At 34.8% G+C, this 144,179-nt stretch overlaps 7 protein-coding genes, 1 long non-coding RNA gene and 2 other non-coding genes across 14 annotated transcripts; 5 read left to right on the forward strand and 5 right to left on the reverse strand.

Annotated features, from left to right (window-relative positions):
* The first annotated feature begins 5,828 nt into the window (after positions 1-5,828).
* ACP1 (acyl carrier protein 1) lies at positions 5,829-11,653 on the forward strand. The gene is made up of 4 exons (XM_039033254.2): positions 5,829-6,070; positions 6,775-6,876; positions 6,962-7,084; positions 11,305-11,653. Exons 1-4 carry the CDS (start codon positions 6,005-6,007, stop codon positions 11,431-11,433), a joined length of 420 nt encoding a protein of 139 aa, XP_038889182.1. The 5' UTR covers positions 5,829-6,004; the 3' UTR covers positions 11,434-11,653.
* A 7,367-nt stretch (positions 11,654-19,020) lies between these two features.
* Positions 19,021-19,698, forward strand: LOC120080315 (uncharacterized). Its single transcript, XR_005482468.2, has 3 exons — positions 19,021-19,145; positions 19,312-19,368; positions 19,522-19,698. It is a non-coding gene; the product is annotated as an uncharacterized LOC120080315 (long non-coding RNA).
* A 6,679-nt stretch (positions 19,699-26,377) lies between these two features.
* LOC120080539 (coiled-coil domain-containing protein SCD2-like) lies at positions 26,378-44,315 on the forward strand. 2 transcript variants are annotated; one of them, XM_039035232.2, is made up of 19 exons: positions 26,378-26,614; positions 26,831-27,135; positions 27,800-28,335; positions 29,110-29,185; positions 29,641-29,682; positions 30,186-30,248; positions 30,909-30,958; positions 31,048-31,075; positions 32,571-32,648; positions 32,738-32,848; positions 32,931-32,991; positions 36,535-36,642; positions 36,820-36,938; positions 38,374-38,434; positions 38,841-38,882; positions 41,351-41,391; positions 42,429-42,552; positions 43,291-43,471; positions 44,086-44,315. In XM_039035232.2, exons 2-18 carry the CDS (start codon positions 26,836-26,838, stop codon positions 43,404-43,406), a joined length of 1,956 nt encoding a protein of 651 aa, XP_038891160.1. In that variant the 5' UTR covers positions 26,378-26,614; positions 26,831-26,835; the 3' UTR covers positions 43,407-43,471; positions 44,086-44,315. The 2 variants fall into 2 exon arrangements, with proteins under 2 accessions (XP_038891160.1, XP_038891161.1); XM_039035233.2 differs by having other exon boundaries at positions 38,378-38,434.
* A 6,509-nt stretch (positions 44,316-50,824) lies between these two features.
* On the reverse strand, positions 50,825-50,931 carry LOC120080670 (small nucleolar RNA R71). Its single transcript, XR_005482620.1, has one exon. It is a non-coding gene; the product is annotated as a small nucleolar RNA R71 (small nucleolar RNA).
* Positions 50,932-61,254: 10,323 nt separating this feature from the next.
* LOC120080005 (superoxide dismutase [Cu-Zn] 1-like) lies at positions 61,255-65,774 on the forward strand. 2 transcript variants are annotated; one of them, XM_039034517.2, is made up of 8 exons: positions 61,255-61,590; positions 62,560-62,648; positions 62,741-62,842; positions 62,950-63,102; positions 63,801-63,832; positions 63,923-63,998; positions 64,453-64,506; positions 65,437-65,774. In XM_039034517.2, exons 2-8 carry the CDS (start codon positions 62,573-62,575, stop codon positions 65,457-65,459), a joined length of 516 nt encoding a protein of 171 aa, XP_038890445.1. In that variant the 5' UTR covers positions 61,255-61,590; positions 62,560-62,572; the 3' UTR covers positions 65,460-65,774. The 2 variants fall into 2 exon arrangements, with proteins under 2 accessions (XP_038890445.1, XP_038890446.1); XM_039034518.2 differs by having other exon boundaries at positions 61,333-61,590; positions 62,950-63,045.
* A 393-nt stretch (positions 65,775-66,167) lies between these two features.
* Positions 66,168-71,391, reverse strand: LOC120080003 (ATP-dependent RNA helicase). Of its 2 annotated transcripts, XM_039034516.2 has the most exons (3): positions 71,184-71,391; positions 67,812-71,098; positions 66,168-66,761 (listed from the first exon to the last, which is right to left on the reverse strand). In XM_039034516.2, exons 2-3 carry the CDS (start codon positions 71,090-71,092, stop codon positions 66,368-66,370), a joined length of 3,675 nt encoding a protein of 1,224 aa, XP_038890444.1. In that variant the 5' UTR covers positions 71,093-71,098; positions 71,184-71,391; the 3' UTR covers positions 66,168-66,367. The 2 variants fall into 2 exon arrangements, with proteins under 2 accessions (XP_038890444.1, XP_038890443.1); XM_039034515.2 differs by having other exon boundaries at positions 67,812-71,329.
* A 1,967-nt stretch (positions 71,392-73,358) lies between these two features.
* Positions 73,359-92,664, reverse strand: HST (ARM repeat superfamily protein). The gene is made up of 22 exons (XM_039033518.2): positions 92,256-92,664; positions 90,910-91,011; positions 90,268-90,411; positions 87,523-87,603; positions 87,316-87,385; positions 87,050-87,120; positions 86,814-86,977; positions 86,662-86,733; positions 86,343-86,580; positions 86,062-86,124; positions 85,669-85,959; positions 83,908-84,021; positions 83,703-83,820; positions 83,448-83,617; positions 83,271-83,372; positions 82,805-82,908; positions 82,170-82,455; positions 81,571-81,818; positions 74,644-75,147; positions 74,230-74,524; positions 73,956-74,139; positions 73,359-73,875 (listed from the first exon to the last, which is right to left on the reverse strand). Exons 1-22 carry the CDS (start codon positions 92,358-92,360, stop codon positions 73,796-73,798), a joined length of 3,606 nt encoding a protein of 1,201 aa, XP_038889446.1. The 5' UTR covers positions 92,361-92,664; the 3' UTR covers positions 73,359-73,795.
* A 4,280-nt stretch (positions 92,665-96,944) lies between these two features.
* On the reverse strand, positions 96,945-102,986 carry LOC120079980 (Protein kinase superfamily protein). 2 transcript variants are annotated; one of them, XM_039034486.2, is made up of 8 exons: positions 102,606-102,967; positions 102,091-102,501; positions 101,358-101,642; positions 100,958-101,275; positions 99,453-99,680; positions 99,177-99,277; positions 98,607-98,727; positions 96,945-97,857 (listed from the first exon to the last, which is right to left on the reverse strand). In XM_039034486.2, the coding sequence occupies exons 2-8, from the start codon at positions 102,433-102,435 to the stop codon at positions 97,564-97,566; spliced, it is 1,692 nt and encodes a 563-aa protein (XP_038890414.1). In that variant the 5' UTR covers positions 102,436-102,501; positions 102,606-102,967; the 3' UTR covers positions 96,945-97,563. The 2 variants fall into 2 exon arrangements, with proteins under 2 accessions (XP_038890414.1, XP_038890415.1); XM_039034487.2 differs by having other exon boundaries at positions 102,091-102,986.
* A 3,127-nt stretch (positions 102,987-106,113) lies between these two features.
* LOC120080477 (NOP56-like pre RNA processing ribonucleoprotein) lies at positions 106,114-110,455 on the reverse strand. The gene is made up of 9 exons (XM_039035138.2): positions 109,373-110,455; positions 108,897-108,996; positions 108,606-108,647; positions 108,281-108,460; positions 108,018-108,182; positions 107,699-107,899; positions 107,025-107,522; positions 106,810-106,944; positions 106,114-106,730 (listed from the first exon to the last, which is right to left on the reverse strand). Exons 2-9 carry the CDS (start codon positions 108,972-108,974, stop codon positions 106,362-106,364), a joined length of 1,668 nt encoding a protein of 555 aa, XP_038891066.1. The 5' UTR covers positions 108,975-108,996; positions 109,373-110,455; the 3' UTR covers positions 106,114-106,361.
* Positions 110,456-111,610: 1,155 nt separating this feature from the next.
* Positions 111,611-111,684, forward strand: TRNAI-UAU (transfer RNA isoleucine (anticodon UAU)). Its single transcript has one exon. It is a non-coding gene; the product is annotated as a tRNA-Ile (tRNA).
* The last annotated feature ends 32,495 nt before the right edge of the window (positions 111,685-144,179 follow it).

Raw genomic sequence — 144,179 nt, forward strand, 5'->3', positions numbered from 1 at the left:
GAACCATAAATCAATTAGGGTTTCATGAAGCATGGATTTCACAATTACCGAAATTAATTAGGGTTTCATGGAGTTGTTCTTTGACCTTGATATCTAATATCTCTTCAAACACGAAAGTTCTTCTAGAGAGATGACTTCTTTATATTAACCTTACCTGTGAGAACGTGTTATAGAATGAGATTCACCTTGAGAAGGATTGAATCCATCTTAGAAGGGGCTGAATATTGAATAATGAAGAATAAAGTGCTCTATTGGTGAAAAGTTTCCTAATATTAAGCCCAATTATAAAATTAATAAAGGTTTTTTTGGTGAGAACCAAGGTCGAACACAGGGACTTTGTATTGGATAATTGTTAAATTTAATAAGATGGACGCATATACAAGTTTATGAAATTAGTGCGTTGATGTATGTGTTTATACAGCTAGAATACTAAATTAATTACAAGCTTTACGTGGAATGGAGGAAAGTGAATGTGAAGAGATATTATGGAGGTGTGATGCGTTGAATTGATAATGATGGTGATGTGTGGAAAGTATGAATAGTGAAGATGTTGTGTGGAATGAAGTGTTTACAATACAAATGAACGCAACTTGCAGTGAAGAATGTAGGAATTCAGTTGATGAAATAGGGTTGAGAAGGTTGACTAATAACCACATAAGTAGGGTTGAGAAGGTTCACTAATAACCACATAAGTTGTACAATCCAAATTTTCAGAAAAAATTTATTTAATTTTCTTAAATTATATTGTAAAGTTAAGACAAAATTGAGTTAGTGTGTTTAAATAATTCAATTTCTATTAGTGCGATAAGGAATTAGGGATTTGTTTGAAATTAATTAAAGGATTTGGAAAGATTCGGTTTTATTTGAATTAAATTTTATTGTTGAATTTATATTTGGAATTGAATAAGGTTTGTTTTTAAATATAGAAAAATAAACTAAAATATTTACAAAATATGGCAAAATTTTAGAACTATCAATGATAGACACTAATAGACTTCTATTTGTGTCTATTGATGTTGATAATTGTAACATCCACGATCTGCAATTCACAATAACATCTACATGTCTATCAATGCCTATCATTGATAATTCTAAAATTTTGTATTTTTTCAAATAGTTTTACCATTTGAAATAATTTTCTATTGAATAATTGGATTAAAATAACTTTTTTTAGTTGAAATAGATGGTTGAGATTTGATTTTTTTGGAATTTAAATCTAAGTTGGGATTTAAGAAGGAAAAAGGAATATGTATATATATTTAATTAAAATCCAATTAGGATTTGGATTTAGGGGTTTTACTTATATATATTTACATATTAGGTTTTAAAATTTGATATTAAGAGAAGAAAAAGGAAAAAAAGGGTAAATTGAAAAGGTGTTCTCTCTCGCTCTCTCCTTATGTTTCGCAGATGTTGAAGTCGTCGCGCGTCTTCATTCCTTCCGTTAGAGGTGTGTGTCGTCCAGCCTTAGTAGCCACCGCTTCTCAGTTCTCTTCTAGACGCCGCCACCAACACCAGCCAGCACATCACACTGGTGCCAATGATCGCCCTGCACGCCAGTCTGCGGTCATCCCGCTGTTTTGCTCATGCGCCAGCCATTTCCGATCAGGAAGCCACCGCTTCTGTACCTTGTCAACGTTGTAGCATGCTGGTCTCCATGCATCGCTCTTAGCCGCCACCGGTCGCAGTCTTGACCTGTTCCACCAATTAATGTATCTGTTCTACCAAAATGTTTGATCGTTTAGATGAAATATACGATGTAGTAAAAGGTCAGTGATCGTCTATACGACCATTTAGTAAAAACTTGACGCTAAGCTTTAGGAAAAGGTAGGTAATCCTTTAGAAAGAAGCGCATGCATGTAAACAATCGTCTAGTAAACTCGAGCAATCATATAGTCTCTGATTTTACTAAGCGATGGGCAGCAAAACACACGTGAGCAATTAACCATGTTCTTTGCAAAATGAAAACAATTTTCATTTTATTCTTCAGTTACAAAAAACCGAATGAAACTTTCCACTAACGCATAGTTACAGAGAAAACGGCGGCCAATTATCCCATAATTACCAAAATAAAAAATAAAAAATATAATCATATTATATTCATTAACCTATAATTTAATATCATATATCTACCATAGTGTTTTCTCCTCCACTAGATATAAATCATATTTATATCCAATTTCCTCCCATTAATGTATCTTATACATAAAGTCAATCATATCATATATAATTAACAAGTTCAATCATATTATATACAATCGAACTTTCTCTTGCCAATTTGAATATTTCAAATTGACCAAAAAACTAATTCTCAACTTGAATCTATTGAGCTACCAATGGGATTTTATAAACCTATGACTCGAAACTCCAATACATGAATAGCTGACTAAACTCTTTAGCCACGAAATCCACCATCCGTTAATTGGCAAGCATTCCACTAAAGACCGACAACTGAACTCTTCTTACCACAGATATATTTCTGTGTCAGTTGGATATCACCAATCAATAGTACGATAACCCTTCATAGATGCTCATAAGTACAGCTGAGCCAATTTACTGTTTTGCCCCTGTAGTTACATCAACTCCTTAAATACCGCTGATTCCTCTAATGAACAATACAACATAGTCCTACTATGTGTGGACACCTCTCGATCCATGAGAAGATGTGTGTCGCCACATCGTTCAAGCTCCAAGATCAGCCCTTAAGGGCAAATAAGTGAATTCCATCTTGTGTAGTAGAGTTCCTAGCTCTCAAATCAGACGAATCCCCAAAGTGGTAGGTTTGAGTCAGTAATCTAGCCACTTACACCCATACAAATCAAATGACCGCCCTCAAAGGCAAAAGTTCCCAACTCACTTAGGATTGAGGTCATGTTACCTATGGTCATCCTAGTGAAGTGAAGTCTTTGTCATGAACGGTGTTATATAACAAGCCGTTAACACTTCGTGGTCAGGTCTTATACAAACTCTTTGTATAGAACGCCCCGCTCGCATGTCCCTACATGAATGATCAGGATCAGACCATCTGTAGCAAGTCACAACACTTGTAACTATTCTACAAAGCAGGCCGCATCCATAGTGTTACCAGGATAAGGTTTTCCTCCTATATCCATATACTACAAACCATTTTGGTTATCACTTAAGACATGATCCACTTGTATGTCACCATATACATGCTTAAGTTACATAATGACAACCAAGGATTTTAGTTTATTGGTTTGTGGTAAAGCAAATAAAACATCCAATGTGCAAAGTCAAGAAATGAAGTAAATATCATATATTATACATTACAAGTGTTCGTACAAAATGTGTTTATAAACTACAGGACACGAGACTTAGGGCATCATCCCCAACATAAACATACTTTAAAAATTAGGAATTTAATCCTACAGAGAAAAGGAAGTCACTTACTTTCATTGATAACTCAAATGGAAAAATGCCAATTCTCCTTTGGGATGGATTTCTCGAACACCACCACTTGGGAACCTTCCTATTCTCTGAGTAATTGTGGTATTGGTTTGTGGGAACCAATCTCAAAGTTGATTTCTTTTCTAGAACGATTCTTTGATCAACATATTTCTTTTTTCTTTTTGCGGGTTTAATCAACCAATGGAGAGAGAGGAAAACGTGGGAGCTATCCCATGTTTCTGATAACTCCCCTACGTTGGAGTTATTTATTCGATTTAATAAAATCAAATAATTAATTTAATTTATTAATTTAGAATAATTAATAATTACTTAACTCTATTTTAGTTAATAACTTCATTTAAATCATATTTAAACGATCATCTCTCACATAATCTATAGTTTTAATTCAATTAATTTAATCAAATCAAATCAAATCAAATAATTAATTAATTCTCCAATTAATTAATTACAGAATTAAATATCATATTTAATTTAACTTAATATTTGGATCATATTCAATTGTATTTCTCTCATAACCTATAGTTTTAATGTTTATCTAATACACATTAATTCTAACTTATAGTTTTAATATGAATCTAATTCACATTAAATTAATATCTGAACTCCTTCAAATATTTAATTCTCTGATAAATTAATTTTTGAATCATATTCAAAATTCAATTTATATTATAAAGTTTAATTAAAATATAAACTTTATATTATAATGTATCATCATACATTATACTATTTTCCTAAGTGAATTTGAACATTTCAAACTCTATTCAAGCCATAATTATCTCAATACCCTTTACGAGCTAGGAATGAGACCTCATGGACCTATAGATTAGAAGCTCCAATGACATGAGATTAATTGACTAAACTCATTAACCCCATTAATCAATATTCATTAATTGTGGGTACACTCTACTAAAAATCCACAATTGCACTCTTCTCACTACATATATGTTTCTATGTCCACGGATACAGACCAATAACAGTAGGTTAGTCCTTCATGATTGTTCATAACATCAGCTGAGCCAAAATTATCGTTTCTCCTGAGTTACCTCGTTATCCTTAAGTATCAGTGCTTTTCTAATGAACAACTTGTTTATGGTCCAATCAGAAACCACTCTCAGGCCAGTGAGAGGGTAGAGTCCTTTGTTCAATTCCTGGAGACACTACTTAAGGAAGCACTCATCTACTTACCCTATAGTCAGGAAGGAGTAAAATTCATCTTGTATTATTATGTTTCCAGCTCCTCACTCAGTATTGTCCCCAAAATGGTAGACATATTGAGTTAGTGAACTAGCGACTCTCATCCATACAAACCAAAGAACAATACCTCGTGAATAGGAGTTCATAATACACACAAGATTAATACTAAGTTGCCTAGGTCATCCTATTCAAATAGGAACTTAACTAGTCAACGAAGTTACATCTAGTGGTTATTATTTTGCGGTCCAGTCTTATGCAAACTCATTGCATAGGATACCTCCATTCGCATGTCACTTACATGAATGCATTGTATCATTGTGTTAGTATCAAATACACAGTGGGTCGTATCCATAGTGTCACTACGATAAGGTACCCCGCCTTATCTTATACTATAGATCCTTTAGGTTGTATCTTGAATATTGATCCACATATGTCTCCACATATGTCTCCACATACAACTCAAGACTCATAAAATTTCCTAGAATGTTAGTTTATTGGATTTAGGGTTAGTAAAACAAAATAAATACAATACAATTAATAACATTTATTGAAATAACATCAATAACTCTTTATTGATGATAGTCAATTATTTACATTTTCTATCTACGAGTTTAAGACATAAAATTCAACACAGACTGGGATGGACCCCTCTCATGCAAGGCGATGCTGAATGGAAAAAAACGTGAGAAAAGTGATGTCGAACTGGCCTATCATCGAGTCATGGATAAGCAATCATCCGGCTGGGAAGTTCTTCCCTAGTGTGATGTCATTTAAAATGTTGAAAGTGCGCTTTGGCTAAAGCATAAGGTTAGATTTCATGTGTTTGTGGAGGGGGGCGAGTAAAAAATCATAAAGACGGCCATGAATATAAAAAAAACTCTTTTCTTTTTCCCTAATTTCCTTTTTAGTTTTCTTTTCAAAGAGAATTTTAATTGTTTAAATAGTTGTATGAATTGAGACGTAAATGCCCTACAATATTTGTTGTAAAAATAGTTCATTAGCCTATTTGTAAGGGAAAAAAAGGATATTTGGACAAATGTGTAAAATATATCCAAAGTCCATTTTTAGAAGCAAAATTGCTAATGAAAGTTCCCGTAATTCCAAGGGCCATTTGTAAACCAGCCCAAAAACATTGCAGGCCCACTAAACAGGCCCATAAGAGAGCTCCATTGGATCCTCCGTTCCCGTACTTTGTCCATATTGTTCCTTGTTATTTTATTCCGAAATAAACAAAAGGAAAAAAAAAAAAAAAATCCACAAACAAGCTGCCTATTTAAGCTCTTGCAACGGCCACGAACTTGCTCGCTTTGCTTTCTCCGTCCCATTTCCACTTTTCGCCACTCCAAATTCTCTCTCCCTTTTTCTCTCTACCAGTCCATCAATGGCTTCGATCACAGCTTCATCATCCTGTCTGCGATCTGCAGCTCCTCAATCGCGCCAAATCGCTGTAAAATTTCCAATTCCTTTTTCTCTTTTCTTCATTGCGTGCATTCAATGGATCCGTTGTACGATTTCATGTTTGTCATCTCTCGTTTTTCTGTATAATCCATTGCCTCGGATTTGTTCTTCTTAATTCTAATCCTTTCTATCTCGATTTTTGCGTCGATTTCTCTTTCAATGTCGTTAATTACGAAGTTTGGAGCATTGGTTTCAATCGGTGTTGTGATTGTATTGCATGGCTATGAAACGCATGTATGATGGACTTTGCATCACTTCTTTGATTTCAAAATATTTCATTTCTCTTAATTGTGTTGTTTTACTTTAATTCGTGTTATTTCAAATACTGATTTGAATTTCTTCCCTAATTTTCACGGCTATTTAGGGCCGGAGGGGTAGAAGGGAATAACTTTCGATCTATTTGCTCTCATCTACCTCCAAATTGGTTTCTAGGAAGTATCAGGACCAACAAAAGGTCAATAGACCATAAATTACATGCGATCTTCAAATCCTTACTTATATAATGGTTTACCGTTCTAATTATGATGATCAGCCAACTTGAAGTCCTTATGTCCTGAAAAATTCTCTGTATTACTGTATGTATGTATTAATTATCATTTTTTTATTGTTCTTTTGAGTTTTTGAGCTATATGAGACTAGATCATATATGTTCTCTCTGCTGATCATTTTGGTGAATTGTTTCTTGATAAGCAGGCAATATCCAAGATTTCTGGTTCAAAGACGGTTTCGTTTTCTTACCAAGGGAGAAACAATTTCTCTTCTAGAAGATTACAGTCGCTTCGAATTTCATGTGCTGTAAGTCCTATTTTGCTGCATGTTATTCGGGAAAAACGCTAATTACTGTTGCATTATGATGTTAACTGTGTGCGCTGTGGAACAGGCCAAACCAGAGACAGTTGAAAAGGTTAGCAGAATAGTGAAGAAGCAATTGGCATTGCCAGATGATTCCACTGTTAATGGCGAGTCCAAATTTTCAACGCTTGGAGCTGATTCTCTTGACACGGTAAAGTCCTGTACTGCTCATGTTTCATAAAATTTATCCTTTGCATGTCTTTTATTTTTTATTTTAAGATTTTTTTTTTACAAGAACATCCTAAAAAGCACACACAAAAAGCTGCTAAAGCTGTGACAAAGACGGCCAACGTCCTTTGCATGCATGTCTTTATCCATATATATATATATTAAATATATAGTTAAGACAATAGTTTACTATGTATTAAAGAAAAATATTTATGTGCATCTTAGGCACCTATTTTTATGCATCCCACTAGACATGTCCACGGGACGGGGACGGGGAAGTCGTCCCTGTCCCCGTCCCCGTCTCCGTGAATTTCCCTACGAGGAATGGGGCGGAGATTCCCCGCGGGGAAAAATTCCCCGCCTGGAGGGAGAGTTGGTAGTGGGGTGTCGGCGGCGGAGAGAGTAGTCGACTCAGATGAGAGACTGTGAGGGAGTGACTGAGACCAGACGAGAGATTCAACCAGCTGATGGTGACTCAGACCAGACAAGAGACTCAAACGAGTTAGACCAGACGAGAGCGGTGACTGTGAGTAGTGGATGAGAGCGGTGCCAGTGACTGTGAGTAGTGGACGAGACGAGAGCATTGACTTGAGTTGTGAGGTGAGGCGCGGGCGATAGCAGCACTCAGTAGAGGACCTAATTGCTTTAGGTTTATAATATATATATATATATATATATATATATATATATAATATTATAATATTATATATCCCGTCCAGACTCCCCTCCTCGCCCCACCGCGAGTATGTATATATATACTTGGGGTGGGGCAGGGACGGGGAATTTAAATGGGAAAAATTTCCCACTTCCTCCCCATTCCCTGTGTATTCGGGGAAGGGCGGGTCCCGCTGGTTAAATGGACATCTCTAGTTCCACCAAATTATTCAATCATAAGTTATCATGTCGCAAATTTTGTTTTTTAGGAATATTTTAATATTTCTTTTATGTGAGTAATGGATAAGTTTACCCACAAAGATGGGTGTATCCCTATTATCCTATATTAAATATATGGTTAAAGACATCCCTTGTATACCTTTAACTATATATTTAATAGAAACTTTGAACTTGAAAATATCTTAATTACGGCTCTTAAGTTTATATATTTTTGGTTAAGCTATAACTATGTCAAATAGGTCTTTTAGGCTACGCAGGAAAATCCCTCAGGCTTGTAAGTCTATATTATTAACATTATTATCCCAGAGCTAATAAATGTGTACTTGAAAAATTTTATGAAAATGATTTTCCCATTAAAATTTGTCAGGGCTATTAATGGGATCAAAATATCAATGTCGAGATTTCTGAATTTATCAATAAAATATTGTTTTATATGATATTATCTAAATCATAAAAGTTTACAATATCAATTAAATTAATAATTAATTTTTTTTGTACACTATCTATTCATATTTATATTGGGATTAATAGATGAGTTACTTATCTATTTATTTATAATTTTTATGTTTTATGTTTGACTATTTTTAAATTTAGAAAAATGAGCCAACTTATTTACGATATTTTGTTATATTGAAAAATATTTTCAGCAGTTTTGTCATTTAAAATAATTACTCTTTTTTATTCTATGTTTATAGAGGATGTTGAAGATATCGAACCTTTCGATTTTTTTGGATATATCAAATTCATCTATACATATTTCAACCATTATGAACTTTTTGGAAGGATATGTTTGAATAGTGGTTTCACAGCCGATTTGAGTTTAAATAACAGTGTATTAATTATTTTAAGGGGAAAAAACTTAGGGTGTAGACCAAGTTTCATCCAATGAAATACTGCCAAGTGGCAATTTTTTAAAAATATTTTTCTAAACTTTTTCTTTTGTAGTAAAGAAAAGGGGAGCTAATTTTCTAGAACTAATAGTAGGGTGAGGCAACATTTTTTTTTTGTTATTGCTCTTTGGATAAAAGGTATGAAATGTCTTTTTCTTAGAACTAATAGTAGGGTGAGGCAGCACATTTCCTAGGCTGAGCAATGCTCTTTCTTTAGAACTAATAGTAGAGTGAGGCAACACATTTTCCCCCCTCTCTTCGAAAATAAATGTCTTTTTTTTGTGATTTCTTTTTTGGGTTTAAACAATATTTAGGTTCGATCTCTTGGTCGATGATATATGTCTAAATCAGTTTAACCATGTTCATGTATATTATTTTGTTTCACATACTCAATTTGTTGGAAGCGTATGATGAACACTCACAAATAAATAATCAACAAAAGAATATTTGAGAGAAAACAAAAGTACTTATTTGGAAAACTCTTCAAACTAAATTTCTGTGTATTTTTCTTCTCATTTGGTTTCATCAATAATGTAAATGTCAATCCTATTTATAGGATTGTCATGGGAAAACTTAAATACATAACTCACACTCTAATTAAACATACATGGAACAATTAAAATCCTACACTTAATTCATGTGAAACTCTACTAAATTAACTCCTACGTTAACATACTTAATTAACTCTCATATTTTAATATTTTCAACTCTCACAAATTAATTCATCTATAACTTATCTAATTAAAACATGTTTAATTTTCAACATCCCCTTAAACTCCAAGCAAAGTTGTTAATTTGTTAAACATATCAACTTTGGGTGGCTTTGTAAAAATATCCGCATTTTAATCACATATTCAATTTGAACCTCCTTTCTTGAAATACAATCACTGGTAAAATAAAATCTTGTATCAATGTGCTTGCTATGATTAGGATACATTGGATTCTTTGCTAGAGCAATTGTTGACTTATTATCTACATGGATCACAATTGCATCATCTTGCAAAATTCCAACTTTCTTTAGAAAATTCCTTAACCAAATTGCATGATAAATACATGAGGCTGCAGCAATATATTCTACCTCACAAGTAGACAATGTCTCACTAGGTTGCTTCTTAGAACTCCAAGTAAAAGTTGTTGGAAAAAAACATATATCCACTTGTACTTGTTTGGTCATTAACATCTCCAACCCAGTCACTATCACAATAATCATCAAGCTTGAATTCTTTAGATTGAAAATAAAATAATCCATAATCAAGCGTACCTTTGAGGTGTCATTTTCAAATTAGTAATTGTAGGAGATTCCCTAAATCGACTCACCAATCCAACGCTGAAAAGATTATCTGGTCGTGTGCAAGTCAAATATCTTAAACTTCCAATTAAGCTTTTGAAATATGAGGGATCAACATCTCCTTCTTCATATTTGGACCATTTTATCTTAACTTCAATTGAAATTGTGAGAGGATTAGAATTGATCATCTTGAACTTCTCTAGAATTTCTCTTGCATATTGTTCTTAAGAGATAAGAATACATTCATTTTCACCTCAATGCTAAGATAATATGACATCAGCCCAATATCTGTCATTTAAATTCTTGGGTCATTGCCTTCTTGAGATCTTCAAACATACTTGCACATTTTCTTGTCCACATACTGACAAACCAACAAAATATCTCCATGATCATTAGTCTTAATATATAGAGAATGTTCATAAGGACGTCTCAAATACCCATTGTTAAGGAAATAGTTGTTGATTTTGCTATTTTACATTATAGGCATTTGTTTCAATCTATACAATGCCTTCTTTAATTTCAAGACTTTATCTTCTTAACCTTTCACAATATAGCCAAGAGGTTGTTCTAAGTATACTTCTTTCAAAATATCCATTCAAGAACGCCGATTTAACATCCATTTGAAAGATCATCTAAATAATCAACAAAGAAATAAATATAAATAATCACAAATAAATAATCAACAAAAGAATATTTGAGAGAAAACAAAAATACTTATTTGGAAAACTCTTCCAACTAAATTTCTTTGTGTATTCTTCCACTCACTTGGTTACATCAATAATATAAATGTCAATCCTATTTGTCAATCCTATTTATAGGATTATCATGAGTAAAATTAAATACATAACTCACACCCTAACTCACACCCTAATTAAACATACATGGAATAATTAAAATTCTACACTTAATTCATGTGAAATTCTACAAAATTAGCCCCTACATTAACATACTTAATTAACTATCATCCTTTAATTTTCTCAACTCTCATCAATTAATTCATTAATTTTCAACACAATTTTATACAAAGAAGGAAAATCATCAAAATTAAGATTAGGGAGAGATTTATACAAGTTTTGAATGATTTGGCATGCAATGCAAAAATATACATATATCTTGATATGGTTGGATCAGGTGGAGATCGTGATGGGACTTGAAGAAGAGTTTGGGATAAGTGTGGAAGAGGAGAGCGCACAGAGCATCACAACCGTTCAAGAGGCTGCAGATATGATTGAGGATCTCATCCTCAAAAAGAGTGCTTAAATATATTCCCACTCCTTCAAGGGTGAGCCGAGCAAGCCCCCCTTTTTTACCCTTTTGCCCTTCGGTTTCTTTTACTCGCACTGTCCATGTCATGTCATCACACTGGTATTTGAAAGAGGCTGTAGTCTTCGATCTCTCTCCCTCTCTCTTTAATCTACATTTTAATGCTAATTAATGTATTAGGTCTTAAAATAATTATATGGCTTTTGTTTCCTAGTAATTCTCTTTTCCAGAAAATATGTCAATCTAATCATGGTTCTATGGTTTCAATGGGATTTAGACATAAATTATTGATTCAAAAGGTAAGAGTTCCAATCCTCAGCTTCATATGTTGCACTATCGTAAAGAAAAAAGATCTTGATTCTTGTTCTTGGGGATTAAGAATTGAAACACGAACCCCTAATCACTTCCCATTTGAATATCTTTCATTATCTCTTGGGAATTCTTGAACTTATTACGTGGGATTTGAAGCAATCCTTCGAGTACAACCCATATAAAGTGTCCGACAAACATTTTTAGAAATTATTTAAATTAATAAATAGTTTTTTTTTTAATATTTGTGAGTACCTGGTCAACTTAAGCACATCTTCCTTTCGACTCTACAATATATTTGACAAGGAAACCAATAGGATATTAAATTCTAGATAAATGGTTACCATGGATTAAACTCATCATCTCCTAGTTCTATAATTTTTTTTTTATATGTTCTCATTATCACTAGGTCAATCCATGATGGTTAAATTAATAAATAGTTAATGTCATGAATTTTTTACGAACTAATACAAATGTTGATTCACCTTTAAATGTGAAAACATGGATAGAAATTTATTATGACATGCTTGTAAGTGATTATGAAAATGTTAATTTTTTTTTATCAAAATTGATTAGAAAAATGCTTTTAATAATTTAAAATCAATTTTAATAATATGAAACATGCGTTTAAAAGTTTTGAGTTAAATATTGAATTGATTTTGAATAATTGTAAGTGTGTACAAAATCGATTAATTATCAGTGTTGTACATGACAAAGGTGATATGAAGTCGGTAACAAAAATGACTCCAACTCCAAAGCGGTTGAAAGCAGTCTAAGAATGCGTTAAAAAAGTTAATATTGTTGTAAATTATCAGAAAAGTGGGTCAAAGTATTTATAATTTATATAAAAAAAAATTAGGAAATCATTACCGCCCAATCAAACACAAAAAAATAGTGTAAAATATCGAAAAAAACCCAACCCAAATGCAAAAAAAGGGAGAAAAGGTGGAAACCCGACTCGGAGACCCGAATCATCAATGATTAATCGATGCAATTTTCTCTGAGGGTTTTTTCCTCCAACGAATGACGCTTCGTCTTCATAATCCTGTCCATTTCATCGTTTGAACACTTCATCTTCTTTTTCTATTTTTGTTCTTTTTTCCTCTCTCTTTCATCATTCAAGAAATTCTCTCAAAATTGCTTTCTTCTTCTTCTTCTTCTTCCCCTTCTTCCATCGACGTTGCTTCATCTTATTTTCTATTTTCATTCTTTTTCGTCCACTGCTTCATTTTCGTCCTTGTCCGCTACTTCTTGGTCCTCTTCTTCTTCTTAATCCTTCTTCCGCTGTCGCTACAAGTCCTTCTTGCCACATCTTTTTTCTATCACTACATCAGTAACTATTCAACTTCAAAAGGTATATCTCTTTTCTTTTTTTCTCATCAATTTATGAGTAATTATAGTTATTAAGTCTAATTATTGTTTAGTAGTAATATTTATTAACCCTAAATTTTGTGTACATATGGTAAACAAAATAAAAAAGAAGACTATTAAAAATAAGAAGAAGAAAAAAAACTAAAAAAGGAGAACAAGAGAAACTAAAACTGAAGGTACAGACAAACCTATGATAGTGCTCTATCACTCTCTATCAATGATAGACAGTGATGGAACGCTTTTAATGACTATCACAGATAGAAATTGATAGTAGTATATAAGTGTCTATCTGTGATAGACATTGACAATGATCTATCACTGATAGACATTGATACACCACTATCAATATCTATCTATGATAGACATTGAAAGTATTCTATCCCTATTTATAATTGATAGAGTGATAGATATGTTTTCATTATTATATTTTGAATGTTTGCTTGATGGAGAGTGATAGATACATTTCCATTATTATATTTTGATTGTTTGTTTGTTTGCTTAATGATAGATATATTTTATTAGATATATTTGGTGGGGGCTAGTTATTGGATTATATACATGGTTGGTTGGTTTGGTGTTTTGATATTTGTTTTTTTTTTTTTTTTTTGGAGTTTATTTTGATTGATTTCATAGTTTCAGTTGATAAAGAAGTACATATATAGACCATGGTAGTCAGAGATAGAAGTTTTCTATCAATGTCTATCACAATTAAATACTGATAATCACAAATAGATACTAATAGACTACTATCAGTGTCTATCACAGATAGACATTGAAAGTGTTCTATCACCATCTATCAATGATAGACAGTGATTTACCACTATCAGTTCTTTCTATCACTATATAAGGATAGATATGTTTTTTTTTCCATTATTTATTATTTATTGATATTTTGATTGTTTTCTTGATATATTTTCTTATAAATATTTTGATGGGGGTTAATTATTGCTCAATGATACATATATTTTCTTTCTTATATATGTTTGACTCGATTGTATACGTTTTGATATTTGGTTGTTTGGCTAGGGACTACTTATTGGATTGTATATGTTTTGATATTTGTTTTGTTTCAGTTTAGTTTGCTTATAGGATTGACTTCATGACAGTGATACAAAGAAAAGAAGTACATATGAAACTTGATAGAAAGTTGTGAAACCTGAATTTTGATTTCCCTACTTAAACTAGTAATTAAGAGAATTTAACAAAGTATGACTCCCTATGCCAAAAAGGAAGAAATTCTAAGTGTTGAATAAATATTTCTTAAAAAGTTTGGAATTAAACTAGTGGAAAATTTGGCTAAGTGTAAAGTCAAAAGAAATCATGCATTTGGTGTTAATGCATGAGATGAGGCTAAGTATACTATGAAGCCGAAGGCAACCATGTGTGAATTTGTAAGGTTGAACGCATGATTGGCCAAGGCGTTGCCTAAAGTCACCCATGCGTTGAAAATGCGTGAGCGAGAGCGGAGAAAGCGAGATGTTGAGCGCAAGGCGCTAGGCAGACAATTATGTAGCAAATGAGTGGCGCTACGCGATGAGGTAGGCGACCGTGTAGCAAATGAGCGGTGCCACACTATAAGGTAGGAGATCGTGTAGCAAATGCATAGAGTTCAGGGATACGATAGGCGATCGTGCGGCAAGGTGCGGTGCTAGATGATGCGAAGGGTCACGCTGAACGATAAGCGCTATGCAATGGACGATAGTGTTAAGCAATGGGGGCGTTGGCGATAGATTACACGATGGCGCTACACGATAGGTAGAATACTAAACGATAGGTGTTATGCAATAAACGCAGGTGTTGGGCGATGATGCTATGCGATGAGCGGATACATTAGATTATATGGCGTCGGTGCTACACGATAAAGCTAAACGATGGGCGTGGCAGCTAAGCGATAGATTATGCGCGAGATCGTTGTGAGTGAGATCGTTTACTAAACGATTGAGCTACACGATGGGGCGTTGGTGCTATGTGATGGACGCAAACACTAGATGATTACAACGAGAGAGCTGGTTGTTAAGCGACAGCGAGATATTTAATAGACGATGGAGCTAAACGATAGATGCAAGAACTGCACGATGGAGCGGTGCTGAGGCTTGCGTTACGCAAGACTGATGAACTTATCTGGACAAATGGTTGTACCAAGAGAAGTTTGAGATTGAGTTAGTAGAAGCTGGACGAATAAATATTCATGCAAAGAGAGTCTTAAGCATGAGGAGGACACATTAAATAGGAGGTGGATGTGGTTGGGCGTTCGCAGATTGAGAGAAAAACGCTTGGACATGCTCAAAGGAGGAGGTGTCGAGTGAAGGTAAAGGGTAAGATGCCTATAAATAGGGTAGAATGCTTCACTTCAACTCATAAAATATTTTAATTCGTAAAGATCACTGAGAAAAAGAGAAAGTGAGAGAAATCCGTGTGTTGAACAGAGGAAAAGCAACGCTAATCGGATGGAGGTCAAAACAAAGGCATTGGAAGGAGCTGAGTGTATGGACAGACGCCTGGGTTAAGTTCAAACGAGAAGTTATTCCAAACTACTCGTGCAAATTAGGTGATTTTTAGACTAAAAGCTTTTAAATTGAATGTAGTTTTGGTATGAGGGCTGCCATGAAGGAACTCTAACTCTAAGGCTGTCAAATCCAAGGAAAACTGGGAGGTGTGCACTAGTGGGGAGATAGCCGGGCTAGGTGGAGTGAACTTAAGACTCTGAACTTTTGAAAGGGAATCTCAAAGCGAAACTCTAAGGTAAACTAGTTAAGAAATTTTCACACATTTTTGTAGAAGGAAATATCTTGAGATAAGGCCTGAAAGAGTGAGTAATCTAAGTTTGAAGGTTGATCTGAAATAGGGTCCAATAGGAGATTAAGGGAAATTGGGTGAACTAGGAAGGAAAAGCAATCTTAGCGGATCACTGTGAGTGGTTTCTTCTTTTAGTATTTTAAGCATATTCCAAATTAATATGCTATGGTTTATGAATGAATGCTTATACTATGAGATGAGCATGAGGTTGGGATGGTCAGAGGGTCTATGGACCTAGCACGTGAGCCCAAGATGAAATCTCATAGGATGGTCAAGGGATCGAGAAGTCTAGTTCCTGAGTTTGTGGGAGGGGAAAACCTTGAGTGAGATGGTCAGAGGGCTGACGAGCCTACCTTCTGAGCTCATGAAAGGGAGAACTATGTGCACATAGGTTGATGAATGTTTAGAGATGTGCAATGTTAACTATTTACCATGTGTGTAGGTCGATTTGTGAAAAGCTTCATTCAATGACGGAGGTATACATAATAACCTCATGATATAATGTTTATAAGTTGAAAGAGACTTATAATTATGATTCCACTCACTGAGCTTTGTGAAGCTCATGTTTTATTTTCTGTGTTTTCTTCACAGGTAGCAGAAGAGTCTAGGTTGCAGAGATTGATCAAGGTTTGCCACAAGTTAGAAATAGTACTAAAAGAGTTTTGTAGTGGGGATGAGGCTACATTTGTAAACGTAATTTAAATTTAAACTGGTTTCCTAAACAAAGCATGTGATTTCATTTGTTCCATTAAGTTTTCCGTTGTAGTATTAAATATTGTTAAAAGGAAACTAGTAAAAAGTGATTAATGGTTGTCATGAAAGAGTGATATCTGTTGACATCACGCCTCCTCCTAGATAAAGGTCGAAGTCTGGGAGAGGGTCGTGACAAAAGTGATAGAAATCTATCATTGTCTACCAATGATATCGATAGACAGAGATAGAATTTTTCTATCAATGTTTATCACAGATAGACACTAATAGAGTTTATTAGTATCTATCTGTGAGAGACATTGAAAGTTCTCTGTGTTGTCTGTCATTGATACCACTACCAGTGTATACATATGTTTTCTTAAATATGTTTGGCCGGGGGGCTACTTACCATTGGTGTTTTAATATTTGTTTTGCTTATAGGATTGATTTCATGCTTTAGTATATAAAAAAGTATTTGATAGACAATGATAGACACTATCAACGATAGAAGTGATAGAAGTCTATTAATATCTATCATCGATAGACAGTGATAGAAGTCTATCACTGTCTATCGTTAATAGATAAAGATAGACTTTACTAATGTTCATTGAATGATAATAGTGAGTGATAGTCAATGATAGAATCTAGTATTGTCTACTACTATAGTCATATATCACTTGCTTATTGCTGATAGTTGTATATTTAAACAGGTGCAACAGGAACATGAACATCAAATAATAATGCAAGACTAGAACAAAGCTTTGAGGATAACAATACGCATCTCATTAGATGTAATACAAACTATAAAGAAGCAATTAGATTATAGAAGTTTAAATAATTTTAAAAACGGTCCTTTCGGCCACTTTCTAAATCTAAACATTGAAAAAATGCCCACAAAATTCATAAACTACCTTATAAGAAAACAATGCATCACAAGGAAGCCAAATGTCTTGGCTTTTAACTTTAATGGGTATATAGTAGAATTTAGATTAAAAGAAATTTGCTTAATCACAAGTTGTACTCAACTACCTCCCATAGATTTAGAAGAAAAAGATAAAACCTCTGAACTTAGGGAAAGAGTCTTTAAGAATGATGATTCAATCGATAAAAAAGACTTCGAGAGAAGCTTTAAGTTCATACATGATTTTGAAAGTGATAGTGTCAAGGTTAAATTGGCAAACCTCCTCTTCTTGGAGTCCTTTTTAATCTCTAGGCAAGGACACAATGTTGTTAATTGGAAACATGTTGACATAATGGACAATGAACAAGCCTTTAAAACCTATCCTTGGGGACGATTGTCATACAACTTGAAGGTTTCTAAAAGGATTTTATATGCCTTCAAGGTTTTCCTTTGGCACTAGTTTATTGGGTATTTGAAACAATACCAAAACTTTCAGCACTAGATTTTGGATTTGGAAGAAAAATTGGCAATCAAGGTCCAAGAATAATATCGTTGGAGTGCTTGGAACTTGATCATTGGAGAAATCTTAAAGAGAATATCTTTCAAAGAAATGATGTAAGTATTTCCTACAATTTCTTAGCTTCATTTTTATTGCACTTGTTTCTACCAAAAAACAGGTAGTAGTCTATCTCTGATAGACAGTGATAGTCTACTATTCGTGTCTATCACTAAAAGACCAAATCATAACAAAGCTTGCTAGTGTTTTTTTGTTCTCTATCTAATGATTTAACATGTGTTTATATTTGTAGTTTTGTGTAATTCCATTAGTGTCAATAGAATAAGAATCACAATCAACCACCATAAAAAATATTTGACAGATTTGGAAGAAAAGAAGAAGGAACATATAGAAAGAAAAAGAAAAACATAAGAAGAAAGAAATAAAGAAATGAAAGAATTAATTGGAGAAAAAAAAGAGCATGAGAAAAATATAATGGAGGAAATAGAAGAACTGAAAAATGGCCAATACATGATAGAAAAAGAGCAAAAAAAAAAAAGTTTGACAGACCAAGAAGAGATCATCAAATGTTAAAAACAATCATGGAAAGACTAAATGATAGACTTCCAATTGAAAAACTTTTGCAAGAAGAACAAAAAAAGAGCTTGAGGAGACCATAGAAAAAAAAAACAAAGCTCCTTCTTGTAACTTACAAATTCTTGAAGAAAATAATGACATTGATAAAATGGTGAATGTGTTATGAAATACATATTTGAGGTAAGTCTTTTGCCATGTGGTATTTTATTTTTTTAAATGTAAACATACATTTACTAAACGATTTAAACTTGTTTTTTTCTTGTAGATTGAAATTGGGAATGAAGGAAAGGTTTGTATATAAGTTTGTACTAATAGACAGTTTGTCTATCGATGCATTTTTGTTTCTTTTGATTTGTGTCTTTTGTTATAGGAATATCATTCTTTTTATTATCTTTGTGTTTGATTTATGTTTTTTTTTTGTTTTAGGAATTTGACATACAAACATGAGTGACCGAAACACAAGATGATTTCAAATTTATTCCAACTCTACCTTTGGAAACCCCAAAAACACAAAAATTGACACCAGAGTTGGATGATGGAAAGGAAAAGGTATGATTCCTTTCTTAAGCTACTTTTTCTTAGAAGTCAATGAGGTTAATCACTGCCCATTAGTGATAGACACTGATAGATTTCTATCAATGTCATCATTGATATACAATTCTATCACTTCCTTGATTCTTATGTAACAGTGACACATTATATTGTATTATTACAGTAAATTGAATTTGAAGCTATGGAACATGTGGAAAAAACTGATCACCTTCACCATAAGGTAAATATTTAAGTCTTAAGAAATCTAAATAATAGACTTCTATCAGGAAGTGTCTATCACAGATGGACATTAATAGAATTCTATCAGTGTCTATCGGTGATAGACACTATACCATCAATGTCTAACACTATACCATTACTTTATTTATTGCAGCCTGTAAAAGAAGGAGAGAATGTTGTTGAACGAGAAGAGCATGTTGGTAAGGAAGAGGGGCGAGTTGTTGAGGAAGACGTTGAAGAAGAAAATGAGAATGAAAAGAATAGAAGACTTGAAAATAAAATAAAACAACTAAGGGAAAAGAAAGCTAATAGTTGCCTGCTTTATCACTAGATATTTGATATCATGATAGATAGAGTGATAGTGGTGTATCACTGTCTATCATGATAGAGAGTGATAGACCCTATCACTATCTATGAATGGTAGATAGTGAGATTTTTTTATAAATTTTTTTATATGTTAATATTATATTCATATCTTTCTTGCTATATAAATATAAATAGTTGGTGTTGCTAGTTCTATACTAGATATTTGTACATAGTTGTTGATATCATGATGGATAGAGTGATAGTTGTTTATCACTGTTTATCATTAATAGAGAGTGATGACCACTATCACTATCTATCAATGGTAGATAGTAAGAGATTTTATGATAAATCAATTTGTATATTAATATTATGTTCATATATTTCTTGCTACATAGATGCAAATAGTTCCTGATATCATGATATATAGTTTTCCCATTCTAACATGTAACTAACATTCTTTCTTATTGCAATTATTTTAGGTTGTTGAAGGTGAAGGAAAAGTAGAACATAGAAAGTTTGGACTAAAAGTATTAGATGATGATAGGAAAGTTATGAATGAGAGTCCGAAGAGAGAAAGGAAACCAACAGTAAAGATAATGAAAAAAGCCCCTCCAAAAAAGAAAAAAAAAAGTAAAAGAAGGAAACAGTCATTAATAGATAGTGCTCCAAGGTTCGACTTAAACATTTCTTAACTAAACTCTCAAACTCAATCTTATCCTTCTCCACTAAAATCTCAACCTTCTCAAACTTAATGTTAGAACTTTATTTTAGAACGTTACTGAAAAAGACTACAATACTACTGATAATGAACTATATTTTGTGAATGATATTTTGTGAATGTTACATTTTGCCAATACTAATGACAATGAACATTAATTTTAGAATTATATCATTAAGAATTCTAGTTTATATTAATGATGCTATCTGTTGTGATTTTATCAGTTTTTTAAACTTCTGTATATATGTTGGATGAAATTCTATCTGGTACAGATGAATAAACCACTATTAAATATATGTTGAATGAAATTCTATTAGATACATCATGAATTCTATCAATGATAGACACTGATAGAAGTCTATCAATGTCTATCGGTGGTAGTTATTATTGGAAGAAATTCTATATTTCACAAATGTACATTGATAGATTTCTATTAGTATCTATCAACTATAAACTCAATTACTATAATGCTATAAATGCATCTAGTTCTAGTGCTTTGTCTGATGCCAAAACTGAATCAACCTATTAATGCAAAAACCCACGCGTAATCTTAATATTGCAACAACTTTTGCATAAAAAATGAAATCTACATTTAATTTTTAATAACCAAAATTGATATATTGCATCATATGATAAAGAAGAAACATTGACTTTCAAATTGAACCTTAGACAAGTTTAATATCCATATATCAATCATCAATTTATCAAGTATTTTCATTTTCAGAATAGCCAAAAGGAATAAAAAAAAATTACTATCTACCAGTGATATATATTGATATAAAGATATCAGTGTATATCAACACAATGGTATATGAGTGTGTATCAATGATAAACACTGATAGAAACCTATCAGTATCTATCAATGTCTATCAGTGTATATTACTATGTGTACAAGTGTGTATATCACATGTTTCAATTCAAAAAATGAATATAAACAAATAAATTCAAGAATTTTATTCATATAAAGATATTGTTCCATTCGTTTACAAACGCAATAATAGAACTAATCAAGGGAAAAAATAACTTTCATAAATTCTAATATCAATCCATTTGGCAATATAATGAAAAAAATGCAACTATAATGATTACATCATTGATTAATTTGGCAAAGTTTGTAAGCCCTAGAATTGTGACCTTTACAACAACATCGACTAAATTTTAATGAACTACTTTTAGCTTCACCTATGGATCAGATCCTTTTTTTTTTTTAGGTCTTCCTGTTGAACGTTTAAAATTAGGAGGTAATGTTGTAATGTCATCTACTACAACCCTCCAATTTAAATGGACTTTAACAAGTCGAACACAACAAATACATGTCAATGACAACGTACTTGAATAATAATAATCAGCTACATAGGAATAAGTATCCACGTTAAGCATCCAAAGAACAGCAAGTGCATGAGAGCATGAAATTTCATCAAAATCCCATACTCGACAGCTGCAAGATCCCAAAATAAGCTTTACTTGGAATTGTTTATCACCATCCATTACTATGTATTCAACATTGTTAATAGGATGAACCTTACAAACATTGTTAATAGTAGTCCATCACTATTTATCAGTGATAGACAGTGATAAAATTCTATCCCTGTCAATCACTGATAGATAGTGATAGATTTTTATCACTATCTAACACTTATAGACAGTGATAGAAATCAATCACTGTTTATCATTCTCCTATCAATTTTATATATCTAAAAACAAAAAAACAAAAAAAAAATTGAAAAATAATAAAGAACTCTTACCATGAAACTTCTTGATTCTTCATGTTGGTTCCGTAATATATTCTCAATCCAAGGAGTCAAAATTGTTTTCATTGGAAAACTAGTTTTCTTGCGATCATGAAACAATTTTTGCAATAAATCTCTAACTGCATCGAGTAAACTTGCAACAGATAAGTATCCATTCTCTTTCAAAACAAAATTTACGCACTCTGAAGGATTTTTTGTCATCAATTCATACTTTATTCTTCAAGAATATGCACGAGATCACTTCTCAAATTCTACATTACTAAGGTAAACTTCAAATATTTGGAGAAATTGACTCCATAGATCTCATATTAAATTCAAAGTTATCAAACGTGTAAGATTTAACACAACTAAAGTAAAACTAGTCAATCAAAGGATCCTTGAACGACTTCTTCAAATTTCGCAGAACATGTTGAATGCACATACAATACTCAACATTCCTAAACACACTTAATACACCCTTTGAAATGCTCAAATGTCGATCAAAGACAATGACTAAATGTTCTCTATCCCATAAACTAGTTTGTATATTTTGAAAAAATCATTTCCAAGATGCGTCATTTTCAAAATCTATGATAACAAATGCAAGGGGGAAGATATTATTGTTATCATCTAGTGTTGAAGCTGATAGTAGAGTATCACCAAACTTAGACTTCAAGAATGTGTCATCAACAGATATGAAAGGTCTATAGCACCTGCACCTCTCAATAGATGCACCAATGACCATCAAACAAAATTTAAAATGTCCATTTTCATCAATCTCTAAAATAGTGTACGTTCGTGAAAAATACACAAAAATAATTATATCAGTGACAATGGCAATAAATTTATTATATCAGTGAATCATCATTTAATGATCTTAATATATGTTCTTTTGCCCTCTAAGATTTTTTATAACTAATATTAACACCAAACTAAGTACGAGCTTTATGAACAATATCTTTAGGAAAGGAGTGATTAGTAGAGATAAACCTAAAATCCTCTTTCAAGCAGTCCCCAGATGAAGAAGTTTGCCTATAACAACTTTGAGTTGTATTTATTGAATGATCATGGTCAGAAATGTACTTCCTAAACTTCCACAACTCACTCTTCTTGTACCGAGATGTCTGAACATACCATTGACAGCCTTCTTGCAAACATTTCAACTCAAGTGACTTTGAATTTAATCGTGTAGTCCTGAATTGAAAATTCTTATTTACTGCTATTACATAAAAACACTTGGACAATATTTCTTTACTTCCAAATACATCTTTTTCCTTCAAATCGCCATTAAAACCAATATCTCGTATAACTTGATCATTCGAAGAAGAATTAGAAGAACCTAAACATAGCAATCTGTCACCACCTCCACCATTATTACCACTGCAAGATCCTTCTACAAAATGATGACTAACATGAGCAACTAAGGGATGCCTAGTCCCTGAATCTTTAGCCAAAGATAGATACCAAGTAACAACCTTATCTTGTTTTATTTGGAACACAGATGGAATATTAGTTTAACCAAAATCCAATAATAGTGATAAAGCTATAGAAACACCCAACTGAATTTCACCCAATATCAAACTAACTAAACCATTAAAGTCTATCATATCATAACAAAAACTCCAACAACACTATAATTCTTATAAGAATTGTAATGAGTCCACTTTCCACCATTTAAAAAAAATAAAAAATAAAAAACTACAGGAACATTAACCATGGTATCAAGTCTTTGTAAAAAAAAAAAAAAAAAATTGTACAAGAAACTAATAGTGAAAATATGTATATAACTCTATAACTGTATAAAAGTGATAGACAGTGATTGAGCTCTATCACCGTCTATCAGTGCTTGAGCTCTATCAATGATAAACAGTGATATAACTCAATCACTATCTATCACAGATGGACAGTGATAGAGTTCAATCACCGTCTATTAGTAGTAGAGAAATGTTTACATCCATACATATTCACACAAAAAAACTATCTGCACAACAACAAATCAAAACAAATAAGAATAAAAAATAAGAAAAGATTGAAAAATAACACAAATACAACAAGAAAATTTTAGAGAGAGATAGAGTTCTATCACAACCTATAAGTGATAGATGGTGATAGAATTCTAAGATTCTAAAAACCTGGAAAAAAATGAGAAAATGAAGAAGAAGCCTACATCATACCTAGAAAAGAAAGAGAATAAGAGAAGAGAAGAATAAGAATGACAACATACCAATGATGAAGTTGCCAGATAGAAGAAAAGAAACAGTGGACGAGCGAAGAATCCCTTATCGATGAAGGAGAGCGTGGTCGAGGAACAACAATGTCGTAGACAAGGAAAAAGCCATAAACTGACGTACACAGAAAAACGAAGGAGAAAATCGAGGAAGAAGATGTAGTCGTGGTCGAGGAAGAACGGTGTGCGCGCAAAAAATAGAAGAAGAAAATTGAGGAAGAAGCCCTAATCGTGGTCAAGGAAGAATGTTGTGGACGAGGAAGAAGTTGTAGACGAAGAAGAAGAAATGCGCCCGAAGTTCAAATCTAAAAGTTATTTTAGAAAATTTTTAAAAAGGGAAACCTGATAACTGTGAGACACTTTTTTTTTTTTTACTATAGATTGTAAATACTTGGTTATTTTTCTATTTGTAAGAATTACCCTAAATCAAATAGATATCATAATATACTCATTCTTCTATGATTAGTAACCTTTTGGGACTCCCCAACTCGCTATTCGAAACGTGTTGGTCTACTTGACTTTTTTTTAAAAAAAAAAATTGAAACCATGCATCATTTAAAACATTGTGAAATTTTATAGATTTGATAGCTATTTTTTTTCCTTTTTTTAAATAAAAGATTTAACAATTCAAAATGAAGATATTAAAATTTAACTATTCAAGATGAAGACTAGCTCTCTATTAAAATGATGTTTTGGAGAAGGACAAATACTATATTTTATTAAGGTAATTGTATTGGATAACATAACAACATTTTTAAAAAATTGCCAATATAACAAATTCTATCAGTGATAAACTTTATCACCAATAGACTAATAATAGTGATACGGTCTATCATTGATCGACTTCAAAAGCAAAATCTAAATTTTTATACATATACAAATTCTTTTGCATTGTGCTATATATCTACAAATACTTTGGGTCTAATTAAAATATTTGCAACTGCCCTATTTATTATGTGAAGGGAGGAGGTAAGAAAAAGTATATATATTGGGTAAAATAATATTTTATTTATTATGTATATGCAGAATAGAACCTCCAACCTTTAGAGAGGAAGACCATGCCAATTATCGTCGAGTTAAGCTCATTTAACTTTTTTTTTTTAAAAAGAACTTTTAAAAGGGGTGTAACATTATCGTTCAAGCACGCTTAACTGTGAAGTTTTGGTGGGATCTAGTGCATTAGACTATATTTGTAGGTTTTATTTTCTTTTTAATAATATGTGAGGTGGAAGATCTATCTTAAACTTCGAGGTGGATAATAACCGTCTATATTAGTTAAGTTATGCTCATGTTGACGACTATATTCTTAGTTCACCACTGGGCATAAATTTTTTTATATATATATGGAAGGTATTAGAAAATTTTGGATGAGTTTTAAGTTTCTTGATAATAGTCAAGTGATAAAGTGAAGGTTAAAAATCACTTTTAATCCCTAAACTTTCATAAAAGTAAAATTTAGTCTCTAAACTTTTGTTTGAAACGATTTAGTTCTTGAACTTTCAATTTTGTAACAATTTAGTTCCTAAACTTTACTATGTAATAATTTAGTTTTTATACTTTAAAATTTGTAATAATTTAGTCCCTATTGTAGAAATTAGTATAAAGATTTAATGAGATTAGTCCCTATTGTAGAAATTAGTGTTAAGATTTAATGAGATTTTTTTTGCATAAACAAACTGATAAACTAATTAGAGACTCTTTATGAAATATAAAGTCTACATCATAAAATAATAAAAATTGGCATCTAATTTTGATATATTTATTTGCGTTAAGGACTAAATTGTTATGAATTTAAAAATACAAAGATTAAATGGTTACATACTAAAGTTCAAGTTACAAACAAAAGTTCAGAGACTAAATTATTGTTTTCACGAAAATTTAGGGACGAGGTGTTTTTAAACCTAAAGTGAAAGATCTTGGTGGGAGAAAAGTGAAAATAAATGAAGTTTGGGGACCGAAATGAAAATTAAGAAAATTAACGAACTAACCGTTCACAACCAAAAACCGCGGCACGTCCAAAAGAACAAACAAATTCACATTGCACTTCTTTCCGTCGTCTTCTCAACCTCCTCCATGTTCGCATTGGACTCTTTCCATTTCGTTACTTGCTTCGATCTCCAGCAACGATATTATTCACAAAATCCATTTTTCGCAATCATGGAGTTTTAATCCGGAGGATGAATTTTTGTTTTCTCCAATGAGTCGTTCGTGAGTTGATTGCAACGGACGATCTGATTATCGAATCCTCAGCTCAAAGATTACGAAGGTTTGGAAACTTGCGCGCTCTTATTTATTTCTTCGATTGTTCGAATTCTCTGAAATTTGTGATATCCTACTTCGATTTCGATTTTGCAATGATTTTCATCCGCATTGAATTGTGTTCGAACTTGGTTCAATATCAGTGAAGCAGGTCTATTTCTCATTACGTTTCTGCAATTTTCATCCCTAATCTCGCTGAATACTTAGATTGTGTGGATAACAGGAGCTATGGATCGGATTAGACCAGTATATACTCGGCAGAAAAGTAACACTGGCACCCCACTGGCTCCAGCGTCGCCATTGGTGTCCCCGTTTCCCCACCATAACCGATCAGGTTCAACTGGCTTGGCAAATTCCAGAAGGGGACAGAACAATGCAGCAAAAGCTGCAGCGCAAAGGCTTGCTAAAGTGATGGCAAGTTCAGCTGATGATGAGGATGAAGAAGATGATCTTGATTACAGTTTGGCGAGTGGCACAGGGAGCATTGGACTAGCAAGTGGAAGATCAGTCAGAGCCCGCTCTCCTATGGTAACGTCGGTGTTAGTAACTAAATATTTGTTCAGGTTTGCAGGACATTTGGTTTGTGAATATAAATATGACCCATTGTGCTTATGTGTGTGACAATTCAGGCATGAAAGTTAGTGGCCTTTACTGAGAATATGTTAGTTATTAGCTTGGACTTTTTCTCCTTTTCAAATAGAAGCTATTTTGCCTTGCTTTACAATGGGTAAAGCAGAGACATGTAAAGCTCTAATAGTAGTAAACACTTCACAGCATCACGCTAAGAAGGGAGAAGTGCCATCTTATTTTTTATGCCAATTTATTTCACACATTTTTGTTTGTCAAAATTTCAGCATGGAAATAATTTAGTTCTAAAAGTCAACTCATAAAACCAATGAACTTTTTGGATTGATAAAGAGGGATTGTTTCTCATCTGAATATGATCTAATTCTTATTTTGTAGTATTTTGATTATTGATAAACTCCATTACTCTGACTAATATTTAAGTTCTAAGAGTCAACTCATAATCTGGAGATCATCCTGAGCTTTTAGATTGTGCAATTTGCCTGTGTTTTTCTTTTACGACGGTTGCCCATCTGCACTATTCTATATGGTCCTTTTAGCCACTATTAATAAATGTCATTTCATGTTCTACTTGCAAGACTAATACATGCTTAAATTTTAAATATAGCAATCCGTTCGTACTATTCAAGAACAACCTACTTCTGGACATGTGGGATCGGGTGGTCGAGCATCTCAAACTGTGAACCCTACAGAGCATCCAATGTCGGGTCGTTCAACACTAGGACATCGACCAGCTCATTCTGATACTAATGTGGAACAGCCACCAATCACTCGCACTTCAACAACTAGTCGGTCATCCCAGCTGGTCAACTCCATAGAACAACCTCCATCTACTCGTTCGACATCAATTAGTCGTCCAAATTTAGGAGTCAAGACAGTTCCATTGGTACCTTCTTCTGTATCCATATCACTTAAACCAACATTGCCAGTAACTCCCAAAGAGAGTCAATCTGACACTAGAACATCACTTAGACCAACCTTGCCGGTAACTCCAAAAGAGAGTCAATTTGATATCAAAACGTCACTTAGACCAACATTGCCCGTAACACCAAAAGATGGTCAGTTTGATTCTAAAATATCAATTAGACCAAGCTTACCAGTAACTCCAACAGAGGGTCAGCTAGACACCAAAAGAGATAAGAGGTATTAGACAACTTATTTCTTATGTCATTATCACCAATATGCCTCTTTTTGCAACTGTGTTAGAGTCGAACAGTGAAGTACCATTCTTATGGATAATTATCCACCTACAACTTATTGTTAGATCACCGATTAAAACAGGACTTGATAATGCAAACATTTTATGTTGATAGTATTCGTATTAAGAAAACCCCATGATGATTGTTTACTGCAGGCACTGTGGCTTATTTGGTTACCATAAATGCTGTATTTGTTATGAGTGTTTAGGATTTCGTTGCTTTATAAATGTCTTTTTTTTAAATATTAAGAACTCTTATTTGGGAGTAAAAGAAATGCATCTTGGTATCATCAGAGAATTTCGATTTCCACTACCTTCTAGTAGCATGCTAAATTTTCATAGATTTAATTTTGGTGTCTGCAGGTAATGTGAAGTAGATTTTGTTATATCTTATGTTAAAGTGTTGATATAATTAAAATAATCATAGCCTATCAACTTAAGTTTTTGGGTCAAGTGGTTTAACATGATACTAGAGTAGGAGATTCTACATTCAAACCTTATAATGTCATTTCTTTCATAATTGATATTGATTTTCACTTGTTAGGTCTTCTGCAAATTTTCAAGCCCACAAGTGAGAGGGAGTGTTAAAGTATTGACATAATTAAATTTATCAAAACACCATCAACTTAAGCTTTTGGGTCAATCAGTGATTTAACATCTTGCCACTATTATTTTCTACTTGAATTTCTATTCCATGATTGTGTTTCTCCCTTGAACAGGCTATCTTTGGATATGGGAAGCATGAACTTCAGAGAAACTAGCAACCAGCCTTCCAGTTCTGCTCTACAGGATGAGGTATAGGGTACTTTTACAATCTATTAGATACCTGAGGTTGATCTCTTTAAATTCATGAAAGATCAACACATCAATTGACTATCAACAACACTGATGTCATCTTCATCTTGTTCTCTTTTATTTCTTTTGATTTTGCAACGTCCAGTCTGAAATAATGTCTTTACCTGACCACGTTCATATGTCTCCCCTGCTGACCCAGTTAGCTGATTGGAAGAATCCAAATAATAGACGTGTTTTCATGTAAAATGTATTTGGCCGTTCTAGAGGTTTTTTCTAGATACGAATCTAAATTTAATGTGCTTCTTTCTTGTGATGAACTTTATTTTATTATTAATTTAAGATCAAGTTAAAGTGCCTAGTTCCAACTTCTTTGACTGAACTTTGGTATTTGGATACATGTATAAAGATTTGCCTCTTTCAAGATTTTGCTAATGGTGGTGATGATATTGGTGCAGCTTGATATGGTACAGGAGGAAAATGAGAGTTTACTTGAAAAGGTGATGCCGACAACTTTTCTGGTTTTTATTGTGCGACAGTTATTGGCTGGTTCTTATAGAATTATGTGTGTTGAACAATTTATAACGATAATGGAACATTCTTCTTTTCAAAAAACGGCTCCATAAATTAAGAGTTCGTTCATTTATTATATGGAAACTAGTTCAATGCTCGTACCCCTTCTAAATTACTTAGTTTGTGTTAAAGTAAATTATTGTTTATTCCAATTATAGATTTTCTGTTTTTTCCTCATCTTAACCTTTCTAGTATTTTTTTCCTTTTCTGTTTCTTTCTTTTGTTGGGTCAATTAGTGTCTATTTAATCCTCCATTCACCTTTGTAAAATTAAGCTGATTATTCAATAACACACACAAAACAACAGTTCACAGTCTGACTAATCGAATTCAAGCACAATAATAACTCCAGATAATGGGATAACATTGATGTAAAAGTGAGAGGCTTTTCATTTATATCATTTGGCATATATCTAATATGTGCCTCCCCAGCTTCGACTTGCAGAAGAAAGATGTGAGGAAGCAGAGGCTAGAGCTCGGCAGCTTGAAAGTCAGGTAAACGCATTTAGTTGGATTATAATCTTCCACTATTTAAAAGTGTTATTTCACTTTAAAATACTTTTCTCAGACTATGGGAAAATTACCTTTTTAGTCGCCCATTTTTCAGGAATGCTCTTTAACATATCTTCCATTTACTCCCGTCTAATTCTCTTCATCATTTGTGATGCCATCAGACAATCTATAGAGTGATTCATGCCATCCTGTGTTAATAGTTCCCTTTTTCCCTCATCTTCTTCTGGTTGTCTTGGTTAGTATGCATAGTGCTAGTAGTCATTGGAATTATATTTTCATTTCAAATGATGTATGTTTCCCACTATTAGCTAAGATTTTTTTTAATGGTTTATGGAACAAGTAAGTCATATATTTAAATGCTTTTAACGAGTTTCTTTCAGCCAAGACCCAGAAAGAAATTTTTTGGAGTAGGTATCTTTCTGATGAAGCTAACAGGATTGGTTCTTTTCTTTTTCAACAGCCCTGTTGCATAGTGTGCTAGTTAATGCTGTGTTGCACTTCATAGCTGCAGCATAGCTGTTTATGTATCAGTACAGAATATCCAATCTATACGTTATAGTGATGGGAACATCTTAACATTGTCGAGTAAAAATCAATTTCATCCAACATACACATTTTGAAGTATTCAAATGTGATTTTTAGGTTGCTATGCTTGGAGAAGGTGTGACGCTGGAAGCCCGTCTTTTGAGCAGGCTAGCACCTGACTTCTATTTTCACTTGCAACTTGCATGCCACTTCAGTTTTCCTATGATCTAACAATTCATTATTGTTTTGCTTCCAGGAAGGAGGCAGCTTTGCAGCAGAGAGAGGTTTGTTGTACTAAAACTGGCAATGTTATCAAATTCTTTTTTACTTTATAATTTCAATAATGGGTAGATATATATTCAGCTGCTTCTGAGACAGAGACAATTCCCATACCCATTCCACACACTCAAACTAGGATGTCCCAAGAGTACGTAACTTAGACCCAGGGAACCATGAGAGATCGAGAATCAATGATACTAGACAATGTGGATGCTTGTTTGCTGCCTATTCCTAAAACTGTTCGATAATTAAAATTAAAGGAAATTGATTCAAAGGATCGAACCGATATGGTAATGGGTGTCCTTCCTTCCACGGTTCATACAGTGAGGGTGTATTAATTAGTGTTTCATATAAAGGAACCTTTCCGTTTGCCATCCTGTTCATCCTAGTTTGATTCTTCCGTACAGTTTCAGAGCCTTCTTATCGTCTAAAAAGCCAAATGCCATGCATTTGAAGAACTGGTTGGAAGAATTTGAAACAAATGCTACTACTTGAAACGACATCATTTATACAAACTAGAGAACAATCGTTCTATGTGAATAATTTCTGTAATTGACACTATAAGAAAAATAAAGAAGTAAATAAGAACAGCAATAACTTGAAGATTAGTGCATGTGTTAAATGTTATTACTTATTATTTTTCTTTCTTGAAATGAGGACAAACGGGTGTAAAGTTGCAGTAACTATCTAATACTAAGATCATAGAGTTTTGAAGGAAAATCATGATTTGCATTGCAGAAAATAAGATACTTGTTGAATTCTGAGTTTTCTCAATATTTTTCTACATATTTTTACAAGAGGGAATCTCTCTTATATAAACAACAATGTTTGCCAAATATGGCAAGGACCCATACAAATTACAAGGAATAAAATTTCAAATGGACAAGGGAATGAGAAGACTTTCCATATTCAACAATACTAGTAGTGATGTATAACAGGTGTTTGAATTAAATGTCCTTATTATTCTAGTTTTATAATCTTGATTTAACTAACTTGTTAGGTTAAATTATAAGTTTGGTTTTTCTGTCTATTTAATTATTGTACTTCAAAATTAATTTTAAAAAAAGGTCTTTTTACTTTTCGAGGTTGTGTTTATAAGTTTCAAGGGTGTGTCTATTTGTGAATGTGTTAATTTCATCAATTTAATGATTGTACCGTTGTATGTGTAAACTTATTTGAAATTTGTGCATCATGTAATCTCTAAATAATTGAGTTAACAATGGAAATTTATTAGATTCAATATTGAAAGTTCAAGATGAAGTAGAAACTATTTTGAAGTACTAGAACTAAATAAACATAATCTTGAGAGTTTTGCAACTTATTAAAGTATAGGGATCAAATAGACACACCTTCAGAAATTTTGGGACCAAACTTGTTACTTACGGAGTCTGGCACTATAAAAATAATATATCCTTCTGTTTTTGTGGTGTGTCTATTTATATTTAACAAAGGATTATGTCACTCAACGCTAAGAAAAGTGTATTCAACCGCTCCTTGCAGGCTGCTTTGAGAGTTGCATCACAATCTCACGGGAGCAGAGGTACTCATCATATTGCTGCACTTAAAACTGAAGCAGAGGTATGCAGAAGTTGAAACCTGTACAAAAGAATCTAGTACCACTAATATGAATCTCCTATTGAATTTGACCCGTGAGTACTTTGACTCAGACTGCAAGGGATGAGGCAACATCTGCTTTGGAACACTTGCACGAAGCTGAGGCAGAGTTGCAGTCGCTTAGGATTATGACCCATAGAATGATACTGACTAAAGAAGAAATGGTCTGCAGTTCAAGTTTCAGAGTAGTTCTTCCTTTCTGGTCCATCTTGGGCATACTTGTCTGACATGCTTCTTTCATGCTAGGAAGAGGTTGTTTTGAAGAGGTGTTGGCTCGCTCGATACTGGAGCTTATGCGTCCGTTACGGTGACCTTTTTTTTCTCTGGAACTTGCATGGTGCTATTCTTATGTTTCAAAATTTCCAAAAATGACAATATCTACACATAGATCCCATATTTTCTGTTGCAACAATAATCTGGTCCCAAGAGTGAGATTAGTTGCATGGAGTCCTCTTTGCTTTGAAATGAAGCTGCAAGTTGAAAAGATAGAAATGGGGCCATTTCCATATCTTGGTACTCCTAGTTTTTGACGTTAACTGATTAACTATCACGCAGGTAGTAAAATTTGGAAGCCTTTTCCAAGATCTTGTTTAAAATATTCCTCAAATAGGTACATTGCTTAAAAATCTGCTATGACGATTTGCATGATGATATTATTAAATCCAGATATTAAGGGGCATTATGGGATGGTTATTCATAGGACTTGAGTTGATCTCGGTTGGAATAAGCAGCTTCTGTTAAATAGACTTGAATAGGCCTTTGGGCCTGATGAAGCTTTGGATCTGTAATCAATGTGCTTTTATGTCAAAATTGTCACTTCATTTTCCAGACACAGCGGTTCCCAATCCGGGATCAATTAGAACTATTAGCTTTCTAACTGTTCTTTTGGAAAATTTCTCAGTTTCCGTTGAATAATGAATGTCTTTTGTCAAATGGCGGATTGAAGATTTTGTTAGGATGTGGAGACAAAAAAAGCTTACCTTAGCCAATGACACAAAATCTGATTTTTGGTAAAGAAAATTACTCATAATGGGCCCATTTGAATTACAAAGTCCATTTCCTTTCTTTTTCTACTTAACCCATAAGCCTTCCTTTTTTTATTGGTAAAATGGGAGGTGGGTGATAATGATTAAAGAAAAATTGGGCGGTGGATTCATCTATAAAAGAAAGCAGAATTTAGATGAAAATTGAAGTGAGCCGTGGGGAGCAAACCGAGAACACTGGAGTAATTTTTCTTCAGTATTTTAGAGTGACTGTATGTAAGCAAAATAGTGTGTATTTTTTCTTCTTAGGTTGAGGATTTCTTTTATTGTTTGTTTCAAGTTACTGAGTTGTCGTACTGGATTCAAATAGTTTTTGTTGGGCTATTTGAGGAGAGATTTATAGCGCGAGCATTGGGTTCTTTGCAATCTCATCATAGTAAAACCTACAATTACAGAAGACTGAACGTAGTCCCAAGTTTAGGGCAAACCAGTATATTTTTCGGTGTCATGCTCTTTTTCTCTTATCCTCTTTATTTACAATTTTATGATTGATTACTTATTTGGCTCTAACATGTGAAGTGGGAGTTTGAGATATAATTTAGTTTATCCCACATTAATTTATATCTCGTATAAATTCCCAACAAGTGGTATCAGAGCTATTTGGTTCAAGAATCATGGAATCATCAAAGTGAAGAGGTTTCGAAGGAATCATAAAATTTGATGGGGAAAATTTTGGGTATTGGAAGATGCAAGTTAAGTATTTCTTAACTTACAAGAAAATGCACAAAGCATTGAAGGAGAGACCAAGAGGGATGTCAGTTGAAGATTGGAAGAACTTGGATGAAGTTGCAGTTGCTATCATCAGAATGTGTCTATCGATGAATGTTGTTAGCCTTGTAGCCAACGAGGCTAGTGCAATGAGATTGATGGAAGCGCTTACAAATAGGTATGAGAAACCATGTAAAGATTCCAGATAGTGGTAGTTGGCCGTATAGATTCCACACTGTACAGATGTCGTTTAGTGTTGTCAAAAGATCAGAGAGATGGTGGATGCCAGTTAAAGTTGTAGATGGCAGGTGTAGAGGTATAAGAGCCAGTAGCAATGATAGCCAATTTCGATTAGTCAGATCAAGGTCCATTAGTTCAAAAACAATTGGGAAGTCCAGTAAAAAAAGTTGATGGCTATCACGAATAGGGTTGGCAAAATTCCCCATGGGGCCCCACCCCGATCGGGGTGGAGAATCCTCGGTTTGACGGGGGAGGGGTTGGTTTGATGGGGGATGGGGTCAAATCGAGGACAGGGTGGGGATCCCCACCCCATACCCGCCCCCGCCCCGATTAGATTTTTAATATATATTTCTCTTTCTCTCTCTCTCTCTATATATATATATTAATTAGGTATTTTAACTTTTTACATTTAGCTTAGTTTTTCATTTAACCCAATCTAAGCCCAAACCAAAAATAACTTTAGGAATTTTTTTTTTTAAAAGAAAGGTTCACATGGAAAAACAAAAGGGGAAACATTTCCCCAACAGGGAATCCTCATCCCCGCCTTCAAATGGCAGGGACGGCGGTGGGGATGGGGGTAAATTCCCCCATCGGGGATGGGGATGGGGAACCCCTCCCCGCCTCGCCCTGGCCCTGTTGCCAACCTTAATCACGAACCCCTAATTGTCAGATAGTCGAATGGATTGATGAAGTCGCCGAGGCGAGTGAGGGTATCAGATTAGAAGACCAAAGCAGTTGTTAGGGTCAAAGACAAAGTCTCTAGCTTGGCAACAGGCTTAAAGGAAGGGGTCAAACTACTTACAGAAAATATCTTCTTCAAGAACAAGTGTTCAGAATTGAAGAGGATGTTAGTTGATACTACTTAGCTGAAGTAAGAGTATGTGACTGTTCTTTATGTCTGGGGGATAGTTCCCTGTAACTTGTTCATACCTCGGCACAAGCCTAGATGAGCTACAGTTATTTTCTGATGGTTTCCTATTTTTTATTTTGTTGATTTTACAGGTTTTTTGTTGATCCTTGGATTTTGCCAAGAAGATCATAGATGACAGTTGTAGTGAGAGTAAATCTTGGAATTTGCCAAGATGACAAATTTTATTGCAGTAGGAGGCAAGATTGTCGTTTTGTCTCCGGGAGATTGTTAGGAGGTGGAGACAAAAAAACTTATGCTAGCCAATGACACAAAATCTGATTTTTGGTGAAGAAAATTACTCATAATGGGCCCATTTCCTTTCTTTTTCTACTTAACCCATAAGCCTTCCTTTTTTATTGGTAAAATGGGAGGTGGATAATAACGATCAAAGAAAAATTGGGCAGTGGATTCATCTATAAACGAAAGAAAAATTTAGATGAAAATTGAAGTGAGCCGTGAGGAGCAAACCGAGAGCACTGGAGTAATTTTTCTTCAATATTTTAGAGTGGCAGTAAGCAAAATATAGTGTGTATTTTTTCTTCGTGGGTTGAGAGTTTCTCTTATTGTTTATTTCAAGTTATCTAGTTGTTGTGCTGGATTCAAATAGTTCTTGTTGCTTGTTGGGTTATTTAGGAAGTAATTTGTAGCGCGAGTATTAGGTTCTTTGTAATCTCCATCATAGTAGAACCTGCAGTTCCAGAAGACGGGACAGAGTCCTGAGCTTGGGGCGAATCAGTATATTTTTCAGTGTCGTTCTCTTTTTCCCTTATCCTCTTTATTTACAATTTTATGATCGATTACTTATTTGGCCTTAACTTGTGAAGTGGGAATTTGAGATATAATTTAGTTTATTTCGCATTTATTTATATCTCAATAGATTTCAGACTATTGTAGCGATCATTAGGTTTATTATTTGTTTCTTTTATTATTAAAATTAAAAACTTGGCAGGTATTCATGCTGAGGTGGCTGGAGCAAGATCTGAATACTGGTCATCGTTTACTTCAAGTCCTGTTGAAGTTGTTTTGGAAGCAGGAAAAAAAGCTGAAGAGGTGACAGGTAAAACTCTTGTTAAGGGATGACAATGTTCAAGATTTCCCTCTCCTTTTTCCTATATTTGTTGGGGGGATGTTCTTTTTGTCCAGCTGCTGAGTGATGTGATGGAATCTTTTAACCTTTATGTTGATCATGTTCATTGATGCTGTTAAACCTTTTTTCTTTTTTAATCTTTATTAGCAAGCAATGATTTGGAGGGAAGAGAAAATCAAAGGAACTTGAATGAATTTTCCAGTGAGGCCAATGTCGAGAGCATGCTTTTAGTGGAGAGAGGTTTACGGGAGCTGGCCACATTGAAGGTTACAGCTATATTCATACACTTGAAATTCTTGCAACTTTTATTTTTTATTTTTAGTTTTATTTAATATCATATTCTTATAGATTTATACAACAAAACAAAGATTTCCAGGATAAAAGAGTCTTCTCCATTCAATGGACTCTAGGAACTGGTCCTTTTGAAATAAAGGAATAAATACTAGACATCTATGCTAATGCATTAAAAATAAATAAAAAAGCACGAGAATATGTACTGCAGAAGCTATAAGCAAAAGAGAGAGGGCAGACAAAAACGAAACAAAAAGAAAAAGAATGTCGCACTCAGAACCTGGCTCACTAACAACCCATGAAAAAACCGAGCAAGAGAGAGAGGGAGGTTGGAATAACTTCTGTGTCGGTTTCTTAGTCCTACCCGCAATGAAAATTGGAAAAGGAGAGAGGAACGAAATCGGAGGCTCTGGGTAGCAACAGATGGGTTCTGTTTTGAGTTCCAGCAGCATCTATATTGCTCCGTTTTTTGCAAGGAATAAAATATTCTTTTTCTAATGTTTGATTTTTCACCAAAGTGAATATTGCATGAAATTCGTTATCTCCAACACTTCACAAACGGAAGCAATTAAACATATTAATATACAAATATTTTTTTCTGAAAGTGTTTACAGCACACCCTGTCATTTGTTTTACAGTTTTTAAACAGTTCAAAAAAATGACGGGTCACTTTGCTCATATTTTGTCTATATTTCTGTGTTTGAAAGGGATGAAATATAAGATGCTCTTCTTATGCTTGAATTTGCATCAATTGAATATTACATGAAAATTCATGTGTCTAAATCTTCACACACGAAAGCAATGGAACATATTAAAATATACATATTTATTATTTGAAAAATGTAAATCGGCACATCCCTGTCATTTGTATTCTGGTTTTTGAAAATGGTGTCACTTTGCTCATATCATTCCTGTAATTCTGTGTTTGTTCATGTAATGGAGCAAAAATGATGTTTTGGGGAAAAAATTAAGGGTGAGAGGTGTGTAACTCTCTTTGTCAGCATATTTGTACCGGGAAAGTTTATCACAGTACAAGAGTATCTGTACAGGGAAATAGAGTTTCCTATTGTCTATATATGTTATTAAGGTTCTTTCATTACCAATCCATATCTGTAAAATGATCAGTCATATCATTATATGATATCACGTCTGGTCTTGTTTTTCTATCTTTAAGAACGCATCTTTGTACTCTCATGGTTTTTAAACTGGAGTTATTTTAATATTACCATTCACTTTAACATGAATATACATGAGTGGAAAAAAATTCTAATTGCAAATGTAGTTTTGTTTCTAGTTATGGTTGATTATGAGAACTCTGTCACTTGACTCACTTATACTGGTGGTAGCTTGGTTATTATTATTTATTTTTAATTCCTGTGATTATAAGTTTCTAATGAAATTATTCTGAAGGTAGAGGACGCAGTGGCTCTTGCAATGGCTCGCGATCGACGTGCAAATTTGTTAAAACCAGGTGGGATCGGGAAATCATATGAAAAAAGCACAATTTAATACATCAGTCGTCAATTTAAGCATGAAATAAATATTGAGAAGACTAAAAAAAATACCGCTCCACTGGACTTAGAACTGTATTTTGGGTTACATGAAGCCTGATATTGAACTTATTTCCAATCCCTTTTAGTTCTAGAATGTTTATGCCAAATTTCTAGATACATAATAACTTATTTCTTGCATGCTTAATCTTTATTGATACTGGTTAGGAGCATTTATCTTCACTGATACCTTTACTTTGATATGTATATTAGGCTATGTAATCGTTTGATTTTCCATTAATTCTTGCTGTCGTAGACTTGTGGTAAGGGACTTGAGAGTTAATGTGTGCAGTCTAACAGTGTTTTCACTTTCTTGTTATTGGGTAGATGAAGCAAAGCTGCCTATAGAAGGACAATTTGAAGCATTTGGTACGTTAACTGAAAACAATTTGCCCTTTTCTTTTCTAGTTTTTTTCTGGTCTAAATTTGGTTTTTATTTAAGAAATGAAAATGAATTGTAGCTTGACTAGAGTACCACTTTACTTGGTAGGGAACATATGATAAACACAGAGGTTTGAAAAATGAAAAAATAAATATATTAAGAGACGTGAAACTAAATTTGCTTCTTTCCTCTACATATTACGCTAGTTTTCAGATTGTTATTATTGACAGAACATTTTCCACCAGTAACTAAATTGAAGCATCGATCACATAATGCATTACAGGGTGTATATATGTTGGCTTTATTTCAAAGTAAATTAAATTAAAAGCACAAAAATGGAGAAAAATATTTACACCACGAATTACCTTCAGTATAAGGAGGAAAACCATGGGACAGCTCTGAAAAACTTTCAATATAAAATGGGTGACAACAGATTCTTTTTCCTAGTCATAACTAGTGGATACAACATGTCCCTGATCTCCCTAAATTAATTTTGATTCTTGTTATGACTTTGGCTTCTCTCCTGGTTTTCGATGATAAGAGTTTCTGCTTGGCTTGTTTCGTTTTCTCTCTCACCTCTTCATTTAAAAAACTACTCTAGACAATACTCCCATTGACCTTTCCATCAGATGAGTAATTATTAGGATACATCCTAACTAAAATAAGAACTGAAATATGTTAAGTTATAAAAGATGAAACTGCAAGATAACCCAAGTATAAAGGCATTTGGAAGCTCCATCTTGAGTATGCTAACCCAAGTCTTAGATCACTCAACAATTGCCTACCTTTCCTCACTCACCCTCCCTCTATTTATGACCAAATACACTAACTAACTCCCAATCTAATTATTCTTATTCCCCTTAATAATATCATACTAATATCTCTAACTAGGAAGCTTATAATTTCTCAGAAAAAACCACCAACGTCTCATGGATACAAGTTTCTAATCTCCCTCAGATATTTTGATTCTTCTTGTGACTTTGGCTTCTCCCCTGGTTTTCAGTGTTGAAAGTTTCTGATTGGCTTGTTGAAAGATTTGTCGTTTTCCCTCTCACCTCTTCGTTTGGGAACTGACTCTCAACAATACTCACATTGAGCTTTTCATCAAGCGAGCCACTACTCAAAGAAACCACCAATGTTTCATAAATAACACCCTTTTTAGCCAATTGTTTTAATGGATCATCCTGATGCCATCTTGGCCAGGATCAATTTCAAGATCAAAAGAAAAAGTTTAACTTCTTTTTATGGCACATTTCAACCACTAGTTCTGTGCTTTTTGGATGACAATTCTGGCACGGACAACGACCAGGAATTACTAAGAAACTGATTACTTACCAGGGAACTGATTCAGCTCTCTACTCTTCCCGGGAAAGAATAGTATGTGTGATTTTTCTATTTCATCAAATCCAGAATCCTTGCACACTTGGAATCTGAGAATCAGGACCAACACTATCAATGGTCTCTCTGAAGAAACTCTCGTGTTGTATAAGTACATGGTATGTGAAGGAATTGCAGCCGATAAGTTTACATTTCCATTCATCATTAAAGCTTGTACAACTTCCTTTGCCATTGACCTTGGAAAATTAGTTCATGCGTTTTCTTTTTTTTTTTTTTTTATCATCATCATCTTGGCCAGGATTAATATAAAAAAAAAACATATAAAATTGATGGTTCAAATGTGCTATAAGAAGAAGTTCAAAGTTTTGTTTTGGTCTCATCAATCCCAACCGAGATTCGAACAATTGGTGCTAAAGAGTGTCATTTATTTGTGAAAGGTGAAATTTTTTTTGCGCTATTTCTGACCATTACCTAAACTTTTGTATCTCACGCTTCTCCTCTCCAAAGTCACGCATACTCACACAACCTCCCAGGCAAGCTTCTCACCACTCACTCTGCTTCTCATCCAAAAACATGAATGTAAAGAAATTAAAGTCGAGCTTCTCACTAATCGGCCATTATGGGCATAAAATAATTGGCCCCTTGTTTTGTCGGGACCCAACATTGTCAATTGTCAACTAACATAATCTTTCATTTGCACCTCTAATACCTATACGGGAAACTACTGTGTTGGAGATCCATAACACATGATAATGACAATTCTGAAAAGTGATTGTTCGGAGCTCATTGAAGAATGAGAACATCTGTATTATTTGTGAAGAGCGGCACCTTTCTAAAAATAATTTATCATGACCAAGTTGAATTGCGAAAGGAGGCCAGAAGCTGCTTTAGGCTCTATGCTCTGGTTTTAAATCATAAACAGTGAGAGGCTAACATTTAACTATTACTCATGTGTTTTCTTATATCTTTTAACACGATTTGGATATCTTACCGATGCTATGAATTTATTGTAGTTTTATAGAGTTGCTTACTTTTAACACTGAAACTACAAATGAAAAGAACTCTTCATTTCTTTGTGTAACTTATACAAATTGTGTTTAATGAAATGCACTTACAGAATTAAGCCAAGAGGAGGCAGAGGATGTATCTTTTAAACAGGTATATAATGAACTCTATTTTTCGTGTCTGTGTGTTAAATTTCTTTTCAACATGTTGCATCTGTCTGGTTTCTTAATTTTTTTACGTGACTTGGGGGCTAAAATGGTTAGATAGTAGGAGTATGTGGGAGACATTGCGAATACAATGTCATACTTGGACTATCTTTATTTTCAGAACTTCTGATAGAAACATTAAGTTTGACATTGTGAAGAACTCCCTTTATGGATATAGACTCGGTCAATGTTGATAGACATTATGATTTTGGTTATAGGAAAAATGTGTTAGGATTCACACAATTCATTGCTAAAGCTCTACTTATGTTATTTATTAATTTTTTCTCTAGTTCTATTTTTCTCTTTGGTTAGAACTGCATTTCATCATGGTTATACTTCTAAAAAATAGAAAATCTGTCTACCATGGTTATACTTTTAAAAAATAGAAAATCTGTCTATCATGGTTTTTTTTGAGAATTTAGTATATTATAATCATAAAATTACAATTTTTTAAATTATAAGTACTAGATATAAAATTAGATAGAGAAAGAGATGTCTTAGAGAGAGATGAGAAAGGGAAAGAAAGAAAGATAACTTGGAGAGATAGCTAGAGAAAAATGTTGGAAAGTGATCTAGTTATAGAGAGACATTAAAGAGAGAAAAGTTAGAGTTATTAATTATTGTTTTTTTAGGAAAGAAAAGTTAATAGATATAAGCTGAAGCAAGAGGAAAATGTTAAGAGGACATATGAAGATCACTTTTTTTAAGTGTAAAAAAGATCATTTTTTTAAAGTGTAAGACCAAAATAAACCGAAGTTGAAAGTACAATAACCAAAATGAACATTTTGAAAGTATAAAGACCAAAATGAACCAAAATTGAAAATGTAGGTACCAAAATGAACGTTTTGAAAGTATGGGGACCAAAATGAATCAAATTCAAAAGAATAGGAACCAAAGTATTTAGACCTACTATTTTTTATGGGTTTGCTTCTTTTAAAAAAATCACATCAGAGATTGTTATTTATGTATTTATTTGTGATGTAGGCTTGGCTCACCTATTTCTGGAGGAGAGCAAGAAATGATGAACTTGAACCAGATATAGCAGATGAACGTCTGGAGTTCTGGATCAACCACAATAACAAATCTACTTCTCATGATGCCGTTGATGGTGCATTCTCTCTCTCACTCACTGCATTCTTAATTTTTCTAGTTAATGTGATCTTTGTATCAATTTTGAGAAATTGTTATTCTAATTCTTGAATAATCTTTAACCCCTTAATAGACACTTACTTTAGACAAGAATCTAAATTAAGAATAAAAAAGAAATGCGTGCATTGTCAAAAGAACCTCAGAGAAGGCTGCTGATGGAAACCTTGAGTAGGCTACCCAAAGATATTTTGCTTCTTATGAGTTATGAGTATGATCACGAATCTTAAAGCGGCGGATATGTTTGATGTTATTGTGCAGGATCAAGATCAAAATTAGCCTCCCTGGTCTCCGCTGTTAATGTTTGCCAAAAGTTAGAAGAAATAAAATTTTCAAAATTGATTCTTGATTTTGGGAATGGCCATATTCCTTCGTAGGAACAGGTCATTTCCATTTTTCCTTCCCGAAATTCATGGGGTTTTTTTGTTCCCCAATACTTTCTCATAATTTTCCTCAACACTATACTATAACTTTTATTTATGAACACCTCATTATTTCTCGTTTCAAATTATTTTCATTTTTAATGGACATCATTCTTTTTAATAATAATTGTATACCATTCTTAGATGTTCAGTGAATGGGACTTTTTTTTTTTTTTTTTTGGAAGAGCATTATTTGACTTCAATGATCACTAATTTGGGATATTTTTCTTTTCTTTTTCTTTTTCATTTTTCCTTTTTCTTCCCTATCATATGGACAGTTGAGCGTGGCCTGATAGAGCTGAGGAAGCTAGGCATTGAAAACCAGCTATGGGAAAGATCTCGAAGAGGGCTAGAGGTGAACCCTAACCGCAAACCTCGTCAATCTGACTTCTGAAATTACTGTGTAACTCCATTTCCATGGGAATTCATCTCCTGAAAGCCTCCCTCTGCATCCACCTGGTAATTTTAATATAAGGTTCAATTTATTGAAAAAATCAGGTCTAGGCAAGTAAATACAGGAATGAACTAGTTTACATATATATATATATATATATACATACATACAATATCGACATAGACTAAACTGTTATATAAAATGTAGGAATCAATATGTTACAAATTTAAAGGTACCAGAGTTAAATTTTTGCAACCTAAAATTTAATAATTAAATTGTTACTTCTAGATTCAGGACTAACAGTGTTTTTTAAGCTTTAAAAACATAACTTAGATTGATGTTGTCTTGGTAGAATTTTATAGTAAGTGTTTTGGCACTTTGAGTAGAGGAAAAAAATGTTTTTCAAAAAAATGTTTTTTAAAAAAATAATTTTTATTTACGCTCTTTTGATAACAAAAAAAAAAGTTTAAAATAAACATTCAAATTGCATCAAAAGTTAATTTAAATGGTTACCAAATATTTCAATTTTTTCCAAAATGATTTATTTTTAAAATTAAACACTTGAAAAGTTGAACCGAACAGATGTTAAATTGTTTTTTTTGGATTCTTTAGTGTTTTAAACACTCCTTATTGTGCTTCTGAAAGTCTTTTTTTAAATTTAAAATTGTTTCTGGTGCAGATGGAAGACACTCAGAGTTCATATGTTATTCAATCCCTCCATTTTTCTCAACTGGTTTGTCATGAGAATGTTGGTGTTCTTGTGGATCATCAAAACTAATATTTTTAATTCCTCATTTGTTTTATTTTTAACTTACAAGTTACAAGTGGTCTTGCTTGACTGACCTTAAAAACTGTGTAATGTAATAATGACACTACCAAATTAAGTATAATAAGTTGCATTCTTTTCCACTACAGTTTCAATTTTGAATTAATTTAAGAGTTGATCTGTTTTTTTTTTTTTTTTTTTTTTTTTTTTTTTTTGAGTTCTAGAATAAAAACGGCTAGTTGAAAGAACCTGTTTGGGTAATTGTTTTAATTTCTAATTAAAGTTTTACTACAACCTGAACATGACTTTTGTTTTAGGTGGAAAAAGCTGTTTATAAGATCTTGAATGTGTTATTAAAGACTTGGAATAACACTAAGTGCCTCCAGGCCTATGAACCATGGTTTAAAGAAAACATCTCAATGCATGTCTTGGGGAGAGAAATGATTCAAATAAAAAAAATTTATCGTTGGATATAGAATAGAAAGAGAAGTATCTCAAATTTACATTTAGTTGCTTTTTTTATATTTAGTTTTTTGACAAGTGAGAAAATGATCGACGGCATAGTGGGCGTCGTAAACCTCTCTCTGACAATCAAATAAAATTTTATAATCACGAATTAACAACTTATACTAACTAAGGAGCATAAGTGGCAAGTCCATCCAATTACCGGGAAGCATGGAAGATTAGTTCCTCGAAAACTCATTTTCAGTGAAAGTGATAAATAGGGGGAGGGATTGGTGTGGATTGGATAATTGGAAATGCATAGAAAATAAAGTGCATTAAATAAAAGATAGAAACACAATTAATCAAGACGTCCTAGTTTAGAGGAATGGAGTTGCCCAATGCAATTTAGATCATTGGATTATCATAATATGACTTAACCTTTCTTACCTATGCCTAGCCAAATTAATTAAAATCCTAATTGACCGTCATTATCTAATTAGCTAACATGAGAAGATAAATCTGTTCTAGACACATTAACTAATTGTATTAAGCTTTAGGGAGATGCTAGGATGAACTAATTAACTTCCGACCGTCTAGTTAACACGTTTAATATGATTTTCACATCAAGATTGATTAAACATTACTTATTGCAGTTGATTTCACAAATAAGCTAGTTAATCTAATCTCTTGCTTCCTATGGTTCATTGATTAAACATTACTTATTACAGTCGCTACGTTCGGTTGAAGCGTAGCAACACTAGGAAAAAGTTGTTGGAGCGTAGCAATGCTCAGCATTACGCTCTAACGTGCGTGTGCTGCTTTTCGCCTCCGTCAAAGTTCGGAGCATCACAACGTTCCCCCTGTTTCTCCAGAATGCTGAGGCTACTGCATTTAAGCTTAACGCAATGGTCGATTGAGCGTTGCGACACTTTATCTAGGGGCATTTTGGTAATTTTGTCTCCTTTGAAGTTCGGATGTGCAATTAAGCTCCTAATTGCTCTAAATTAACCTCGAATGGCTCATAATGGTCGATTCTACCTCCTAGACGTCCAAAACATGTAAAAACAGTAAATAAATACATTAAATATGGTAATGACCTTGAACTAAGAAGAGGAATATAACACATTTTCGGTGCTATCAAGGAACAAAACCTCTGACTTCGAGGCTAATAGTAGAAACACTATGTCAGTTGAGCTATACTTATTTTAGTCATTTATATTTAGCTGTGATGAAATTCATATTATTGAACACATCTCCAACCCTTATTGATGTAATTTGCTCCAAGAATGCAAAGAGTAATTTTTATTATTATTATTATTAAATAGAAAAAATGGACAAACTATTTATACAAGAAAGGTGATTGATCACCTACACAATCGATCACCAAGATTGGTTACCTAATTGATCGGTTACTAACAAACTCTAATCAAATGGACTAAACTTATAAAACAACCAAATGCTTAATAATATATTTAATTAATCAACAACTTAAAAGAGTATAACTCTTCTTCTACATCAGCTCTATTCACCCGAGAAGATCAAACTCATCACGGGGTTTGGTTGTGCGAGCTCAAAGCCATCTGGTGGATGGAAATGATGTATATCTGAAACATTAAATTTTGAGCTAATCTTCATTGTAGGAGGTAGATCAATGCAATAGGCATTATTTCCCAATTTTTTTATGATAGGAAAGGTCTGATCTTCTTGTTTATGAGTTTAGAGTGATGTCAGTTGGTAATATGTTTTTCTTTAAGTGTACCATAACCAGGTCTCCAACCTTAAATTCAATAGCTCTTCTGTGTTTATCAGTTTTGGTTTTGTAAAAATTAGTAGTTGTTTCTAAATATTGGCAGACTTCTTCATGGATTTTCTTCACTCTTTCAGCCATAATATTCGCTTCAACACTTAAGTCTACTGAAATAGGTAATTTAGCAAGATTTAAAGTTAGTCTTGGTACTTGAGTATAGACTATTTCGAATGGGCATTTCCTCGTGGAACGATTTATCACGTTGTTGGAAGCAAATTCAGCCTGGACAAAAGTTAGATCCCAATGTCGGGGTTTGTCTCCACTTAAACATCTTAGGAGGTTGTGTTCTACTGGTAACATCGATTTGTCAATTCGTTTGAGGATGGCTCGTAGAGCTAAAAAGTATGTCAGTGTTGAAATGTTTCCATAAAAATTTCCATAAGTAGCTCATGAATTTGATGTCTCTATTGGATACAATGCTCTTTGGTATTCCATGTAATTGAACAATTCCCTAAAAAATAAGTTTGCAACGTTCAAAATTAGTCTTTTTGCAAGCCAAAAAACATGTCATTTTACTAAATCTATCAATAATGACCAAAACGGAATCATATCCTCTTTGAGTTCTAGATAAGCAAAGGACAAAATCCATTGAGAGGTCTTTCTAAATATTTTTTGGTATAGGTAAAGGAGAATAAAGTCCTTGGTTTGTGCTAGTACCTTTAGAACTTTGACAGTTAAGTAACACTTTTCTTTAATTGTGGTCCAAAAAAATTTTGAAGACAGTAAAGCAAAAGTCTTGTCCCTATCAAAAATGTCCAACTAAACCATTGAAATGTACTTCCTTTAAAAGTGATTCTCTAAGTGATGTGTGTAGTATACAAAGAGTTTCATTTCTAAAAAGAAAACCATAAAAATATGAAATCTTTTCCTTGAAGGTGGTTAGAATAGTTATACCATATAATCTTTATCAGTAGAGTATAAATCTTTTAAATGATTAAAAGAAATAATTTCACCTTGAAGGAGGGTGAGAAGTGTACCTTTCCTACTTAGTGTGTAACTAAAACTTGCAACATATTCTTCTCCCCAAGAAATTGGAACTTTGTAGAAAAGGTACACTTCTCACCCTCCTTCAAGGAGAAATTATTGTTCTTTAAACAAGATGTTAAAGGCGCTGCAATAGTACTAAAATTTTTAATGAATTTCCTGTAGAATGAAGCTAAGCCTTAAAAGCTTTGAATTTCTTTAATTGATTATGGTTGGGGCCAATCTAAGAGTACTTCTATCTTCTTAGAATCAACACTAATTCCTTCAAAACTTATTAGGAAGCCTAAAAAGTACAACTTCTCTTGAAGAAAAGAACATTTTTTAAATTAATATATAAAGCATTTTGGTGTAAAACAGAAAAAATAGTATGCAAATGGTCAAGATGGGAAGCATAAGTACAAATATAAATTAATATGTCATCGAAATAGATTACTACAAATTTATTGAAATAGGGAAGGAGAATTTGATTCATTAGTCTCATGAAAGTGCTCAGGGCATTGGATAGACCAAATGGCATGACTAGCCATTCAAAAAGTTCCTCATCTGTTTTGAAAGTTGTTTTTCACACATCTCCAAGTCGTATTCTAATTTGATGGTACCCATTTCTAAAGTATATTTTAGAAAAAATAGATGCTCCTCTTAATTAATCTAGTAAAGCTGATAATCTAGGAATAGAGAACCTATATTTGATTGTTATTTTGTTAATTGCCCTACTATCGACACATAGGTGCCATGAACCATCTTGTTTAGGTGCAAGTAAAGCTGAGACAATAAATGGGCTGATACTAGCTTGGATATGCCCTTTTCTAGGAGTTTGTGGATTTCATTATGTAAAATTTCATATTCTTTGGAGTTCATATGATAGTGGAGTAAATTAGGTAAGGTACTACTTGGAGTTAAATCTATGTGATGATGTATATTTCGAATGGGAGGTAAGTGTGTTGTTTTCTCTCAAAGAGAAGGAAATTCTTTTAGTAGTTGAGAGATTTGGGGGTCTACTAGATCATTATTAGGAGACTCAAAAGGAAATGTTTTAACTATAAAGGCTAAAATGGATTTGTCCTTAGAAAATAAAATATCTTTGCCCTGAGATAAGAGAAAAATTTACTTACTTGTTGATGGAGTTACCTTGTTTGGAATGACTTGCTTACTAATAACGGGCAAAAATACACGTTATCATAGTACTAAGTTATTAAACACTGTTGGATTGAATGATGAAAAATAATAAATTGCGTCCATTAAGCATAAAATCTATAATAGTGCGATCGCGTGTGTCAACGCATTGGAACTATTGATTTTTGTATTTTTTTTATGCAGAATATGCGTTAACGCATTGCAGAGATTGTGATCATAGGAATTTATCGGTCGTGCGCAACTTCACCGCAAGACTTTGCATTGATCATGCTCGCAAATATTCACCCAAGAAGAATCACCGCAACATGGTGGATGCATCCAGACGAAAGGACAATTAAGATCGATGGGACAGAAAGCTGACAACAGTCGGATCCAAATTAAGTTGGCGGCCGATAATGGTCACAAAGTACATCTAGCTTTATCGGTGAAAATTATCCGGTGCATCAATCAGGAATTAAAGTTGTCCCATCTGAACAACCAGAAAAGAGAAGCCGTCTTTCACCTTTTGAGGCCCTATAAATACAAAGTGCATTCTTTAGAGAAGGGGTTGAGCAGTTGATTAGTTCACCATTTTTAGTTCACGCCTTTGTCCATCGTATTCTTTCACGTTTTTAAGGCAGACGCGAGGAAAAAATTGTGCCAGTAGATCGTTCTGGCAAGCTTGGGAGAGCACCGGAAGCTACTAAGAGGGAGAGAGGGCCGACTCCTGCGGAAGTGAGAATATCTTTAGTTCAGAATAGAGGTTCCAGTGTAAAAAGCCTCGGTCAGCAAGGAATTGCTACCAGACTCTCTACTTTAACTGCCATTAGCATTTTGTACTTAACTTATATATAAGAATGGAATTTCTTTCTCTATATCTGTACACTCTCTATGATTCACGCATGAGTAGCTAAATTAGTTGAATGGGTTGAGAAACGTTTAGTTATTACAACGAGGGAATCTTCATTCTGTGTGATTATCTTGTTTATGTATGCTTCATTCGTGTATTAGAGATACTCGGGAGGGTAGTCTAAGGACAAGATCTAGACTTAGGAAGGTCAGATCAGAATCTAGGTTAGAACGCATAAACGGGAGATAGGCACTTAGGGATGAGCACTATTTGTTATCAACGCATCGCATGCATCTTAGCAATAAGATATGATTGTATGCGATCACCTTGCTTTCTTGCATTTTGCATCAACGCATAGGACAAGAGTAAAGACTTAGGAATAAGCTCTATGGACATTTTGCATGCAACACTTGCGTTCTAGATTTAGGAGCATTGCATTTACATTGGAAAATGACTTGCTGTGCATGGTAGTAACATGATCGCATAGTCTGACGCATTCCTAGGTAACGCTAGCTAAAGATCTTCTCAACCCGTTCATCGCATACTCATTGCATCTATCAATGCAACTTTGTTTCTCAACTCCACCGCATTTATGTATTTCTTTTTATCAATACAACAACAAACCAACCACTTCATTTATTTACCCGGTTACCGCAAAGTTTTCATAAGAAAATTATTAATGCAAACTATTTTCACAAGTCCCTGTGATCGACCCCGGACTTACCAAGAAACTCAGGGAAATTTACACTTGAATTCCGCTGAGAAAACTTGAGTGCACAACGTAATTCCACCAACGCATTTCATCCATATTTCCATTCAATAAAATAACACATCAAGTTTTTGGCGCCGTTGCCGGGGACTTCGGCAAAATAGTTTGTTAACGTTAGTTTTTTCTTATTTCTTTGTAGGACTCTCAATCTCTAGCGAATTACGACCCGGAGATTGTGAGAACTTTTAGAAGGAGACTGAGGAACCGCCAACAGCAACCACAATCTGATAAAGAAAAGATGTCGGAGTAGCCTAGGAATGAAGCACCAAACAACAACAATATCATTGCAAAACCAATTCTGTTGGCCAACGATCGCAATAGGCCCATTAGGGACTATGCATCGCCAAACCTTTATGATTTCTCTTCGGTAATCATGAGGTCTGCCTTAGACGAAAGTAGATTTGAAATGAAACCGTTGATGTTGCAGATGATCCAGGCTGCAAGTCAATTCGGAGGAAGGCGTGGCGAGGATTCGCACGCCCATCTCCGAAGTTTTATTGAAATCTGCAATACTTTTGTGTTACCGAATATCTCTACTGAGGAGGTTCGACTAACGCTGTTTCCATTTTCTCTCTGTGATCAAGCTAGAAAATGGGCTTACCCACTCGAATGAGGAGAGATCACTTCTTGGGAGCAGGTGGTGGAAAAGTTTATGAAGAAGTATTTCCCACCTACAGAGAATGCCAGACAAAGAAAGCTTATCACTAATTTTGAACAAGACATGGACGAATCGCTCAGTGATGCCTGGGCGAGGTTTAAAAGGTTGGTCTAAGATTGTCCGCATAATAGGCTGCCAGACTGCCTTCAGATAGAAATTTTCTACCACAGTTTGAATCCTGCTTCGCAGATCGCTGCCAATGCGGTAGCAGCTGGTGGTCTGCTTGACAAGACTTATAATGAGGCGAAGAATATCCTGGATCGCATCTCTAAGAATCATGAAGACTGGACGGAGAGCGACCAGAGATTAAGACTCAAAGATTCTAACGCAAATAACGGTGTTATTGTTTCACTGCAGAACCAAATGATCGCAATGATGATCTTGATCCAAGGAATGACGATCAACAGCCCAACACCACAAGATGGGCAAATCAACGCAATAAGTCAAAACACCGCAAGGTGTGTGACTTGTGGTGATGGGCATGCTATGGAGGATTGCCCACAAAACCCACAGTCTGTATATTTTGTAAAGAATAATCCTTTTCCCAACATCTATAACCCCAGGTGGAAAAACCACCCAACTTTGCTTGGAAGAATCCACAATAAAACTTTCAATCTGTGGTACAAAAAGAAGGACTACTAGGGTTCTTTCAATGCAGCAACGGTCAACAGAGCAACCAAGCAAGTAGCTCACAACAACCACTACAATCTTCTTCCCTAGAAGGCCTATTGAAGCAATATATAGAGAAAAATGAGACGGTACTTCAAAGTCAAGCCATCCGCAACCTTGAATTGCAAATGGGCTAGATTGCAAATGAACTCAAAAGTAAGGGCACTGTCAAGTTCAACCGAACTTCCATGCAACCCAGGGGGTTCAGGTAAGGAGCAATGTCAATTTGTGACATTGCGCAGTGGAAAGACTGTGGAGGGAGAAAAGAAGGAGCAGAACAGGTCAACCTCCATTGCAGTTGAACCGGAGATTACGGCAACACAAGAAGAAGAAAAAGAAAATGAAGCAGTAGAACCTGAGGTTGTATCAACCTCAAAGTCAAATGAAACGGGAACTGTGAGAATCCAATTACCACCTTTCCCTCAGAGGCTAAAAAAGAAGAAAAACGAAGAGGTACAGTACCAACGCTTCATGTCTATGCTTAAGAAATTACATGTTAACATTCCTTTCAGTGAAGCGATTGAGAAAATGCCTGCCTATGCCAAGTTTCTGAAGGACATGGTAACCAAGAAAAGAGGTGCTGGAAAATTTGCCACGGTGGCATTAACGCAAAGTTCCAAATCTATTATCCCATTAAAGATGAGCGATCCTGGGAGCTTCACCATTCCTTGCTCCATAGGAGAACTCTATATTGGGCAAGCCCTGTGTGATGCCACTGCCAATCTTTTGACAATTGAATGTGGGGGAGCTTGTGCCCACATCCGTAACTCTCTAGTTGGCTGACAGATCTCTAGTTCATCCAGAGGGTAAGGTGAAGGATGTGCTGATCACCATTGATAAATTTAGTTTGCCAGCTGACTTCATCATCTTGAATTATGAGGCCGATAAAGATGTGCCCATCATTTTGAGGCGACCTTTCCTATCAACAGGTTGTGCTCAAATTGAAGTGCACAAGGAAGAGATCACTTTGTGCATCAACGGACAGAAGCTCAAATTTAACATAATTTGCGCCATGAAATTTCCTGATGAGGAAGACCTGCCAGATTCAAAAGATGAATTGAATTTGATTGAAGCAGAAAAGTCTGATGAAGAGTATGAAGAAGAGGATGCCAACGCATCTGTAGCTGCCTGCAATGCGATAAGCAAAGACAAATAGAGAAGAAGATTCGATCGCAACGCAAGAAGAAGAGCTGAAGGAAGAAAGAAAAATAATGCAACCTTCTCTCATGGAACCACCAACCCTTGAACTAAAAACCCTACCAACACATCTGAAGTACGCATTTTTTGGGTAGAATGAGAAGCTATCGGTAACAATTTCCTCTGCGCTCAACGCATAACAAGAGAATGGGTTGATAAGAATTCTAAAGAAGTACGTGCGAGCAATCAGCTGAACACTTACTGACATCAGAGAAATTAGCCCCGTGTACTGCATACACCACATTCGTCTCGAAGACAACCACAAGGCAACTATTGAAAATCAACGCAGACTTAACTCTGCGATGAAAGAAGTCATCAAAAAGGAGATTATCAAATGGCTGGATGCGGGCATTATCTATCCCATCATCGATAGCACTTGGGTCAGCCCCGTGCAATGTGTGCCGAAGAAGGGCGGAATGACGGTAGTCCCTAATGAGAAAAATGAATTAATACCGCAGAGGACCATCACTGGATGGCGCATCTGTATGGACTACCGCAAATTGAATGCGGCCACAAAGAAGAATCACTTCCCTCTGCATTTATTGATCAAATACTGGACAGACTAGCAAGGAATGATTTTTACTACTTCTTGGATGGATATGTCGGGTACAATCAAATCATGATAGCTCTTGAAGACCAAGACAAGACCACATTCACCTGTCCATATGGAACATTCACTTTTCGTCGCATGCCGTTTGGCCTCTGCAATGCATCAGGCACGTTCCAAAGGTACATGATGGCGATCTTTTCAGATTTTCTCGAGGACTCAGTAGAAATATTTATGGATGACTTCTCCATTTATGGGAATACTTATGAAGTCTGCTTGGCCAATTTGGAGAAAATTCTAAAAAGATGTGAAGAGATGAACCTGGTGCTTAATTGGGAAAAATATCACTTCATGGTGACAGAGGGTATAGTGTTGGGGCACAAGGTCTCTAGAGAAGGGTTGGAGGTGGACAAAGCAAAGATTGATGCAATTGAAAATCTTCCACCTCTAACCAACGTGAAGACAGTACGAAACTTCCTGGGGCATGCCGGATTCTACAGACGATTCGTTAAAGACTTTTCTAAGATAGCAAGACCATTGAGTGTGTTACTAGAGGCAGACAGAAAGTTCGAATTTGACAACAATTGCCTTAATGCATTTCGAATTTTAAAGGATGCGCTGATTACCGCACCCGTCTTAATTGTGCTGGATTGGACACTGCCGTTCGAAATCATGTGCGATGCAAGCGGGTATGCGATGGGAGCTGCATTAGTGCAAAAGAAGAAAACAATTTTGCATCTCATCGCATATGCAAGTAAAACCTTGAACCCTGCTCAACTTAATTACACCACCACTGAAAAAGAGCTCTTGGCTGTGATTTTTGCGTTGGAAAAATTCTGGGCATACTTGTTGGAAACCAAGGTACTCATTCATACTGATCACTCGGCAATCAAATATTTGATAACAAAGAAGGACACAAAGTCGAGATTGATCAGATGGGTTCTCCTTCTTCAAGAATTTGATATCGAGATAATTGATCGAAAGGGGATAGAGAATAAAGTTGTGGATCACTTGTCCAGGCTGGAGAATTCTGAAGTTGACCGCAATGAATCTGAAGTGAGTGTCGTGTTCCCGGACAAGCAGCTGTTTCGCATAGAAGAACTGCCATGGTATGCGGACATTGTTAACTATTTGGTCTGTGAACAATTTCTTAAAGATTACACCTACCACCAACGGAAGAAGCTCAAGAATGAATGCAGACACTACTATTGGGATGAGCCGAATCTGTATAAAAGAGGTGCAGACCAAATCATTTGATTATGCGTACCGGATGCTGCTCAACAACGCATAATGTCACAGTGCCACGATTCACCTTATGGAGGGCACTTTGAGGACAATGAATTGCAGCCAAAGTCTTACAAAGTGGATTCTTCTGACCTTCGTTATTTAAGGATGCTGCTGACTACACAATGAAATGTGATCGATATCAACGCACTGGCAACATTTCATGGAAGAATGCAATGCCGATGAATACTATCTTGGAGCTAGAACTATTTGATGTATGGGGGATTTATTTCATGGGACCATTCCCTCATTCAAATAGTAAGCACTATATTCTATTAGTCGTTGACTATGTCTCCAAGTGGGTAGAGGCAATTGCATGTGTCGCAAGTGATGTGGCATTAGTCTCTCAGTTCCTGAAGAAAAATATTTTCACGCGTTTTGGCATTCCCCGTGCCATCATAAGTGATAAAGGATCGCACTTTTTCAACCACCATATAAAGAAGTTGTTGCGCAAATACAATATCCTTCACAAAGTGGCCACCGAATATCATCCGCAAACAAATGGCCAGGCTGAAGTTTCCAACCGTGAAATTAAATTGATACTTGAAAATGTAGTAAAACCTTCACAGAAGGATTGGGCAGTGAAGCTTGATGATGCATTGTGGGCATACTGGACTGCAGTTAAAACACCAATAGGTATGTCCCCCTATGCGTTGGTATTCGGCAAAGTGTGTCACTTGCCCTTGGAGCTGGAATATAAAGTATTGTGGGCGATCAAGAAACTGAATTTTGATTTGGAGAAGGCAGGGGAAGCGCAGAAAATGTAATTGGTCGAGCTAGAAGAATGGAGGAACAACACATATGAAAATGCGAAAATTTATAAGGAGCGCACCAAGCGCTGACACGATCAACGCATATGCGACAAGAACCTCCAAGTCGGGCAAAAAGTCTCTCTTCAATTCGAGATTGCGGCTCTTCCCGAGAAAATTAAAATCACGCTGGTCCAGTCCCTTTATCATCAAGGAAATATTTCCACATGGTGCGGTGGAACTGATCACCGAGGATGGCAGTTGAACATTTAAAGTTAATGGACAACGGATATAGGCTTATTGTGGATGAGATTTCCAGCCAGACAAGCCCTCCGCAAAGTGGGAAAACCCGAGCTACTCCTTACTCAACTCTTGAACATTTAACTCTTCGTCATTTTGCTATTATCAGTTTTTCATTTCTTTCAAAAAAGAAAAAAAAAAAACTCTTGTTGTTTTGTTTAAAATCAGTTAACCCTCTCTTTGTTTGTTTATAATAATTAAGGCAAGGATTGTGGAGATCTCACTACATTACTGCAATCCGCAGAAGCAAGGATCGCCGTAACGATGGATGCGTCAACCCAATGCAAGTGACAATGCAAATTTGGGGGTGTACTCTTCCTTATCTTCATTTCAAATTTTGCGCTATCACATTGCATTTTACTTTTCAAAGTTTTATCATCGCATCTTTTTATTACCGCAATCATTTAACAAGTAGATAAATTTAGTAGTTTACCGCATTCTATTTCTTTGCCAAGTAAGATTTCAATGATAAAAAATATGCTTCTATTTCTTTCGTATATATTAGAGTCAACTAAATCTTAAAATAGTCACCTCATAAAATATTTCTAGAAGTTGGGGGTTTGCTAGCTTTCTTTCAAACTTTCTTTACAATGCATTCTAGAACATCGCATAACTTATTTTCATCTTTGGCAATGGGGACATTGCCGCATTTTAAATTTGAGGGTGGAATTTACTTTCGACCTTGCTATGTTTTTTCAAAAAAAAAAAAAAAAAAAAAAAACAACTCCACTGTCAATGCAAAGGAGAAACCCATGTTGATAAGAGTTAAGTTGTGAAAGGCACTTACCCGTAGTTGGATGTTCACATGACACACGTGGGGGCAAGCCAAAATGAAAGTAAGTTACCAGGATCAACGCATAAATCGATGACCGCAACTCCAATGCCAAATCAGTATGAGTTTAGTCTGAGAAAGAGTGCATTGTTCGTAGTTGGATGTCCGCATGACACTCGTGGAGGCAAGCCAAAACGAAGGCAAGGCACTTGGATCAGCGCAAGGTTAGAAAAAAAAATAGCAATAAAGAAAATTTTTATGCAAGGATAAATCTTTTGCCACCCCGGTAGAAAATTTTGTTTTTAAAATAGATCATGCGATGTTCCGGAATTTTGTAAAGTCCTTTTGAAAGTTAAACTTGCAGTCCCTAGGTCTTAGAAATATTTTAAGAGTAGACTTGAATAAGACTGAAGAAAATTCTAGTATATAGGATTTGAATTAAGTATCCTTGAGAAATATAGGAAAAGAACTTTGCAGTGGACTTGCTAAAGGAATCTTTAGCTTATGTTTAAGGACAAGCATTGTTTAAATTTGGGGGTGTGATAACGGGCAGAAATGCACGTTATCATAGTGCTAAGTTATTAAACAATATTGGATTGCGTTGATGAAAAATGATAAATTGCGTCCATTAAGCATAAAATCTATAATAGTGTGATCGCGTGCGTCAACGCATTAGAACTATTGATTTTTGTATTTTTTATGCAGAATATGCGCTAACGCATTGCAAAGATTTCCGTCATAGGAATTCATCGGTCGAGCGCAACTTCACCGCAAGACTTTGCATTGATCATGCTCGCAAATATTCACCCAAGAAGAATCACCGCAACATGGTGGACGCATCCGGACGAAAGGACAATTAAGATCGATGGGACAGAAAGATGACAGCAGTCGGATCCAAATTAAGTTGATAACGGTCACAAAGTACATCTAGCTTTATCGGTGACAATTATCCGACACATCAATCAGGAATTAAAGCTGTCACATCTGAACAACCAGGAAAGAGAAGCTGCCTTTCATCTTTTGATGTCCTATAAATACCAAGTGCATTCTTCAGATAAGGGGTTAAGCAGTTGATTAGTTCACCATTTTTAGTTCATGCCTTTGTCCATAGTATTCTTTCACCTTTTTAAGGCGGATGCAAGGAAGAAGTTGTGTCGGTAGATCGTTCCGGCAAGCTTGGGAGAGCACCGGAAGCTACTAAGAGGGAGAGAGGGCCGACTCCTGCAGAAGTGGGAATATCTTTAGTTCAGAATAGAGGTTTCAGTGTAAAAAGCCTCGATCAGCAAGGAATTGCTACCAGACTCTCTACCTTAACTTCCATTAGCATTTTGTACTTAACTTATATATAAGAATGGAATTTCTTTCTCTATATCTGTTCACTCTATGTGATTCACGCATGGGTAGCTAAATTAGTTGAATGGGTTGAGAAGCGTTTAGCTATTACAACGAGGGAATCTTCATTCTGTGTGATTATCTTGTTTATGTATGCTTCATTCGTGTATTAGAGATACTCGGGAGGGTAGTCTAAGGACAGAACCTAGACTTGGGAAGGTCAGATCAGAATCTAGGTTTGGGAGAACCAGATTAGAACGCATAAACGGGAGATAGGCACTTAGGGATGAGCACTATTTGTTATCAACGCATCGCATGCATCTTAGCAATAAGATATGATTGTATGCGATCACCTTGCTTTCTTGCATTTTGCATCAACGCATAGGACAAGAGTAGAGACTTAGGAATAAGCTCTATGGACATTTTGCATGCAACACTTGGATCCTATATTTAGGAGCATTGCATTTACATTGGAAAATGACTTGCTGTGCATGGTAGTAACATGATCGCATAGTCTGACGCATTCCCAAGTAACGCTAGCTAAAGATCTTCTCAACCCCTTCATCGCATACTCATTGCATCTATCAACGCAACTTTGTTTCTCAACTCCGCCACATTTATTTATTTCTTTTTATCAACACAACAACAAACCAACCACTTTATTTATTTACCCGGTTACCACAAAGTTTTCATAAGAAAATTATCAACGCAAACTATTTTCACAAGTCTCTATGATCGACCCTGGACTTACTAGGAAACTCAGGGGAATTTACACTTGAATTCCGCTGAGGAAACTTGAGTGCACAACGTAATTCCACCAATACATTTCATCCATATTTCCATTCAATAAAATAACACATCACTTACCAAGGGGAAGGAGGACAACCTTCTTTCCCATCCAACTGAACTCATACATATTGTCCCGACCATTATGAAATGCTTTATTGTCATATTGCCACGGCTCGAAGAGTATATGGCACACGTCCATCTCGACGACATCATAAAGGATTTGGTCTTGGTATAGATTCCCAATAGATAAAGGCATAATACAAATCTCTTTTATAGTCGTTTCCCCTTTCTTTATGATCCAATTGACTTTGTATGGTTGGGGTGTGGTTCAGCTGTAAGATTGAGTGCATTGATCAGCTTCTTGAAAATAATGTTTTATGTGTTGCCGCTGTCAATGATCACTTGGCACATTTTCCCATTAATTGTGCATCAAGTGCGAAAAAGGGCATGTCTCTGAGAGTGATTTTTAGACTTTAGAGTGATTGACACTCTTTGGAGTACGCAAGAGAGCTGGTCACCATCATCCGATTGAACATTAGCAAGATCATCAGTATCATCCTCATTGCAGTCGGTTTCACAAGTACATCATCTTCTTGGATTGTCAAAGTTCTTTGTTGGGCACACTCATTGGAAAGGTGGCCTTGTTGACCAGATCTAAAACACTTTTCAAGAGTTGCTCGTTGATAGGGGTTGGGATTCTTTTTGGAGGTGCTTCCATTCACACTTATGTTGCTTGGCTGTTTAATAGGAGTATCCTCCTTTTTGTTTTATTTAGTTGTCAACTGTCCAGAGGTGTTTTGTCGTGGCTGGTCTGTGGAAGTTCTTTTGAAGAGTTGTTGTTGTTAGCTCTCCTAAGGTTGGCTCATTTGATAAGTTTTTGGGTGGCTTGGGCTCGGAGTTCTCTTCGATTATTATGCTAAAGAAATTGCATCAGCCAAGTAAACCACGGGATGTAATTTTACAATTTCTTTGATTTCCTTATGAAGGCCAAGAACAAATCTTGATACCAGCTGCTGCTCAGTTTTTGGTAAGTTATTTCGGGCACCAAGGCGATGAAACTCTTCAGTGTAATCAAAGACTGATTGGTCCCCTTGTTTACATGCTTGATATTGGTTGTAGAGCCTTTTTTGGTAATTCAACGGAAGAGACCTCTTCTTCATCAACTTTAACAACTTCGGCTAAGAACATATTGGAGTTTTTCCATAGTAACGACGATTGGTTTCAAGTTGATCCCACCAAGTCGATGCATCTCTTTGAAACTTGAATGCTACAAGTTTAACTTTCTTGTCATCTGGAATGTTAGCATATTCGAAGAAGTTTTCTACCTTTGAAGCCCAATCGAGAAATTCTTCTAATTCCATACGTCCATCAAAACTAGGGAGGTCACTTTTCATCTTGTATTCGGGGTTGTCTCGATGGAATTGTTGTCTTCCTCGATTGAAACTCAATCTCTCTTATATTCCACGAAATAGTTCTCTCCTTCACTTGAAGAATCAGAATATTGCATCATAAAACTCCCTCCATGAAGTTCTTGAGGTCTGGATCTTGCTTGGTATAGATTTCTTGGGGCTGTAATTCTGTTTGTTTGGTTTCTTGATGAAACACTTTATTGATCTTGGCTTTACCATAGTTTCTTTATTGTTCTTGCTTATCAAACACGGCAAGATCTTCCCTTTTCTCCTTGTTCATGCCAGAATCTTGAGGTTCTTGAATCTTAATTCCACTTATGTTTGGTGTGTTATCATGTTCTTGATTGCCTCATTCGATTTGGAAATTCATTTGACTCAAAACTTGGGCCAGCATGGAACATAACTCACCCATTTCACCTCTCATCTCGCCAAGAGACTTCTCTACAACTGATACTTGGGCCTCCACTGCCTTGGTTGAAGAGGATGCTTCCATATCCATTGAGATTGAGATCCAAGAAGAATTCATGTTGGATCAACGCTCTAATACCACTTGATGTAATTTTTTTGCTCCAAGAATGCAAGAGTTCTTTATTAATGAATAGAAAGAATGGCCATAGGCCTAGTTATACCAAAAAGGTCAACTACACAATTGGTCACCAAGACTAGTTACCTAACTGACCGGTTACTAACAAGCTTTAACCAATTAGACTAATTTATAAAACAATCAAATGCTTAACAATATATTTAATTAATCAGCAACTTAAAAGAGTATAACTCTTCTTCTACATCACTTATTATAAGGCAAATGACATTATGATGCCATTATTGCATGGAAGAAAACAATAAATTGAATTACATAAAGATGGATGACATTTTGTTCTTTACTTAGTTTTGCTTTTATTTTTAAATTTTTTAAAAAAACATTAAATATCATTCTAATTCTTCAAATTTTCAAATTTCTTCTAGATTTTCATGTTCATTTTTATCCAAAAAAAAACTTCCAAATTTGTATTATTTTAGTCATTACCTTCAAATAGTCCATTTTTAGCCTCTAGAATTTTCTTTAAACGGTCATTGTAATCTTTGAAAAAAAAGAAGAAAAAAGGACTTTAAAAAAACTATCCAACTGTATTTACCACCACCTCTATTAAAACAGTATTTAAAAAAAAAAATTGTATTGACAAACCACTTCTCAGAATGAATTTGTCAAAAGAAATGTTAAATTTCTGAAACTCTCTTCAAAGCTCAAATCTTAAAAGTACAAAAATTCTTTTAAGATTTCAACTTAAAAAAACGAACTCCACTTTTTCAAATCAGGCACAGACGTCAAAATGGATCAACTACTACTAGATATTGAACTACATCAACATCAAATCTATATCAACAAATTCTACCGAACCCATTTTTCCAGGAACCTGGTACAAACAAATTGACAATTACTATAATGGAAAGATTAGAATTAGAATTATTTTCCCAACTAAATTGGATTTTAGGAAAAAACCAAAAGAAAAAAGGGATTATTACGGAAACAGACACTATCGTTATTTCAATCCTTGTTTTGGTGGGTCGGTTGAACACACGCGGTGTCTTCTTGATTCGCAACGACGATCTCGAAATTATGATTTCATCCTTCGCTTTTTGTATGTTCGCTACCGATTCCTTCAGCCTCCCATGCTTACAAAAATCTCGCCCCACTTCATTGCTCTCTTCCTCTTCTCTTTCGACTACAGTGAAGTTGATCCTAGGTAATGCTTCTCTCCCATTTCATCTGTAATTTGAGTGTTTCTGTTAATATATCTCGTTTTTTTCAGCCGGATCATCGACTTCTGTGGTGATTGAATTGTTATCGATTTTTGTTTGAATTTTGTTTTGGACTTCACTGCTTTCCAGTTTCGTATGGTTGTTACGGCTTACGAGTTAAAACTCATCGCTGAGATTTTTATGGTTTTGATGGCTGTCTTTGATATCATTGCCATTTCTCATTACTTATCGTTGAATAGAAAGAAAAAAAATTATGTTGATTTCTGGAACAAAAACAGGTCACTGATTGATAGTTATCTGTTTTTTGTTTGATTTTTTTTTTTTTTTTTTTTTTGAACTTATTTTGGCACGCTGAAGTTTAAAGATACCAGAAGTTGTACTTTACTACTTTCCAGTTTTCATGGTAGCTGCAGCTGTGAGTTATAACTCATACGCTGTGGTTTTTTTAGTTCAATGTTCGCTACTGGATATCGTTAAAGCTCCTTGTTGTTTACTGTTTAGTCGAAAGTATTAGGAATAGGAATACAACTAAAGTTCCACACTTACTAGATAAGAGGATGATTATGGGTATAAGTGAGGACAACTGTTTCTAGTGCTATAAGGCCTTTTGCAAAATTCAGGGTAAAATTGTTCAGCTTGAAAGCTCAGGGATCCAAATGCAATCTAAACCAAACTTAATGACCAAAAGTTTAATTTTTTTTAAACTAAGTGTCAACTTATTTAAGAATGTTGAAGGTTAGCATTGATCTTCTCTCTCAACTTCGGTCACCGGGACTTATTTTTTGTCTTTCAGATAGTTCCATTTTGCTTTTGTGCATTTGACGTATTCGTTAACTATTACTTTGATGAATATATTCGAAAGGGAAATTTACTTTAGTTTATTTTCTTGATTAGTATCCAATTTTACCAGTTCTTTCAGTTGTTCTGATAACCTTCATTGGATTTGAGTTCAGTTAACACAAAACAATGGTGAAAGCTGTAGCTGTTCTTGAGAGCAATCGGGGAGTCAGTGGAACTGTCTTCTTTAGCCAAAATGACAATGGTAGCTCAAATCTGAGTTCAAAATCTAAATGCTTACAGATTCTTTTGTTCTATTTTTATTGTAGTTCTTAGTTTTTCCCTTATATTTTTCAGGTCCAACTACGGTTACAGGAAATATTTCTGGCCTTAAGGCAGGGCTTCATGGCTTCCATGTTCATGCCTTTGGGGACACAACAAATGGTTGCTTATCAACTGGTACATTCTCATGAGTCACCCTCTTAGTTCCTCAATGTTAGATTCCGAGTGTCTATTGCAACTCTCAAGACATTATAACTCCACTAGCAAGCAAATTGGTTGCGCAGGGCCACATTTCAATCCTGAAGGCAAAGACCATGGTGCCCCACATGATGAGAATCGTCATGTTGGTGATCTTGGAAATTTGGTTGCCGGGGATGATGGTCTGTTTAGTGCTATTCCGCAATGCTTTTCATTTTCTCCCTTAAGTAAAACTTTAGGTAAAACTACCTTTTTAGTCCGAGTTTTGAAGAATAAATGTCTTTGATCCTTGAATTTTTGAAACATACCTTTTTACTCCTCAAACTTTTTAGAATAGGTGCATTTGATCCTTTAGTTTTCAAAATGTATCTTCTTAGTCCCCAAGGTTTTAAGAATGGGTTTAGAAGGTCCCTTAAGTATTTTTTATTTTTATTTTATATAATTATATGGCATTTTGAATTACAAAAATAAGTTTAAAAAATATTTTTAGAGAGAAGAGGTACCTTTTTTCAAATTATTTTTTTAATTTAAACTAATAATAATAAGAAATTATTGCGGGCCTTTTAAAACCTATTTTTAAAAATTCAGAGACTAAAAAAGTACATTTTAAAAACTTTGAGACCAAATGTACCTATTCTAAAAAATTCGGGGACTAAAAAGGTACATTTTGAAACGATTTAAACGCACATATTCTTCCAAATTCGGAGACTAAAAAGGTCTAAATTTTAGTTAACTGGACCCTAAATGATTAGCCCCTCCAAAATGCATAACACTGTATTCCTTCAAGGAATCTAGCTGCCTCTCCACCCTCCTATTGAATGATGACAATATTTCAATACATATCATTGAACATGTTAAAGCTGTTCAAGCACCCTGTCTTTTCCTTTTTGAGGATTAATTTGACACAATTGTAAATATTGTTATGTCTATTGTACAGGTACTGCTACTTTTTCTATTGTTGACAAGCAGGTTTGGACAATTTTATTGTTTATTTGGATATTTCACGATCTCTACTAGAAATCTCAATTAGTAAGCATTACGTCTTTCTATGTTATGCAGATTTCTCTCGTCGGACCAAATTCTGTTCTTGGAAGGTCTATTGTTGTCCATGCAGATCCTGATGATCTTGGCAGGGGTAACTTTATAAATCTTCGTTTCTGTATTAAAATCCGACACATTTTAACTCTATCACAGCTAGTCTAATCATTCAAAGATTAAAAGGATTGACCTAAAGAAGTTAACCTACAATTGCATTAATTGTAACCATGCTTCACTTTCGCATTGGTATTAATTTCATCTTCTTTGAATTCAGTGATATCCTTTCGGGGTTCTCATTTTTCACTTTGTACATGCAAAATATCCATTTTCGTCACATTTGTAGCACTAATTTTATTTGAATCTTAAATCAAGATATGATTTCATTTAATGTGCTGGAAGTATCAATCTTTGAAATATTTGTTTCCCTCCAATTTCTTGTAAGCCTCCCTTTTAGTTTTGGCTTTGTTGGTCAAGTAGGTGACATCCATCAGGATACCAAATGAAGAAATCTGAAGCATAATCCGTGAACTGTTATGATCTTTTGTCTGCAGGTCAAACCGAACTTAGCCTGACCACCGGCAATGCGGGTGAGAGAATAGGTTGTGGTAAGTTACATAATCATACCAATTCTTCACATTGCCATGTTTGCCATAAGAAGGCATAGGATATATTCCGTATAGAAGAATCTCTCATGTTTACGTGTTCAATCCCGCATTTATCTCTATCATCAGGTGGATGTCATTATAATTAGTTGATTTAAGAATATTCACTTTTTATACTCTTGACAAACATACAGCTCTAAATAATAGTTCTTCTAATAATGATACATATTTAATACCAGCAATATTTGATGAAGTTGTTTAGACATTAGTGCCTTTTCTCATAGGTTTGGGTTCGGTTTGTGATATTATTATGGTTAAAATATCATTGTTTCATTTTATTGTTAGTCCTTTTATTTTCAATGGATCTTACTAGCCGCTTCTTGTTCTTATTAAAAAAGAAGATTTCCAACAAGCATTCCCTTTATAATTTTGAAAATTATTAATATTATCAAATGAATCTCGATTGAAAAAAAAAAAAAAAAAAAAAAAAAAAAAAAAAAAAAAAAAAAAAAGATAAAGATAAGATATTTTTTATATCCGTGAGTATCTGGACCAATTTGCATACATCTCGACTAATTTCACAAGATAACTTATTTGACCCTACAACATTTGGGTTTCAAAGAAACTCGTAGAATATTAAGTCTTACGTAGATGGTTATCATGGTCCTTTATCAAGGGATCTTTCAAATAAAGATTTATTCAAAGTATAAGTATTTACCTTTTGTATATAGACCCCGGTTTTGCTGGTTTTAAAAGTGATTTGCTATACAGCATACTCTACCTGTAGTTTTTTTTAGCTTTGCACAAACAGAGTTGGCACCTTGGATATAGTGGTGTATCGATCGTGACATTTTGTGGGACAAATCTGTTATTAAATACAGGAGGCTGAACTTTTCCGTAGACTTAAACATGTATCATTTGTGGTTCTTGCAGGCGTTATTGGGCTGCAAGAGTGAAGTACACTTTAACTTCCATGGTTTGTGATGACTGATGAAGTACAGTTTATGCAAAGCTATATTTTGTTTTGGAACATCTATGTTGTGGTTAAAATAAGATGGCTTCAAGTCGTGTATCAGAAGTAGTCAAAGCAAAATGACAGTAGTATTGGCATAACTTTTGTATATAGAAGTCTTCGTCCTAGTTGTATTTTTAGAAAGTCGTAGTTGTATTTTTAGGGGGGAAAAAAGTATTTTATCAGATGTAAATGAAATTAGAATTAAGCGCTGTTCTCTCTCAAGGTATTAGAAAAAAAATTAATAGTTTCAATATTTTATCAACCTCTTCAAGACAATATATATATTTGCCCAATCATTTGACATGGCAATTCATTCGAAATTAATTCAATAGATATGTTAAAATAACATTATGTTTTTACACAAGTTGAAACATAGGAATAGTCACTGCTGAGAATATTATTTATTTTAGTAAAATATGACCGACATTTTGCAGCCTAATTTGCAGGAATAGGCTAACTTTTCCAAAAAAAAATTGTCAAACTATTTATAAGAATTATAAAAAAAAAATATTGATCTATCGACAAGGTAAATAACTTCTCTTTTTTGAAGGGTCTACACAAAGACACCATTACAATTTTATAATTTAACTAATAATCGAGAAAATAAAAATGGTTCTATTAGTGAAGTCCAGCGCGGAGGCAAAAAGAATTATCAAAAGATTCAAAACGATGAATCATAACTCAATGATCGATAGGTAGTGGAGGAAGGCAAAACTTTCCTGATATATAAATGCCACGATCTTTTAATGGCTTTACCCTCGAGATTATACAACAGGATATATACATTTTATGGCAAGCCTTAAAACCTACATAGTCAGGCAAATATGGCACAGGAAAAAGACACATTAATTAAGCTCGTCTCTTACTCAAACGCCAAGAGTTCGGTTCGTGATATCTGTCATAGAGTGGCTCAATCCGCTCTTGTCGCTTTCGCTTACTCATCTTTGTAGGATCTGCAACTTTGAAGAATCTTGGAGCTAATTCAACAAGCCATTTGGGGTCTATGACTGTCACTTCACGCATGTATTCTTTTGTTGTCATGACCAGCTCGTGGTATATGACCCAGTCAGGTTGTCTTTGGAATAACGCACTGCTCGGATGGATATAAACTGGTTGGTTCTCAACTAGGGTCCGATAACCCTCTTGAGGATCCTTTCTGGCTGCATGGAAAAAGAACCCTGCTGTAATTGCCTTCCTTATCTGTGTGAAGTTCTTGCCAGCACTCACCACATCCAATTTGTACCTAAAATTATGCAAACGTTCGTGAGTTAGAAAGCGAGAAGATTCATATGAACAGTAAGATGTTAACATCCAAGAGATCAATGGTAGTAAGAACTGATGATGATTGATAAGAAAAACTGATCAAGGAGGAGCAGATAAAAGTAAAAGAGTCTAAAAATTTCCCGAATCAAGATGCAGAATGATTTCCTTCTGTACACAGATAATTCCAAGGATTATCGAATTCAAGAAGAATCTTAGAAGTTGATTTCACAAGCCCCCAACGGACAGAAGTAGAGTCAGTTACTACCACATACGCCTCACCATCATTTTAACTCAACTTTCTGCATACAAACATAATTATGCATCTCAAAAATTCATTCAGTTACGTTTTCCAAATTCTTCACCAAGAAGATGCCCAAGTCTAGTTCAGCCTGATTCTGTTTAAAAAAGAACATATTTGTACTCATTTCCATTCCTACATGTCAACTATCTATTTTCATTTTTCCTTTTAAGGAACTAAGCTTCTGAGAAATGGAAGAAGGTAAGTACTACAAGCCCAACTGAAGGGGGTCCAAACCTAAACTACCGAAAAGGACTGCAATCTAAAAAATAAGAACTAGCTTATATTCACAAAAAGATCGTGCAAACAATGGCCACAATAAATACATTAAACCTAATAACCTCCTAAACCCCCAACGGACAGAAGTAGAGTCAGTTACTACCACATACGCCTCACCATCATTTTAACTCAACTTTCTGCATACAAACATAATTATGCATCTCAAAAATTCATTCAGTTACGTTTTCCAAATTCTTCACCAAGAAGATGCCCAAGTCTAGTTCAGCCTGATTCTGTTTAAAAAAGAACATATTTGTACTCATTTCCATTCCTACATGTCACTAAACTTTGTCCTCCTCCCAAAAGCACCACCTCCACCAAAGAGCAACCGTATCATACTCCATACATGTAAACTGTTGCTACGCATGCAAGACTAGACAACAACAGATATCCGCAGCTGAAGACAATAATTTAACAAAGATAATACACTAAGAGGATACTAGAATATCATACTTGTCCATAATTGAAAGAAGTTGTTTTCTCACATCCTGCGCTCTCCTCAAGGATCGAGACTGAACAAAATTCTCAAAACACCAAGGGCCTGAAAAGTTTTTGGCTTTCCACGCCTCATAAACTGCAAGCAAAGTCAGATGATCTCCCTCTGGCTGGAAAAACTTTGCCCTTTTCTGATCAGCCTGGGCTTGTTTTTCCCGTGGCCTGTAAAAGATATTTCCAGTCTGAATCATTGCAATTATGGTCAAAATCTCATCACTGCATCCAAGATCCACACTAGCTAGTAGCATCTTTGACAAAGGTGGATCTAAAGGAAATTCAGCCATTTTTCTACCCAACTTAGTCAGAAGTCCTTCTTCGTCAAGTGCCCCTAGACTGTAAAGTTGTTCCATTGCTGAAATTAGAGCTTGGGGTGAAGGTGGATCCATAAAATCAAATGACAGAAGATCATTTATCCCCATTGCTTTCATAGTAAGAGTAGTATGACCAAGATTAATTCTCTGAATTTCTGGTATTGTTGTAGGAGACATCTCGTTACGATAAGCACTCTCAGTATAGAGGCGATAACATTTTCCAGGACCTGTTCGCCCAGCACGCCCAGCACGTTGTTTGGCCGATGCTTGTGAGATTGGTGTAATAACAAGAGAATCAAGCCCTTGCTTTGGGTTATATACATTCTGTTTAGCAAACCCAGGATCAATAACATAAAAGATTCCATCTATTGTCAGGGAAGCCTCGGCAATGTTAGTAGCCACGACAACTTTCCTCTTACCAGGAGGAGCAGGTTCAAAAATCCTGGACTGCATTTCACTGGGCAAGGCACTATATACTGGTAGAATAATTAACTCAGGAACATTCTTTCCGAGTCCTTTCATTCTCTCATATAGAGACTGACATGCAAAATCAATCTCCTCCTGACCAGTCAAGAAAAGAAGGATGTCACCTTCAGGCTCTGTTAAGTGGATCTGCAAGACAGTGATTAAAGCAGCATCGAGATAATCAGTCTCCGGCTGCTTAGTATAGAGGATCTCCACAGGGAAAGTTCGCCCAGGAATTGTAAAAATATTACAATTAAAGAAATATCCTGAAAATTTTTCGGCATCTAAAGTAGCAGATGTGACAATCAGTCGAAGGTCAGGTCTCCTTTTCACAAGTTGCTTCAGCAACCCAAAAAGAACATCAGTGAAGATTGTTCTCTCATGAGCTTCATCAAGCATAATTACCGAGTACTGAGACAAGTTATCATCAATCAAAATCTCCCTAAGAAGCATACCATCAGTCATATACTTGATCACAGTATCAGGTCCGGTACAATCCTCAAAACGAATTGCATATCCAACTTCCTCTCCTAAGCGACATCCAAACTCTTCAGCAACCCTCTTTGCGACAGACATTGCAGCCACCCTACGTGGTTGAGTACACCCAATTTTGCCAGATGTTGTGTATCCAGCTTCAGCAAGATATTGAGTTACTTGGGTTGTCTTACCTGAACCAGTCTCACCAATGACAACAAGTACTTGATTATCATGAACGGCTTGAATCAGTTCTTTCTTCAGCTTGTAAATGGGTAAACTCTGCCTCTGTTCCTGGATAGATAGCTTCGACTTCTGCCCAAAACTAATATCTTTTCCATAGGCATCCTTCTTCCACTCGGGCATGTCATAGGCCGACAAGCCAACGCCTCTGAGCTCCTGTGCAAGATGCCTCTCACCAGTCTCTGGCATAGGGTCTTCCCAAGGTCGATTAAGATCCTTTGGAATCGAATCGAGCATGGTCCTTTGCTGCTGCTCACGAACTTCTCTACGCTCCTTAATGAGTGCAGATTGAAGTGCAGCTGCCCGACTCAGAGATCCTTCTGGATTTTTGAATATCTTCACTGGTGACATGTCAATTGAGTATCTGCTCTGACCTTGCAGAAATGCAGGCTCATCTTCATTCAATTCAATCTCAAGCTCTTCTTCAGCACCCTCTTCTTGATATAATAACCCATCTCCCTCGTCATCATAAGAAGGATATTCACTTACACTCAAAACCCCAGAAGCAATCAGTTGTTTGGCTTCCCATCTCTCAGGTGAGCTCATTCTCTTCAAAGGCCTGCGTGAAGGGACAGTAACATCATCTTCCACAATCTTAATTCCAGAAAGGCCAGTCCTAACCACTGGACCATCATCCTTTGTATCTGAAGGATTCATTCTAGGACCGTCATCAGCATCTTTTTTCTTTAACGGAAGCAAATCCTTACCAGAATGCTGATCCACATCCCTCATAGAAAGGCTCAACTTTTGCCCTGAAACTGAAATGACTTTGACAAAGACCTCTTGATCCCGCTTTACAACATCCTTGGCATTGCTAATTCTTCTAGTAGCAATCTGAGAAACATGAACCAGACCCTCCTTGCCTCTAAAATCATTCAACTGGACAAAGCAACCCGTGTCCATCACTCTGGAAACTCTACCCTTGTAGACCTTGTATAATTCAGGTTCGTGATCGATTGGCCGGTGTCGCCCATTTTGTGTAAGATTATCCCTATCACCTCTCCAATTCCCATTACCATCTTCTGCATCCCCCCTGTAACTCTTATTTTCTTCATACCCATTTCTCCTGTTCCGATCCCTTTGCCTTCCACTTCTCCGATAATCATCATCGCCATCATCATCACGATCCCTACCACCATGTCTCTCATCCCTTTCACATCTATCCCTGTGCCTATCTCTATCCTTATCTCGATCCCAATCCCGATCCCGGTACCTATCTCTATCTCTGTCTCTGTCTCTATCTCCGTCTCTTCTATCCCTATCCCTACCTCTGTCTCTATCTCTATCTCTTCCTCTGTCCCCTGCCCTCCCTTTGTATCGATCACCTTCTACCTCTCTGTCCCCACGCTTCTGGTGAGCCTCCAATTCAATCTCCTTCTCAAGCTCCTTAGCTCTCTCCCTATCATCGCCAATGGCCAATGCCCGAAACTTGCCCTTCTTCCCATCTGATTCTTTCTCCTTCTTCAACTCCTTATCATTGTCACCCTTCTGCGGAGGAAGAATTAGGTGAATGATCCTCAGGAGCGACCGAACAAAGTAATCGGGCATCTCGGCACCGTTCTCTTTCAATTTGGCATCGAACTCATCCACCGTCTCACAGCTCCGGCCCATCTCGGTTATGAACTCAGCAAGGACTTTATCTCCAAACCCTAAATGAGTTTCGAGCTCAGAACATACCTTGGAGACAAGGGATAAGTACTCGAGCTTCTTCAATCCATCGTCGCCGTTAGCAATGGAAGCAACCATCGTCGACTTCGAGAGAAACAGTAAAATAAAACGAATCAAGAGAATCTGAAGATGAAACGATTGAGAGAATTTTAGGGTTTATTGTAGATACCTGATTTGATTATAGAGGAAAATCGACTAAAAGCCCCTAACCATCAGAAGTCCGAAGACACACATGAAGGCCCCTCCGTTTCTTCGTTTCCTTTTCCTCGCCTTTCTTTATTGAATTTTCTTCTTTTTCTTTTTTCGTTTCGTTTTTCTCTCTTTCGTTAAATTACAAGTTTTAAAGCTCCAACTATTCAAAATATTTTCAAATTCAGTCCAAATTTCTTATAAATTTTCTCTGACATCTAAATATCGGAGAGTCAAATGATTATTCCAATAAGATTGAGATATATGTAAACTGGTTTAAATATTTATCGATATAAAAAAAAATAATAATAATGATATACATTTATAATATTTTGACATTTTACTATATTTATAAATATTTTAGTTTGTTTTTATATTTGAAAATGATCATTGAAATTTCAAGTTTGTGTATGTTTTCTTTCTAAGGTTTTAATTTTACATCAAATAGATTTCTTGAACTTTAATAATATGTATCTTTTAGATTTTTAAAGGCCCATTTAATAACATTTTAATTTCTTTTTTTTGTTTTTTAAGAAATTTGCTTGATAATTGTTCTACTTCCTCGTTTATAAAATTTGAAAAATATTTTCGAATTTAAACATTTCTAAAATTTGTTTTATTTTACATGTGGTTATGTTCCTAAAATTGTTAAGATTTCATTTTGTAACCATTTTGTTTTCTGTTAAAATTAAACGTTATTTCCATCTTCAAATTTCTTCTTTTGTTATCTATTTTTCATTAATGGTTTAAAAAACCAAAGCCAGTTTTGAGAATAAAAAAAGTAGTTTTCAAAAAGGTTGTTTTTGTTTTGAAATTTGGGTAAAATAGGCTTAATTTTTAAAAATAAAAACAAAAAATCAATTGGTTACCAAACAGGGTCGAAGAATTTTTTTTTTTTTTTTTTTTGAACCTTTTGGTCTCCAATTGAATAGGCATTGCACAATTAGGGTTTTGGTTAGTATTTGTTTGGTTGATAATTTAGATTTTGTTTTATACTTTTTTATTAAATAGGTGTTTTGTTACCATTGTTTTTAAATTTTGTAATACAAAGCAAATTATGAGAACCATTTTTATGTTGAGTTTTAAGTTTTCTTAAAAAAATGCATGATTATATTAGAAAAATATTTACAAATATAATATTTCAGGTAATAAACTCAATTCATTTCTAAAAATTAAAATATGCATGGTGTAGTGGTGTAATGTATTTTAACTTATATAATATTACAAATTAATAGTTATACAAAGATTTAAACTTAAAACATGCTACAATTTAATTTATAATAGTTTATATTAAATTTGACATTTAGGGGATAATCATGCCTTATTTTATGATTTATAAATATAGTATCAAACACATTTAAAACCAATCCAAGGCAACTAATAAAGTTTTCACTCCGTTAAAAGCTAAGTGAACCCAAATACGTTGTGATAGCCCAATCCAATATAGAGGTTGAGTTGGCCTTCAGCCAATTTTCATGGGAAAAAAACCACAATGTATCTTTATAAACTCAAGCATTTAAATAAAAATCAAGTTTAACTCAAAAAATTAAGTTTTTCTCGATGCATAAATTAACTATCAAATAATGTTGTAAAAATTCACCAAAAACAAAAAAGAATCGAGAGATTAGGATAGACATTATCAACTTAACAAGTCTTTTATTTTTAAGCGTATAATAGAGGGTGAAAGGATTTATACTACATACACATTATATGCTAGACCATGTCATTTGAGCTAAACTCACCTTGATATCTTAGCACATTTTGAACCAACATGATCATATTTCAATTAACCTAAAACTTACTCTTAATCTTTCTTTAAGATGTTTGGTGGTACATATGTAGTCCTAAACTTTTATAATATCTTTTTCTAATCTTATTTGACAATAATAATAAAATTTTATAGAAGGAAGACTATTTTTAAGATTAAAATTAAGATCTATTAAAACTTGAAAGCACATGAACTTTAATTTGGACATATTAGGATGTGACTAAAATAGAATAAGTTCAAAAGTTCAGTGATTTAATCTGCAGCAGCGATTAAATCTGCAATAAATAGTTTGACACAACTTCCGGCAATAAATAGTTTAACTTTATTTAATCTGCAGCAGCGAAAGGAGAAACGTAGTAATCGAGGAAAGAGATTTTAAGGGTCAGATTTTCTCTAAAAGCTCATCTCTTTAATGTGAAAAAATAGTCAGGTATAAAACTGAAAATTACATACACAAGTATTGACAGAAAAAAACCTTAGTATGAAGAAAGACCTTTAAATAACTCTAAAACTATAATTTGTGGGGCTTATAAATACCTTGATCTACCTATTTAAGTTATAGAGGTTTATAAACCCTGTAAGCAATGGGAACTCTTCAGATCTGGTAAACATCTTCAAACCGCAGCCAAGGAGAAACTTTCTGAGTACTAGAAAAGTGTAATGCCTATATCAAGAATATAGAATATGGGATGTTGAAAGAGTATACAGATCCTTAGCAGATCTTTGATGATAAACCGAAGACCAAACTTATGGTATGTCGGTTAGAATTCCGATGAGTAAATAGCTCATTTCCTGTACAGCAGGTCTGCATGAGAGAACGACCGTCACAATATTGCTGCCAAGCCAAGAGAATCCCCTTCATCCAATCTTGTCTCTGAAGCGCTGACTGAACCACGTGACTTTGCTGAAGGTAGGAAAGGAGAATTCAGTAGAGCTTGGAAACCATTTGAAATGATAAGCAGGAGAAAAGTTTATTGTAGTTACCTGATACATTAGTAATGGTATTGACACTTCTCTGAGCTGCTAGGGCCTTTAATTGGTTTCCAGTTGCCAATAAAAGCAAATTCTTCATATATTGCTTTTGTTCTTTTGGACTAAATGTCTTTGCCAGTGCTTCCTCAAAAGCAACCAAATCATGATGTTTAATGCAGGGGAGTGAGAGCAAGACCTGAAAGGTTTTAAGAAACAGACGTTGTTTACTAGAATGTGTTTCATTTGTTGGCATTCTACCAAATATAAGCTAGCAAATCAACCTAACCTGTCTAGGAGCTGGGTTTCTCTCAGAGAGATGTATAAATATATCACGACAGAGGACAACCAGATCAGAACTAATGAAAGCATTCGACTCGAGAGTCAATCCTTGGATGATTGCTGAGAAGAGATCCCGGGAAACAAACTCGTGGAGCTCCCCATCTTTTGTTGATATAGATAAAAGAACTAAAGTAGAACAGAAGGAAGAAATTTTTGCCACAGCTTCACCGTCCGTCCATGTAAATGCATCTAAGCATATCCGTAGTGCTGAAATGGCTAAGCCTTTGTGCTTTATTAAGAAGCTGAAGGGGCAAGAAAGAAAAAACATATACATACATCAGAGATGAAAACTTCTATATATTCTTTCTATGATAAAAAATGTGCTCAAGTTTTTTAGGTAAAAACATGATACCATACTTACCCAACCATGCAGCTTGACGAGAACTCATCCAAGTGTTTGAGAGATGAAAGAGTCACACGATTCACATGTCCAGATTGCTCTAGGGAAGGAAGGCCTGGATTAAGAGGTGATGAAGCTATAACAGCAAGGAGTAAACATACTTCTCTGGTTAAATCTCGGAGTAGCTTTTCTTCCATAACTTCCACTTTCAAGTCGGTCTTCGAAGGGATTCCAAGGACATCAGGGACGTTTGCTCTACCTTGATGTAGGAGATTGGACCAAGAGGAGTTCAGACATTGCTGGGTATGTTGAATTAATGGCATCAGGAGCTTCTCCAGCCAGACATCCCACAAATGTGGAGGACAAGACTTAACAAGAGGAATAATAACCGCATGAACTAGCTGCCTCAAATGTCTGAATTCCATTGAGTGGACATTTTCCGTTAGAGCAAGAGAGACAAAATGAATATCCAAGCAATTGAAAAACGATTCTCCAACAGTTGCTGATAAACCAACGACGTTATACCTAAAATTATGTAAGACAAGTTAGCACTTGGTACTAAATAAAGCCATCAAATGAACTTTGAACACATACTCTGTAACATCATATTTTATATAGAAAACAAAACTGTTGAAATACGTTGAATTAGCCCTAAGGGCATTTTTATAATTTATACTATATTTGCTAAATTAGGGTTTCACCTCATTCTATTTATATCTGAGGTTGGGTCTATTGTATGTATGACATTAAATAATAAGTCCTTTTCTACCGTGGTTTTTCTTCCCTAAATTAGGGTTTTCCACGTAAACTCCTTGTGTCGTCTTCTTTTCTTCTATTTCAATATGGTATCAGAGCAAGGTGATGAAACCCTAGCCCCGATAGAAGAAACTCAATCATCAAACTTGATAGGTAAAGGTACGCTGACTAATGAGGCTGTGATTCAAACCAGTTGATCACTATCTCCGAACCATCATCCCAGGTAGCTCAACCGAACAGATCTAGCCGGCGGGCTGAACAGCAGGTGGTGGGCTTGCTCCAGCCAGCGCGCCGATTAACTTCCAGACTCAACCGTTCCAGCCAAACACCATCGAGGAAGGTCTCTTCGCTTCGCACGCTCTCCAGCCGGCACACGCGAGCGGTTCACAACCGATCGGACCCTCGACTTCGCACGCAACCGTTTCAGCTTCGCACGTTCCACGGCCGGCGCACGCGATCGATTTACAGCCGATCGGTACCTCGACCGTCTCAGCTTCGCACGTCCTCCAGCCGACGCACGCGATCGATTTACAACCGATTGGTACCTCGGCGTCGCACAGAACCGAATCTGCACCAGACGGTCGTGGGTTTGCTCCAGCTGCCAGGTCGAGTCAGATCGACGCAATTTCTTCAACCTTGCAGCCAATCGCCGAGCCTTCTGTCCGTTACCCACCATCGCAGCCGTCTGGGAGCAGCGCCGGTCACGGGTTGCCGAACTTTGCCGTCGGTGGACTTCTGGCAGTAGCTTCTTCACAACACCATGGTGGACAGCTTCTTTCTCATGTGTATCCAGTTCAGCCTCAATTTCGAATGGGTGATTCCATTGAAGAAAATCCCATGGTTTTTTGACAGAAAAATTCCAGATCTGAATCTCATGGGGAACTCCAACAACAATTGATTAGTCTCTAGCAACAGATGGCCGCCCTTGGAGCCAGATTGAATGGCCATGATTCTTCCCCGATGTATCAGGAATGATCACGGGAGAGAAGTTGAATGGGCAAAATTACTTTTCTTGGTCCCAAACAATTAAAATGGTTCTTAAGGGACGCCATAAGTTTGGATATTTGACTGGAGAGATACCACGACCGAATCCTGGGGATCCTCAAGAGCGTGTCTGGAAGGCAGAGGATTCTTTGCTCCGCTCAATGTTAATCAGTAGCATGGAACCACAAATCGGGAAACCTTTACTCTATTCAACCACTGCCCGAGATATTTGGGATGCAGTCCCACGGTTATATTCGAGGCGTCAGAACGCATCCCGCCTGTATACTCTACGTAAACAGATTTACGAATGCAAACAAGGGAGCATGGATGTAACGTCATACTTCAGCAAGATGTCGTTGTTATGGCAAGAAATGGATCTATGTCAGGAGATCATCTGGAACTGCCCACAAGATGGAATTCAATACTCCAAGATAGAAGAGGTTGAGCGTGTGTATGATTTTCTTGCCGAGCTACACCCCAAATTTGATACATTTCGTAGTTGAATACTAGGGCAGAAACCAATTCCGTCTCTCATGGAGGTCTGTTCAGAGGTTAGATTGGAAGAAGATAGATTGAGTGCAATGAACGGGTCGGGTGTTACCACTGTAGAGTCAGCTGCTTTCGGGGTAAAGTCCGTTGGAGCTGATGATGACAAGCAGAATAGTAAAACACCCCCAGTATGTGAGTATTGCAAAAAACAGTGGCACACAAAAGATCAGTGCTGGAAATTGCATGGTCACCCTCCAAATGGTAAATGTCGCCTTCTGAATGACGAGTCAAAATCTGGACGTGCTCTAATGGGTGAATCAGTTAAGGGGGCTGCACAACCTCAGACATAGCCTTCAGTGACCAATCCTAGTGATTCAGGTACCATAGGGATCGGAACAGTTGCTCAATCAGGTAACCCTCAATCTTTTAGTTTCCTTGTTGAAGGGAATGAGTTATAGATTCTAGATTCAGGAGCGACCGATCACTTAACTGCTCATCCGACTAGTTTCTCTCATACTATCCAAGCGCTGGAAATGAAAGGATTCGAATTGCGGATGGGTCCTTCGCTCCTATTGCTGGAAAAGGCAGACTGTCACCATTTCAGGGATTAACTCTGCAAAATGTCTTACATGTGCCCAAAATTTCTTACAACTTATTATCAATAAGCAAAATAACAAAAGATTTGAACTGTAGAGTTGTCTTCTCACTAGATACTGCTTTGTTTCAGGACTTGAGCTCGAGGAAGACGATTGGCACTGCCCGATATGACAGAGGCCTATATTTCCTTTCTACAGATGCTTCCTCCAGAAGCTTGTTTAGGACTAGTCTTTTATCTTCGTTTACTATGTCTGAAACAAATTATTTATTGTGGCATTTTTGTCTTAGACATCCTAGTTTTCAATATATGTGATATTTATTTCCTCATTTATTCCATAATGTGAATGTTTCTTCATTATCTTGTGATGTCTGTATACGTGCTAAACAACCTCGCGTGTCGTTTGTTTCTCAGCCCTATAAACCTACCCAGCCTTTTCACCTGGTCCACAGTGATGTTTGGGGTCCCTCAAGCATCTCTACCCTGTCTGGTAAACGATGGTTTGTAACTTTCATCGATGACCATACCCGACTTACATGGGTATATCTCCTTGCTGATAAGTCCGAGGTTTTATCTACCTTCAAACAGTTCTATACCACTGTATTAACACAGTTCAACACAAAGATTGCCATTCTTCGGAGTGACAATGGTCGTGAGTTTGTCAACCACACCTTCCAGGAATTCCTAGTGTCAAAAGGGATCATCCATCAAAACTCGTGTGCATATACTCCACAACAAAATGGGGTGGCTGAACGGAAAAATCGCGAAAAATCGCCATCTCATTGAAGTTGCTCGTTCCTTGATAATTCCAGCGTCTCTCCCTTCGTACCTGTGGGGAGATGCGGTTCATACCGCAGCTCATCTAATTAATAGAATGCCTTCACGAGTTCTAAAGTTTCAAACCCCTCTTGAGTGCTTCAAAAAGTCCTATCAGTCTACCCGTCTTATTCCTGAGGTTCCTCTTCGTGTGTTTGGGTGTACAACCTTTGTTCATACTCATGGTCCACACTGGACTAAGTTTGCTCCACAAGCTAAAAAATGTGTGTTTGTCGGGTATCCCCTTCATCAGCGAGGCTATAAATGCTTTCATCCATCTTCCAGAAAATATTTTGTCACTATGGATGTCACATTCCTTGAAGATAAACCGTTCTTTCCCATTAGTCATCTTCAGGGGAAGACCACGAATGAAGAGACTAACAGTTCCACGTACTCCGTATCCATTAGCCTCAATCTTGAGCCTAGTCCTAATATTCCTGAACCTGAGCCTAGCCCCAATGTTCCTGGACCTAGTCTACCTAGTCTTGAACCTAACTCTGCTCCTGTTGTTCCCAGTCTACCTAGTCTTAAACCTGACTCTGCTCCTGTTGTTCCCATGTCGGTTCTTCCTACTAGACAAGTGCCCTGGATAACATACTATAGGAAGAATCTCAGAAAGGAAATTCAGGAAACCTCTGGTGTTCCATCGGAAAGTGTCCAAGCGTCGGAACCAGCTCAGGTTCAAGATCCCATTGTTTCAGAGGAGAGTCTTGAAGAAAAGTCTGGGAACATAGAAAATGATGAAATGAGCTCAGAGAAGGTTGAAACTTCAGGAGATAATGAGGTGCTGAAAGATCCTCAAGAAGATGCAGAATTGTCTCAAAAGTCTGATACTGAAGAGAGACAGACGAAAACTGACAACTATGATACCACTCTGGATATGCTAATTGCTCTGAGAAAGGGAACCAGGTCATGTACAAAATACCCTTTGCATAGTTTTTTGACCTATAGTAACTTATCTCCTGGTTTTAAGGCTTTTACTACTCAGTTGGATGCTCTAGCAATACCTACCAGTGTACATGCAACCATGGAAGTTCCCGAGTGGAAAGCAACAGTAATGGAGGAAATGAGGGCTCTTGAGGTAAATAAGACTTGGGAGTTAGTAGCTCTCCCAAGAGGTCACAAAACAGTTGGTTGCAAATGGGTGTTCACAGTGAAGTATAAATCTGACGTAACACTCGAGAGGTATAAAGCCAGGTTAGTTGCTAAAAGGTTCACTCAGAGGTATGGGATTGATTATTCAGAAACTTTTTCCCCAGTGGCTAAGTTAAACATGATTCGTGTTCTTCTGTCTGTCGCCGTAAATAAAGATTGGCCCCTACATCAACTAGATGTAAAGAATGTCTTCCTAAATGGTGAGTTGGAAGAGGAAGTTTATATGAGTCCATTTCCAGGTTTCGAAGCTAAGTTTGGGAATCATGTTTGCAAACTCAGGAAGTCTTTATATGGGTTGAAGCAGTCCCCTAGAGCATGGTTTGACAGGTTCACTGTGTTTGGTTCAGGGGCATTCTGATCATACCTTGTTTATCAAAAAATCACCCTTAGGAAAGATTGTTGTGTTGGTAGTGTATGTTGATGACATCATCCTATCAGGGGATGACACGACAGAAATTGCTAAGCTAAAACAAAGGATGGCAGGTGAATTTGAAATCAAGGATCTTGGTAGTTTAAGGTATTTTCTAGGGATGGAAGTGGCAAGAACAAAAGCAGAAATATCTGTATCTCAGTGGAAGTACACTATGGACTTGTTAAAGGAAACAGGAATGACTGGATGCAAACCTATTGACACTCCTATTGAGGTCAATAGCAAACTGAAAAGTATTTCAGAAGGAGTTCCTGTGAATAAGGAGAGGTATCAACGCTTAGTAGGAAAACTGATTTACTTGTCTCATACTAGGTCCGACATCTCCTATGTTGTGAGTGTAGTAAGTCAATTCATGCAGAGTCTATATGAGGAGCACATGGAAGCTGTGACTCGAATTTTGAGATACCTGAAGTCCATCCCTGGGAAGGGCTTGGTGTTCAGGAAACATGACACACGGAGCATCGAGGCATATACTGACTCAGATTGGGTCGAATCTATGACTGATAGAAGGTCAACCTCAGGGTACTGTACCTTTGTATGGGGAAATTTGATAACTTGACGGAGTAAAAAACAGGGTGTAGTGGCCAGAAGTAGTGCTGAGGCAGAGTATAGAGCTATGAATCTGGGAGTGTGTGAAGAAATCTGGTTGCAGAAAGTTTTATCTGTTCTTCACGAGAGTAGTCCGGGGCCCATGAAGCTGTATTGTGATAATAAGGCTGCCATCAGTATTGCGAATAATCCCGTGCAACATGATAGAACCAAACATGTGGAAATTGACAGGCACTTTGTTAAGAAAAGTTAGACCGCAGAGCTATTTGTATTTCCTACATACCTTCAGTCCAACAGATTGCAGATGTTTTTACGAAAGGGTTATCGAGACAGATGTTTGAAGCTTGTATTAGCAAGTTGGGTCTTGTCGATATCTATGCCCCAACTTGAGGGGGAGTGTTGAAATACGTTGAATTAGCCCTAAGGGCACTTTTGTAATTTATACTATATTTGCTAAATTAGGGTTTCACCTCATTCTATTTATATGAGGTTGGGTCTATTGTATGTATGACATTAAATAATAAGTCCTTTTCTACCGTGGTTTTTCTTCCCTGAATTAGGGTTTTTCACGTAAACTCCTTGTGTCGTCTTCTTTTCTTCTATTTCAATAAAAACTATTGATGGAGAGATGAAATGTACGAAGGGAAAAAGGCAAAGGGGTACAAAAACTGTAACATTGGAATCCTACTTATCTTCTAAAACAGCCATCCGTCTAACACTACAATACTAGTGTGCATCATTTCTTTTATCAGAAGCCTAACATTCAATAAAGATAAATGAAAGAACACAGGCGAGTATGCTCAAAAGGTGATTTCAAGAAGAATAGAAATATGATATGTGGTAAAAGATTCTCTCTTATTTCTCCTCACAGTCCAGCAACAGTCATCTTGTAATTACCACCAGAATTTTGCTGGGGGATCTCCTTCGAAGCTTTCAGCCAAAATAGAGAATAAGATCTACTTGCTTTTTTTTTTTTCATTTTCTTTTTTAAGGAAACAGAATCGAGAGTGTTATACTTGATATGGTACAAAAATATTTTTATATCTTATCTAGTTAAATAAACAAACAAAACAAAATATAAGAAAGCAGGAATCATGAAGAATATGGAAAGAGAAACTATAAATTGCACAACCAAGAATAGACCAGAGACATGCATATGTTACTCGTTACTTACCCACTATCTCTTATACATTTAAACCAATTACGAATATCAGTTTCACTAGCCTCTGGATGCCCCCCTCCCTTGCTCATGTCAGAGTGAGGATCATCTGTGACACTTAATGCACCTTTTGAAAGTTTAGGGTTCGCTTCACCAAGAAGACTGAATTTCTCAGTATCACTCAAAGTCATTGCAGCCTTGACCTCTCCAGGTAATGTCTGGGATACAGCTGGACACCAAAGGGAATGTAAAGAACGGAGCAACTGCATATCAAAGAGATGTTGATGGTTATCATTCGGTGCATGCAGTGAACTGTGGATTTTAATTAAAAAAAAAAAAATCTTCAACACACGAACTGTGATTTATTTTATAGACAGATAACTTCAAATAGAAAAGAAAAGGCAGGAATTCTCGATATCCATGCATCATAGCCCACCCCACTACTACATGAGGAGACTGCACATTCCCAATGTGCTATAGGAGACATCAAAAGCTTTCTTTTTTTTCACTTATTAATAATTCTACTTGAGAACATGGGAAACTTCTACCCAAACATAGAATTTCAAAAGAAATAATAAGAATTAGTCAGTAACAATCATAGAATTGCAGTTTACTTTTAACAGGGGAGGTAGCATCCATGACAAATGGGAAGCCATGGGGTGAGAACTTGTGGTTGAGTAGTTCGGCATATTTGGATGGGCTTTTCTTGTTCCACTTCTCTTAAGTGCTTTTTCAAAGAATGTCACAGTGTGGAAAATTGACCACATTGTAGATGTCTCAGAACAAAGACGAACCAGACCCAGGGGGTCAGACAAATAATTATTTTGCCACTCAGGCTGCATCCACTGTTGACTTGAAGGTTCCAGCAACCAAGCTAAAATTTCATGCTGCTGTTGAATTCTGCAACAGGTTTATAGAAGTGGAATAATAGCATGATGTTAGACAAAAATTGTGTAAAAATAGCTAGGGTTATTTCAATTATTAAATAAATTTCCAAGGATCATTTCCTAATAGTGAGTGATAATTTTCTTATAAAATGAGCGACTAGAATACTTACAGCATTAATAAAAAATTCTAATACTAATCAGAAGCCAAGCACATTTATGGATACAAAGAAAATACAACATAAAACACATATTTAGAACATTCAGACAAGGTGAAACCTCTGAACTTCAACTCTATGACAGATCTGAATATGAACATATTGTCAACCATAAAATGAAGTCAGTTCAAATAAGTTGCTAATTACCCAGCAGTAGAAGCCATGACAAGAAATGCTTCACCCAGAAGATTATGCTCACCACGAAGCAAACGCCCTTCTCTTTGTAAATATCCCATGGAGTCGGCTATACCCTATGCAAGAAAAAAATGATAATATGAATGATGACGATTCCATTTCCCATCATAAGCTAAGGCTCTTGGTCATTTCAATTGATGCATGTATAAGTTGTCTACAATTCTTAAGTTTTAAGATACTTTTGCTATTGATTTACAACAGAAAGATAAATAAAAAGCCTTTTCTTAGATAAATAAAAAGCCTTTTCTTAATATAAACCATGGTGCGAGCATGAGACTAGAAGATGAAGAGAAGGCGAGGGTAGAAAAGAAATCAGGGAAGGCGAATTCACTCTCGTCAATACAGTGAATCTACATGTATGCTTGTCAATAATTATGTGCATATAAACACGTAGGTGATAAATAGAGGTTAAGGAAACCTTCATATGGGGCAGAATACTTCTATCAGCAGCTTTGGCTATACGAATAAAAGATGAACAGATCTGTAACCTTGCATATCTTGCACTACTTGTAGAAGGATCCTGCCAAAAAGCCGTGTATTAAACAATTATCCAAGTATGTCCTTTTAAACATATAATGCATATGTCAATAAGAACCTTGATAGCAATAGGGAGTGACGTTAGGAGCTCAAACAACTTATTGATGACGCTTGCAACAGCATCAGGAAAATATTTCAGAAAGGGACCCAAAGCATCTAGATAGTGCCCAAGGACCATCACCAAGGCTGGCTCACTCCATTTTAATGAAAGAAGTTGCTGAATTAAACCTAGGGGGTCAAAGAACCAGTCAACTCAGAACTACAAATTTATTTAGACATAAAGTGTCAATAGAACACAAGGTTATTGGCAGACCTTCAAAAATTCCACGCAATTGCAACTGAATTTCAGTACTGGCCGCACCAAATTCATCAAAAATAGTACTTACAACATTGTCAAGAGTTGATTGCATGCTTTCCAACATAGCTATGTCCTGTATCAGAACAAATCTTACACTTACAAAAGAGTAGCCAACTCATAAGAACTACAGGGGAGTTAATTGAAAGTACTGTAACCAAACCTGACAAGGCATTTGTAATAGCGAAAGGCTTTTGATGATTGTGATAATTCTTTCAGAAACCTTATCGCTGGTTATAACAGGCTTGTATAGAGCTAAAAATTTGATCAACTCCAACTGCATCGAGAAATTTTGCATAAATACTAGAAATGATATTGAAACACTAACCAGGAATCTGGATAGATATTATGTGAGAGCCATCAAAATAAATCATAATCCAGAAAATAAAAAATATCCTCGTCCTCCTTGCATGTATACAGTTGGAAAGGTTCTAACATATGCACGGAGACACACAGAACAATAAGTAATAATACAATGAATGGATCCAACAATTTGTAATCCTCAAAAGAACCTTGATAGATGGAAACGGTTCAACCTATCCCATGGCGGTCATTTAGCGCTTTGCAATTTGGTATTATCCTGGATCCCACTCTATTACATGTCCTTATTTCTCATACCTTCCAATGTTGGTCTAATTTTGGAGCGGTCGATGAAGTCTTCCTTTTGAAAAGAAAGTGAAGGAGGTAAAATCAATCACTGGGTGAGATGGAGCTTAGTTTCGATGGACAAACTAATGGTGATCATGGCATTGGAGCTTTAAATTGTAAGAACAAAACACACGTTGCTAAATGGGGATGGCATTTAATTCACGAGCCTAATTCCTTCTGGCATAAGGTAATTGTTAGCATTCATGATTCCTCTATTTTTGAGAGGCATACGCCTGGAAAGCATGTTTTGAGTTCTCGTAATCCTTGGATGCGTATTTCTAAGATTTGGAAGAGTGTGGAATCATTTTCTGTTTTCAACGTAGACAATGGCAGTCGTATTTCTTTTTGGCATGATCCATGGTTAAATGATTCTCCTTCAAAGTTTAGCATCCCTTGATTGTTTTCTTTATCTATGTCACCGAGTGATTCGATTTCAGCACATTGGAATTCTTCTATTTAGTCATGGAACATCATTTTTTGAAGGGTAGCCCCTTGAACCCTCAGGCATATTTTCTGTGAAGTCATTAACTTGACATTTAACTTCTTCTTCTCCTTTGGAAAAGGAGATTTATTTGGCATTATGGAAATCCAAATGTACCAAAAGAGTTGGCAGTTTGTTATGGATTATGTTTAATGGAAGTCTAAAACCCTTCTGAGGTTCTTCAAAGAAAACTGCCATATAATTGTATTTCGCCCTCAATTTGCTCATTATGTTCGGCTGATGGGGATTATCTCAACATATTTTCTTTAGTGGTCCCTGTTCACGTGCCTGTTGGTGCAAGCTTTTATCCATTTTTAATTTTCAGTGGGGTTTCTCTAATGTTTTCAAGGGTAATGTTCAACAGCTGCTGGTTGGTCCTGCTTTATCTTCCGAGACTATAATTGGTGTTATAATTGGTGTATTAATGTGGTTTAAGCCCATTATCAGAAATTTGGTTGGAAAGAAACCAACGGATTTTCTAAAACAAGCATCTCTTTTGGCTCGATTGTTTTGAATCAGCTCGTCCAAAGGATTTATCTTAGTTTTCTCTATCTGAACATTTTTCTAGCTTCTCTTTGCAAGATATATGTCTTAAATCTTAACTGAAATGCCTTTATTTGTCCTTGCTAATTTTATAGTTTTTCTCTCAATTTTTTGTATTCTCTTTTCACTCCGTGAGTCATATCTTCAGAAAATGAATCCCAGTTCATACTGAAAGTGTAAAAAGTCAAGAAAGGTTCTTATAAAATACAACAATTACCATGGGTAAATATTAGATTAAGTAGTCATACATACCAGCTTTGACCGATATTGGCTGAAATCACCCTTTCCATCAAAATCATCACTCCACAACTCCAATCCCCCCAGTAAGGGTGCTACGACAGTGGAAACCTTTTCTTTCTTCAGCAGTCGCTTAAAAGATATATCAAGAATTACAGTACATATATCATCATTCATAAAATTTAAGATTGATCTCTTGTCATTATCAGGCGATGCAGAACTAGAGCCTTGATAATTAGGTTTTGAAACATCTCCCGTTGAATGGGTTGTAACCTTCAACTTTGATACCAAATCCCTCATTAATGCCTATTGAGCACAAAAAATGTACATGCTGAAATAAAACCTTGTCTGCAAAATATTGTGATATCAAACATTTTAAGGAAAACAACGTACAGACCTCATACATACCAGCCAAAAGTGCAGGGACTGAAAATGAAGAGCTAATTTATCGTGTTGGAAAAAGCCCAGCATCTATGACAGGAAAAATCTCCGAGTAAGAAAGCATATTTCAGTGTGCAAACTATTCATAAATCTTGAAATCCATTAGAAGCTCAAATCTTTTATGTCAGTGATATACTTGAGTTAGCCTGACCCAAAAAATGAAACCCCCTTGGGTTGCCTTTGGGGTCAAGTGTTTCACATCCTTAAAGCCTGGGGTTCTAAGCGCAGGGGTGACAAATCATAATTACCTGTTGAAGATAAAGTGGAAGCAGAGTGCTGTCCCCAGATATACAATGCAAATTAGATGAACCCATGGATACGAGACTTTCACAAATGCATTCCATAAACTCAGATTCACTTTCATCAACCACACCAGAACTAGGAGGACCTCTGATAAAAAATTCTCTAGAGATGTTCATCAATATCTCAAAAATATTTCTCATGGCAGAGTCATATTCAGTTGTAGTAGCATCTGGAGATCTTTTCCTGCATTTTACGTGCAAAACAGAATGGAAGTCAAGACATTTGCTCAGGATTGCGCAGAACATGCATAACACTGCGACATACCTCGCAGAGACAAGCTTGAAAAATTCACAGGCATGAAGGCGAAAATCAGGAGAACAAAGTAAGAAGCCACACCTGTCGAGAGTGCATTCAGAACCAGATATACCAACAACTCCAACTCAGGTTCTACAAAGAATAAGATAAAAATATCATACCCACGTATTATACCATATTTAGCAAGATCAGGTAGTGGTGCCCATTCAGCATAAGCATTAGCAGCATTTAAGGCAGCAGTAACTGCGGCTGCATGCTGTTTTGCAATGTCCAGCCTTTGACTGCTTACTTCACTCAGGGCAGCTCCAAAGTGCCTCTCCAGTAACTATTTAACAAAAAGAAATATCATACTAAATCTAGAATGAGGAAGTGTGTGAATGTTAAGGGATGAACGTACTGTATACAACAAAGAAAAAACTTCAGGCAAAGATTGAGTAAGCCCACGCAACAAGATTCTGCGCCGATCACCTGAAAATCCTTTGTAAGTTATTGAACCACCACTTCAAAATGTAAACAAAGAAGATAAAGCTTCAGATGTAGAGACTTAAACCAGTACCAGTACATATCACCAAATGTATAAATTATAATGCTACCGACATCCAGTCAATAATAAAAAATAATATAACAGAAGCACATGAACACCAATGAAAGTTCATGATGAACCTTCTAGATCTTCATAGTGAACTGTAATATCTTCAGGAAGCCACCTCAGCATCATTGAAACCAACTCCGCCTAAGATTAAATGAACAAAAGAGTAATTAATTATATGAGTATAATTCTTGGAATGAAGGAAGAAGAAATAATGTGTCTGAAGAACCTTTTTTTTCCTTAATGGAGAAATTTCTGAAGCAACAAATTTTGGAACTTACATGTATAGGACCCTTACTAGACAGGGAAACCAAAGATGGGAACAATCCTTCCCATAAACTTAATCCCTCTCTTCTGACTATCTGTAAATCAGGAAAAGAAGAGCAATAACTAGTATCATAGTATGTATGAATGCTTTTCTATAACATGAGAAAAAAATTGCATTCATACGTGAGAAGTTACAAACCAAGTCAAGAGCCAAACCAAATATTAAGAATAACAAGAAAGCTAAGACCTATCAGTCTATATTTTGATCAAGGGCAATGAGAAGCGTACGAGTCGAGTTAGTGGAGGAGGAGATTTTGTCCATGGTTTTTGACCTGTACAGCCTTGCCTGATGCCAAAACCATTTGTTCAAGGCATTGATTGGAGTCCCATCTCAACCAGAGAGGGTGTGGAGATGGAGGTCCTTCACTCTAGATGAAATTAGGAATGCAGTTTTTGGGAGTGATAGGAGCAAATCCCTGGCCTGGATGACTTCTCTATGGCTTTTTTCCAAGATAATTGGAATCTTCTAAAGGGGGACTTCTAAAGCATTCTTTGCAAGAGGGCATCTTGAACCGCTTCCTTTCGGAAACTTTCGTGTGTCTTATTCCTAAGAAGGAAAGTGCAAAGAGGGTCGAGGATTTCAAACCTATCAGTCTTATAACCAATGTGTACGAGATCCTTGCGAAGGTCTTGGATAATCGCTCAAGGAAAATGCTCCCTTCGACTATTTCTGAAGCTCTAAGGAACTTTGCAATGGGGAGACAAATTTTTTATCAGACCCTCACGGTGAACAAGGTCATTGAGGATTATAGAACCAAGAAAAAGGAGGGTGTGATTTTTTAAATCGACTTTGAGAAAGCTTACGACCATGGGTGATGGGAAAGAAAGACTTCGTGTATAAATGGAGAATGTGGGTGTAGGAATGCATTAGGAATGTGAAATATTTTGTCCTTATTAGCAGCTCTCCAAGAGTTCGATAAAGGCCTAAGCTTGAGACAAGGGATCCCCTATATATTTTCCTTTTCCTGTTAGTTGTGAACTAGTCTTAATTCATCTCATTCACAAGGAGGTGGAAGGAGGCATTCTCGAGCCCTTCAAAGGTTGGTTTTAAGGAGGTGGATCTATCTCACCTCAGTTTTCTAATGACACAATGTCCTTCTGCTCTGGCAAAGAAAACTCTTTCTTTATCCTCAATCACATTCTAGGGTTCTTTGAGGGAATGTCGGGGCTTGAAATTAACAAAAGCAAGTATCGGTTATTGTGAGCAAGCAGGTCCCCATCCCTATGCGTGGGTGGCGGCGAAAGGGGTTAAAAGCACACACCAAAATCTGTGGAGTGAGATTTCTTTTCATCTTCCTTCCTTTTCCCAATCTTGTTTTTGTGTTGTGGTAGATGGTAAGGAAACGTACTTTTAGGAAGATCATTGGGTGGGGGATAGACCTCACTCATCTGTGTTTCCTTGATTATATCATTTGTCCTCCTTGAAAAATTGTCAGGCGTCGGATTTTTGGTTTAGTCGGAGAATTCGACTTCTTTCTCTTTTGGTTTCCGTTGGCCTTTATTCAATAGGGAAATGACGGAGGTCGCCTCTCTTCTTTCTTTGATTGAGGGTCTTAAATCACCAATTGATCCAAAAGCTTGAGCTAGTGGGTAAGAGCAAATTTAATCATATACCACTCTCCCCCTCACTTGTGGACTTGAAATATGAAGAAGACTAAACAAGTGGAAATCAATATTAAATGGAGAGGAAATAACATTGCAGGGGCTTGAACACAAGACCTCCCTAGACCACCTGCTCTAATACCATCTTCAATCACCAATTGACCCAAAAACTTAAGCTAGTGGGTAAAAGCAAAGTTAATTATATATCACTTAACTTTAGGCTTGGAAGAAAGGATGCTCGTGTTTGGAGTTCTTCACCCACAAAGGGCTTCTTTTGTAGGTCTTTCTTTAGGATTTTATTGGATCCCTCTCCTGCCATTGAGTCGATCTTTGATGTTTTATGGAGGATTAAGATTCCTAAGAAAGTCAAATTCTTTTCTTGGCAAGTTTTGCTTGGTGCCTTAGTAGTGTGAACACAATGGATAGGCTTTTGAGAAAGATGTCTTCGTTAATGGATCCTTTTTGTTGCATCTTTTGTTCAAAGGCGGAGGAAAACTTGGATCTACCTTCTCTGAGAGTGTCAGTATGCAAGATCTGTATGGAATGGCTTCTTTCAGGAGTTTGATTATATGTTTGCTCATCAGAGGAACATTCGTTCTATGATCAAGGAGTTCCTCCATCCTCATTTGAAAGAGAAAGGTCGTTTTCTTTGGTTTGCGGGGATATGTGCTCTATTGTGAGATCTTTAGGAGAAGAGGAACAACATAGTGTTTCGTGGGGTGGAGAGACACCCTAGTGAGATTTGGTCTTTGCTAAGGTTTCATGTTTCTCTTTAGGCTTCGATCTCGAGAACTTTTTGTAACTATTCGTAAGCAATATTTTACTTAGCTGGAAGCCCTTTCTCTAGGGGGGTTTTGTGGGCTTGGTTTTTGTATTCCCTTGTATTCTTCCTTTTTTTCTCAATGAAAGCAGTTGTTCTAAAAAAAAGTGATTTCGATGTAGATTTATATCTTTCATTTTTTTAAATTGGATTCACAAAGATAATAATGACTTTCAAATCCCAGAAACAACGGATGACCTTCCTATATCTTTCTACTGTCAGCCCTATTACAGTGTAAATAATAAATTAAGATCCTGTAGTTCCTAAAGAGCATGACCTCAGCAACAAGAGCAGCTGATTGACTTTTCAAAGCCCATTCTTCACAAGGAGACGTGATTTCAGCCATAAGCTCAATGCAAACATTTGCAAAATCTCTCTTCTCCATAGAATTCAATTCCTCCCATCTTAAGCGAACCAAATGCTGCATAAAGATACAAACAAATACAGCTGAAATAAATTGAGATAAAATCAATTATTCAAATATGTAACAGTTGAAACAATGATGGAAATCTGAAAAGGAGGATTTAGAGTTATGAATTACAAACCCAAAAATAAATACGGGGCACAATAAAATTCATTTAATCAACTTCAACGATAAATCATTATATTTAAATTCATATACAACATTAATTTAAGTATATTATAAGAGTCATGCTTGCAGGTTAAAACTTCTTAGGACCAACGAGAGTAACAAAAATTGGAACCAAGAATATTTTCAGAAAAAGTTGATGAGGTTTAAATTCAGCTAAAAGCCATGCTTAAATCTGGAAAAGGGTTCCCCATACTCCAGTTCAATACAAAAAATTCAAATACAGATGACAAATAAATATAAATTATTGTTTGAAAAAAGCATGCATGGAAAGGATGAATAGGTTGTTAATAGGGTTACAAGTTAGGCATTAAAGATGGAATCACAAACTTGTAGCGTTTTATACGCATGAAGCCGAATCTCAGAAGACCATTTATTTGTAACTAGAACCAGGGATGTGCTGGCCAAAATCCGTACATCACCAGTTTTAATCTGCAAAAGTGAAAAGAATGCTAAAAAACACAAGAATTTAAACGTAGGTCATTGTGAATCAGAAAACAAGTAACCAAATACAAGAACATAATTTACCATCTATGAGGATTGCTTCCTTTTACAATGACAACAACTTTCATTGAAAAAAAGTAAAAAATAAAAGAACAATCTATGAGGATTACAAAATTGATCGAAATAAGTATGAGAACAAGAGAAGACAATAAAGTCACTTCGGTTGCTCAAAATTTTATTTTCATTAAAAAGAGAAGAGAACAAAGAGGTGAAAGAAACTTCTATCCAAAAATAAATAAATAAAATAATCAGCATATTGGTTTTGTTAAATGGAATCAACCCAAAAGCTTAAGTAGGGGTGATCATATGTCAGTTGACATCGACCGTTGTCAGTTAGCTCGGTTTCGGTTTCAATCGCTCAGCCGGTTTTTCGGCTTGCTTTGCTCACCCCTAAGCTTAAGTTGATCATTTGCAGTAAATTTAATTATATCAAAACTTCAACACTCTCTTTACTTGTGGGCTTGGAAATTTGTAAAAGATCCAACAAGCGGATATCAATATCAATTGAGGAGGAAATGACATAGCATGGTTCAACACACAACCTCCTACCCTAGTACTATGTTATATCACTAATCAACCCAAAGCTTAAGTTTATGGATTATGGAAAACAAAATTATATCTATACTTCAACAAGTTTCATGAGAGAAGAAAAACAGAAAGGGGATAAAAGCATTTAAAAAGGAATAGTATCTGACTCCAGAGTGCTCAATTTCACAATGATGAACAACTTCTGAAGATTCATCATAAATTGCCCCAAAATAAGTAACTGATTTCATAAACTAGAAAACCAACCACTGCCAACATCTTTCAAAACTCATAATATAATAAGATTCCCAAAATTTAATAAGTTTTGAAAATTCATCATAGTTTGCCCCTAAATAAGCAAGTGCTTTCATAAACCAGAAAACCAACCACTGCCAATATCTTCCAAAACTCAGAATACAATAAGATTACCCCCAAGTAAGCATGCGATTCCATAACCCAAAAACCAACCACAATCAGAATCCATCAAAACCCCAATTAAAACAGCATCATCAACCAACAAAATATTATTTAACTAACAAGAATTCGCATTCATGCATCAGAAAACCCAAAAGAAAAATAATTAGCTGCATTTTCTCACACTCATAAACTATTAAACAAGAAAAAAGGCAAAACATGATGAAGCTTACAGATTCTAGATAGGAGAGAGCAGCTTTTCGAGCGTCTGGAGTGGAGCTCCAGTCGAGCGATACAGCAATGGCTTGGGCCACATTATTAGCAGTATTGTCGCCCATCAATTGCCGATGCTTCTTCCTTTCCTAGTAGCTTTTTCCGATGCTTCTGCTACTTGGGTTTCACAGTGACAACCGCGAGAGAGGGAGAAAGAGAAAGGTTTGAAGGATTGTTGAAGGGATTGTTGAAGAATAAAGATTCTGCAAGTTTCTACAGACGTTTTATGGACCCTGGTCGTCTTCTTCTCTCTGTAAAGACACAGAGAAGGTACCTTTTTTTATTCAACTTCTTTCTTCCGTTTTCCTTCCCCCCTACTCCACCATAAATTTCAACTCTCTCCCTTTTTTCACAAAATAAATGTAACTTTTTTCCATATAAATATTTTCAATCATAGTTTGTTATAATTTAGCCTAATTTTTCCAAGCTTTCTAACAAGAATAGTTTTATTTATCGTATTTGTTTTCTTTTATTTTTACTTTTCTGGTTCAAACTTATTTTATAAAATATAGAAGAGAAAAATGGACTAAAATGCTAACATGCATGAATCCTTATATGCACTAAACATACATCTTTATGTTAAATTTATGATAATGTTAATTTTTTTAAATTTTAATTTTCCACTTTTTTTTCTTTTGAGGAAACAATAAAAGCAAAATTAGAAAAACAATCACCCAAGGTAAGAAATATTGGATGAGAAGAGAAACGTTCTCTCTTCCACCGCCTTTCGCGCAAGTGAATGAGTCATAAAGTTGTGACGTCAAAAAGTATGATTGAAGGATACATCTCCAACATCATGGCGCTGAACTTAATATCCTCAATAAGGTAAGATACTTAACGGTCGAGTTATTTAATAAATTAACCACTTCCAAACAATCTGACTCAATAATAACTTTACTGTGATTAGGCATTGGGGCACAAAAGTCCCTAAAAAATAGCTCTTACTTCGAGAAATCTAACCTCAATTCCTAGAAATAAAGTTTATGCCTGTTAGACACAAATTCATTGTTATTTTATCTATTTGGCTATCTTAGTATGGGTTGTGAAAATTCGAACTATGATCTTGGGAAAAAAGATATATGCTAAATATTGTGTTGAATTATGCTTAGTTTGGCTTTTGTCTACTTGGTTTACTCTTTTCTTTTTCATTTTTCATTTTTTCTTTTTCTTTTTGTGCCGTTTAAATCATCTATTAATCTAATCAGTGACATTTAAATCAACAAGTGTGAGTAAGAAGATTTAAATATCGGACTTTAAGCGAAGGAATAGCGTCAGTTCTCATTAAGTTGTACTTACTCGTACATTTAATCATAATACAATAGTCGTCAAAGTAAATTTAGTTCAACGGTAGTTAATATAACCTTTCTCTCTAGAGGGTGAAGGTTTAATCCTTTGTCCCTACATTTGAATCTCAATTAAGAGAATTGATCTAGGGCGGTTTGCCAACTATATTTTATAAGAGTGTTAGCAATTTAAACATAATGCAACCAAAGCTTTGGTGATTCTATTTAGACTTGAAGTGCGGTTTGAAATGAGTTTAACCAATATTTGGGTTTAATCAAATTCTCAAGTATTAGTTAAAGCTATTCATAATAATTATATGCTAAATTTCTCAATTTGGGTGATTTTAGATGAGATTAAAATGTGGATGATTTGAGTTTACATTATTGGATGTTCTTTTGTACCCTAAGCTTGTAATTGGGTTTCTTTAGTTAGATGAGTTTCTTCTATTGTTGAAGGGATCTGGAATTTACCCATGTGATTAAGGTCGATCATTAAGCTTAGTTTTTTATAATCCGCTAAGAGGTGTTTCTCATTAATGAATTTTAAGATGTTTTTTTTAAAAAAAAGTTGTCTTTTTTAAATAACTTAAATATGTATTTTTATTTAGCTAATTAGAAGTTTGATAATTCAAACTCAATACATTAAATTCAAAATAAATAAATGAATGTTATGTACCATGTTTCAAATCTAAGTATTGACTTTGAATCGAGGGGAAGAATATGCATATGGTGGTAAAAGTTATCCAAAAAATTGTAAATACATCATGATTAGAGATATCTATTCTATCTCACGAAGTTCGCCTCGAATTGGGTAGGAAATAGGAGAGGGAGTGGAAAAGGTTTTTTTCTAACTAGATAAACGAAGCTTGAGAGTAAAATTATATTCCTTGCTCTCACCCTAATGTTATAATATGTGTGTATATGTACATATTATGTAGGTAAATATATGATATATTATTTCCTTAAAAAAAGATATATAATTTAATTTATGTATATTAAAATGTTATATTTAAATTGAATATTTATGTAATTGGTACTATGTTTTATGATATTTAAATTAAAGATGTGTTGTAATATTGAAATTTAGATGCTTAGAAATCATGGATTGAACATTTTAATTATACTATATTCCTTTTTTTTTTAAAAAAAAAATGAAACTTATATTGAAAGTTACTCATTTAAATGTATAGTTTTTTTTTTTAAAAAAAATAATAATTTATTGTACTTGGCTGATTTTTTTTTACGAAATAATTAAGGGGATATTGAAAATTTAAATCCTTGCAAATTATCTGCAAAAATTCAAATTTTAAATGAGGACAGGGGTGGAACATGAAATGTCATTCCCTGACTTAGCAAAGATATCTAATCATTAAATGTGTGATATTAGTTAAATTTTATTCTTTAGATAACTAAGAACTTGAACATCAATATCAACACCAAAGTGAGCTTAACTCAAAGGTAATTGATATAACTTTTCTATCGTTAACAATTCTCATACTAAAATGGTCACACTCGCAAGATTTTATAAACTTTAGAGTTATCGTCTCGTTTTTTCTTCTGACAATATTCTCATTTTCTCCGATTTCTCCAATTCTCATATTAGTTTTTTTAGCCACCAAACATAAACTAAAACTTAAGGTTAAAGTATTACATCCTACAAAATCTCACAAAAATCTAAAATAAAAATCTACCCCTTAACAAAACAGTGAATATCAAACATAACAACGACTAACAAATGAATATTATCTTCAATTAATTTGAATCTTCTTAATTAATAATGATAAATAAAGTAATTTGGATCACAAAAAGATCAACAAATTCTATAGCACTACAAATTTAGTCACATGTTTTATTTTTCTTCTCTCATACTAGTTGTCTTCAAATTAATTCTTTAACATGTCTCTAATTTTCAATATGTTTCGCTTTTTGTGTATTAAACTCAAACGACATCTAAAACACACTCAACTACTAACGTACAACTTTTTAAAAATATTTAAATGCTAAGGTCCTATCATGATTCCATTATTCTCTTCTTGCTCTAGTCTATACCGGATAGAAAATTTCCAGATTTCAATGACCTCGAAATTTAAGTAAGGGATAATTTCGTTTTCCCCCCAATTTCGATGAAATTTCGAGAAAATTTTTATTTTTTTTCCCATTTCAATGAAATTTCGATAAATCTTGAAATTTATATTACAAAATTTTGAGAAAAATTGATTTTTTTAAAAAAATTAGCTATGTTAGCTCATGTCGAGTTTTTTTTTATTTTATGGTCTTCATTACACACATTTGTATAGTTTTACACACCAATGTCATTTCTAAAGGATGAAACTTTTTCAATGTACTAATATTTCTAATTTTCACTTTTTCTCAATTTCCAGCTTTATTTTCAATCCGAAATTTTCATTCATGAAGAAATTAAATGTGAAATAACAACAAAAACCTATATTTATTTTTAACCACATTCAATTTTTTCCATTAAATTTTCAGATCATTTCACCTTAAAATATTTCTAAATTTTATATTATTTTGTAATAATTTTTTTATTTATTTTTTAAATTTATACCCATGTATCGACATTTACACTAATATTTACCATATACAACTAAATGTTATCTTACTTTATAAAGATGATGATTAAAAATAATCAATTATAACCTTATTAGGACAATCAAAGTTTCATTAACTAATTATAATAATTTCCATAAAAAAAAGGTTTCACAAATTTTCTGAGATATAATTAGTTTCATTGACTAATTATACCTTAATTGGAGGGGGTAATTTTTCCTCTTTTTTTTTTTTTTTTTTTTTTTTTTTTTTTTTGAGATAAACAAAGGTCAAATAGTTAAAATGTAGCAATAACAAGAAGATAATCAAGGGATGGAAAAACGATGGAGAGTAAGAGGGACAGGAAAAAAGAGAAAATAAAGAAGTATTAGGCCATAAATGAAAGCAAGGGAGAGTAGAAAATAGAAGAGGGAAGTCGTGAGGAAGTGTAGATAAATAATAAGGAAACTTAACCATTTTTTAAGGTTATGAATAATTAGAGCAACTTTTAAAAGTTCGCAAGTATTTTTGCAATGAGTTACTAGAAAGCTTAGAGATATTTTAACAAAAAAAAAAAAAGTACTATCAATTTTTATTAAAAACTAACGATAATGGTATTTTTGAAGAATATTTTTTACCATTCAGCTCATTTGATTTTTTCTTCTTTTCTCATCTTTCGCTAATATCTCCTTAAAATATCAATAAGTGATGTTGAACCCTAAAAGATTGATAGATTTCAATGTATTGGTACTCTAGTAAGTTAGTAACAGGCAGAAGCCTATATGAATTCAAATGATCCATCATTCACTGCACATCATGGACAATAAGAATGAAAAGATTAATTGGATAGCATATGAGGTTCTCAAAAGTTCTCTCTTCCATCACATATCAATTCAACCTCAGCCCCCGAGAGAGAGAGAGAGAGAGAGAAAAGAAACAAACAATTTGACCACTTTCTTAAAATTTCTTTATTCAGAAAGAGTACGTTATAAACTTCTCAAGAAAGTGGTCAGTTATAAATATAATCTAACAAAGTGGTAGAATCAGAGAGCTCTTTCACAAAGATGGTTGGTTCTAGACACCTTATGCAATGATCTACCTTATATTTGGGCAAAGAATGGCAGCACCACGGCCAAGAAGCTTTCTTTTTTTAATATTATTTATGTACTTACGTGCAAAAACACTCTGCAAACGAACAACGAACAAGTACGAGCATGAATGGGAAGACCTTGCAGTTTCTAATGGAGGAAAGAGAGGAATTAGGATGTCCCATTTCTGATCAAAACCAGGTACGTTCCTGCTGCAAGACACAGACCAGGCATGATCTATGTACTCGGGAATCCCAAGTACATGGAGGTAGTGTCGGGATCGGTGGCACTTCTAAGTAGGTAGTCGAACAGTTCTGCTGCACGATTCATGAACTTACATGATGTAAAGTTCATGCTGCCTTTTTTCCTTTAACTGAAGATTGCTGTTCTCTTGCATCACCTCCCAAATGCCTCTGCCTATGAGCACCGATGTCAGAAGATTGAACCAATGGACCCGACCAGGCTTGGTCCAGTTCGTTTGAATAGCCAAATGATGTGGAACTAAATGGAACATCAGAAGGAACAACAGCTGGATCAATATGACGTGAATATCCCAATGTGAACCCAAGTGCCCCATCTTGATGTGGAGGGGGAAACTTTTCGCTCTTGCTCTTTGCATTTGCATGAGTAATTAGACGCCGTCTCTGTTTCAAAAGAACAGGCATGTCAGAAGTCGGAAAGAACAATCCTAGCTTTTTGAAAGCTATAGCTTAAGACTTGCAAATTAAGTCAAAAGGAAAATATCCAAAATTTCAATAAACATTTCTCCACCTGATTGGAATAACTTTCTAGCGCTTAAAAAAGTGTTTTAAGTAAAGGGAAAAAAATATTTTTAAGTATTGAGAAAGTCATTCCAAACCAGCCTTAAGCCATCGTGTAGAGGTCGTAAAAGATTACAACCAAGTCAAATGGATAGCAAAACCGGAACTCCAATCAAGATAAAAGCATTTAACATCCTTAAACTTTATTTTCTGCAAGTTTGAAAATAGAATGCGGCATAAAAAGTAAATTTAGGAAATAGGTTGAGAAACTGAAGAGGCAAAAATTGTGTAGATCCACTCCACTATCATACCTCAACTACGCAGGCTCATGAAGATAATTTTGTTGTTTTTTCTCATAAGAAACACTAAAAGAATTGATACCAAAAAAGAACAAGAATAGCCTAATTGCTGGGTAGAGGGCACCCCTCCCAAAAACTACACCATCAATGTCTTCCAATCATCGATAATCATGAAGGGACTGTAACTAAAAAAGACTTTTGTGTAGAGATATCTTTTTGTAATTACAAAGGATATTAAAGGAGCAACAAGAACTTTTTGTGTAAAGATATCCACCAAAGAAATACAGAACATTCACGATAAATGCCAAATAGAACAGATGTAAATACACGTACATCAATATTTGATTGGAGTTCTGCATTGGCTCCTTGAATAGGTATGGCCCTACCAGCACGGTTGCGTGCACGTGTCTTCTTCTTCACACCATCATTCTGCAATTTACTTGCTGCTCTTTGTCTGTACATCCATATGAAGTTATGATTAAAAACACATACAAATGCATAAACACGCAGACCAACAATCTTAATACCCTATATTTAGGACAGGAAGTATGTTGCAATGCTCCCTTAGAATTTTCCATTGGTGATTTACCATGGTATTAAAAAATACTTTAATCTACATATGCAATAGATTTCAGTAAACCCTAATAATATTGTTCCGGATAAGAACTAAACTGTTATATTTTAAATCTTGGAGAAAAATTGTTACAAAGTTAAAAGTACAAGAACTAAATCGTTTGAAACTAAAGTTTAGCGACTGAAATTTTATTTCAATGAAAGTTATCTCTTTTTCTAAACATAATTATACCACATGATTCTAAAATCCATGCATCAAGAATCAAGTCTTAATGAACTACCATAAACAACTGGAAATCTTAGAAAGATAGAAGTATTCAAAATTCAGACCTTCGTGCTTCATCATCCCGTCGTTTGGCATCCATCTCCTTACTAGGTGGATATTTGGGGAGGCTAGAAGGTTCACAAGCATAAGGTTCTGTAGTGAAAAACTGCAAAAGAATGTGAAATAATAGAATCAACATTTAGAATATGCTGCCATTATAAAAACGTGCAAAGTTAGAAGAGCAAGTCCAGTCACCAGTTCAAAGAGATGAAATTTGAAGGAAGAAGCTATGTATTGTGCAAATATGATACCATCATAAAAACAAATAGGAGAAACTTCACCTCGCTCTTCAATGCATCTGTCGCTGTCATTCTCTCAGCTGGATCAATTGCAAGAAGTGTTTCTATAAGGGGAAATGACGACAGTGGGAAATCCTTAAAAGTCTCTTTTATACATCTCTTATAAGGTTCTCGGGGTCTAAATAAGGCTGCATTTGGCAACTTTGCTCTCTTTAAATATTCATCTGAAGCTGAGCCACAGAGCTTGAATATCTTATGTAGTTGCTCAACCTAGGGAGCAGTGAAAACATCAGATGCACAAATCTCCATTAAGGCGTAAATAGAAGAGAATGTCAGTTTTACACGTGCAAAATCATATATCAAAACTGTGAATTATCTAACAATTGGGAAACGTTGCTAGATTTTGAGCAGTTCATACTAATCCTCTCACGAATGAAGAATTTTAATCCTAGAGCTTCTTTTTCCCCCCTTTTTTAAATCCATAATTATGCTTTCATTGAAGAAAAAATTGAAAGAATACAAATAAATACAAAAAAGAGAGCCACAAAAAGACAGAGGCTACTTAAAAGATAAGCCTCCTATCAAGCAAAATAAAACTAAATGAATAATTACAAAAATCTTTGTACGTGAAGCCCATAATTTAAATCCTAAAGCTAGAAGACAATCAATAAGTAAATACCTATATACTTGTAACTGTTTTGACAATTCATGCATTTTTTAGGAAAATAAACTGTGGAAACCAACTTTCGTTGAGAAGATGAAAGAATAAAGAACCTGATTCATGCCAAGGTACTATCTTAAGAAGCATGAATACAAATATGACATAGACACGAACTTGCACAACACATTTCTTTCTTTTTTCTAATCTAGGATACGGACATGCCAATGGCACATTCATTGAAATATAAAAGTTTAAAAATATGTCATATTTATATAAGGAAATTAAAAGTCAATGAGTACATGCTTAAAAATTACTTTGATGCATTTCACTCTCAATTTATTATTTTTGTCATGTGTCTATTTAGTATACTTAACAAATATTTAATGCATATCTAACAAATGCCTGCCTACTTTGACTTCGTACCACTATTGTCTAACAAATCTTTTACACTAACAAGTGTTCAACACATGTCCAACAAGTGTCAAGGTGCTAAAGCGTGCGACACGTGTTGGACATGGACACACTAAACTAAAGTGTGTGCTTTTTAGATTCTATCCACTCTCTCCAGCCATCCAGATATAAATATTATAATATAGATAGATAGATAAATAGATATATATATATATATATATATATAAAGAGATGATCATATTACTTAGATCGCCAAGGTTCAATATTTTTTTTAAATGGAAAAACTTGAGTTTCATAGTACAATGTACAATTTCCTCTTGAACAAAAATAAAAAACACTGCACCACCCATGATCAAGATCTTGCACTCTATTGCAAACCTGCCCATAGCTAAACATAATAAAACCAACCGGACCTAGTTGAGAGGCTGACTTTGAAAAGAAAAATATTGTAGAGTGTGAGGAACCAGATAATTACCTCTGTACGGCCAGGCATTATGGCCCTCCCAGATAATAACTCTGCCAAAATACAACCTGCACTCCAAAGATCGATGCCTACACCATAGTGAGTTGCACCAAGTAGAAGCTCGGGGGATCGATACCATAAGGTCACAACACGATTAGTTAATGGGTGCTTGTGTTTTGGATCAAAGAAAGTAGCTAACCCAAAGTCAGCAATCTTAAGCAATCCTTCACCATCAATAAGAAGATTTGAACCCTTAATATCGCGATGAAGAACCCTGTGACTGTGACAATGCTCGAGTCCTGATAAAAGTTGTTGCATGAAACACTTAACCTACAATGTGAAATACTCTCATATGAAAAAAAGATCACAATTCAGATCACAATTGAAAATTAAATGTAAAACATGAACCAACCTGAGCCTCTGTAAATTTGATGGATGGATTTGCAGCAAGTCCAGCTAAATCATGCTCCATGTACTCAAACACAAGGTACAAACTACATGACATCCTTGATGTAACCAAACCCTCTAACTTTACAACATTAGGATGATTTAGGCGTCGCAAGATGAGAATCTCTCTGGCCATAAATCTAACACTTTCCGGCTCTAAATTGTCAAAACGAACCTTCTTCAGTGCAACGACTTTACCAGTCAGTATATCTTTTGCTTTGTACACATTACTGTATGTTCCTTGTCCAATCTGTGCATAAGAATATGTAAATGATTTTTCATCAGAGAGAGGGTAGACTAGCTCCATAGAATAAGTGTAGTCTCTTACATTATTACTAGGGGGCAGAAGGGCAGAAGGAAGGTGAAGGGCCACTGTCCTCCTTAGTTTGTCTTATATTTTAAAAATTAATATCAGGAAATTCTCTCTCTAATTTAACCCTAAATTTTCAAAATTAAAAGATTATATATATAAAAGTTGTGGGAAAATTTTTTTGCTCAGCCCCTTCAGTTTCCATCTCGGATGATATGGAAAATCACCTCCCAATCATTATTATAACAGCCGCATGGTGACTTATAGCAGCAAGAAATGACAGACTGAACATCAATTTACATAACTCAAAAGAAAGACAATTAATGCACCATAGTCTTATGAAAAAACAATTAGATAGTCAAATGATTCTCAAAGAGAGACGACACACCTTATCAATCTTCTCAAATGTATCAGCCTTCCTCGGAATCCAACCACTGAGTGCCTCCCCACAAACTGCTGTGAGCCAAGAAGGCCATCCAGCAGCCACCTGCTCCCCCTGAGATTGCTTTGGCAAATTACTCAGCCTGGGGTTAGGTTTCAACTTTCTTCTCTGCTCTTTCGTCAAGGGCTGAGCCCCATGGCCATGCCCTTCCTCCTGAGCAGCAGCATCAACAACAGCCACACCAGCTTCTTTTCTTTCCAAATCATCACCACATTCAGAACTATTCTCCTTCTTATCCTTGGACTCTGCTAAGTTTCTGGAAACAATCTCTCGGCTAATTATACATCCCATTTCTCAAAATTAAGCCCCATTTCTCTTCTCCATGGCAAACAAACAAACCCCTTTTAAAGTTGATCTCTACAAACCCAGAAAATTTCAATTGATTGTCATTTAAACAAGCAAAAAGCTGTCAAGGAACACAAAAATCAGTAACTCCACCAGGAAAAAGAAAGCCCGGTAACCTTTTTCAGAGAGAGAAAGCTGTCTGTGGTCAAATCGAAATCCACAACAACAATTTTACTCAGTTAGCTTGTGGGACAGAGGTGGTGAAAGACCTTTCTCGAGCTGTAACGAATTGGGTCCGGAATATTTCAGTCTTTTTCCTTCTGAAAGTCACATCTACAAAAATAGACTGAGAAGAAGCTCATGAAAGTGAATGAGCAGTAGAAATAGATCTTCCTCAAGCTCTCAATGAGTCAAAGCCAACCGCCTCTCTGTATCTCTTCTTCTTCTTCTTCTTCTTCTTCTTCTCTCCGGTGGTGAAATATGAGGTCGTTGGTGAATGCGCAAAATGCAAACTTCAATTTAGTTTTCTACTTTTGATAAATTTTAAATTATTCATTAGGATTTTTTTTAGTACACTTGGACTTTTGGGGATTTAAAGCACAGATGTTGTAGTTACTAATGGACTCAAATGCCAACTAAACTACACCAGCATTAGCATTATTCATTCATTAACCTTTCAAGTTTTAGAAACATACAAAATTATTTGTTATTTAACCCATTTCTAATATATATATAATCTCATCCAAGTATATTAACTAAAATTGAACAAAAATATTGACATGAGACTTTGGATAAATTACAAAAACCACCTCTAAAATATAGTGATGGTTACAATTATACCCTTAAATTTTTAATTTTAAAAATTGAGCCATCAAACTTAGGAGTGTTAAAATTGGGTCACATTGGACCTTCAAACTTACACAATTATATAAATTATAACATTTGTATAAGTTTGAATATTCAAATTTTATCATTTATGGGTTCAATTTTATAAATTATTGTAAATTTGAGGGTCTAATTTTAACATTTATAGAAGTTTGGAGACTCAATTTTTACAATTGAAAGTTTGAGGGTTTAATTGCAACTATCAACATATTTCAAGAATGGTTTTTGCAATTTATCCTAAAACTTTTATACTATTGATAATAAGGTATGAGGTTCAATTTCTTCACCTACATATTTTTTTAAAAAAAATAAAAAAATAAATAATGTAGTTTCTTAAGGCATGGATCCATAAATATAACTATATTATAAATAATATAATAATAATAAATGCTCGTCAGTGCTAAAATTTGGTATCCTAAAAGAACAAATGACATTCTCCTATTCCTTCATGTGTCTTTGAACTTGTAGTTCATATGTCTTATGAGTATACATCCTTAGCGTCCAACTAATTCCACCTCCTACTTTCTTCTTTTATAAATAATTGTCATTTATGCATTTCGTAGGATTGGTGAAAATTGGCGAGAAATTCAAATTTTTGGAGAAAAATTTAGAGAAAAAATCACGATTTTCTTATTTTATTTATTTCTTTATTTTATTTAAGATATTTATTTTATATCTATATATATTTATATTATATATTATTATTATATTATATTTTTTCCATCGTATTCTGTTGTGCTACCCAATTTTACAATAAATTATTTTTATTTTCTTTTCTTATTACACTTTCTAAGTTCAGCAAATGCAAGAATAAAAATGAAACATTCAATTAACACCACTAATCTCGTAGATGGTATATACCTTAACTTATTCTTTATGGATGGGACCTAACCATACAATTTTTTTTCCTAATTTAAAATATATTTTCAGTTAAGTTACAAATTTAATTTCTAAGACCCTATTTATAATTATTTCATTTTTTGAATTTTTTATTTTAAAAATTTAGCCAATAGACACTATTTTTACCTCTAAATTTCTTCATTTGTTATTTACTTTTTACCAATAATTTAAAAAAACTAAGCCAAATTTTGAAAACTAAAAGAGTAGGTTTTAAAAAATTGTTTTTGTTTTTGGAATTTGACTATGAATTCAACCATTGTACTTAAGAAAATTGCAAATCATTATAACAAGGGAGAAAATAAGCTTAATTTTTCAAAACCAAAAATCAAAAAAGGAAATGGTTGCCAAATAGAACCTAAATGATTGGTTTTGTGTCTATTCTTTTTTTTTTTTTTTTTTAATTTAAAAAACTACTACAAATTTTTAGAACTTAGAATTTTATTAGACATTAAATTAAAGGACTAAACTTAGGGGTTGTTTGTTTTTTTTTGGAATGTAGATAACCGAAATCTTAGATGTCCATAATTACAAATGTTCAACTTCTTTAAATAATCGAGTATATTTTGTAGGAATATTTTTTTAAAAAAAATTGAGAATGTTTTGATGTTTATATGATGTTCCAAGAATTTCTTTCATACTATTTATTAGTCTGTAATTAATTCAACATAATAGAAATTTTCACAAATAGTAAAAATGTCAAACTATTTACATAGATAATAAAAAAAATACTAATAGACATTGATAGACTTCTATCAATCTCTATCAATGATAGACTCTTATTAGTTCCTATCACTGATAGTATCAATGATATACTTTTTATCACTGATAGACTTCTATCAATCTCTATCAATGATAAACTTTTATTCGTTTTTATCATTGATAGACTTCTATCAGCGTCTATAGGGATAGACTTGTATCAGTTATCAATGATAGACGATGATAGACTTATATTTGTGATAGACATTGATAAAAATGTCTATTACAACTATGATTAAATTTTGCTATTCGTGTAAATATTTTTTCTTATTTTTCTATTTTTAAAAATCCACTTAATATAATATTATAACATGTTTGTTTTTCTCAATTTGAATTTTCTTTTAAATTAATACAATTTAATATTATATATTATTTTATATGTCATTTTCTCTATAATAATATACATTTTTTGTAAGATAAATATTGTTAAGATTTGAATATCTCGATACAAAAATAAAAATATATATAAGAAAAAAAATAAAGAGCAAAAAGGTAAAATGAGAATGTCAAAATATGACTTTAATTATACCTTAACATCACACTATTTTGTTTTCTTTTTGTTTACAGTCAAGAATGTGAAATATATATTTTTCTTTCCTGAGAATGTGAAACAATATTCTAATTTCGCCTTGATTTTATATTTTTTTCAAGTCTCTCAAAGCTCTGGAGATTTTTATTCTTAATTTTCTTTTTACAAATAATCGAAATATTCCATTTTAATTTCTCGTCCCTCAATCATAGAAGTTTGTCATTGCCATTTATTTATTCCAAAAACCAAACCGACCAAAGGACATTAAATTATGTAACAAGTCCAAGATTTTGAAATCATGAACTAGTCTTCTAATCGACAAAATAAATAACAAATTTAACACCAACAATGTAATGATAGTATTAATAATATATAGTTCTGAATAAAACAATAAAATAGAAATTAATATTAGCTGGATGAGACCATGCCTTGCCCTTTCCTTTCAATTCTTCAACCCAAAAAGGATGAGACAAATTTATGAAAATAATAATCTTGGGTGAGAAAGGTTAATATTTCAATAGTGCAGAAGCGCCCCCCCCCCCCCCCCCCCCCCCCCCCCCAAAAAAAAAAAAGAAAAAGAAAAAAGAAAAGCCTACTTTCCCATCAACCAAAAATTCAAGAGAACACACTGCATTATAGCTGAACATTTCAATCACAAATACCATATTCCCTTGTGGAAGAGTTGACTAATGCAAGAAGCTCTTCAACTAGAAGGAAGTTTTCTCCATGAAAATCAGAATCTGTAAGAAATTGGAGATTACATTAGAGTTATATCTTAAACTTGAAAAGTGCAGGGATATAAAGCATCACCAACAACCAAATTTTACAAGCCTATGCTAACAAAAATGGTTCCTTCCATAACTCAATCTTCACTTTTCTTTTTCTTCTTCTTTTCTTTCTTCTTGCTTGGTTGTTCGGCTTCCTCTTCTACCTCTTCTGCATGCTTTCTCTTCTTTTTCTTCTTCTGTTCCTTTTCATCACCACCATCTTGTATTTCTTCAGCCTCTTCTGTTCGTTTCTTCTTTTTCTTCTTCTTCTCGTCTTTTCCAACAATTTCAACTTCTGGTTTTGAATCTTCCTCCATAACCGTTTCCTCTTCTTCTACCCTCTTCTTTTTCTTCTTTTCTTTCTTCTTTTCTTTCTTCTCTTCACCAGTTACTGGAGCCTCTGCTTCCTCCTCGTTAGCCTTCTCAAGTTTTCCAAGGAGTGAATCGGCTGCAGGATTATATGTCTACATAAAACCAAAAAAAAAAGTCAGTCATCTATACGAACAAATGGGCAGAGTACAGATTTTGAGATGGCAATCAGACCTTGGCAGCAGTTATCAAGCCCCCAATGCTCTTCTTTCGGTCCTTGTCATAGGCCTCGATTTTGGGTTTGCCTTTAGTTGACCCAGCAACACGTCCCAACTCTCTACCCTCAAGACTCCTTAACCTTGCTTCCAGCTGAGTAAACATCATGATTCAGATAGTGTTCAAAATAGAGCTAAAAAGACGCAAGTGAAGAAGATACCGAGGAAAAATACCTTGGCACGGTTTTCAAGTCCCATGGAGTTATCTTGGCCATCACCCAAAGCATCACACCTAATTGCCAATGCAGTTTTAGCAGCAAGAGACCGAGAAATTTTTCCTTTGAGCTTTGGAGCTGCCTGACCAATTAGGGATGCATGGTAGATAAGACCATATTTGGGAGTTGCATGCTTTGTTTTCAGAGCTCTGAACAGAGCCTTCTCAGCTCCAAGAATTTGCACTGTGCTTCCAGGCTGCTTGGCAAGGTTAAGTAAACTGCCACCATGAGCAATTAGGCGGGCACCAACGAGCTCTCCAACAAGTGCAGTCAAATTAGGAGCAATGGTGTTCATTCTACTTTTTAGATAGTCGTACAGTTGGGCTCTGTATTCAGAAAGAGAAAGGACCTGGTCACAGAGTTCTCTAATATTTATCAAGTCAAGTTCACTAACTTCAGTTCCCATTGATATCATAGATGCCTCCTTCAGCTCACTCTCAACCTCCTCTGGCAGTATCTATAATGAAATACACACACAAAAAAAAATTAACATTTAGAAATGAAAAAGTACAAGATATAGATGATGTTCAAGACTTGTTTGAGTTTGAAGAAAGGTAGACTAGACATTAACCAAGGATATGCAACAAGATACAGATGACATCAAACTTGAACAGAGACAATATATGTACATACCTCAGAGAAATCGAGCTTGGCCGCATTGTCACGGTTGCCCATTAATTTCACTGTCTTGGCATATTGTATGTTATCCTGAATAATTTTAGCAAGCTCTGGAAAATGCCAACCATACCACTCCCTAACCCGCATTGCATAAGTATTCAACTCCTTGTCAAGATCATCAAGCAATCCAATAGCTTGTATGATCATTGTATCCACCTGATAATAGGATCAAACATGAATTGCGGCATTTTGTAAAATATGCATTAACAATATCAACAATGGACATCAATAAAAAGCCAGCAGCCATCAATCACAAATCTGAAAAAGAACAAACCTTGTCGGCACTGAACTTCAGTTTATACCTAGACAAACTATGAGACAATCCCAAGCTCATTGGTGCCAAATCTTGAACAGCTAGGCCAGCTATGAGTTCGTTCAATTGATGTCTTAAACCTCTTATCAACTCCATAACAGAATTGTTGTGCACACAATCTATTTGCTGCATGAAAAAAAAAAGCACATGATACTCAATATGATTAAATAACTTTCAAGAGGAACCAGTAAAAAAATATTTGTAGAATAAGCACAGCAGCATACCAGCTTCTCTTTGATTATATTTCCAAGTTTAGAATCAGCAACACCCAAGGTTTCCCCATCACAGTTGGCTCGCAAAAACTTCCGCAAACCTTTGCTCGGTTTGCTGTCAATCAATAATGTGGTTGCTTCCAAGGCTTCTGACATGTTCTCAAACTTTGAAAAAGCCTTCAGCTTCACCACCTGTATTATAAAATGTTTAGATCCTTGAAACAGAGAATAAGGTACAGCAAGAAAAAATATGAACAGTTAAGTGTACAAATTTTCATGTTAAAGAACCCCATGTCCAAGAACACTTGTAACATGGAAATAGAGAACGAGAGATTACCTGTCTAGCAGATTCTGCATTGGAAAAATCCTTCCACAAATCCTACATGCGAAGTAATTTGAAAATTATGATCCAAATACACATGACAAATACAATGAGTATATGCATTCATTTATGATCTTTAACCAAGTGGACAGTGGATTCTCAGCTCAACTCACGCTTATTACGAAAATCAGGCAATCATCAGATTGAAAGCCATCAGTAAACCACAAAGAGTAGCTATTTTTTACACATCCACCTTCGATTCAAGTAAAACAAACCCACAAACAGTGATCTTCATACATCACATACCTCAACTTTGGAAAGCTTCCCTTCATCCAAAACTTTAAACAGGGCAAAGCCCGCCGAGGTCTCGAACAGCACAAGCATATTGACGACCTCCCCTAGACACCTGAGAAATGCAAAACCATTCCCATTGAACGTTAGTCAAACTCTTCGCTTAAGACGCCAAAACCCATACCAAAGATAAATCCACAGTTCCTTCCACATTAAAACAGACACGGATATAATTCCAGCATCACCTGGGCAATCAAAACATACTTTTTCTAAATCCAATTCCTATAGTCACATTAGATTAACCAGTGAAAGAGATCATTATCCTATTTTGAGACTACATAACTGCAGCAGTTCCGATGGCCACTCTAGAAGCAACCCACCAAACTTCACGGTTATGGCTAGGAATCAAACTTACCCATTAACGAAGCTCAAAAGTTAGAGGCCATGAGAATACACAGAAAGAGAGAGAGAGAGAGAGAGATTTGCATTACCTTCACAGAGTTTTGCGTTGGGCGAGGGTGGAGAAAGAGAGAGGCAGAGAGGAGGGGAGCGAGAACTAGGGTTTAATAACAATAAGGGTTTGGGAGAAACGTTATATACAAATTTATATAGCGGTGTTTTAGAGCGGCTGAGAGGGTTTTACTGGCTGAAGCTTGTCGCCAGGGGTACTTTAGGTATTTAAAAAAAGATTAGGGCTGTTGACGTCCATTCGTGGCAAATATGTGAAGTCAGGTTTTTTAAGTTCGATAATAAGAAGAGACTCAACTTTGACATCTCGTGGGTATATGATTTGATTAATTGGAGTTTTGGCTCTTCGTGGATTGGATTGAGGTATTTTGTTTGTTTGAATTTAATTGTTTGGTATAAGTTTCTTCCATCTAAATAATCTTTATTAAATAACGAATTCAATTCAATCCAAATATATGAATTAGGTTGATTCGGATTAGTCGAGTTATTTATTTAAATTTTTATTCTAAAAATAAGTAAAAATATTATTTAATTATTTTTATGTATAATAAATTATCAACAAATTCATGAAATTAAATAAAATTAAACAAAATATATGAATATATAATTGTATCATAAATAAAAAAAACATAATTTTTAAGATTAATAATAAATTCGGATTGGTCCAGTTTATTTTAGGTGAATCCATGAACCAACTCAACTCATACAATTTTTATTTATTTGAACCCAACTAAATCCAACCCAACTTAACCCAAATAAGTTGATAATCCAATCCAAATCAGATGAATTAGGTTGATTAAATTTTTCAAGTCATCCTTAGTTAGAGTTATAATTGCGAGAGAAAAAAGTAGTGTAGAAGATTCAAACTTTTTAACTTATTTTTTGAACTTACCTTCAAATGATGTATATATTTTTCTAATTCGTCAAATGTCGGATATGTGAAACTTTAATATTGAAAAAAAGTGATGCATTTATCAATCAAACTATATTCACGTCGAATAGAAATATTAGGGTTACAATTTTTATTTTTGAGAGAATTATAGTTTTTTATTGTTTTAGTGCAATTATTATTTTTATAATTATATTTTAAAAAAATATATATTTTCATTGTTATAAAATAATATTATTGACATCGAATACTATGTCATGGAATTAAAGACTTATGGGAATGGTTATAGTCTAAAACAAGATGAATTGTTATAGAAAATGTATGTGATAGAGGTAGTTATAGATTTTACACCCTAAAAATCCTTCATTAAAACATATCATATTTCATCTTGCTAGTTTTTTTTTCTTTGCCTTTAATTGAGGACTCCACTAAGCATTCATTTTTTTTAGTTATGTCAATACCAAAATGTGGATGAACGGTAAATTTAAAGAATGAAAATCAAACTCTCAAGATAAATAAAAAGAATCGTGCATGGTGCTAAACTACACAATCGACACTCAAATTGGTATTAATATTGTAAAATGTATTATATATTAAGTCTCTTTTATATTGCCTTAACATTTTTTTCTTTTATTTATAGAGAAGTTTTGTTAAAGAATGGGAGAATGAGACTCTGTTATTTCATAGAATTTTCGGAATATACTAGATAAAAAAAACATATGAGAAAAACTATGGAATCCCCCTTGACCCACGTAGGTTCAAACAAATGCTTGAACATGATGAGGTTTGGTTAAGACACAAATGTCATGGTCATGTTCCAAGTGTCCATGCGTGTTTTGTGCCATACTTATGTTGTTACCAAACTTTTACAATTGTTTCCAATGACGCGTGATTTTTAGATGTTATCTCATGTCTAACAGGATTGAGGACATTAGGAGACTATATGAAAATTGTTAACCAATAGTTTTTCATTTTTTTAAAATAAATTTTTTTGTGGTAGAATTGAAAAACTATCCTCATTTGAAATCAAGAAAGTCTGAGAAATAATTTAAAATTAATGATTTGAAAAATGAAAAATGAGTTTAAATTCTATGATCTTGTTTGCAAAAGGAATATAGTTGAAGTTTCATGTCTAGATGGTAGCTTGAAAAGAAAAAAAATGTTTACTTATCATTTAAGTTATACCTATGTTGATAATTTTAATTTCTATAAATATTTACCAACGAAATGCTAATTTGAGTGAGTTAGGAAAAGGAAAAAAAAAAAAAGAAAGAAAGAAAGAAAAAGTTTAAGCAATACAAAATTTCATGAAAAAAATTACCCTAAATTCCTATAACAATTAGATTTAATTTATGATAAGCTTTAACGTAAAGGTCCCGTAGCTCAGTTGGTTAGCTCATTGGTCTTATGAGCCGAAGGTCGCGGGTTCGAGCCCCGCCGGGACCAAAATTAAGCTTAATTCTTTTGTTGTACTAAAATTCAATAAACTTTTTACGGGGCCTTAGTAGTAGTGATTTTTCTTCCTTCTTAATTCCCATCTTTTAATCTCCAATTTTGCTGGTTCTGCAAACTTTTCCTTTATTTTATGAAATGATGTAAATTACAAAGATTAAGACTCTTTACACGGTAAACAAAAACCAGAAAGCACTCTTGAGATAGTAACTATATTTGCAAACTTAGTATATTATCACAACATTTATGATAAAATAAATCTCCTTTCACTTAGTTTCACACTGTAGTCCCTTTATACTTTCTAGCAGCCTCTTTGCAGTTAATGGTTGCTATATTGGGACCTAACACTGGGGTCGGTATCCCAAACTTCCCATATCGTCGTGCTGCTTCTTTGCTGTCAATAGTTTTTGGGCAACTATCTTTCTTATGATGATCTGATGCAGAACAAGCATTACTTTTGTTAGAGTGAAGATTTACAGCTTCTTTCAAGTATCCCATAGCCTTCTCAATATCATTCATTGGCCCACTTAAGCTTATTTCATGTTTTGGTTGCTTTGCTTCTTTTTGGGCTTTGGCTACGAGTTTATTGAATTCTATAGGTTGGTAAAGAGTATGGTTATGTTGGAAGTTATCCCTTGAACTTGAGTAAACTTCTTTAGCATATTTATCGCTCTCCGTAACATACCTCGTTCCGGGCAAAGCAATAGTAGGTAGTCGCCTTCCTTCGGCATCAACATGAGCTGGCTTGGATCTAGGATTAGAGATATGGCTTGTTTTGCTCTTTTCTTCAGGATTTGATTCAATCTTCTTGTTGTCTGGACGAACAAAGAAACCGTATCGAAAATCGGCCATAACCTAAATGAGTGTGTAATATGTTCACTCTTTATGCCTTAGAGATTTTGTGGTTTTTCTCTCTACTTCTAAATGGTTTATATAGGCACTTAAAATAGGCCAATTCAATCTTGGTAGATTTTGAGTCTTAAAGCTCATGTTTCCTTTACTGCAGCCTTGAAATTCCATGTTAAATTCTTGAATTGACCAAGGATAAGAAAGGAATCTAGTTTTACTTTAGCCAAGAAGTTAAACCAACAAGTATAGCAAGCAACTAATTGTTTTAAATAGTGTTAAAAAGTATGATTAAAGATTAAATTTATTGTACCTACCAAGATTAAATTTATTATACCTACCAACTTGAGTTTAGTTCAATTGGTTAAGTCATCATATCATCAACCAAGAAGTTAGAAGTTCGAATTTTTACTCCCACGTGTTAGTAAATTGAAAGAAAAAAATGTTGCAACTTATTATCTTAAATTTTTGAGTCCAATGGTGTGAAATCTAACATAAACCAACCATTTATGTGCTTGATGGGATGATAAATATATTCTCACACTGTTTAGAAGTTAAAAGCATCCTTAAAAATAAAGACATTATTGGTAGAAGAGCCTTTTAGGAAGAGTCCAAAAGTAAGGCATTATTGACTCAAAACCTAAGGTATATCAAAGCTCATTACCGTGAAAATACAAAATATCTATTGTCCTAAAACTAAACATACATTTAGCACTCTTGATATGTTAAAACACTAATGAAATCAAAAGTTTTAGTCGATGGATTATTGTAAATTTAATTATATCAATACTTTAACATTATACTCACTAATGGACTTAAAAATTTGTAGAAGAGCTAACAAGTAAGAATTGATATTAATTGGAGAGAATTTTGTTACATGGGTTCATACGCAAGAGTCCCGTTCTGATATTATATTCAATCATTAATGAACTCAAAAGCTATATGCAATAAGCGTAGTTAAAAATAAAGTAAATCATATCAATACTTCAAACTAACTTGAGCAAAACTCAATCAGTTTAAGAATATACTTTCAACGAAGAGGTTAGAAATTCAATAAGTTTAAGAATATATTTTTAACGAAGAGGTTAAAGGTTCAATTTTTTTATCTTCAAATATTATAAGACTAAAAAATGAAAGGCCAAATAAATTTAGACGAACTACAAAAATAATTTTTTCCATTGTAGATAGTAAAATCAGTTTTTACAGATCATTTCTACCAAAATAACATAGAAATGAATCTCAAACTCAAATTATTTTTTATAGTTTATAGATATTTTTCATGGAAAAACTACTATGGCAACTATCCATTTTGAGGATCAATTCCACCCCACTAACAAAAATGATGAAGAATCAAATTCTCTAGGTCTCTTCTGATTATGGACACTTGCACTAAGCATAGAATAAATTTGACTTGCTTAGTCATAGATTCTTTGATCTGTTATTAGGAAATGCAAAAAAAAAAAAAAAAAAAAAAAAAAAAAAAAAAAAAAAGAAAGAAAGAAAGAAAGAAAAAAGAAAAAAAGAAAATCATCCTAATCTTTTGAGTATATTGTGGTGTTTAAATTTTGCATCTAATTCTAACAAGAAAGATTGTCTCTAATTTATCTGTATATATGGTAAAGTTCTATATTCGAATTGTCATGTCATATTTTCAGTCATATGTTGATTTTTTTCTTCTGATAAGAAACAAATTTTCATTTCATTAACCAAAGAGAGAAGAATACAAAATAAGGGAGGAGATGAGATATCCCCAAACATAAACCGTTACAAAAAAGAAGCCACGTCCAACATTTGAGTTAGAATATAATTAGGAAAAAAAAATTGGAGTAAAGGACCAAGTATGTTAGAAACTTGACCATGTAAAACTCGGATTTTTTTATTAATAATAAAATTAAAAAAAACCAAAAAGGTTGAACCGAACGTTAGGGACTAAAGGTGTAATATAACAATAATTAATACTTAATTATTAATTTATTTAAAATGAAATAAATTAAAATATAGTATTTTTTTTAAGAAACAAAATATTAGAATATTCAATTAGCTTAAAAATGAGATTGAAAAGGTAAAAGATAAATAAAAGAAAAAAAAAAAAGAGGAATTGCGTCTTTAGGTTTTGTTTGGATATTTAGCAAAATCAAAATTTATTAAGAATTTTAGCAAATCGGTTGGGGAGCATATGATTTATCTTTTTCATATTCTTGGTTTTCTCTCAAAAGGGTATGTATACACGTAGTGTAATTATTGAAGATTGAATCATTAACATTTATACATAGAGTGTAATTGTTGAAGATTGAATTGAATTTAGCTTAATTGATTAAATAAAAACCAATATTTTTTCATTTTAACGAATAATCCTTAGTGTATTTTCCCAAACATCTCTTTGTATATATCTTTTCTTATCATAATTGTTTTTATATAACTATTTTTCTATTTCTTTAATAAATTTGTTACGATATTCGGTTTTATCTAAAATCTTTTCATTTTTATATATTGTTATTAATCTTTTATCATCCTTTCTTCCATTCTTTCATTTATATTCTTTATATATTCTCCAACCTCTAACCATACACATCATAATGAGTTCGTTATTTGGTTGGGAACTACAATCATTCCACCTTTTTTCGGGACGCATTGCACAGGACTGACCCATGTGCTGTCTAAAATAAGAAAAATAAACTCGCACCCAACCATTTAACGATTTCTTTCTTGACAACTTCCTTCATCGCAAGATTGAGCCTGCACTAGTGTTCAATAGAGCTTCCATTTCCATCCTCGAGTCTAATTTTGTGCATGCAATAGGATGGGCTAATTCTCCTGATATCTGCTAGGGTCCACCCAATCGCCTTAATGTATTTCTTCAAAACTTTCAAGAGAGCATCTTCCTTTTCTTTTCTAAGAGTGTTGCTGAAATAATTACAGGTAAAGTATCGTTCTCACTAAGGAACACATATTTCAGGTGAGAAAGGAGCGCTTTCAACTCTAAAATTGGCAATTAGAAGACTTGATTTTATCTTCTCGATTTTCTAAACCCAAAGGTTCAAAATTCCTTTGCATCTCTTTTATCGCATAACAGGAATCAAATATGGCGTTCACCTCACCTTCAATTTCATCGCTTCATTAATTTCAAATTCTAGCCTACAAGGCAAATCCTCTTCCACTTCAACTATTTGGCATGCATTAATCTCATCAGGAAATTCCATCACCTTAAGAATATTGAACTTCATCTTGTGGCCATTAACCTACATGGTGCTTTCACATTTGTGCACACCAATTTAGGTTCTTTTTGTGGATAAAAAGGGTCTTCAACTGGCAAGATGAATTTATCCACCTTTACGAGCACATCTTCTAATTTTTCCTTTAGAAGTACCAAAGAACGGTCTTCCAGATGCAAAGTAACCATCGTGGGTACAAGTTCTCTCATTCCCAGTTGCTTATAGATTGATAATGGCATGAGATTAATGCTAGCTCCAAGGTCGCATAGGGTTTTCCCTATGTAAACTCCTCCAATGGAACAGAGAATAGTGAAACTCCCTGGATCACACATTTTGGTGGAATACTTTCTTGTATAATGGTGCTACATTTTTGTGTTAGTGCGATAGTCTCGTAATCTCCCATCTTTCTTTTCTTTGCAATGCCATCTTTTAGAATTTGGCATAAGATGGCATTTGCTTCAACACTTCGATAAGTGGAATGTTAATATGCAACTGTTTTAACACTCCAAGGAAGCATTGAAATTGGTTTTCATCATTCTTCCTCCTCAATCTTTGTGGTATGGAGGGAGTTGCACCTCATTTGACGCCTTCGAAGTAGAAGCTATCACAGATGAGTCTCTACGATCTTCTTGATTTTCATGCGATGGTATTTGTGTTTCCTGCATTTATTGCTTGTCAATCTATTCATCAAAAGATTGTCTCTATGCTTCATTAGTAAGCTTGGTTGACTTTTTCTTATGATCTTCCTTCATTATGCGACTACTTCTTAATGTCACTACGTGATATTGTTCTTTGCCTGAACTTCCCGCATTGCGAGGAACATCAGTGTTGCTTGGTAGTGATCCTTGTGATCTGTTTTCAATTTTCCAGTGATCTGCCTCATTTGAAGTTCAAGATTTCGAATGGATGTCTCTAGACTTTTCAAACTGCCTCATTGTTCTATATGTATTCTTTTAAGAGATTTTCTAAAGGTAAAGTTACAGATTGTTACGATGAGCTTGATGCCTGTTGGTGTCCATTATGTCCTTGATGGAACCCAGGTGGTCATTCTCTAGGGGCACTAAGATGCCTGGCATGTGCTTGGTGATTTCCACCCCAAGAGAAATTTGGGTGGTTTTGCTAACCAGGGTTGTAGGTATTTGAAAACAGGTTATTTTTGACAAAGCAGACAGATTGTGAGTTATGTGGGCATACCTCGAATGAGTGAGCTTCTTCACAGAGAATGTAATTCTCGTTAGCCATCTACATAACCGCATTCACTTGCCCATTTCTGACGTTAGTTTTTGTCATTGTCATCGCTTACAATAAACAGGTCATCGCATTCACTTGCGTCTATAGTGATGCAATGACATCGTTACTTTGTCCATTTCTTCCTTTCTCGTTCGATTTTAAGCCATATTCACTCTCCTTCCAGTCCTCGTGGATCTTTAAAATGCGATTAAGGATGTTTTTGGCTTCAATATAAGTTTTATCCAATAAACCACTTGCTGCAGCAGCGTTTACAGAAGTTTTAGATGTTGAATTCATACCATAATAAAAAACTCCATTTGTAAACAATCAGGGAGTCCATTATGCAGACAATCTCTTACTAGCCTTTTGGACCTCGCCCATGCATCGCTTAATGTTTCATTCTCTTTTTGTTGAAAATTTGTGATTGCCCTTCTCCTTTTTGTATTTTCTGTAGGTGGGAAATATTTCTTCATAATTTTTTTCACAACTTGTTCTCATGATTTGATTTCACTAGGTTCAAGTGAATAAGTCCACTTCCTGGCATCGTCACATAGTGAAAATGGAAATAGGGCGAGTCTAACTTCTTCAAGAGTAATGTTGGGAAATAGAATGTGTTGCAAATTTCGATGAAACTTCTGAAGTGAGTATGAGGTTCTTCACTTTGTCTCCCTCCAAATTGTCTAGCTGTTTGAATCATCTAAAGTATGACAGGTTTCATTTCAAACCTGAAACCATCTAGTGTTGGACGCATAATTCCAGGTGAAAAATCATATAGGTTTGGGGAAGCATAGTCCTTGATGGGTCTATTGCGATCATTGGCTAGAAGAATGGGGTTGGCAAGAGCATCCGCATTATCATTGATTACTGCATTTAGCTCTTCTGGATTGTTTTGTTGATCTGCCACTTCTGAGCCTTGTTCCTTTATCTCATTTTCTTATTTTCTCTTTTTCTTTTATGAAAAGTCCTCTCGATCTCTAGGTCGTATACTAGCTCAAATGTTGATCCCTTGCTCATAAAACGTTTGTACCTTTTTCATAGATTAGGGTACAAGATGCCAAAAACCAAGACCTGTGAAAATTAGAAAAAATAATCTTAATGCAACTTAGTTACTGCAATCCCTGGCAACGGTTCCAAAAACTTGGTGCATTCTGTCTATGCAATGGATTAAGTGTTATGTAATATCTTATAAACACATTGTTTTACCTAGTTAGACCCAAGTATAAATCCAACTAGAATCCTGATGAGTCCAGGATTGAACTCAGGGATTGTGTTCTATTGATGCGTTGACGATGATTGTTTCGATCTTGACGTAAATTGTTTGTTAAATATGCAATGAGTTTGTTCCTATTTTATTGCTAAAATAAACAGTGGTGGATGCGATGGGAATCACAATCGTAAGTAAAACAACTTATGTGGAGAGATATGGATTTCAAATGAATAAAGATAGGGTATTAAAAAATATTCACTAACAATTCCTAAGTAACTGCATAAATCATGTGTTCAAGCAAACCACTCAAAAATCATAACCAACACTTCTCCGTGTATTTAGCCACCATATCTTATTTCTAAGATGAGTGCGATGAGTATTTGATGGAAAAGATGTTTCTTTATTTTTAAAGATAATCTCTTCTTATTTTATGCGATGTAAATCCTTTGCTTTTTCAAACATAGATTCATTCTATTTAGAACAATCTTTTGACTTATTCAAATAGTTTATAAAGCATACATAAAACAAGTTGAATGCAGGATTAAACTTTACTTAGTTCATCTTAGTTGCAATGTTTTTCAATCCATGAGAAAATTAGTTGTTCATGGTAAAAGATGGAGAGATGGATAAACAAAATACTATAGATGCATTCATATTGATAAAATAAGTTTTTCAACGTTTTACACAATATAAATAACAACGATAGTAGAAGAAAAGAGATAGAGATAGAATATCAAGTCGTGGGATGCAATTTCTTACTCCTTCCGGCTCTGTAGAGAATTATTCCATAAGATTGTGCTGAAGGTGGAGTCTCCTCTTTATTTTTTGGAAGAAATCTTGGGCTTTCACTCAAGATTTCATGAAGGCTCGAAGGGAAGTGTTTATGAATTGAGAAATTGTATAGAGTTTCCTCCAGAGTCTCCGCTATCTTCTTTGCATGGAAACTCCTTGAGTATTCATAGGCGTTAAGGGGTACTTCTTCCTCTCTCACTAATGATTATACTAACAGGGTGCATTAATTTCCATACCCTGAAGTGTGTCAAAAGTTCATTGGCTCTGCCATGAAGTTGTCTTGTCAGCTACCAACTTGTCTTTGATTTGACCTTCACCACCCATGCTCATGTCACCTTTTATCGCCGAAGCTATTTTTCAACTATGCGGTTCCAATGTTGGCATTAGAAATTCCTTTGTGGTGATACCTTGTGATCGCATAAATAGATTTCCTGCACCCAAAAAGTACAATTTTATATCTTTCGTGGATTGTGGAATTTTGTACGCATGTAATCGCATGATATAATTAATCTCATGAATTTCTTACCAAGTTGTCACATATTCCAAGATTTTCCCTAATTGTTTTAGATAAAAGAGGTAAAATAACTTGTATTTCTACAAGTTATCACCCACCAATGCACTATTCTCACTGTAGATATATTTTTGTGTCCACGGATATAGACCAATGACAACAAGTTAGTCCTTCACGAGTATCCATAATACCAGTTGGGTCATATTACCATCACGAGTGTCCTAATACCAGTTGGATCAAATTACCATTTTACCCTTGAGTTACCTCTGTATCCTTAAGTGTCAGTGCTTCTCTAATGAACAACTTGTTTATGGTCCAACCATTAAACATAAACCCCTCTCGGGCTAATGAGAAGGTAGGATCTTTTGTTCAAGTCCTGGAGACACCACTTAAGGGAACACTCATCTATTTACTCTAAAGTCAAGAATGAGTGAGATCCATCTTGTGTTATTATGTTTTCAATTCCCTGCTCAATCTTATCCCTAAAATGACAGGCTTATTGAGTCAGTGAACTTATCACTCTTACCCATACAAAACAAAGGACAATACCTCATGAGAAAGAGTTCATAATACACTCAGGATTAAGACTAAGTTGCCCAGGTCATCCTATTGAAATAGAAACCTAAGTAGTCAACGGTATTACATCTAGTGGTCACCATTTTGCAGTTTGGTCTCTTGCAAACTCATTACATAAGATACCTCCACTCGCATATCACCTACATGAACGCATGGGATCATTGCGTTTGTATCAAATACAAAGTGAATTGTATCCATAATGTCACCAAGATAAAGTACCCAACTTTATCCATATATTGTAGACCCTTTAGGTTGTATTTTGAACATTGATCCATTTATGGCTCCACATATCGTTCAAGACTCATAAGACAACCTAGGATGTTAGTTGATTGGATTTGTGGTTATTAAGACAAAATAAAATACAACACAATCAATAACACTTATTGAAATAACATCTATAACTTTTTATTGATGATGATCAATTATTTACATTAACTATCTACGAGCTTTAGGGCATAAAATCCAATAAACTCCCACTTGAACTAAAGCTCTATTCAGCGGGATTTACATAATATCACTATATGAAAAAACGGGAGTGGTAAATAAATACAATAAACTAGGGCATCTATATACCCAATACACATCTCCCATTTTCCCTAGATTATACAATGTACACTTCTCGCAGACCTAGATTCTCTAGATGACTCTCGAACACTTTAGCCGAGAAATCCTTTGTAAAAGAATCAACAATGTTGTACTCCGAAGCGAACCTTGTGACGATCATATCTCCTCATTGCACAATCTTCTATATCAGGTGATATTTCCTCTCAATATGTTTTCCTTGTTTGTGGCTGCGAGGCTCTTTAGAGTTGGTTATTGCCCCCACTGATGTCATAATATAAGGTGATAGGCAAGTCCATGTTTGGAACCACTTCCAAATCACTTAGAAACTTCTTGAGCCAAATTGCTTCCTTTACTACTTCACAAGTAGCTCATATTCAGCCTTCATAGTGGAGTTTGCAATACATCCTTGCTTGATGCTAAGCCATACTACAGCTCCCTTGTTCAAGGTAAACACTGATGTTGAGGTGGATTTCCTAGAATCCTTGTTAGTTTGGAAGTTAGAGTTGGTGTATCCCATAAAGATCAAATCCTTAGACCCATACGCCAACTTGTAGTCCCTCGTTCTCCAAGATTCTTGAGGATATTCTTAACCGTAGTCCAGTGGTCTAATCCTGGATTGGACTGGTACCTATTGGCTATTCCCAATGCATAACAAATGTCTAGCCTAGTGTAGAGCATGACATACACAGAGCTACCCACAATTGAGGCATAGGGAATACATCTCATATCTTTAACTTCTTGAGTTGTCTTAGGACACCGTTCCTTAGACAAGTGAATCCCGTGGCTGAAAGGTAATAAACCCTTTTTAGGGTTTTGCATCAAATATTTAGTCAACATTTTATCGATATAAATTGCTTAAGACAAAGCCACTGTTTTGTTCTTGCGATTTCTATTAATTTAGATCCCAAGTGAAGGAACCCGGTTAAAGGTCCTTGAGCGGAAGCGGATTGTCCCAATTTCCCAATTTTCGCAGAACTCAAATTTTATTAAAAACATACAAAAAATCATGCATTTATTTCAGAAATTACAACATGCTCATAAATATAAAACAGAAGAATAAATGGGTTTGAGAACCCTTACCTTTGAAGATCGTTCTTTAATGGATTCCTTGAACAATACAGACACCGCCACGATGGCTACCTAGGATGAAAACCCAGAAGTTTGTGGGCTCTAGCTATTTTGATTGAGAGGAGATAATTTTTTTTATTGAGAGGGGAGGAGAAGAATGGATCTCATAGAGCTTATCTGTAGAGAGAATTTTTTCTGTATATATTTTTATGTTTTCACACACGACAGAAGATGAGAACCCACTATCCTACTCACACGTCTGAGAGAGCAAAAAGAGGGGAGGGAGTTACAACTCCCTCCCAAAATTAGTTTTCTAATAAGTTAATAAATTAAATTAAATTAAATTAATTTATTTAATAAAACATTTAATATATATTTATATGATAACTACCTTATCATATAATATATATTAAACTATATGTTATATCAAATATAATGAATAACCTATAATTTCTATATTGTATCAAATACAATATAACCTATAGTTTTAATTCTTTCTTACTAATGACTTTTAATATAAATTACATTTAAATTAGATTTAACTATATGAATCGAATTCATATAATTAATATTTGAATCATATTCAAATATTTATTCTTCTATAAAATACTATATATTATATGTATCAAATACATTATAGTAATTATATCATATATGATTAATTAAATTAATTATATCATATATAATTAATTCCCTAAGTAAAACTGATTGTCATTTATTCTCGTTGAGAGGGGACCTCATGTTTTTGTAGCTTGAAGTTCGAACGATACATGAATAATCAATTAAACTTCTTTAACTATCGGACACACCACTAAAGACCGACAACTGCACTATTCGCACTGTAGATATATTTTTGTGTCCATTTGATATAATCAGTCAACAATACGATGACCCTTCACAAATTGTTCATAAGTACAGTTGGGCCAAAATTATTGTTTTACCCCTATAGTTATATCTAACTCCTTAAGTACCACCAATCCCTCTAATGAACAATAAATCATAGTCCAACTATGACCAAACCCTCTCAGGCCAGGAGAAGGTGTGGTGCCACATTATTCAAGCCCACAAATCAGCCATTAAAGAAGCAATGTATCTACATACCCCGACGTTGGGGAATGAGTAAATTCCTTCTGGTGTAGCTGTGTTCCCAGCTCCTCAATCAGACGAATCCTCAAAATGGTAGGCTCTAATACCAATTGAAGGAAACCCACCACGACTGTAAAAGAAGTTCAAAACAGAAGTGAAATTTCGAATATCAGAACAACATGGCTCGGATACCAATTGAAGAAAATTGGTCATGAGGATTTCCATGAGCAGCGGAAGGATCGTTCCAAATTGCAATCGTATATGAACAACAACAATTGCAGTCACAAATGGACACAACTGGTTATGTGCAAAATCGAAATTACAACATGCTTTTCTACATGTTAAGGGAAGAACAAACAAACCTTTGAAGACTCATCTTCAAGATCCCTCGATCACAACAACACAACAACACACGAATGTTCGTACAACATGTCCGCTACACTGCACAATCACAACGAACTCGAACAAAGCGATCACCAAGGTCATGAACACTCCGAACACCACGAACGGCCTTCATAGGATCTTGACTAGTGTCGAGTTGAGTATGATACCAAGAAAAGGTTACCTTGGTATTCTCGGTGTGAGAATCCAAAGTGTGGGCTTTGTGTAGACTTGATTAGAGGATGAGACTAGAGGAGGACAATCGTGTAAACAATTGAACAAGTGGGAGATGAAAGTGTCTATCGTATAGACGATGTCCAATCGTTTAAGAAAAGCTATGCGATCGTCTAGCTAAAACTATGTGATCGTTTAGCTCATCAGCCAGTTAAGTTTCTATCGTGTAGAAATATTTCACGATCGTCTAGTCTTTCCAAGCTATCGTTTAGTAAATCTGATTTACTTAACAACCTTTTCGTGAGAACTTTCCGAGAATGGAAATCTTAAAATCAACATTTACTAAAATTAGGAAAACATTTTTCCTTTTATCGACGGTTACCATGAAACCACCAATAACCTCCCACTCAATTGGTTATTAGAGAAAAATAGATAATTATCCAATAATTAATATTATTATAAATATATATGATAACCAACTTACCATACTATATTTATAACCTATAGTTTTAATATTTCATCTCATGAAACATACAAACTATAACTCTTTTTCTATTTCATGAAACTTAATGTAAATCTCATTTACATTAATCCTCCTTTAGATGTATCCCATACACCATATTGATTATATCATATATAATCGAATTACCTCTTGTCAATTTGAACATTTCAAATCAACACCAAGAACTGATCCTCAACTTGAATCCATTGAACTACCAAGGAGACCTTATGGACCTGTAGCTCGAAGCTCCAACGATATGTGAATAACTGACTAAACTCTTTAGTCACGGGATCCACCATCTGTTAACTGCCAGACACTCTACTAAAGACCGACAGCTGAACTCTCCTTATCACAGATATATTATGTGTCCATCTTAACCAATCAACAGTGCGACAACCCTTCACAGATAGCTCGTAAGTATAGCTCGACCAATAACCGTTATGCCCTTGTAGTTACATCTAACTTCTTAAGTACCACTGATCTCTCTAATGAACATAAGTCATAGTTCTACTATGACCGAGTCTTTTCTTCCAAAGAGAAGCTGTGGCCACTATGTTCAAGCCCTAGAATCAGCCCTTAGAGAAGCAATCTATCTACTTACCCCTGCTTCGGGGAAGGAGTGAATTCCTCTTGTGTAACCGAGTTTTCAGCTCCTAAATCAGACAAGTCTCCGACAAGGTAGGCATGTTGAGGTTGCAATCTAGCCATTCTCACCCATGCTAATCAAAAGACCATCCTCAAAAGCAGGAGTTCCCAAAACACTCAGAATTGAGGTTGTGTCTATATTATGAATGGCGTTATATAATGAGATTAAACATTTCGTGGTTTTGTCTTATACAAACTTATTTGTATAGAATATCTCACTCACATGTCTCCACATGAATGATCAGGACCAGATCATTTGTAGCACTTTACAACAATTGTAATATCTACAAAACGGACCATAATTGTAGTGTCACTTAGATAAGGTATCCAACCTTATCCATCTACTACAGACCATTTAGGTTATCACTTAAACATGATCCACTCGTATATCTTCACATATATGTTTAAGCTACAAGATAATCTTGGATCTTAGTTTATTGGTTTGTGGTTAATGCAACTAAAATTGAAATAAAACATCATATATTTTATTAAATAAATCAGATGTTTGTACATTACAATTACAAACAATAAAACCCTACGAGATTTAGGACATCGACCTCAACACTAAGTACATACTGTTGGGGTTTGTGCCCTAAAGTCTCGTGCCTTGTAGTTCGTAAATAACTTTGTACGGGCACTTGTGATGTATGATATATATGATATTTACTTCACTTCTTGACTTTGCAAATTTAGATGTTTTTTTTTAATTTTACCACAAACTAATAAACTTAATATCCCTGGTTGTCTCTATGTAACTTAAGCATGTATGTAGTGACATACAAGTGGATCATGTCTTAACTGACAACCAAGATAGTCTATAGTATATGGATATAGGAGGGAAACCTTATCCTAGTAACACTACAGACGCGACCCGCTTTGTGAAAATGTTACAAATGTTGTAACTTGTCACAAATGGTTTGACCCTGATCATTCATGTAATGGACATGCGAGCGGGGGTGTCTTATATAAAGATTTTGTATAAGACCTGACCTTGAAGTGTTAATATCTTGTCATATAACTTCGTTCATGATTGAGACTTCACTCACTAGAATGACCATAGGTAACATAACCTCAATCCTGAGTGAGTTGGGAACTCTTGCCATTGAGGGCGGTCCTTTGATTTGCATGGGTGCGAAGAGTGCCGACTCAAACCTACCATTTTGGGGATTCGTCTGATTTGGGAATTGGGAACTCAGCTTCACAAGATGGAGTTCACTTCTTTCCCAAAGTAGAGGTAAGTAGATAGATTGCTCTCTTAAGGGTTGATCCCGGGGCTTGAACGATGTGAGGCCACACACCTTCTCATGGCCCGAGAGGTGTTCACACATAATAGGACTATGTTGTATTGTTCATTAAAGAGATTAGTGGTACATAAGGAGGAAGATGTAATTACAGGGGCAAAATGGTAAATTGGTCTGTTGTAATTACGAGCATCTGTGAAGGGTCATCATACTGATGATTGGTTATATCCAATGGACATAGAAATATATCTATGGCAAGAAGAGTTTAACTGTCGGTCTTTAGTGGAATGCCTAGCAGTTAACGGATGGTGGATATCGTGACTAAAGAGTTTAGTCAGCTATTCACGTACCGTTAGAGCTTCGAGTCATAGGTTTATAAGGTCCCTTTGGTAGCTTGGATACAAGTTGATAGTCAGTTTTTGGGTCAGTTTGAAATGTTCAAATTGACAAGAGGGAGTTTGATTATATATGATATAATTGAACGAGTTAATTAAATACGATATATTTAACTTTACGTATGAGACACATTAATTTGGAGGAAATTGGATATAAATATGATTTATATCTAGTAGAGGAAAATATTATAATTAATATATGATATTAATTTATATGTTATGAATATGATGAGATCACATTCATTGGACGGTTATAAATGAAATGGGACGACGTCTCTTCTGTTCTAATAACGGATAAGTGTATTGAAAGATCATTTTGAGATGCATAAATAGTTGACGGTGTGTTAAGCATGTGATGTGCGAACATTGTGTTAAAGAGAATGTCATCGCTTAGAAAATCAGTGCCTATACGATAGTGCCTACACAATCACCTACATATAGGATATTGTTAAATGATCGCTTACCGATTACACCTTCACGCGCTATTAACTAAACGATCGTTTAGCTCCCCATATTTACTAAACGATCGTATAGACGATCGCTTAGTTTTTCCTGCACGATCATTTAGACGATCACTCACCCTTTTTTCTACACGATTGTTTAGATTATCGCTTACTTTTTCCTACACGATCGTATACTTCACCAAAACGATCAAGCATCTTGTTTAAGCGATAGAAGACATCATCTCCCACTTGCTTGATCGTTGTGTACGGTCTCTCTTCCAATTTCCCTTTACCAAATCCGAACAAAGCTCACACTTTGGATTCTCACTCCAAGAATACTGAGGGCTCTGAGTGGTGGTGTAATCTCTGTTTCCTTTTGTTCGAGTGGTGATTGTTCGAGGTAGGCGGTTGGGTTTTAGACTCTCTGTGAAGAAGAAATCTTCAACTTGTATGATTTCTTGATCTCTTTAGCATTATGAATGCATGTTAGTATGATTGAATGTATATGTGGTAATTCTGTCACAATGAATTGAAAAGATTCGCTTCCACTCGTAGGTACTTTAATTAAGAGTTCCTTCACATACAACACTTCTTCTAAATATTTCATTTGTAATTGGGTTGCCAACCATATTTTAATATCAGTAAGGTACCCCATATTATTCCCAATGAGTAGGATATCATCAACATAAAGTACCAAGAAAGCTACTTTACCATTGATGATTTTCTTGTAAACACAAGGTTCATCAACGTTTTGATCAAAACCAAAAGATTTGATCATAATATAAAATCTAATGTTCCAAGATCTGGATGCTTGCTTCAACCCATAAATGGACCGATTCAACTTGCAAACTTTTTGCTCCTGACTTTGGGATACGAACCATTCGGGCTGAGACATAAAGATTTTCTCTTCAAGATTGCCATTCAAAAAAGTAGTCTTCACTCCATTTTCCATATCTTATAGTCATAATATGTGGTTGTGGATAAGAGAATTCTTATATACTTAAGCATAGCGATAGGGGAAAAGTTTCCTCATAGTCAACCTCTTTCCTCTGGGTATAACCCTTTGCTACATGTCTAGCTTTGAAGGTCTGTACCTTCCCTACTACATCTCTCTTTCTTTTATAGATTCATTTACACCCTATGGATTTAACCCTTTCAGGTAGATTTGCAAGTTCTCATACTGAATTGAAGTATATAGACTCCATTTCAAGGTTCATGACTTTGACCCATTGGTCCTTATTTACGTCATTCATTGCTTGTTTATAGGACAATGGATCATCAATGCCATCATTCGGGATGACAACCTGAGTTTCAGTTAAACCCAAGTAATGGTCAGGTTGTGATATAACCCTTCCACTGCTCGAGGCATTTTCAACATTGAGAAGGATGAGATTGACCAAAGTGTTGGCTTCTTTATTAACTCTTGATTAAGGACCAGGTGCATCAACGACCCTTGTTGATTCTTTAGTATATTCATTCAATATTAACTTGTTCCATGGTTTATGATCTCTCATGTGGTCTTCTTCTAAGAATGTGGTGTTTGTCGATACAAATACATTGTTTTCTTGAGGGTCGTAGAATAGACCACCTCTCGTTTCCTTCAGTTAACCAAAAAAATGGCATAATCTTTAATGAGGTTCAACCTTCTCAGGATTTGTCACTAGCACGTGTACAAGACAACCCTAGACTCTGAAGTAATGTAAACTAGGTTTATGCCCCCTCCACAACTTGAAAGGTGTTTCAAAATCACTTTTCGAGGTAACATTATTCAAGATGTGAACTGCAGTCTCTACTGCATACCCCTAAAATGAGCTAGGCAATTGAGAATAGCTCATCATAAAATGAATCATGTCTAACAAGGTTATATTTCTCCTTTTTGATACCCCATTTTTTTTGTGGTGTACCAGGTGTTGAAAGTTGAGATTGGATTCCATGTTCTATCATATAGTTTTGGAATGCTAAATCCATGTACTCTCAATCCTAATCTGATCGAAGTATTTTAATCGTTTTACCTAACAAATTTTCAACTTCAGCCTTCTACTCCTTGAACTTTTCAAGGGCTTCGGACTTATGCTCTATAAGGTATAAGTAACCATACTTTGAATAATCATCTATGAAAGAGATGAAGTATTCGTACCCTTCTTGAGCCTTTACATTCATTGGACAACAAAGATATGAATATATGAGCTCTAAGGGCTCTTTGGCTCTATAACATTTTCCACTAAAAGGTCTTTTAGTCATTTGTTGTTCAAAACAAAATTCACATGGAGGTAATGAATCATATTCTAACTTGGTTAGAAGTCCATTTTTACCAGTCTCTCGATCCTATCGAGATTTATGTGACCTAATCTCAAATGCCATAGATACGTATTATTGTTACTCAGAGAAATTCTTTGCCTTTTAGTTTGAGTATTTGCAGTTTTAAACATCTCATGATTTAAAAACGCTATTAATTCAGTTGGTCTTAACATATATAAGTTATTTTCTAGTTTAGTTGAACAAATATCACACTATTTTTCATAATGAACGCTTCATTAAATGAAAAAGAAACGGAATATGATTGTTAGTTAAACAAAAAACAAATACAAGGTTTCTTTTAATTTTGGGAACTATATACAAATGGTCCAAAATTAAGTATCTATTCCTGAAAAATAACTTACCAGCTTCCACGACATGAGCTGAAATGTCGTTTCTGGTTCCAACCTTGTGTTGGGGTTTGTGCCCTTAAGTCTCGTGTCCTATAGTTTGTAAACTACTTTGTACGAACACTTGTGATATATAATATATATGATATTTACTTCATTTCTTGACTTTGCACATTTAGATATTTTTTTTATTTTACCACAAACCAATAAACTTAATATCTCTAGTTGTCTTTATGTAACTTAAGTATGTATGTAATGACATACAAGTGGATCATGTCTTAAGTGACAACCAAAATAGTCTGTAGTATATGGATATATGAGGGAAACCTTATCCTGGTAACACTACAGACGCGATCCGCTTTGTGAAAATGTTACAAATGTTATGACTTGTCACAGATGGTCTGACCCTGATCATTCGTGTAGTGGACATGCGAGTGGGGACGTTTTATACAAAGAGTTTGTATAAGACTTGACTTCGAAGTGTTAATGTCTTGTTATATAACTCCGTTCATGACTGAGACTTAACTTCACTAGGATGACCATAGGTAACATGACCTCAATCCTGAGTGAGTTAGGAACTCCTGCCATTGAGAGAGTCCTTTGATTTGCATGGGTGCGAGTGGCCAGAGCGCCGACTAAAACCTACCATTTTGGGGATTCTTCTGATTTGGGAGTTGGGAACTCAGCTTCACAAGATGGAGTTCACTCCTTCCCCAAATCAGAGGTAAGTAGATAGATTGCTCTCTTAAGGGCTGATCCCGGGGCTTGAACGATGTGGCGCCACACACATTCTCATAGCCCGAGAGGTGTTCACACATAATAGGACTATGTTGTATTGTTCATTAGAGGGATCAGTGGTACTTAAGAAGGAAAATGTAATTACAGAGGCAAAACGGTAAATTGGTCTGCTGTAATTACGAGCATTTGTGAAGGGTGATCATACTGATGATTGGTTATATTCGATGGACATAGAAATATATCTATGGCAAGAAGAGTTGAATTGTTGGTCTTTTGTGGAATGCCTGGCAGTTAACGGATGGTGGATATTGTGACTAAAGAGTTTATTCAGCTATTCACGTACCGTTAGAGCTTCGAACCATAGGTTCATAAGGTCCCTTTGGTAGCTAGGATACAAGTTGAGAATTAGTTTTTTTGGGTCAGTTTGAAATGTTCAAATTGACAAGAGGGAGTTTTAAACTCGCTGTAAAGAAGAAATCTTCAACTGGTATGATCTCTTGATCTCTTTAGCATTATGAATGCATATTAGTATGTTTGAATATATATGTGGTAATTTTATCACAATGAATTGGAAAGATCCGTTTCCGCTCGTAGGTACTCTGATTTAGAGTTTCTTCACCTTGAGCATCATTTCACCCTTTTTGAGCTGCTGGAAGGAACTAATTCCCTATAAAGAAGAAAAAATATGATTAGTGGCTCACGAATCAAGTATCCGGGCATTATGGTTATTTTTCACTAAACAAGTTTCTAGAACCAGTAAATCATATTTACCTTCCTTCTCTTTCTTCTTCTCGACGAGGTATTTGGGGTAATTGCGTTTCCAGTGACCATTCACATTGCAGTTGAAGCAGTTGCCCTTTTCGGCCACCTTGGCCTTGGCCATGACCTTGCCTTTCCCAACAGTGGGAGTCTTTCCCTTCCCTCCTTTATTTTTCTAGATCTTCTTAGAACCAGAAGCTGAGGAAACATACTTAGTTCCAAAGGATGAACCCTTGTGGAATTTCTTAGAATGGGAAAAAATTTCCTATCATTCTATCGATCCCTTACATTTCATCAGAGACTGATAAGTCTGTAACTCATCCAGGAGGGTAGTAATGGTGCACTCTATTTTTTTTTTCAGAACTACATTGCTACAGAATTGGAGGAAACTCTTTGGAAGAGATTCGAAAATAAAGGATACCCGACTCTGCTCGTCGATGACCACATTGTTCATCTCGATGACATTGAAGTGGACCATCAGATCGATAACATGTTCTCTAACTGATTAGCCTTTCTTCATGTATATGTTATAAATGTACTTGAGGGCCTTGTGTCAAATCTAAGAGGGCAGTTTTCCAAACATCTCCTAGAGGAAGTCCATAATCTGACATGCAGTAATCATGACCTTGTGGCAGTGGAAGAAAAACGGATCATTAAGCATTCTAATTCATTAATTTTAACTTTGAATTAAACGTGCTCCATAAACTAACAAGAGTGTTTCAAGTCATACCTTTGAAGAAACACTTGAGTCTCGATTTCCAGCTGCAATTGCTTTTCAATTAAGCTTGTGAACCATCTCAAAGTCTGCTCTACTATCCTCTTGGTGCCTTAGATTGAGTTGCGAGACTCAAAACAAGCTTGAATTAGGGAATCAAAGAGAGGAGGTCACTGGTTTGCTCACTGTTGAAGACTCATCTTCAACCTCTAGACTTCAACAAATTCAACAAATTTGCTCGGTCAATTCTAGCAGAATTTTGTGTGTTTTATGCAAGACATTCATGAAACCACTCAACCTAAACAAGAGACAACTCCTGCTTGAATTAGGCTGAGAATTGTGAAGTGGATTGTGAGTATGCTTCTTGGAAAATTAGTAGAAAAATCCAACCTTTTGGATTTTTTCAATTTTCCAATTTTCTTTTCTTTTTAATTCAATTTTGATTTTCAAAATCAATTTTCTTTTAAAAAATGAATATTTTATTATTAATTTTACAAAATTAATTCAATAATTAATTTATCTAATAAAATTAATAATAAATAATTAATCAAATAATTTAATTAATTTAATATCAAATATTAAATTAATTTATCATCAATCCTACTACCATGAATCTCTATTCATGAATTTAATATTTAAATCATATTTAAATATTAATGGATTTTCCAATTTCGTTTAAAATTTCAAAATTAAACGCGTAATTGTATCACAAATAATTACTAATTCCCTTAATTCTATTTCAACGTTTCAAATCCACTTATCACGCTACTCTAAGTTTAATCTATTTGTGAGCTAGTAGGGAGACCTCGTGGCCTACAAATTATCGGCTCCAACGATCCGAGATTCATTGGTGAAACTCTTTATACCGAACCCCTATTGGTTAACTGTTGGGTCACTCCACTAAAGCCCAAATTTGCACTCCCCTCACTGTAGATATATTGTGTCCACTCGATATAACCATGATTAGTAAGTTAATCCTTCACAGGTATTTCATAATAACGGTTTGGTCAAAAGGTTGTTTTACCTCCGAGATTACCTCTTGTTCCTTAAGTCCCACTAATCCTCTAATGAACAATTGGTTTGCGATCTGATCATAAAACTGAGTCCCTCTCGGGCTAATGACAGGGTAGGGCCCTTTGTTCAAGACTCGAAGTCTGAACTTAAGGGAACAACCTCTCTACTATCCTCAAAAGCTGGTAGGAGTGAATTCTATCTTGCGCTCTATGTCCCCAGCTATCTACCCGATTTTACCACTGAAATGGGAGGTTTATTAAGCCGACACTGAGGATAATGTTGAATAAACAAGAGTTCATAGTTAGCTTAGGATTAAGGTCAAGTTACCTAGGTCATCGCTTTAAAATAGTCAGTCTTAAACAATAAACCATACTATAAAATAAGAGTGACTTATTTCGTGCTCCGATCTTGAATAAACTCATTGCACAAGATGCCCCTACTCCTCATGTCATGACATGTACGAATTAGGATCATTTTATTTGTAGCACTTTACAACTCCTTGTAACAACTACAGAGTGGGTCACATCCAATAGTGTTACTAGAATAAGGCACCCAACCTTATTTATATACTATAGATCATTTTGACTATTTACTCGAACTTGATCCACTTTTATGTCTCTACATAAAGTTCAAGTATTTATGTAACAATCATAAATCATTTAGTTTATTGGATTTATTTCTAAAAACGAAATAAGAAATTCATATATTCAATAACAACTTTATTTAATTTTAAGAATAAGTTTAATGTTTACAAACCACTAGTTTTAGGACATAAAACCCAAAAAACTCCCACTTTAACTAAAACTCCAGTGGTAACAAACATATATGTATATATAATACCAAGTTTTTGAGTTTTTACGGAGAAATACAATAAACTAGGGCATCACATACCCATGGTTTACCTTTCGGTATCACATACCTGGTTTTTTCTCCCACTTGCCCTAGGTTATATACCTGGTAGTCCTAGTCTTACTAGGAGATTCTCAAACACTTTAGCCGAGAGAATCGCTGTAAACATGTTAGTATGTAATAGACATCTTATTAATTTATATGGGGAATGCATCTTATTTTCACAACTCTTGTTTCTCAATAATGGATTGGAAGTCATACATTCCTCCCACTACATCAAGGTACTCTCAACTCTTTGAGTAAGATGTATCTAACCTGTTTGAACAACTTTTTGTTTACAATGTCAGTTTTAATTAATAACTCTTTATTGATATATGCAAGCTTTTATAAAAACAAATAATACATGGTGATCTCATATATTTTTCACAACTCTTGTTTCTCAATAATGGATTGGAAGTCATACATTCCTCCCACTACATCAAGGTACTCTCAACTCTTTGAGTAAGATGTATCTAACCTGTTTGAACAACTTTTTGTTTACAATGTCAGTTTTAATTAATAACTCTTTATTGATATATGCAAACTTTTATAAAAACAAATAATACATGGTGATCTCATATATTTTTCCAGAAAATTTGGTATTTGTCAACACAAACACTTAATTTTCGTTTATATGAAAAAATTATTCTTTTGGCTTGTCTACCGATAGGCATGCCTTTCAAACAAAATTCCAACACTTGAGGGTTCGATATTAACACTTATATCAATCTTTTCAGATTTCTGAACTATGTAAACAACTTTTACATATCATAAACAACTTTTATGAGTTCTCCATATCTCATATGGATCTTAAAAAATACCTTGAAATTGAAATGATGTTCAAAAAACAATTAAGGCAACTAGGTGTAGAAAGTTTTCATTGGATTTCATGTTCTATCAAATAGTCCTAGAAATCTCAAACTTTCTATACTTTGATCCAATCGAAGTATTTCGATTTTATTTTACCTAATAAGTTTTGTACACTTTGAAATTTTCAAGTGTTTTTTACTTATCACTTAGGTTAAATAACTACTTCCCTTTATTGATTTCTAGCCATTTTAAATATCTAAATATCTGCAAATGGCTTTTAACTAGGTTGGTCTTAACAGAAGTTGCTTGAGAATAGAACAAATATAACTTTTGCTAATTGAACTTTTCATTTATAACAAAAGTTTATACATATGTTCTTTACAAAAGATAACATTGTAAAATGCAAATACATAATTATCTTCCAACAACAACATCTTCCACTGGTTAACTTAAGTACAACAAGTAATCTTCAGGAACTAGTTTCCCTATTTTTCTTTCTTTGCTCTTTTCTTTGCAAGGTATTGAGGGCAGTTTCTCTTCCAGTGCCCTTCTTCATTGCAGTGGAAACATTTTCCTTTATCTGCAACATTAGCCTTACTCTTCTACTAGTAGGTTTATTCTTCCCTTTCCCTTGTTCTTCTTGACTGGAATACTCTTACTCTGTGAAGAAGAAGCAATATCAGGCTTTTTAGAGGACGCCCCTCTTTTCTTAGTGGTATTAACATTTACTTTCGGTTCCATTCCCTTAGCTCTCATCATGGTATGGTAAGCCTGTAGCTCGTTGAAAAGTGTAGTCAAGTTATATTCTATTTTATTCATGAGCGCATTCGTGCATAACTGCAAGAAACTCTTCAGAAGAGATTTGAGAATAAAACAAACTTGACTTTTCTCAGCAACAATAACCCTGTTTACTTCTGCTACATTGAACTGGACCATCATGTCCAAAACATATTCTCTAACAGAGACCCCTTCTTTCACATGACAGTTGTAATCATATTTGATAGCATCATGCCTTAAGGAGAAGGACGTTGTCCAAACATCCCACGGAGAGATTCCATAATCTCTTTGGCATTACCCATACTTTCATGTTTCTTTGCCTCAACATCAGATATGCTGGCAAGACTATAGGCACGGGCTTTCTCGTAGCCCTGATCCATCTTTTGTATGTGTCCCAAACATTTTGGTTTGCATTTGAACCAACAATAGGAAGACATCCCTATGTTAAAATGAATCGTAGATCATCTATTACCAGTATAGTATTAAGGTTTTTTTTCCAAGTGGAACAATTATCCCCAATAAGTTTATCAGATGCCAATAATTGTACTAAAGAATTCGTCATTCTAAAAATATAAACAAATTTTATTAGTGAATTGCTTTATAAACTTAATCAAGTTTTAGTAAAGTAATAATGTACCTATGATTATTTTTACAACGATACTATAGCAAGACATTATTGACTAAATACTATCCCTAGAATAACTCATATTCTGATAGTCATTTAGCTATCGTTTTTTGTCAAAAATTACTAACACTTTAGTAATTCTGTAAGTGTAACTCTTCGTTTCCAAACCTCAGAAGTCGATCCCAACGATGCTCCTGAATTGGAAAGTCAAAGTAGAAAACGACTTTAGAAATCCTATCCATTTCTGGAGTTTAAGTTGTTTTGAATCTTATGTTAAAACCCTCCGAAGGGATAACCGTTGTAAAAACGACTTGTGAAGCCGACTAAAGACGACAAACAGGCGCAACATAAGAATCTCAACAACAAACGAAAGAGACTGCAGGATACGTTGACACATATCCTTCACCCACTTACTATGAACTACTTCCCTCATTCACTTTGATCTTAACCTCGTGACAAACACTTTTCGAAGGGAGGTCACTCCCAGGGTGGCACGAAGTGTTGCACGGATCTCACGGTGTGAATTTTCTAGGGACCTGAGAATTGAAATCAATATATCATATATTTGATTTTCCATTGAACATCTTCCCCTCATTCACCTTGATATTGATTCACGCAAACACTTTCCGAATGGAGGTCACTCCCAGAGTGACACGAAATGTCGCATGAACCTCATGGTGGGAACATCTTGGGACATGAAAATTAAAATCAAAACAACACATTTGATTTTATGGTGAACAAATTCCTCTATTCACCAAAATATTGATTCATGTAAACACTTTCCGAATGGAGGTCACTCTAGGATGACACGAAGAGAAACATGAATTTCAATCGTAAACTCTTAGATCGCGAGAGCTAAAAATAATCATATCATATATGTTTATTAATCTCCCACTGAAGTGTTCTAACATATCATATGCACTATTTTTATTTTCAGTGAAGTGTTCTAGTAACATATCGTATATGTTATTAAATTCTCACTGAAGGGTTCTAACGATAAACTGGGTATACATTTTCTCAGGCTTGTTCCGGCTAATTAAACAACCTAAGTCTAGATTTTTATTCGAGTATAACGTTTATATTTGGATTTAACCTACAATGTCTAGGTGATAAGCCAGTTCTAAAACCTCCCATCGCTCACGTATTTCTCATAAAACTGGTTAACAACGTTAAATTATTCGGCCATAATCCCCAGGTAGGAGGTGTTCCGTAGACCGTCAACTTAAATACCCCAGCCTTAAATAAGATTATATATCGATTGAGTTTGTACCCCTAGTTTTAAAAGATGTTGACCTGTTTTAACTATTAAAAAAAGTGATTAACCTACGTGAGCATGCAACTATTCTTTGTTATGGATTTTAAATATCTAACCCAATTTTATAACAACTTACGAAATTTTAGACATGTTAAACATCTACAACATACATCAAAGGCATTCAATATTTAATATAACACTTATATTAAATAAAAGAAACCTTAAACATACATACTATATATTATAACACTTTATAATGTACTTTCAATGCATGTAACATGTTTCCTATGGTAGGATTTTAAATCTACATGACATACTTTATGCACATACAAGATTTATTTAATTATAACATACATCACATACGGATATGGTTTTAGTTTTGGCATTTTTAAGCAAAAAAGACCTAATTATTACAAAATTTAGCAAGAACTGGCTCCAAATCGCTTCTGGACTGCTCGAACCGCCCCAAACCATACTCGAACCGCTTGAACCGGACCTCCAAACCTTCAAAAGTGGCTGAACCAGGCTGAATTAGGTCAAATTAGACCATCTTGACCCGAACTGACCGAACCGATTCAACTAGACCACTGGTTTGGGTTGAAGTGTGCATGCTGGGCTTGGGTGAGCAGTGTTGTAATGCTCGAGGGTAGCATTGCAACACTGCTTGGACAATAGCTCCATTGGAATTTGCAGCAGCTCAACCTTCTTTACTTCTTTCTTCAATTACATCTTAATTTCAACTCTAATGACTCCAAATAAAATACAGACTCTTGAGCAAACATATAAGCTCATCAATCAAGAGCCAATTACAAATTTAACAAAGAAATCAAAGAGAAATTTAATGCCAAAACTTAAAAAACATATTAGTTCACCATTTTCATATATCTCATGAAAAAAAAAAAACACCCACCAAGCCAAAATTAAACAAAATTGAATGCTTAAATAATGCTCTGATACCAATTGTTAGAGTTAGAAAACATACAGCAGAAGAAAAACAGATCATTAAGTATTCTAATTCATTAATTTTAGCTTTGAATTAAGCATGCTCCATAAACTAACAAGAGGGTTTTAAGTCATACCTTTGAAGAAACACTTGAATCTCGATTTCCAGTTGTAATTCCTTTTGAATTAAGCTTGTGAACCACCTCAAGGCTTTCTCTATTATCCTCTTGATGCCTTAGACTGAGTTGTGGGACTCAAAACAAGCTTGAATTAGGGAATAAAAAGAGGGGGTCATTGGTTTGCTCACTGTTGAAGACTCATCTTCAACCACTAACCTTTAGCAAATTCAACTTATTACATGGTCAATTCCAGTAGAATTTTGTGTGTTTTATGCAAGACATTCATGCAACCACTCAACCTAAACAAGAGACAGCTCCTGCTTGAATTTGGTTGAGAATTGTGAAGTGGATTGTGAGTAAGTTTCTTGAAAAATTAATGGAAAAATCCAACTTTTTGGATTTTTTTCAATTTTATTTTCTTTTTAATTCAATTTTTATTTTCAAAATCAATTTCCAAAATCAATTTTCTTTTCAAAATGAATATTTTATTATTAATTTTACAAAATTAATTCAATAATTAATTTATCTAATAAAACTAATAATAAATAAATAAATAAATTTTTTAATTAATTTTAATTACTTCAATATCAAATATTAAATTAATTTATCACCAATTTCACTATCATGAATCTCTATTCATGAATTTAATATTTAAATCATATTTACATATTAATCGGTTCTCCAATTTCGTTTAATTTTAAAATTAAATGCGTAATTATATCACATATAGTTTCTAATTCCCTTAATTCTAATTTGAATGTTTCAAATCCACTTATCAAGCTACTCTAGGGCTAATCCATTTGTGAGCTAGTAAGAGGACATCGTGGACCTATAGATCATGGGCTCCAATGATTCGAGATTGATCGGCTGAACTTTTTACATCGAATTAACCTCCATTCGTTAACTACTGGGTCACTAGTAAGTTGACCTTCACAGGTTATTCATAATAACGGCTAGGTCAAAAGGGTGGTTTACCCCCGAGATTACCTCTTGTTTCTTAAGACCCACTGATCTTCTAATAAACAATTGGTTTGTGATTTGATCATCAAACAGAGTCCCTCTTGGGCCAATGAGAGGGTGGGGCCCCTTGTTCAAGACCCGAAGTCAACACTTAAGGAAACAATCTCTCTACTATCCCTAAAAGTGGGTAGGAGTGAATTCCATCTTGCACCCTATGTCTCTAGCTATCTACCGGTCTTACCCCTGAAATGTGAGGTTTATTGAGCCGGCGCTGTTGAGCCAACCTTCACCTACGAAAATCTAATGATAATCTCGAATAAATAGAAGTTCATAGTTAGTTCAGGATTAAGGTCAGGTTACCTAGTTCATCGCTTTGAAATAGTAAACAACGTTATAAAATAAGAGTGAATTATTTCGTGGTCCAATCTTGCGCAAACTCATTGCACAGGATGCCTCCACTCTTCATGTCATGACATGTACGAATCAGGATCATTTCGTTTGTAGCACTTTACAACTCTTTGTAACAATTACAGAGTGGGCCGCATCTAATAGTGTTACCAGAATAAGGCACCTAACCTTATTCATATACTAAAGATCATTTTGACTATTTACTCAAACTTGATCAACTTTAATGTCTCTACATAAAGTTCAAGTATTCATGTAATAGTCACAGATATTTTAGTTTGTTGGATTTATTTCTAAAAAGCGAAATAAGCAATTCATATATTCAATAACAACTTTATTGAATTTTTAGAATAAGTTTAATGTTTACAAACCATGAGTTTTAGGACATAAAGCAACATCCGAGCAGCAACATGAGCAGCGTTGCAACGCTCAGTTAAGGATTCATTAACATCAGACAGACTTGCCAAGACATAGACTTGGGTCTTGTCATTGGCCTTCGTCTAGTGGTCATAAGTATCCCTTATTGTTTAGGATGTATTACAAGTGGGGATTGGAAAAATTTCCTCCGTTAAGACGAACCGTAGATCATCTATAACTAAAATTGTATTCAAGTTAGATTTCCATGCGCAAAATTTTCTTTGAATAGTTTTTGGTTCTTAAACAAATAAATTATTGTTGAAGACATGCTGAAACAAATAACAAACAATTGACTGTATTAATTATATTTGTCTTAACTCAAAATACAAAAAAAACAGGTATCCGATCAATTCAGCAAAAATAGGCAATCACAAAACCCTAATTAAATTATGATACTTCAGAGATTTAGAGAAACAACCACCGAAGGGTGATTAGCTACCTTTCCTCTGATTTGAGACAATCGCAATTAATTACTAATACCAGAATAACTTTTATTCCTATAGTCCATAGCTACCATTTTTCGGTCAAGGATTCATTAACTAGCTTAGTTCATCCTGTAAGTGTGATCTTCCTATTTTTGATTCCTAGAGGTACGCTTCAACAAACTATGTAAGGAAAGATAACACCTGAAGATTAACCTAAGTAACCCTATCCAATACTGGAGTTTGTGTTGTTTCAAATCCTATGATCAAGCTCTCCGAAGGGACAGTTGCTCCAAGACGACACGCAAGTAGACCATAGAAATCTCACAGTGCAACCTAATGGAGGAACCGTAGGATACGTTTACATGTGTCCTTCTCCTACTTACTTTGAATACGTTTCCTATTCACCTTGGTATTAACCCATGCAAACACTTTTCGAAGGGTGGCCATACCTAGGATGACGTGGAGCTGAGAATGGATTGTTAAGAGTTAGAAAACATGCAACTTAAGAAAAACAGATCATTAAACATTCTAATTCATTAATTTTTGCTTTGAGTAAAGCATGCTCATAAACTAAAAAGAGGGTTTCATTACTAACTTTTGAAGAACTTCTTGAATCACGATTCTAGCTGCAAATCTTCTCCAAATCTTGTTATGGATCACCACAAGGACTTCTCTACTATCCTCTTGGAGCCTTAGATTGAGTTGTGGGATTCAAAATAAGCTTGAATTGAAGGGAATTCGGAAAAAGCTTTATAGTTTTTAGCAATTGAAGAACTCTTCTTCAACAATCAGATTTTCAGAGCTTCAGCAACAGATTGCATCACCATTTCCACTCAGCCTCTTCACTATTTATTGCATGAAAATCATGCTAACGCTACTGTTGCATGAATTGCAGCTCATGCTTGGAAGATTGACTGAATTTGGAAAGTGGAAAGTGAGTAAGGTGGTTAAATAGTAAGTGGAAAAATCCCATTTTATGGGTTTTTCCACATTTCGTTTATTTTCTTTTTCTTTTAATTTGAAACTTATTTTCGAATTAATTTTAATTTCAGCTTTTAATTCAATAATTAAAACTTAAAATTATATTTAATTATACAAAAATTAATTCAAAATTAATTTTTCTAATAAAATTAACAATTAATACTTAATTAAACAATTTAATTAATTCAATTAATTTAATATCAAATATTAAATTAATTTAATACCAATTCCACCATCATGAAACCCTCTTTATGAATTTAATATTTAGTTCATATTTAAATATTAATTGATTCTCTAATTTTGTTCATTTTTAAAATTAAACATATAATGTTATCACATATAATTATTGATTCCCTTAATTCTGATTTGAACGTTTCAAATTAACTTAAGACGCTACTCTAAGACTAATCCATTTGCGAGTTAGTAAGGGGACCTCATGGACATACATATCATGGACTCCAACGATCTGAGATTAATTGGCTAAACACTTTACACTGAATTAACCCCAATTTTTTGACTACTGGGTCTCTCCACTAAAGCCCAGAGTTGCACTCCTCTCACTGAAGATATATTGAGTCCACTCGATATAACCATGATTTGTAAGTTAACCATTCACAGGTTATTTGTAATAACGGTTGGGTCAAAAGGATGTCTTACCCCTGAGATTACCTCTTGTTTCTTAAGTCCTATTGATCCTCTAATGAACAATTGGTTTGTGATTCGATCATCAAACCGAGTCCCTCTCGGGCCAATTAAAGAGGGTGGCCCCTTTTTAAGACTCAGAGTTAGTACTTAAGGGAATAACCTATCTACTATCCGGAAAGCGGGTAGGAGTGAATTCCATCTTGCACCCTATGTCCCCAGCTATCTACCTGATCTTACCCTTGAAATTGGAGGCATATTGAGCTGGCGCTATTGAGCTAACCCACAACTATGCAAATCTAAGGATAATCCCGAATAAACAGGAGTTCATAGTTAGCTCAGGATTAAGGTTAAGTTACCTAGGTCATCGCTTTGAAACAGTCAGTCTTAAATAGTAAACAACATTACAAAGTAAGAGTGACTTATTTCGTGGTTTGATCTTATGCAAACTCATTGCACAAGACGCCCTCGCTCTTCATGTCATGATATGTACGAATCAGGATCACTTCGTTTCACCAATAGTGTTACCAGAATAAGACACCCAACCTTATTCGTATACTATAGACCATTTTGACTACTTACTCGAACCTAATCCACTTTTATGTCTCCACATAAAGTTAAAGTACTCATGTAATAGTCATGAATTTTTTAGTTTATTGGATTTATTTCTAAAACGAAATAAGCAATTCATATATTGAATAACAACTTATTGAATTTTTAGAATAAGTTTAATGTTTACAAATCACGAGTTTTAGGATACAAAACCCAACAAACTCCCACTTGGACTAAAACTCTAGTGGTAATATATATATATGAATATATAATATTGAGTTTTTGAGTTTTTACGGAGAAATCCAATAAACTAAGGTATCACATACCCATGGCTAGCCTTTAGGTATCATATACTTATGGGTTTTTCTCCCACTTGCCCTAGATTATACCTTGTAATCCTAGTTTTACTAGGAGATTCTCAAGCACTTTAGCTGACAGAATTGCTGTAAACACGTTAGTATACAAGGACTTCTTATTAAACTATATAGGGAATGCATCTTTTTTTCATAACTCTTGTTTCTCAATAATGGCTAGAAAGTCATACATTCCTCCCACTACATTGAGATACTCTCAACTTTTTGAGTAAGATGTTCTTGACCTGTCTAAAACAACTTTTGTTTACTGTGTCAATTTTGATCAATAACTCTTTATTGATATCTATTTGCTTTTATGGAACATTGTTCAAAAAAATTAAGACAACTAGGTGTAGAAAGTTTTCGTTTGATTTCATGTTCTATCAGAATAGCCTTAGAAATCTCAATCTTTTTATATTCCTTACTTTGATCGAATCGAAGTATTTTTTATTTTACCTAATAAGTTTTATACACTTTGAACCTTTCAAGTGTTCTGAACTTATTATTTAGGTTAAATAACTATTTCCCTTCATTATTTGCTTGCCGTTTTTAAATATCTAAATATTTGAAAATAGGTTTGAACTAGGTTGATTCTAACAGAAGTTACTTTGTAGTGGAACAAATAAGACCTTTGCTAATGAACATTTTATTTGTAACAAAAACGTTTATACAATATGTTCTTTATAAAAAGACAACTTTCATAACAAAAGCAAGAAAAGTAAACAAGATTTTTTCTGGCAGCAATTGCATTATCTTCCACTAGTCACTTTGAGATATGCTCTTATATTCACAATTTGGAGTTCTATCTCACAACAAGCAATCCTTAGCAACTAATTTCCTTGTTTTGTTTTCTCTACTCTTTTCTCTGCAAGATATTGTGGGCAGTTTCTCTTCCAGTGCTCTTCTTCACTATAGTGGAAACATTTTCCTTTACCTACAGTATTTGCCTTGTCTTTTCTACCAGTAGGTTTCTTTTTTCCTTTCCCTTTATTTTTCTTTACTGGAATACTTTTATACTGTGAACAAGAAGCAATGTCAGGCTTCTTAGAGGAAGATCCTCTTTTCTTAGCAATAGTAACATTTACTTCTAGTTCCAGTCCTTTAGCACTCATCATGGTCTGGTAAGCCTTTAGTATGTTGAGAAGTATAGTCAAGTTATATTCTATTTTATTCATGAGCGCGTTCATGTAGAACTATAAGAAACTCTTTGAAAGAGATTCAAGAATAAAACCAACTTGACGCTTCTCATCAATGACAACACCATTTATTTCTAGCACGTTGAAATGAACAATCATGTCCTAAACATGTTCTCTAACAGAGACCCCTTGTTTCATATGATAGTTGTAAATGTATTTGATAGCATCATGCCTTAGGGAGAAGGACAGTTGTCCAAACATCCCATACAGAGACTCCATGATCTGCCTGATAGTCCTCATGCTCTCATGTTTCTTGGCCAATAAATCAATTATACTGGCAAGAATATGGGCACGGGATTTCTCGTTAGCCTTGATCTATCTTTCGTATACATCATGTACATTTCGGTTTGCATTTAAGCCAGGAACGGGAGGACACTCTTATGTTAAAACGAACCATA

The sequence above is a fragment of the Benincasa hispida genome, chromosome 6 (genome assembly GCF_027475165.1).
Source record: "Benincasa hispida cultivar pf3 chromosome 6, pf3_genome.v1.1, whole genome shotgun sequence".
NCBI classification, from domain to species: Eukaryota; Viridiplantae; Streptophyta; class Magnoliopsida; order Cucurbitales; family Cucurbitaceae; genus Benincasa; species Benincasa hispida.

Bases quoted from the DNA above. Each gene is read 5' to 3' on its own strand.
- LOC120080539 (XM_039035232.2), top strand. From the start codon at position 26,836: ATGGATCGGATTAGACCAGTATATACTCGGCAGAAAAGTAACACTGGC. The intron at 36,939-38,373 runs GTTACAGCTATA...ATTATTCTGAAG, and splicing joins GGGAGCTGGCCACATTGAAG to GTAGAGGACGCAGTGGCTCT. The intron at 38,435-38,840 runs GTGGGATCGGGA...GTTATTGGGTAG, and splicing joins TGCAAATTTGTTAAAACCAG to ATGAAGCAAAGCTGCCTATA.
- LOC120080005 (XM_039034517.2), top strand. From the start codon at position 62,573: ATGGTGAAAGCTGTAGCTGTTCTTGAGAGCAATCGGGGAGTCAGTGGA. The intron at 62,649-62,740 runs GTAGCTCAAATC...TATATTTTTCAG, and splicing joins CTTTAGCCAAAATGACAATG to GTCCAACTACGGTTACAGGA. The intron at 63,833-63,922 runs GTTTGGACAATT...TATGTTATGCAG, and splicing joins TTTCTATTGTTGACAAGCAG to ATTTCTCTCGTCGGACCAAA.
- ACP1 (XM_039033254.2), top strand. From the start codon at position 6,005: ATGGCTTCGATCACAGCTTCATCATCCTGTCTGCGATCTGCAGCTCCT. The intron at 6,071-6,774 runs GTAAAATTTCCA...CTTGATAAGCAG, and splicing joins CTCAATCGCGCCAAATCGCT to GCAATATCCAAGATTTCTGG. The intron at 7,085-11,304 runs GTAAAGTCCTGT...TGGTTGGATCAG, and splicing joins GAGCTGATTCTCTTGACACG to GTGGAGATCGTGATGGGACT.
- LOC120079980 (XM_039034487.2), bottom strand. From the start codon at position 102,435: ATGGGATGTATAATTAGCCGAGAGATTGTTTCCAGAAACTTAGCAGAG. The intron at 99,278-99,452 runs GTGAAGTTTCTC...ATTCTTTTGCAG, and splicing joins CAGATGCATTGAAGAGCGAG to TTTTTCACTACAGAACCTTA. The intron at 97,858-98,606 runs GTACGTGTATTT...CTTTTGAAACAG, and splicing joins AACTCCAATCAAATATTGAT to AGACGGCGTCTAATTACTCA.
- LOC120080003 (XM_039034516.2), bottom strand. From the start codon at position 71,092: ATGGTTGCTTCCATTGCTAACGGCGACGATGGATTGAAGAAGCTCGAG. The intron at 66,762-67,811 runs GTATGATATTCT...GCATAATTTTAG, and splicing joins CTTCTTTCAATTATGGACAA to GTACAAATTGGATGTGGTGA.
- LOC120080477 (XM_039035138.2), bottom strand. From the start codon at position 108,974: ATGCTTGTGCTGTTCGAGACCTCGGCGGGCTTTGCCCTGTTTAAAGTT. The intron at 108,461-108,605 runs GTAATCTCTCGT...TTTATAATACAG, and splicing joins ATGCAGAATCTGCTAGACAG to GTGGTGAAGCTGAAGGCTTT. The intron at 107,523-107,698 runs GTATGTACATAT...ATTTCATTATAG, and splicing joins CCAAGCTCGATTTCTCTGAG to ATACTGCCAGAGGAGGTTGA.
- HST (XM_039033518.2), bottom strand. From the start codon at position 92,360: ATGGGCGACAATACTGCTAATAATGTGGCCCAAGCCATTGCTGTATCG. The intron at 87,386-87,522 runs GTAAGTTCCAAA...ATTTAATCTTAG, and splicing joins CTAGTAAGGGTCCTATACAT to GCGGAGTTGGTTTCAATGAT. The intron at 86,581-86,661 runs GTATGTCGCAGT...CGTAAAATGCAG, and splicing joins TTCAAGCTTGTCTCTGCGAG to GAAAAGATCTCCAGATGCTA.